The sequence below is a fragment of the Mustela putorius genome, unplaced genomic scaffold (assembly GCF_011764305.1).
Source record: "Mustela putorius furo isolate JIRA1106 unplaced genomic scaffold, ASM1176430v1.1 tig00003974_pilon_pilon_pilon, whole genome shotgun sequence".
Classification (NCBI taxonomy): domain Eukaryota; kingdom Metazoa; phylum Chordata; class Mammalia; order Carnivora; family Mustelidae; genus Mustela; species Mustela putorius.
The window spans coordinates 14,197,548-14,332,651 of record NW_025422117.1 but is presented as its reverse complement, the minus strand read 5'-3'; the positions used below and the strand labels follow the sequence as shown (position 1 = coordinate 14,332,651).

At 37.9% G+C, this 135,104-nt stretch overlaps 1 protein-coding gene and 1 pseudogene across 2 annotated transcripts; one reads left to right on the top strand and one right to left on the bottom strand.

Annotated features, from left to right (window-relative positions):
• Window positions 1–23,847: 23,847 nt before the first annotated feature.
• LOC123389460 lies at window positions 23,848–24,146 on the bottom strand (annotated as a pseudogene).
• Window positions 24,147–29,362: 5,216 nt separating this feature from the next.
• NDFIP2 (Nedd4 family interacting protein 2) lies at window positions 29,363–99,946 on the top strand. 2 transcript variants are annotated; one of them, XM_045070876.1, is made up of 8 exons: window positions 29,363–29,407; window positions 66,486–66,651; window positions 72,322–72,455; window positions 77,356–77,449; window positions 86,687–86,811; window positions 91,598–91,664; window positions 94,541–94,646; window positions 97,485–99,946. In XM_045070876.1, exons 1-7 carry the CDS (start codon window positions 29,378–29,380, stop codon window positions 94,642–94,644), a joined length of 720 nt encoding a protein of 239 aa, XP_044926811.1. In that variant the 5' UTR covers window positions 29,363–29,377; the 3' UTR covers window positions 94,645–94,646; window positions 97,485–99,946. The 2 variants fall into 2 exon arrangements, with proteins under 2 accessions (XP_044926811.1, XP_012912703.1); XM_013057249.2 differs by lacking the exon at window positions 29,363–29,407 and adding an exon at window positions 61,340–61,426.
• Window positions 99,947–135,104: the final 35,158 nt, after the last annotated feature.

Genomic DNA, 135,104 nt, shown 5'->3' with positions numbered 1-135,104 from the left:
TTCTTTCTGTCTTTTCTGATCAAATTAATTAGCTCATTTGCAGAAGGAGCCTCCTGAAGATGCTTATTCAGTGTTCAGAAGAGGATGGGCTAACCTTAACCACTGATCCAAGTGATCCAAGTAATAAACTCAATATTTAGGGAGGAAATGAAAGCTGATAGCTCATATTCCCAGAGTTCAACACCTTTAATTAATTATTTATTTCTAATATAAGGGGGTGCATTATCAACTTATCAACAATACAATATTAAGAATGTATGAGAAGACAATACAGTAAGTGCCCAAATGTGAAACTAACTTTCAATTATTCAGTGATAGAGATGAGTAATGTAGATGAGTAGGTTGGAACAGATTATACAGCTTGTACCCAACCACAGAGAACAGACAAAACTCACTTATCAACACTTCTTTTAACTAATAATCGAGATTTTTTTTTAAGTAGAAAAAAGAGTTGTATAAATTTTTTAACTTTTTACTAAAGAGAAATTCTCTGTAATTTCTCCTCAGAACAATCACAAATACAAGAGCTGCTCCTGTTTTGTAAGAATAGTAGAGTCCTGGATACCATGATTTGAATTCTAGGTCTTCTGGTGCATGATTGCTTTTCTCTACTCAGCTCTAGGTATCAGTCTCCTGGCCTGAAATTAGGATCTTTCAGTGGGTGTTTAGCCATTAATGAACACCTGTTTGGAAATCTTGAGGATATTCTCCATTAAATGTGGTGTAAGTTTTACCATTTTTCCTTCTTGCAGTAACATGGTTAAGCTGAAAGAAGTGTTTTTCATTAATTTTTTTGAAGATTTTATTTATTTGCTTATTTGACAGAGAGACACAGAGAGAGCACAAGCAGGTAGAGGCAGAGGGAGAAGCAGACTCCCTGGTGAGCATGGAGTTCAATGTGGGGCTCAATCCCAGGACCCTGAGACCACGACCTGAGCCGAAGGCAGATGTTTAACCGGCTGAGCCACCCAGGTGCCCCTCATTAATAATTTTTTCATAATTAAACTGTATTTACATATTATTGTGGGGATTTACGTATTACAGTCCAAAAAAACACTGTAAGATTTTAGTGATCATGAACAGACCACTCAGTTTTCTCTTCTCTTTATTAAAGAATGTAAAGGGATATATACATATATTATTCTGCCTATTAGAGAATATAGGATCTACCACGGTGGTCTTCAGCCCAGTTAAACGTTTTAAATTTCTTGAGTGAACAACTGTTTCTTAAAATGTTTGTATTCCCCACAGCGCCTAGCACACAGCTCACTCTGAAAAATTTTTTTAAACTCCTTGTGCTTGCTTGTTAGAACTATCATAAGCAAATAATACAAACTGGGTAACCTACACAACAGAAATTTACTTCTCACCTTTCTGACCAAGGTGTCATCAGGTTTGGTTTCTTCTGAGGCCTGTTTGGCTTACAGATGTTCATCTTCTTGCCGTGTCCTCACATGGGTTTTCCCTTGTGCATATCTATGTCCTGGTCTCCTCTTCTCATAAAGGATACCAGTGTTATTCGATTAGAGCCCACCCATACAGTATCTTAATTACCTGTTCAAATGCCCTCTCTTCAAATACAGTCACAATCTAAAGTACTGAAGGTTAATAGAGGGGCCCCTGGATGCCTCAGTTGGGTAAACATCTGACTCTTCATTTTTGCTTGGGCCATGATCTCAGGGTCATGAGGTCGGGCCCCTCATCTGGTTCTGCACTGGGCATGAAGCATGCTTGGGATGCTCTCTCTCCCCTGCCCTCTGCCCCTCCCCACCCTCTCCTTCACTTAAAAAAAAAAAAAAAGACTTCAACATATGAATTTTGGGGAACACCATTCAGCCCATAACATTCCTTTAAATTGATCTTAAACATGTTAGCTCTTATTAAGTTTGCATACTAAAAGAAAACAAAAATAAGTACTTGAATGATTTTTTTAAAAAAATATTTTATTTATTTATTTGTCAGACAGAGTTCACAAGTAGGCAGAGAGGCAGGTAGAGAGAGGAGGAGGAAGCAGGCTCCCTGCTGAGCAGAGAGCCCGATGTGGGGCTCGATCCCAGGACCCTGAGATCATGACCTGAGCTGAAGGCAGAGGCTTAACCCACTGAGCCACCCAGGTGCCCCTTGAATGATTTTTTAAATAATAGTTATAGATTACAGAATCACCTTTTTATTAGCCATTTGTATGGAAAATTATGTATATGCAATACAGTTTAAGAGTTGTTATAAGCTCTATAAACATTCCACCCATGCAGAAGCAAATATTAATGAGCCTAAGGGAAAAAATTTGAACTTCCATTTCCCAAAATCTCCTTGTACAGAATTCTCTGATTAAGACAAATCTGGGCCTTTTCATTGATACCCCTTTTATAAAGGACATTCTTAACAGTATTAGAAGTAGGAATTTGTTTTTGTTTTTCTTTTGGTTTTTTAAAGATCTTGTTTATTTGAGAGAGAGAGAGAGAGCACAGCAGGGGAGGAGGGGGGAAACAGGCTTCCTGCTGAGCAAGGAGCCTGATGCTCGGCTCAATCCCAGAACCCTGAGATCATGACCTGTGCGGAAGGCAGATGCTCAACTGACTAAGCCACCCAGGTGCCCAGAGCAGGAATTTGTAATTACAGTAAATCATGTGTTGCATTTCATAAACAAGTAATTATATTACGTCTCCAGCATCCAACCTAAATTATAAAATTACTTTAAGCATAACATAAGGAAGGAAAAACCTGGGGATATTCACAACAGAACTACTGTCTTAGTTGTAGTAATTATAATGAAAGGCATTTCATTCATATGAGAAACTTCTGTCTTGAAAAAGGTAAAGAGAGAACAAATTACACTTTGGAATTCTGGCTTTTCTTGTGTAATTAATTAATTTTCTATTTAAGGCCAGTCAAGTGAAGCAGCGGGAGTGGAGAAGGAACAGAGAACTCTGTAACTGGCTGTGATCAATGAATTGTAAACACCACTTCACTTGGACCAGCCTCTGTTGTTGTTCCTGTTGTTTTAAATATTTTATTTATTTACTTGACAGACAGAGATCACAAGTAGGCCCGCAGGCAGAGAGAGAGAGGAGGAAGGAAGCTCCCAGTGGAGCAGAGAGCCCAATGCAGGGCTCCATCCCGGGACCCTGGGATCATGACTTGAGCCGAAGGCAGACGCTTTAACCCACTGAGCCACCCAGGCACACCTGTTTTGTTTTGTTTTGTTTTAAACCAAACAATATTTGGATCTTCTGAAGATAATGATATAGTATCCCATGAAAATGAAAAGAAGGGAAAGATTGTCTTCTTTATGTGTTATTTATGCAAACAAGTGACCCAAGTCACTCATTACAGAAGGCCTTTATGTCAACTTTATATCTTGCCTATGACAAAACCATATGTGTTTCAAATATATATATTTGATATTGGTTTGAGGCTGTTCACTTAGAGAATATTTCGTAGATGCCACTTACCAGGTTGAGAAGGTTCCTATCTATTCTAGTTTTTTGAGAGTTTTTATCATAAACAGGTATTGAATTTTGTCAAATTTTTTTTGCCTTAATTGGTAGTGATCATGTGGTGTTTTTCTTTAGGCTGTTACTATGGTGAATGATGACGATTGAATTCTCATGGTGAACCAACTAGCCCTGCATTCCTGGGATAAACCCACTTGGTTGCGATGCATTATTCTTTTTATATGTTGTTGGATCTTATTTGCTAATATTTTGCTGGGGTTTTAGTATCTATGTTCTTTTTTTAAAGATTTTATTTATTTATTTGACAGAGAGATCACAAGTAGGCAGAGAGGCGTGGCAGGGGGGAAGCAGGCTCCCTGCTGAGCAGAGACTCCGATACAGGGCTCCATCCAAGAACCCTGAGACCATGACCTGAGCCAAAGGCAGAGGTTTAACCCAGTGAGCCACCCAGGTGCCCAGTTTCTATGTTCTTGAGGGTATGAGTCTGAGTTTTCTTTTCTACTAAAATCTTTGTCTGGATTTGGCACAAGAGTAATTCTGGCCTCATTAAATGAGTCGGGAAGTGTCCTCTATTCTATTTTTCTGTTAACTTCCATTTATTCTATTTTTGCTTCTATTTTCTGGAAGAGAATGTATAGAATTATTTTTTATTATTTTTTACTTCTGTAAATATTCACTAGAATTCTCTAGTGAAACAATCTGGGCTGGATATTTCTTTATCAGAAGATTTTAAACTTGAATTCAATTTATTAAATAGTAATAGGATTATTCAGGTTGGATAAGTTTGATACTTTGTAGTTTTCGATGATTGGTCTTTTTCATCTTATTATCACTCATATTATTATTCTTTTATTGTCTGTGGGATCTGTAGTGATATCCTCTCTTGCATTCCTGATATTAGTATTGTTGTGCTGCCTGCTCAATGTTGCTCTAGGTTTATCAATTTTATTTACCCTTTTTAAAGAACCTGTTTTTTGTGTTATTGACTCTCCCTATTTTTCTGTTTTCAGTTTGGTTGATTTCTGCTCTCCTCCATGTTATTTCCTTAGTTCTTCCTGCTTTGGGTTTATTTTTCTTTTCTTCTGCTAACTACTGAATTAGAAAATTACATTATTGATTTGAGACTTTTCTTCCTTTCTGATATAAATATTTAATGCCGTAATATCCTAGTAAGCACAGCTTTGGCTATTGTCACTCAGTTTTAAGATTCATTATACATTAAGATTATTAGTCCTTTGTTCATTTTATGTCATTGATATTTCTCACAGTTTGTCAGTTCATGACAAACTTTGTTTAGAGTTTTGTCTTGCAAAATTTTTTAATTTTTATGTAATCAAATTTATTGTTTTCTTATTGTCTCTGGATTTTGAAGCATGACTAGAAAGCCTTTCATTATAGCAAGGTGAAAGAGGAATTCACCCATGTTTTCTTGTAGTATTTATATGATTTTTAAATTTACATTTAGATTTCTAATCTATTTGGAATTTAGATATGGATCTAATCTTATCTTTTTCCAAATGGTTTCCTAGTTGTCCAAGTACTTTCATGTTTTGAAATTAATGGAAAACTCAGCAACCAAAAATAAATGAACAAATGAATGAATGAATGAATGAATGAATGACAAAGTTATTGAGAATACAGACTCCTCAGGAATTAAGTTTGGGATCATTCCACCAGGTAAAGAGCCCACATAGGTGATATCTTTCCTGAGAGCAAGCAAAATATGGAAAGGGTAGTAGAAGAAAGAAGTCTAGTATCGACTACAACCTCATGGCCAGTTACAAAATCAAGGATTGTAGCAGCTTTGCTTTTTTTTTTTTTTGTATAAATGCATATATTAGTGATTTTCTTCTCTGTCATTTATGATTTTATATACATGTTTTTGAAGGTTACATTTAGATAGCCTTTAGATAATAATATTCAGTTGGGCTGTGATTGAATTACAGTGCAATAATTACAATAACCCTTGGAAGGGTGAATCTTTCCATTTTGAGAAAAGTGTGAGAACTTTCTCTTGTGTATGAAGGACAGCTGCATCTCATTGGGTAGAAAACTCGAGTTGTTTTGTTGTTGAGTAGAGGTCTCCATGTATGGAGAAAAGTGCATTTAGCCAGAGCATGGGCTGTGCAGTTATCAATTTATTATCTGTCAACTACATATTCACTTCTATTTGGCTTACTTTGTGATATTATACCTGGATTCTCAACACTGGTGTGACAATACCAATAGCAGTGGGAACACACTTCCCTTCCAGATTCCTGTCTTCAGATATTATCCAGAGCAGAAAGAGCTGATGTTCAGAGGAGCTCCAGCCATACCCTAAGGTGATGATCTCCCTACCAGAAGTCTGAGTAGGTCTGCTCTGCCTACACTTTCTGGCAATGGTGCATCACTTCTAGAAACCAGCTACAGCCCACTCACAACTTCCAGCAATGGCGCGCCCTTCTCTACAGACCAGTGCCTGTACTCCAGTGGCAACTTCTTCAGCGACCAGCAGGCTGTGTTATCACTATGGTAGCCACTTCATCTCTGAAGATATCAGACTTTCAGCCTGGGATAGGGGACAGCCAGCTCCTTGTAATTAATTCCTTTACTATCTGTGTTTTCACAGCCTCCAGATACTAGCTGCTTTTTTACACCTGACACTTTTGGATTCCCTTTACTCATTTTGGTAGATGACCACCCTCTACTTATTGTCTAGCAACAATACTGTCTAACAAAAGAATTGTCTAACGAAAGAATTATCTAACAAAAGAATTCTAACAGTTTGTTATTATTCAGCTTTTCCTGTTCAAATAAACTGGTGGTTTTGGTTTGGTTTGGTTTGGTTTGGTTTTTTAAAATCAAGTAAATTACCATTTGCTCATCGGTTTACTAAGTTAGGAATTAATGTCCTGCGTCAGATTGCATTTTGTTTTATAGTGTACTTTCTGTTCTTCAAGCCCCTGTCCCCAAAAAGAAGATGATGTACTGTGGAACCTGATTTTATCTATTGTGAAAGACACAATAGGAACCTTTGTACTTGAGTAGGTGTAAACGTTTGGTGAAGGATTGTCGTAAATAATTGCCTAAAGTCATGATACAACAGCGAGAGCAAAAATTGATGATGGTTCATAAATTTAATCCGTTGGTGCAAATGAGTCAGCAGCAAGTTCACTGTTTTCTCTTTTGAAGTCTTTTATTTTCAGAACTATAAAATGTTCATTGTAACTCTCAGTGGTTAGGGGAAAAAAGTGCATTTTTTTTGGTAGCAGATCTTTTTAACAAAAGGATTTGTGACTGATTCCTGAAATCTAAACACAGTGCAAACACAGTGCAAACATGTTGGGTGGGTTTTTCTTTTTAAAATTAATTAATTAATTAATTAATTGACTTAAAAGATCTTATTTATTTATTTGTCAGAGAGAGAGAGCACAAGCAGGCAAAGTGGTAGGCAGAGGTAGAGAGAGAAGCAGGCTCCCCGCTGAGCAAGGAGCCTGATGTGGGACTCCATTCCAGGACCTTGGGATCATGACCTGAGCCAAAGGCAGTGGCTTAACCAACTGAGCCATCCAGGTGTCCCTGTTTTTTTCTTTTTTAAAATAAAAACCTTTAACATATGACAGTCAAGATAGAAACTGGCACTTGGAGTTAGGCTGAACTTCCTACTCCTGGTACAACAAGCAGCAAATGCTGATGATATTCTGAGAAGTGGTTCTCAAACTTGAGCTTGTCCTGCAATCCCTGGCTGTGCTTGTTAAAACCAGGGTTGTTGGATCCCACCTAAAAGTTTCTGATTCAGTAGATGTGGGGAAGGGGCTGAGAATCTGCATTTCTAACAAATTCTTATGTGTTATTCATCTGGGCTCTACACTTTAAGAACCAATGTTTGGGGCACCCATTCAGGAATGACTTCCTCTATTATCTCCCATCTCTCCCTTCCTTCTATTTAATCCGAAACTGTTCGCACTTGATGTTATTACCTGGGAGTCCATATTCTTGGCACCATATTCTGTCTTCAATTCCTGAACTCTTTTTCTAACATTTTGGATATTGGCATGTTCTTTTTCTCTGGCTTTCCTCAATCACCTGAGCTTGACACTTCCCACTGCCATAGCCTTTTCATTGCCTACTTTATTGTGCAGTGTTATGTTATACTAAATTCCGTTGCAGCCCCATAGCCAATGTCCCTCTTCTTTCCTCCTCTTCCCCTCCTTGAATCTCACAAGCACACTCTTCTATTGTTTGTAATGAACAGTAGGTGTGGAATTTGGAGAGATAAGGTTAGGGTGTATTGATCTTCTCAAGTTAATCCATGCTGGGAACTAGGAGGACATGAAATTTTCCTTAATAGTACAAATAGAATCTTGAGATCTACCAATTTAGAAATCGATATCTCTTTCCTTACTATGGTGGTTCCTGATGCTTTTCCTCACTTCCTGTTTATGATCTGATCTTTGCCTCTTGGTCCTAATGACTGATATTACTCTGCTCTACTTACCAGATCATATCTGCTTATACGCGTCCCCTCTGAGTAAGCCCTATTTCTGGAAACGAAGTGTAGAGCAGTAACTTTGCTTTATAGAAATTGGCTTCAAAAAGTAGCAAAAATAAGCACTCTGACATATATATATACATATCTTATACATTTTATTGTGTAACTTACAGTGATATATTTGTAGCAAAGAATAACAGATGCTATGAAGCTAGGGAGGTCTTTCTCAACCAATTCCAAGTGAGAATCAGGCCATATTGCAATCAAGCATCCACTGCATACCTATGCATCTAGAATGGTACTAGTTTTATAATCAGTTTGGGAGAACTGAGAGAATTGTCACTCAAATCATTTTTCCCTGTTCTGTGGCTGAGAGGGGCAGAGACTATGACTTCCTGTGTTCTGCAGAGGACATGTGTTTAAGTGTTGCCAATGGTTTTGTGATTGCCCAGATAAGGTCCTGCTACACTAAAGAAAGTCCCAATGGAGCAACGGCAGATTTAAGCTTAAGATTGAGGGTCCCTTGCTTGCATAAGCCTATCCCCAGGCTTTGGAAGAAACCATATAAATGTTGAATTTGTCAGCTTTTATTTCATAAGTAGGGCCCCCCTCCCAAACCAAATACATTCTAGACAGCAGAATGTATTTGCTGCTCTTCTTAGTCAAACTACATTCATCTGAAGCTCCAGGATAATTACCTTTTATAGTTTCTGTAACTGTCTTAAGCAAAGTACATTACATGCATCTCAGCCAGGGTCTAGGTGCAATTTTTTATTGTCATAGATACCATATTTCTACATGGTACATGGGTTATATAGAAATGACTAGAGCTTATATAATGACCAGTCAGCAAATATGCATGAGGCATGGAAGCCCTGGCTGGGACCCACAACATGTGGGTTTTCTTCCCTCCCTTTCCTTTCCTTTCTTTTCCTCTCTTTTTCTCTCAATTTCCTTCCTTCCTTTTTTGTGAAACAATAACAGAGAAGGAAGGAAAAAAGGGAAGAGAAGGAAGAGGGAGGGAAGTGAACAGGAAAGAAAGAAACAAGTTGTGATATATGGTATTTACAAAAATCTTCTCACTTTATTCTTCAGGCATATGGCTGCCCTCTGACATTGCCCATAGTTATATGCTTTTTATTGCCACTACATATACATACGTGTGTGTGTGTGTGTGTGTGTGCACATAGGTAATATCACATTCAGAACTGTAATTTAGGGGCACCTGGGTGGCTCAGTTGGTTAAACTTTGACTCAGCATGATCCTGGGGTCCTGGGATCAAGTCCCTTATCACACTCTCTCCTTGGCGGAGAGTCTGATGCTCCCCCTGTTTGTGCTCTCTCTCTTTGTCGAATAAAAAAAAATATCTTTTTTTAAAACTATAATTTAAATGTGATATTACCAAACAATTTATGGGAATTATATGGTTTTTTTTTTATATCGCCCCATTCCCTCACTCACCCATAGACTAAACCAATAGCTTATAGTATAGAGCGTCTACTCAATATTGATGTGATTACTGATGCCATTTGAATTATATAAAGAGAAACAGATTTCTGGAGTTTTAAACCCTCTTGAGCTAAATAGGAGCCTTATAATCTGTTCTTCTGGGTTTTTTTTTTTTTTTGAAATATAGTCTCTTAAATTTAGGAAAATTGATCTAATTTAGATTTTAGACTTCCTAAAATTAGATTATGCCCAGCCTCCTCTCCAGACCTATGACAAACTCTAAAATTACAAAATTTAAGCTCTTTAACACTGTCTCTCCTACATCATCTCCTGCCATTCCCACCTTCACACCTTATGTTCAAACAAAATTGGGCTGCTTAAAATTCTCTAATCCCTTTGGCTCCAAGCTAGTGATGGGAGTTAAGTACGTACACAGAGACTTATCTTCCACAGCCCCTCGGTGTGGGTGTCTCCGCCTTATGGGAGGTTAAGTCGCTAATAATCATGCCAAGATCTCTAACGTAAAACACCAATTCTAAGAGGTGGAGGATATTTAATTATAACAGTTTTAAATGATAGTAAAACAAAACAAACAAATACAGTGGAATCACGATTTTTTTTTTTTAAATCCCTTGACATTGCAGAATAGTGCAAAGATCAGGTGTAGCAACTTCTGGTTGCATTGGCAATCCTTTTCGTTACAGGAGAAGCGTGGTATGTAAAACCATGAATAAACAGATCCTAAATAGAATGCCTACGATTGCAGTTCTGTACCTTATTTCAGAAAGTTACTGACAGCATTTAATGGAAAATACGGTAAACTGTACCACAGGAAATAAGCTCTTCCTCCTGCATGGTGTTTTTCCCCCCATGGAAAGAAAACTATCTTAACAGGGAAGCAGGAGAGAAATCCAATTCTAAATGAATGATCTACAAAACCAAGTTACTGATTTTGGACTTAATTTAGCCTGCGTCCAAATAAATAAGGAGAGACATAGAAGAGAAATGACCAAAAATACATAAATAAGTCAATAAAAATAGGAGTTATTCTTGTCCCTTCAAAATGACACTAAAGAGATAGGAGATTAGTCACAAACCATCTCAGCAGAGCTGAAAATTGGGGCAATTCCCCAGAACTCCCGTGTGGGGAAGTGGGGGCGGAGTGTGTTACCACTGAGCAAACAGGCGGCTGACAACAGCAGGATGGTGACTCAGGGCAGGGAGTCTCTTCTGAGAGAGGAAGTGGCTCAGCCACTGTTGGAGGGCGGCGTGGGCTCGTGTCTGTAGAGTCAGTACATGAGGACCTCCACTGTCTTAAAAAAAAAAAAAAAAAAAAAAAAAAAAACGGATGGGCTTACCTGGGTGGCTCAGTCGGTTAAGCAGCTGCCTTTGGCTCAGGTCATGATCCCAGGGTTCTGGGATCGAGCCCCAGATAGGCTCAGCCTGGAACCTGCTTCTCACTCTGCCCCTCCCCCTTCTCTTGCTTTCTCTCTCTCCTTCTTTCAGACAAATAAATAAATAAACTTCTTTAAAAAGGGGGGGAATATACGGCATCTCCCTTATTCTTCCCAAACTGTATACTCCAGTGCCCTTGACTTTCACATGAAATGCGATATCATCCAAATAAAGATGTTGGCTAACCAGGTGGAGGGAAGGGTGAAGCTGTGATATTTGTCCCTGCCCAAACTTTCTAGTATTCCATAAAGAGACGTCAATGCTGTTTGATCATTTGGGGGGAGGAAGAAAAAAGAAAGAGAAAAAGAACAAATCTGAGGCCAATTCAACAGCTAGATAAGGTTTAAGGATTTTTAGCTACTTGGTCAGCCTTTTAGAAAAGACCCAAGAAACCTGAGAGAACTACAAAGTGTGAGTGTCGCCCAGTTAGGAGGAAAGATCACAAACAAGAATGGAACTGCAGGAAATCATTCTGCCCGATCGAGTTTGTGAACCTCGTCATTATTGTGCATAATATCAAAACAGGAAACTGAGCAAATACCTATCCTTTCTCTGACGCAGTCAGAGTTGCTTCTGAACCTAAGGAAGCTTGTAGTCAAAAAATTAGAATACAAAACGAAATCTAAATGGATCGTTTGTTTGGTCCTCGTGAGAACGCAGTCATAAGAAAATAAGACTTCTTTTGTTAGAAATCATTCTCCCTCCATTAGATTGTCGACTAACCTAAGCTGCACAGTTCAAGTTGTATCTGAATTCAAAAATTGTTGTTCCATAGAGTGAACCAAGGACAGTCCTGAAGCCACTTTGAGAAGTAAAAAGTCTGATCCTAAATCATTCCTGGTAATCTTAGAAAATGGGTTAATACATTATTTCCTCATATTTCTCCAAAGGCTTCCTACCATCTTTTCCTGAATGGATCGCCGAATACCAATATCCTGGTGCATACCTAACCTCCCTCAAGATACTGCATCCCTAAAAAACAAACAAAAAATAAGATGAAGTGAAAAATGGCAAAGAAGAACTCTTAGAAACGAACAATACAACAGACAAAATCTCTGATAAATGACGTGAAAGATAGAGGTAAAAAAATCTCTCAGAAAAAATCCGACAGGGGCGCCTGGGTGGCTCAGTGGGTTAAGCCGCTGCCTTCGGCTCAGGTCATGATCTCAGGGTCCTGGGATCGAGTCCCACATCGGGCTCTCTGCTCGGCAGGGAGCCTGCTTCCTTCTCTCTCTCTCTGCCTGCCTCTCAGTGTACTTGTAATTTCTCTCTGTCAAATAAATAAATAAAATCTTTAAAAAAAAAAAAATCCGACAAAAAGACAAAGAAAAAGACTTTAGTAAAGAAAATGTAATAGATCCTAACGATTGATCTAGGAGAACATCTGAAGAAAGAGGAGCTCCAGAAAAAGAGAACAAGAAAATTTCCTGGAGCTGAGGCCGTGAGTCTTCAGACTGAAACGACTCCATTGATTATCAGCAGAGTAAAAGGGGAGAGACCCACACCAAGGCATGTTGTCAGGAAATTTTGGAACATCAGGGCTGTTACTGCTCATTGGCAGTAATTTGGGATCCTAAAGGACAGCGAAACTGTTCATCAACTATTTGTGAGACAATGATTTTCACCTAGACAAATTAAGAGTCAAGTATAACAGCAAATGTAGACACGTGGGCATTCATACATAGTTTCTACATAGTTTCTACATTTGAAGAATCTACTAGAGAATGTACTCCAGATGAGGGAGTAGGCATGACAGTAACAAAGGGATCCAACACAGGGAGGAGGCAAAGCAAACTTCCAGACTATTAATAGCAAAAGGACACCCCAACTGACAGCTGGATAACGAACCCAATAATAAGTCAATCAAGATCAGAGCAGGAGGATGGTGGGGAGTCTTCCTCTGGGGACAAACAGAATTCATAGATTATTTGTAATGTTCGGGTACTCAAAAAATAATGATATTTGATGTATAAAAACGTCTCATGAAAAACTGAGAAATGAAGCAGCTACTAACACTAAGAAATGACAAGATGAGGCAGTGAATGCTAGGAAAAACAACGTCTTACAGGAAAGAATATGAGTCTGAAGTGTTCACATTTACACAGCCATAACAATGTAAACACTGGATATTGATTTAACCAAAACTTGCGGTGTAACTATCTTGGGAGAGTATAAGATTTTTATTTTTTAAGATTTTATTTATTTATTTATTTGTTGGAGAGAGAGAGAGTGTGTGGGAGGAGGAGCAGAGGGAGAGGGACAAGCAGACTCTGCGCTGAGCACAGAGCCTGACTCACGGCTGGATCTCATGGCCGTGAGATCATGATCTGAGCCAAAATCCAGAGTTAGGCACTCACTCAACCCAGTGAGTCACCCAGGCACCTGGGAGAGTGTCAGATATAAGGAAAATAGGATTGGTGGTATAAGAGATGGAAATCCTCGTTTATCATAATAGGATAGTCATAAATACATTTGAAATTAATTAAATAAGACATACCAGTATCAGCAGATTATTTAGAAATGTGGAGGTAAATACCAGAAAAAAGTGTGTGTTACCTTTCAAAGAGTTTCACCTGGGCAATGAGATGCAGATGAGCAAAGGGATTATAGTAAGAGTGCTGTATTTTTTCAGTACTGTATTTTTAAATGGTTATTACTTTACTAAACATTCCTTTTTCCTTCCCTTACACACACACACACACACCTATGAATTAAGACTTTTTAGTGCTCAAGTATGTCTTAAGAAAGAAAACAAGAAAGACTAATTTCCATTTTTGTCATAACTTAGTTTATGGACTTCATTATCTTGACCACTGAATGATATCAAGACTTTGAATTGAGATGAGAGGTTTAATTCTAGGACATTGCAAGTTGTCTGGGACATAGCCCATTAGGTTGAGGTTAGGATATGACAGGGCCTGGAGCTTTGGGAGTGCTGTTGGGGTGCTTTGGATGGGAGATCGCAAGTTAAGGTGCCCAGAATAGAGGAGCACCGTTGTGCAAGTTAGGAAAGAACACACTCACGAGACATTTTACTGTCATCTGTCAGAAAATCATGGGAACACATGCACAAATCAGTGACGACTATGGATGTGAAGAGAGTCCTTTGGAATCCGGCATTTCATCATCAGGCAAAAGCACCACCTGCAGCTAAAGATGAGGAGAGGACTGAGAAGCAATGTGAAGATTCCGGTGGAGGACCTTACCTGTTTTATAATTTCCTTGGAATTATTGAGCAGGTTCACAGGAATATTTTGTAGATTCTTTCCCCCTAAACCAGGAGCTGTAAAGATGGGACATGTGTCTTATTTCTAGGTTTCGCTTCTTTAAAAGAGCAAAGTTCATAATAAACACTCATAATTTCACAAATGAAAGATTGATCTACTAAAATTATAAAATTTTCTTTGCTTTCTGTCACTGGAATTGTGTGGGTTTTTGTTTTGTTTTGTTTTGTTTTTGTTTTTGTTTTTTTTCCGTTGAGAAGTTTAGAACCAGGGTGTTATGGCCACCTTTCTGAATTTGAGTTCCAGTATTATCACTTTCTAGTTTGTGACCCTGAGCAAGTTCCTTAACATTTCTGAGCTAAGTTTCTTTATACGAAGAATAGAGTATATGCAATACTTACTTCATAATTCTTTATGAGGATTAAATAAGATAATATTGAGAAAGTATTTCAGAAATCGGCATACAATAAACAATATGTTTTACTATTATGAACTAATTCAAGCACACCTCACCTTTACTTATATTCACAATTAACAGTTGTGTCTGTTGGGATTTACATTAGCAGGTAGTAGCAGGCAACAAAACGGGATCTTTAACTGTTTGTTTCTCAGGTAAAAGAAGTTTGGGGATGGGTGGTCTACATTTTATAGGGTAGTGCCAAAGTCATCAGAGACTCAGCCTGTTCCTATATTCCTCCTGTGCCTTTTGTAACCATAGCTTCTATCTGCAAAGTTTCCTCATGGTCCAAGATGACTGCTGAAGCTCCAGCCACCATGTTTGAGTTCCAGGCAAGAAGCAAGACAGAAGAAAAAGTAAAAAAGGCTTCATGTAAGCTGGTTCTCCTCTCTTAAGGGGCCTTTCTGAATCTCATGTCTAGCTGCAGTAGAGGCTGTAAAAAGGAGTCTTTTATCTAATCACATAGCTACCTGGAATAAAATCAAAGTAAGAAGAAGATAATCAATATTTGTTTGGCAGCTAACCTCTCTCATAACTGTAAATCAAGACTTGAATGTTGCCATCATTATGAAAGTTTTAATTGGTCTAAACACAACTCCCTAATTGTCTCTGCCCAATGGTGAAGTCATGCTTGAGCCACTAGAATGGGTGTTTTCTTAAAATTTGTGGGAGGATAATTCACTGCAAGGTACAAAACTAAGGTTTTGTCGCCAGTTGTTTATCTTTTGCTTTCAGGATACAAATATATACAGATATATATATGTGTATTTTGTCATTCTGTATTGTTCGTGCATCATAGGATATCTTCAAACTGGTATGTAAAGGGATAAAGTCAGCTGATACAGAAGGATCAACTCTTTCCCTAACTCAATCATTTAAAAATGGTATCGGTAAAATTAGCCTAGAAAACATATGATCTTATAATTGACAGACTTTTCCAGTGAGAATATTCTAAGAACTAAGATGTGATATGACATAAAATGTAAAAAAAAATCTACTCTTTTTAGGGTAATTCTTACCTTTTATATAAAAGATAATTTAAGTAGTGAAGATGAGGCTGTGGAGGAGGAACAATTTTGAGGAGAGAAATTATAATTATTTTTTGAGAACTAAAACTTAATAGTCAACATAAAGACATTACTGGTTTAAAGGATCTACCATGGACAAGGCAGATGACCAGTGATCCTGGTTTGCCTGGGACGCTCCCAGTGTTAAAACTGAAAATACCAAGTCCTGAGAAATCTTCACTTTTGGGCAAACTGAGACCATTGGTTACTCTACTTTTAGCTAATGATCAGGTTAGCTGGTTTAGAGTTGTGTGAGAGAAATTATTGCGTTTTTATCAGATATGGATAGCAAAAAACCCAACAGATTGTTCACTGTGAAGAAACACTGATTCTTGAAGTTAGAGGTGAAGGTGGATGTTTCTGGAAATGCCACAGGTAGGAAGGATGCAGCTCAATAGTCACAGCTTATCAGTCTGTGGTTGTTGCCTCGTTATGAGCATGTGTCTGTGGATCTGTCTGCTACTGACAGTGAGTCATGCTTGCACATAAAATAAATATTAATGAATGAAGAGGATTTTTATAGTAAACTTCAACCTTAACTCTAAGTATTAGACATTAATGCTCACACCTGATTTTTTTAGTTCTCATACAGGGTTCCCAAATAATATACATGTTGTCAAGTTAAATGTGTACTTCAAATAACTAATGAAAAAGTTTTATTTTAAGTTTGTCCTGAAAATTACATAGACCTACTTGTCCTAAAAAATTATCCATTTTTTATTTAAAATTCAAATTTAGGCAGGGATCTTATATGTTTATTTGCTCTACGTGACAACTCTGTGGGAAGAAAATCACAGTGTGGGGTGCCTGGGTGGCTCAGTGGGTTAAAGCCTCTGCCTTCGGCTCAGGTCATGGTCCCAGGGTCTTGGGATCAAGCCCCGCATCGGGCTCTCTGCTCAGCGGGGAGCCTGCTTCCCTTCCTCTCTCCCTGCCTGCCTCTCTGTCTACTTGGGATCTCTGTCTGTCAAATAAATAAATTAAAAATCTTTAAAAAAAAAAAAAAGGGGGAAGCTTGGGTGGCTCAGTTGGTTAAGCGGCTGCCTTTGGCTCAGGTCATGCATGATTCCAGCGTCCTGGGATGGAGTCCCACATCGGGCTCCTTGCTCAGCAGGGAGCCTGCTTCTCCCTCTGCCTCTGCCTGCCATTCTGTCTGCCTGTGCTTGTTCTCGCTTCTCTCTCTATGACAAATAAATAAAGAAAATCTTAAAAAAAAAAATCTTAAGAAAAGAAAATCACAGTGTGCTTGTTGGTACCAGTACAAACACAGTTTCTTGCCTTGGTAGTGCTCTCTAAGAGGCCACAGCACACTTCTGTTTCTCCAGTGAGCCCCCTGTCATCCTCTCCATGGTTCTCACCGTTCTCCTTATTCACCTTAGCCTTTTCAGAAAAGGTCCTGGCTGCATCACTGAGAAAAATCACTGGGGAATTAGAGGAGGATATAAAGTAGAATTCCTGAAATCCTGTCCCTATCCTCTCTCCCCAAATATTTGGATCCATGTTCCTATCCTTTCTTCTTTAGTTCCTAACTCAAAACTGAGATCCCCCTTCTTCTTTAGTTCCTAACTCAAAACTGAGATCCTCCAAAATCTTGGAATCCATCTTGTAGGGGATGCTGCTCCCTCCCTGTGGCTTCTCTTTCTTCACCATGGGAACAGTCATGGCTCTTTGATCTTTCACCAAAGGCTCTCCAGGGGCTTCTAATTGCCATCTTCTCTCTCTCTCTCTTTTTGGAAACTCAAACTCTCTGAGAAGCAGTGTGTAACGCTATGTCCTACACCTGACTAATCAGAAGCATACCTGGAAAATTTTATTAAATGACTGGCTTCAAGACCTTTCCACAGACCTACTAAATCCTAGGAGAGACCCTCACAATGGCTAGCCAGCTCTGCCTCCTGAATATCTCTGAGGTATTCAGGTTTTGCTCCTGCCTCTGAGAGCCTACTGTCCAGGCACTGGTCCAGGTGACGTGACTCCTGCTGGGATTCTTACAGCTCTCTTTCAGTTTCCTCCATGCCTCTGATACACACACGCACCTCTGAATCTGAATACACATGCACTTCATCCTCAGATTAACTGTAAATTCATATTTTATCTCACCACATTTCTAATTTGAGTCCTTAACTGACTTCCCTTGACTTCAGGATAAAATCCAAGTTCCTTAGCCTACCAAACAGAGTTCTTAATTATGTGGCCACTGATAGCCATGCAGCCCAATCACTCACCACCCTTCTCTCCAAGAACACTTAACTACTGAAGTTTCTTCAGGCACTGGGCAATCTTGTTTCTCAGGTTTTTCTTGTGCACTTTCAAAGCGCCTCTTACCTGGAACACCTGTAGCTACTTTAACCTCACGCCTCCTTATCCTTTAAGATGAAGGAATTATCTATTTACCTCTCAACCCTTGCTATATTGATAGTGAGCTCCTTGAGGGCAAATGAGGTATTCATTTTTGTGACCTCATTATATACTAAACATCAGAAGATATTGTTGTAGGTACTCCATCAAAGAAAGAATGCCTGAATATTGAATTTAAAAATATTAAAAAGCCAATGAGTTATTTCTTGGGGGGAAGAAGTGTTAGAGGGGCACCTGGGCTGTTCAATTGGTTAAGGGGCTGCCTTCAGCTCAGTTCGTGACCCCAGGGTCTTTGGATCAAGTCCCGCATCAGGCTCTCTGCTCAGCGGGGAGCCTGCTTCTCCCTCTCCCTCTGCTTGCTGCTCTGCCTACTTGTGCTCTCTCTCCAATCTCTCTAATAATTTTTTTAAAGATCTTAAAAAAAGAGAAGTGTTAGAATGCAAGTTAAATTTTAAAGGTCAATGAAACTTAGAATATAATCCTTAGAAAGGAACAGAATCTGGGGCACCTGGTGGCTCAGTCATTTGAGTGCCCAGCTCTTGATTTTGGCTCGGGTCATGATCTCAGCATTGTGGGATGGGTTCAGTTTCAGGCTGCACACTCAGCATGGGGTCTGCTTGAAGATTCTCTCTCTCCCCTGCCTCTCCTCCCCCTTATCCTGCTTGTGAACGTACATGCCCTGCCTCCCAAATAAATAATTAAAACTTTAAAAAGAGAGAGAGAGAAAGAAACAGGATCTCAGAGTTCACACAGTCCAGTTTATAATTACCATAGATTAACAAAATTTTAAAAATTAAATGTAACTCAGATGTACACATATACTTCATCAGAACTGAGTCCATATTCAATCAACTATGTTTGCTATTTTGTTTTGTTTTGTTTTCCAGTGTCCTTGATTTTTTTTTTCCAGTGGTAAAAACTTATACTTTATTAAACACACATGCAAACTATAAAACTATGTCCTTGATTCTTTGGTCTTTCCTTCGCTTTTCTTTCTGTTTACCATAAAGCCCCACACTAGCCACCAAGTTTCTTAGTGCATCTGGCAAATCTGACTAGAAACCTCAATTCTAATGACTAGTTTGTTTTGTCTAGTCAGCCCTGTATTTGAGTCTGTGTTAAATAGTTCAAACATTTAAGCCATCTTTCTTCTGCCTGTGAATAGAATGTTTTAGCAGAGTGAAACAACTTATTTCCTTTCACCAGTTATCATCACATTATTTCACATTATCATCAACTTTTTATGTGTTCTTCATATTTTTTTCTAATAATTTCCTCCACATTAACTAGAAATTATAAAATCTCCAAGCCACACTGAGTTCCTATAGGAATAATATTTTCCTTATTCAGGATATACAGGGATCACTCATATACCTGTGTATGCTAGATTTGCAGACACATGTAAAAATATTTATTAATCTCTCTTGTTTCACCTTGTATGTACAATTTGTCTTCTGTTGCAAGTAACATAGTGTAGGGTGTTAACTTACTTTTCCCCCCAATTTTTTTACTGTGGTAAAATACATAACATAAAATTTATCATCTTACCATTTTTAAATACCCAGCTATTAAGTCCATTCATATTGTTGTGCAATTAAAAATGGTATTAAGCAAATGGTATTAAGTCCATTCATATTGTTGTGCAATTGTCGCCACTATCCATCTCCAGAAGTCTTTTCATCTTGGAAAACTGAAGCTCTATTCCATTAAACAATAACTCCCCACTTAAACAATAACTTCCCTCGGCCCCTGGCAACCACCATGTTACTTTCTGTCTCTATGATTCTGACTACTTTAAGTACTTTATATAAATGGAATCATATGGTATGTGTCTTTTGTGACTGGCCTATTTCACTTAGTTCAATGTTCATCTGTGTTGTAGCAAGTGTCAGAATTTCCTTTCTTTTTAAGGCTGAATAATATGCCATTGTATGTATATATTGCATTTTGCTTATCTATCCATCTATCTGTCTAATGGCATTTGGGTTGCTTCCATATTTTAGCTATTTTGAATAATACTGCTATGAACATAAGCACACAAATATCTCTTTAAGATTCTGCTTTTGGTTCTTTTGCATCAGTATCCAGAAGTGGAAATTACTGGATCATATAGTAATTCTATGTGTTATTTCTTTAAAAGATTTTATTTATTTATTTGACAGAGATCACAAGTAGGCATAGAGGCAGGCAGAGAGAGAGGAGGAAGCAGGCTCTCCACTGAGCAGAGAGCCCGATGTGGGGCTCGATCCCAGGACCCTGGGATCATGACCTGAGCTGAAGGCAGAGGCTTTAACCCAGTGAGCCACCCAGGCGCCCCCTATTTGTTATTTTTTAAAGAATTGTCACACTGAAGTGTTCTAGGTTGTCTCCCAACACTTATTTCCTGTTTTGTTATGTTGTTTTGTTTTTGATAATAGCCATCCTAATTGGTGTTAGGCAGTAACTTGTTTTTATTATTAGGATTATTTGGCTGATTTTAAATAACTGGATAGCCTACAGTTATTTTTAAGTATGTTTATAAAGCTTTTTTAGTTGCTGTTAACAGATAAAAACATACTGCTCTCATTTCCTGATTATTGATCTCTAATGGTTTTGACACCAAATAATTCGTCACCTTGAATTGGTGACAATATCATGTATGCTTACCAACCTTGAAATTTGGTATTAAAGTCCGAAAAGGCAACTGGCTTTTTTTTTGGGGGGGGTGTTATTTAATGACTACAATTGATAAAATAATAAAATTAATAAAAACAAAATGAACCTTTTTTTTTTCCCGTAAAGAGACAAATCACCGATACTCCTTAAAACTGAGGTCTTTGAAGTGACATTTTAACCTCGCAGAGTTTGGTGAATATACTGTGGGTAGAATTTTAAAAAAAAGTGTTTCACAAATGATTCTTGTTTTCCTTTGGTGACTTGAATATTTTAGAAGCCAAAAATACCTTTTGGGTATGCCATATGTATATGACCTAAGATGACATTTTCATAAAGCAGGGGATGCAGGGGATACATTAAGTACATGGGTCTGGACTTCTGAGACGTATGGAACAGACTCTTGAATTGTTTACAGTCAACATGAATCATTATGTTACTAGCTACCTTTTATTTAATACCAGTTATATGACAGGCAGTACCCTAGGTATTTTGCTATCTCATTAAATCTTCCCTCCAGTGAAGTGCGTAATTTCATTTCCATTTTATAAGGGGGGAGATTAATATGCAAAAAGGAAATTCAAAATGGGCAGAGTCAGTTGCTAGGTAAGTGACAGTCAATTTTCCAATTCAGGACTGCCAAGACTACTAATTGTGAAGGTTAAATAAAATAAATCAAGTGGAAACAACCCAAATGTCCACTGATGGGTAAATGGATAAATAGTATATGATATACACATTCAACAAAATATTATTCAGTCTTAGAAAAGCAATGAACTCCTGATACATTCTACAACATAGATAAACCTGAGGTCATTATGCTAAGTGAAATAAGCCAGATACAAAAGGATGAATATTATATGATTCCACTTATATGAGGTACTCAACAATAGTCCATTCATAGGGACAGAAAGTAGTATAGTGGTTGCTAGGAGCTAGGAGGTGAGAGGAATGGGGAGTTAGAATTTCATGAGCACAGAGCTTCAGTTTGGAATGATGGAAAAGTTCTGGAGATGAACAGTAGTGATGGTTGCACAACAATGCAAAAGTATTAGTGCCACTAAACTGTACCCTTAGAAACAGTTAAAATAGGAGACCTGGGTGGCTCAGTGGGTTAAGCCTCTGCCTTCAGCTCCAGTCATGATCTCAGGGTCCTGGGATGGAGCCCTGCATTGGGCTCTGCTCAGCGGGGAGCCTGCTTCTCCCTCTCTCTGTCTGCCTCTCTGCCTCCTTGTGATATCTGTCTCTGTCAAATAAACAAATAAATACCTTAAAAAATAGTTAAAATAGTAAATTCTATGTTAGGTATATTTACCATAACAAAAACTAACTTACGGAAACTCTTCAGTAGACCTATAGGCCATTATAGGACCAATACAAGGTTGAAAATCACGAGACTCTATTTGTAATAATAAATGAAATTGGGAAGGTGATCATTAGTGAGATGTCATTTAAGTGATCAGACCTTGCTCTACTTATATTTACAATAAAACAGGGAAATTGTCAGGGAGAAACATTAGAAATTTACTAAACTTATTTGTGGAATATGACATTTTTGGTTATCTCTTGGAATGTTTTTTGTTGATATTAAAAATTCTTAAAAAACAAGACAACATTCTATGAAAGGATACCACTATGCCTCTATTGTGTAGCAATCATGTGGAGGCTTCTGTTGATTTGTAGTCATCAAATCAATAATGAGGACTTACTGTATGCAGGGTTCCATATTAAGCCCTGAAAGCTGACACATACATCTTTTCTCTGCAGCCCGTGCCTGACACCAGGGAAAGTAAGCCTAGAGAAAAAGCTGTAAAAAAGAGGTGAGTCAGCCAAGTGGCTAAAGTCTTTTGAAAGGAATGTTACAAAGGGACACAGAGGTAGTCTGATACACAGATGAGCATGCACACTCTCACTCTGAAACTAAAAGTCAGATTTTTAAAAAAAATTCTAGAAGACCAGGGGCACCTGGGTGGCTCAGTGGGTTAAAGCCTCTGCCTTCGGCTCAGGTCATGATCCCAGGGTCCTGAGATTGAGCCCCGCATGGGGCGGGGGGTGTCTCTGCTCAGCAGGGAACTTGCTTCCCTTCCTCTCTCTCTGCCTGCCTCTCTGCCTACTTGTGATTGCTGTCTGTCAAATAAATAAATAAAATTTTAAAAAATGAAAAAAAATTCTAGAAGACCAGATGCTGATGGATAGTTTTTGCATCAATTTTTTTTCCTCCTGTCCCTATTTTAGGGTATGATGTTTCCACCTTCTACCTTTAGCATTTTAAACACATGCATAAGAGAAGCGTGCAGAAAGTGAAGCAAATCACCTCCCATCTGTCCACTTGCCTGAAGCCAAGTTCCTAATTTGGAGTGAAAAGGGATATATGTATAGGTACAAAGTACCCATTATTTCTGGAAAAACATTGAATTATTGCAAATCCAAGACAAATGCAGTTAATTCAATTGAAAAATTAGCAAATGACCAGATCAGCAAAATGATCTCCAGATGGTCAATAGATATATCAAAAAGAAGATTTTTATTAATTTTATTAATTTATTAATTTATTACTCCTCAGAGACAGCCAAATTAAAATCACAATGAGATACAACTATATTTTCATCATAATGGTTTAAATAAAATGGTTGAAATTTTTTTTTTAAAGATTTTATTTATTTATTTGACAGACAGAGATCACAAGTAGGCAGAGAGACAGGCAGAGAGAGGGAGGGAAGCAGGGTCCGTGCTGAGCAGAGAGCCCGATGCGGGGCTCGATCCCAGGACCCTGGGATCATGACCTGAGCCGAAGGCAGAGGCTTTAACCCACTGAGCCACCCAGGCACCCCAAATGGTTGAAATTTTAAAAAGACACTCTCAGATGTTTGAACATTTGGAATGTTTGAGCCATGGAATTCTCATACGCGTATGGAGTTCTCATATGCTGATGAGAGGATGAGAGAAGGGAAAATTAGCATAACCATTTTGGAAAACTGTTTGGCAGTTTTCTGTTCAAGTTGAATATCCATACATAAATATATATATTCACTCTAAAATCTAGCATATCCACTTGTAAGAATATACCCATCAGAAATAATTACATATATTCACCCAAACATATATAAGAATATTCTTAGCACTGCTGGTCATAGCAGCCTTGTTATGGGTTAAATTGTGCCTACCCCTCCCCCCAATTTATTTATTTATTTATTGACTATTATAAAAGTTTATTTAACAAAAAAGTTTAATATGAAAATGCACACGACCTGACGTTTATTATGTGGTAAAACAGGTACTATGGAGAGGGGACATGTGGAAGCAGTTGATTGTTCGGATGAACACATCCATTGTATATACTCCTTCTAAGGCTTCTAACATGATGATACTATTTCCTCTACCATTCCAGTATTGTTCTGTTGCCCACTAGTTGCCATCTCCACACATTCATCTATCACAAGATTCATAAATGGAGCGAATCCCCGCAATATTCCTTGAACATGTCTGCCACCATTTAATTTCAGTTATAATTTCTTGTCCATAATTTTTTTCAACTCGGGAGGGTGAGCTTTGCTCATGGTGTCTATTTGGTAAGCTCAGAGATGCCTTTCCCCTCCCCCCAATTTATGTCTTGAAGTCCTAACCCCCAGTATCTCAGACTATGGCCTTATTTGGAAATAAGGTCATTGCAGATGTTATTAAAGTAAGGTCATAGTAGGGTGAAGCGCTGATCTGACCTGTGACCTTTAGGGGAAGGGGAAACTTTGGACACACACACACACACAAGCAAGGAGACTGCCATGTAAAGATGAAGGCAGAGGGTGGGGTAATGCTTTTACAAGACCAGGAATACCAAAGTCTGCCAGACAACCACCAGTAGCTAGGGGAAAGGCATGGGACAGATTTCCCCTTATATCCCTCCAAAGCAACCAACCCTGCTGACACTTAGTCTCAGACTTTGATCCTCCAGAACATGATATAATAAATTTCTGTTGCTCATGACACTCAATTTGAGATACTCGGTTAGGGCAACTCTAGGAAACTAATACAAGCCCCAAATTAGAAACAAGCCAAACGTCACAGTAAAACAGGTAAATAAAGTAGGGTATATTCCTGCATTGGAGTACTATACAGCAACAAAAATGAAATAGCTACAACTACACTCAACTATATGGATAAATCTTAGGAATATAAAGTTAAGTAAAAAAATCAGACTTGAAAGCATACGTATAGTATGACTCCATGTATATAAGTCAAAATGATAAATTAGCCCAAACGAATTTGTGGTGTTCCGAGTCAGGATTTCAGTTACTTTTGTACGGGAGAAGAGACAGGAATAGGGCCAAAGTTTCTTTTTTTTTTTTTTAAAGACATTTTCTTTATTTATCTGACAGAGATCACAAGTAGGCAGAGAGGCAGGCAGAGAGAGAGGAGGAAGCAGGCTCCCTGTAGAGCAGAGAGCCCGATGTGGGACTCGATCCCAGGACCCTGGGATCATGACCTGAGCCAAAGGCATAGGCTTAACCCACTGAGCCACCCAGGTGCCCCAGGGCCAAAGTTTCTTCTGAGGTTCTGGAAATATTCTATTTTTAAAAAAATTTTTATTTTAAAGGTTTTTATTTATTTGTTTGTTAGCAAGAGAGAGGGAGCCCAAACAGAGGGAGAGGCAGGCAGAGGGAGAAGAAAGCTCCCTGACGAGCAAGGAACCCTACACTGGCCTGGATCCCAGAACTCCAGGATCATGACCTGAGCCAAAGGCAGATGCTTAACTGACTAAGCCACTGAGGTGTCCCGGAAATATTCTATTTCTTTTTTTTTTTAATTTTTTATTTTTTATAAACATATATTTTTATCCCCAGGGGTACAGGTCTGTGAATCACCAGGTTTACACACTTCACAGCACTCACCAAATCACATACCCTCCCCAATGTCCATAATCCCACCCCCTTCTCCCAAACCCCCTCCCCCCGGCAACCCTCAGTTTGTTTTGTGAGATTAAGAGTCACTTATGGTTTGTCTCCCTCCCAATCCCATCTTGTTTCATTTATTCTTCTTCTACCCACTTAAGCCTCCATGTTGCATCACCACTTCCTCATATAATATTCTATTTCTTAATATGGGTCCTGGTTGCATGGGTTTGTTCGGTTTATAAAAAATCATTGACCTGTACACTTACGAATTGCATATTTAACTAAAGTATGTGTATTTCAATAAAAAGTTGTTAAAGTGGGAAAAAAAAAACAAGAAAAATTCCTTTTCCTTCAATTGTTTGTGACCTTTGGTAAATTTCTTAAGACTCTAGGTGTCAATTTCCTAATACATAAAATGGTAGTAACACTAGTACTTATTCCTATTGTTGTGAAATACAGGGACATAATATATATGATGCACTTGTTAAAATGGCTCCCAGCATTTAATAAATGTTAGCTAGTATTACCTTAATTATAATGATTGACAGATATACGGTGGAGTAGTTTTACTTCTAGATAAACAACTGGTGTGTTTTCTATGGTTACACACATTGGAGTCTTTTATTTATTTTACGATGACTCATACAGAGCATAAGCCGAGACACTTAGCCTAGAAAAAATATGATGTGGCCTAACTTAGGAGGCCTAACCAGCTTCTGTGTTCTTTGACATAATCTCTGTCATCTCTAAATTGTATTTATTACACATTTTAACTGTAAAAGGTGTTAAACATCACTTTTTTTTCTGCAGTCACTAGAAAGGAAAAGAACCTCCAGGATTAATATTATTTTATATTTGTTTGGTTGCATTTCATTTGAGCTTCCCAACCAGTGAGACAGCTAGGGAAGGAATTTGTATTCTGATATTTAAGATGAGCAAACCAGCTCAGCCGGTTAAATGACTTGCTCAGTAGCTGCATTGCTAAGTTGTGCAGAGCTGGGACCAAAGCTATAAGAAAATTATGTTGATAATTCAGGAAGTAAAAAGAGGAGGATAATTTAAGGTGAATAGTAAGAATCTTTGCTTGACCAATGATGCCCAATGGAACTTTCTGTGATAATGTAAACATTCTTTATTTGCTCTGTTCAACACAATAGCCCCTATGCACTTTTGGCTGGTGTCACCCAGCAACCAAGTTTTTAATATTAATTTAAATGTAAATGGTCATGTGTAACTATCGTATGTATATGCAACTGTATCATTTCCAGGAATCATGGCTGAAGGGTTGGGGATGCACGGAGAGCCAGCATCCTGTTCACTTTACGTGTTTAGGTCATCTTATCTGAATGGACATGCATGTATGGGGTTGGGATTGTTTGGCTTTTAAGCTTGTATGTATACAACTAATGTTAGGTATCTATTGTATGTTTGAAGATTGTCTTTTGGATGGGCTTATTTACTGCATTTTAAAAAGTAGACATTCATAGGGAACCTGCTACTAAACTAATTTTTAGACAACCTGCTTCTGGATCGGGGTTTCGTAGTTAGCAAAGGAGCTCCCTTGCTGTGATCTATTGAAAGTCAACCCTCAACACTAGGGTTTAAAAATAATAATAATAATAATACAGAAAACAATATCTAATATATGTTTATAAAATAAAAATTAATTAAACAAAAGAAGTGGTTGTTTTACTTTTTCCAAAAGCAGCAACCCCTGAGAGAATTAGCAACGATCTTAGAATTTTTATCCTGTTAGGTGGCAATACATTTGACTATATTTCTTCCAAAAGAAATGTTGACATATTGAGTTCATGATATGTTTACGTTCTATATTTAGTTTTATTAGTACTGTTTCAGAGGGTTTTTTCTTGTTGGATGTGGTAGGAACATCAATCGAGTATTTTGTATTGTTTTATGAATTACCACATTTAAACCAAGCTGGAAGTGGGGTGGTAGATTCACAGATAATCACTTCAAGGCTGCATTTACCTCTCTGAGCCTCAGTTTTGATATATCCAAAATGAAGTTTTTGGAATAGGTGACTAGGAAGGTCCCCGGAAAAGTAAAGTTTTATGAATCTATGAAAACACACATTTCTTTCTTTTCCAGATATTTGGGTTCTAAGGAAATTTCAGTGGCCTGTAAGTAAGCCAAATAATCTGTTCCTTCAAACCAAAAGAAAAAAAATTAAATTTGATTTTCTACTGTATGTGCTATATTTGCATGTACACGTGTTTTTGTAATATTTATGTTTTTTATTTTTTAATTTACTTACATTTAAAAAATATTTATTTATTTGGCAGAGAGAGCGAGATCACAAGTAGACAGAAGGGCAGGCAGAGAGAGAGAGAAGCAGGCTCGCTGCTGAGCAGAGAACCCAATGTGGGGCTCAATCCCAGGACCATGAGAACGTGAACTGAGCCGAAGGCACAGGCCCAACCCACTGAGCCACCCAGGTGCCCCTTCTTCCAAGTTTTTACTTTCTCTACCAGGCCTGTTATTTTGCCTGCCTGGCATCCATCCACCCTTTTTTTTAGATCAAATTTAATTTGGAGACAAGGGGCGCCTGGTGGCTCAATGGGTTAAAGCCTCTGCCTTCAGCTCTGGTCATGATCTCAGGGTCCTGGGATCAAGCCCTGCATCAGGCTCTCTGCTCAGCAGGGAGCCTGCTTCCCCTCCTCTCTCTGCCTGTCTTTCTGCCTACTTGTGATCTCTCTCTGTCAAATAAATAAGATATTTTTTAAAAAGTCAGTATCTGAATGCTATGATCTGAATGTTTGTGTCCCCTCCCCCCAAATTCAAATATTGAACATCTAATGCCCAATTTGATGTGTTAGGTGGTGTACATTTGGGAGATGATTAGGTCCAGAGGCATGGGATTAATGGGATTAATGCCATTATAAAAGAGTTCCTAGATAGATCCCTCATGGTCCCTTCTGTCTTGTGAGGATCCAATGAGAAGCTGGCAGTCTGAAACCTGAAAAGGGGCACTTACTAGAACCCAACCATGCTGGCATCCTGATACTGGACTTCTGGCCTTGAGAGCTGTGAGAAATAAATATCTGTTTATAAGCTATCCAATCTATGGTGTTTTGTTATAGCAGTCCAAACAGACTAAATACTATAAGGAAGAAGGTTTGAGCTTGAGGTCTTTACCTTTCTTGGGGAAATCATGCCAGATTTCTCAGTGATCATTCCTCATAAGCAGAATTTATAGACATTTCATGGGAATTTTACGTATTATTGACAGGTGAAGTGGGACAGTATAAATATTTTATTTATTTTTTATCATATCTAGCAGATATAAGAGGAACTTCCTTTTTTCATTATCTTGGTTTACTTTGGCTCTGTCAGTCCATTCACTTTTCTCTTCCTATTTGAATCTTAAGACCAGGAAATGGGTACGAATTTCTTCTTAGTTCTGGAAAGGCAACATCTGTGAGTCACTCCATCTGAATACTGTCATCATTTTGTCCCTTCAGATATTGAAGGGTATCAGATATCCTCACTACTGAAGCCAGGCAACTTTATCATATGGAAACCTTATTGTCGTACTGTGTTGTTAACTACGAAGAGCATTCTGACTTCAGATGATTGAACAAAGGAGGCCTGGTTCTAGTTAAATAAGTTAAATAAGAATGTTTAACTTGTGAAGAATACCTTGATATATAGAAGACATTTATTTTTCTCTCCTAGTATTTTCTGCACACACCTACACCCACATATACATACAAATAGTATTTGTCTTCTTACACAATGATCTTGCGTTAGTTAGTCAAGAGAAACATGTCATAATAGGCAAGATGTTCAGTGCCAGCCCTGCTCTTCTGTGATGAAAGTGATCATCAGGCTTGCAGAGAAAACAGGAGACAAAAAAGCACATAAAGTCCTGCTTTAATATGGTCAAAGAACAGCCTTCTGTATGCAAGGTAAAGCAAAGAGAGTATTAATAACTTAGGATTTAGCCCAATTTAAAATAAGTAATCCCTAAGGCAAAATGGCTGTGGATTTGCTTACATTTGTTGCTCATACTAAACAAACAATGAAAATGCTAAATAAAAATAGCGTTAGGACAGCTTCTCAGAATTCAGATCTTTTCTAATTGCTGCCTGGTGATGCCTCCATATATAATAGTACATATATAAAATAAGGCTGATAGGAAATACTTAATATGGAAATTTATTTTAATCTCTAAGCTAAGTCTCTTACTTTTCTTTCTCCCTTTGCTTTCTCTCTCTCTCTCTTTTTCTCTTTATCCTTTATTGTATAGAGACTATTTCAGCTTGTAGTATTTAAATAAACATGTGATAGTCAGTTTTCTGTGTCAACTTGGTTAGGCTATACTCCAATTACTCACTCAAACCCTAATCTAGGCGTTGTTGTGAGGGTAGCTTCCAGATAATGATGATCAAAGTCCAAAATTGTTGACTTTAAGTGAAGGAGATTATCTTGTATAATCTGGGTGGACTTGATTTAATCTGTTGAAAGGTTGAGAGCAGAACTGAGGCTTCTCTGAGGGAGAAGAAATTCTGTCTGTAGACAGCAGCCTCTAGAATTCTTCTAGAGTTCCAGTGGCCTGTACTATGGATTTTGGAGGCTTAGCTAGACCTCACAATAGTGTAAGCCAATTCCTTGCAATAAATCTCTTAATATGTATGTCTACTGGTTCTTTTTCTTAGGTTGAACCCTGATTGATAAAAAAACATTAGCTGTATTTCAGGTTCTTCCAACATAGTGTATGAGAATAAACAGAGGAAAAGGAAGTAGATACCTGATTGTCAAATTGCTCACTTAGATCTTCTCTCTAAAATTACAGAGCTGAACAGATGACAGGAATTTCAGAAACAGTTAAATAAGGAACACTATGTGAAACTAAATTGAGGTCCAAGCCTCCAAACTGCTTAAAAGATCCATATACATGGTAACAGAGATGAAACGTTGGGGTAGTAATTATGCTTATTTTCATTTACCAAAGTGGCAATGATTTTCTTGTGTTTTCTAAAACCAGTGTAGAATATAGTGTACAGAAAACAATGGCTAGTGAATTTTTATTATGTAGAGATAGAAATCTTCACAGAATGCAATTTTATCTCTTTCAATCATTCTCTAGGTAATTATGCAAAATCATTTATATTCCAAATACAATTACCTATTAGGACCTATGGTCACACTTAACCATCAGCAACTACTTGAGGAGTGTTCTACGTTGCATGTTCTATGCTGTATGTTCTGTGTTGTATGGGAAGTGATAAAACACTAAAAATCACTGAAAAAGTAAGGAAAATTTGGAGCACTTGCCTACCTGTGATTTAGGCCTGTGTGGAAAGCCATCTGCAGGCAATAGCATGTCTGTCCACTGCTCTTTAATTGGTGGGAATATCAACAAACAATCTTGGCACATGTATATGCAGTTTAGCATACCCCGTTTGAACCGAGAGGAGACTATGGAGGGTGTAAGAAACCAGTTTACCTCTGGCAAGAATGACTCTGCTTCTGGGAAGATAGGAGGGATTCCAGTGAGAAAGTATCTCCCAGGAGAAGGGGTTCCTGAGACTTGAAAGCATCACTCTTCAGAAAGCATCAAAGTTATTTTTGGAGTGCCTGGGTGGCTCAGTGTGTTAAACCTCTGCCTTCGGTTCAGGTCATGATCTCAGAGTCCTGGAATCGAGTCCCGCATTGGGCTCTCTGCTCAGCAGGGAGCCTGTTCCCCGCACCCCCCTTTCTCTTTGCCTGCCTCTCTGTCTATTGGATCTCTCTCTGTCAAATAAATAAAATCTTTTAGAAAAAAAGTTATTCTTAGTGGGAAGACATTATGTTCACATGAGAAAATGGTAATGATGGGGGGGTACCGGGGGTTATTTTGGAGGTGAAACATCAATTATGTGAAAGGACCTTTGTAGTCATTTCACACAATTTTGATATTGACAATGTTTTTTATCACTTTACATTTTGCCACTTGTCTAGTTTGGGTTCTCCAGGAAGCAAATGCAGATATGAAGTTATGAGTGCAAGAGATTTATTGGGGAGTTAACATCTGTGAAAGGAAAAAGGACCAAGCAGGGAGACTCATTACAACACACTGCAGAGCTAACAAAGGCTCTGCCAGTTTAGCAGGGCATTCTGAAGCAAAGATAGCCCCTTAAAAGGGTCAGTGCCAGGCAAAAGTGATTCAACCTGTACCACACCAGATGCCACGCTGTAAATAACAAACATCTCAGGTTGAAAACTGAAGGAAACCCTGACATAGCTAACAGTTGGAGGTTGTTGGTTAATCACACTCCTTGCAACTGGTCAGAGCGTTTTCTGGATGGGGAATCTTGGCAGTTTATCTCCATGTCTGCCCCAGGACTGCAATGTGGCACTCATGAAATTATAGTTGGCTGTGTATTTGGAGGTGAAAATTGATTAGGTGAAAAGTGTATTAAAATTCGAACTTTCCACTTGAAGTAGTTTATAAAGAGGCACACTACCACCAATTCCTTAGGTAACTGGAGTTGTCACCATGGAAAGACCAGGGATTGAATATATGGGATTTTGCTTAAATCCTCTAAAATGATAATAATATTGTTATTCCTGTTTCATCCCAAATAAGTACTCTTACGGGACCGTGCAGGGCCTCCACTTGCGATGGCCTATTACAGGTCCCACTGGCTTAGTTGTGCAATAGGTAAAAGGAGCTCAGAGTGGCGTTTTGGGGGATGATGAGGAAAAAATTATTTATTTCATATAGATCAAGAAGATGGATTTAAAGAATCCACTTTTTTTTTTTTTGAGGGCATATTATAGCATAGTGCTTAATATGGAGGTGACTCTGGAGTCTGTGACCACTTGATAGTGATTTGGCTTTTGACAACTTCCTGAACCTCTTGATGTCTTACCTGATTTATTAAACAGGAATTATAGTCGTGCTTACATCATGGAGATGTTGTGAGGATAAAATGATATAACATTTATATAATTATAAAATGATATAATACAGCCCCTGGCTTGGGAAAGGTTCAATATCCATTAGTTATTCTACTTCTTTTTCCTCTTCCTCTTCTTCACTGAAAAAGTGCTTTTCCAGTGATTTCTGTCCTTTGCTCTCTAGATTAGCAAAATGTTCACAGAACTTGTGAGGAGGGTAAAATTGAAAGAATCTGCTACCCTGACAGGATTCAGGATGTTGACTTTTGTGTCAGGTCTTTAGCTTTTACCATTATGTTCTCAGTTCTCAGTACTATTCCAGGTGTGTTAGGCATAAAAAAAATAGCCTCTGCCCTGAGCAGTAGTGTATTTCAGAAACAACAAATAGACATATAAATGATTAATGAAAACACAAGCACACATAAAATTAAGTTCTAAAGGAAAAGTATTGGCCATAAGTGATGCAGGAATCTAATTTCATTTTGCTGACACTGTCTGCTGTTTTGACCATGAAAGATGATATCATTTGGGGTGAAATTGTGAGGGTGACCTCTTGTACAATAATACAATAAAATGTCCTATTTCATCATCTTCAGATATGAAAAATATGAACTTAGATCAAAAGAAAACAAGTTTAAAGACATTTAAGTATGATATTATTGCCTCTTTTTATTGTTAGCCTATTCATGCTCTCTACCACTAATGTGCCAGGATGGTAAAAACAGGAAGAACTGGCCGATGCTTTGAATAAAATTGTCAAGAAGGCTTAAATTTTTTTGGTGATGATCTCTCAATGAGTTTCTGTCTTTATTATATTTTTGCTACTTTAACTAGCTGATCAGGCTCATTCAGTGGCCTTCCATGAAGTAAAGTAAAAGAGATAGCTGGGCCAGATTATGTGGGATCATAGTTTTCAGGACATAGAAAGCTGGTCTTTGGGTTAAAAGATACTTTATCCTATCATATTCTTCTACTTCCTAGGGAAATATGCTTTGTGGCCTTTGGGAGATACTCACACATAGTAGGTCATGTATGGTTAACCAGACAATGAGATGGTCTTAAAATGTTGCATACAAAGTGATTCCTTACTGTTAGATCCTTCGAAATTATTGTTGTATGATGACAAAACAGCCCTATCTTAGTATTTTTTTGTATCCTTCTAGTAACCTAGGGCTCTCCAGTAACCCAGGGCGCTCTAGGCCTCCTTCCTTCGGGAGATACTAAAGCTATGATTGAAGAGTCCCTGTTAGATTCTTAAAACTCATACTGTAACCAAGAGGGGGTTACCATTAGTGAGGTATCCCTTACCTCACTAATGATTTTGAATGCGCGTTATAGGAACGCCCTAGAGACGGATCTCCCTGCATTGTCCTATGCTGGGTGGGTGATTAGAAGACGTGTTGGGTAAATGGGTGACCTGTCCTCAGGTGTGCCGGGTACGCGTTCCCTTTCTCTGCATGATGTGACTGTGCCCGCCGGTGCCTGCGCGAAACCCGTCCAATAGAAAAGACGCATTAAGGCCGGTGATATATATATATATATATATATATATATATATATTTTTTTTTTTTTTTTTTTTTTTTTTTTTCCGTTCGCTTTGCCACCGCCCACTCTCGAAAACCTAAACAGTTCCCCGGACCTGTCTTACTTTTCCATCTCCTCCCACCCAGCCCAACCCCCCACCCTGCTCGCGACGCGAACGTGACGCCTGAGGACCCAATGAGCATGCGCAACCGTTCCGAGCATGCTCAGTAGCGCGCGCGGCGTTCTGGGGCTTCACCTCGCGGTGGCGGACGCGGAGGTTTCCGCGGCTGCTGCGGGAGCGACAGGAAGTGAAGCGGCCCGGCCGGGCAACCGCGGCGGCAGAAACAGAGGCGGAAGGGGCGCTGCGGCGACGACGTCGGCGACGGGGGTGGACGAGGGGGTCGAGCACCGAGAGGACTCGCCCGCTCGGAAGCCGGATCCCGAGCCGGGCAGGATGGATCATCACCAGCCGGGAACTGGCCGCTACCAGGTGGTGAGTTCCTGCGCCCCCGCCCCGGCCTCCTGCCCGGCCCGGGACCCGGGGACTGTTCCCGTGGACGACCAGGGAGTCCCCTTATTCGGGCTAAAAACTAACTTAATTTTCTTCTTTTTTTTTTCCTTACACCTCTCCTTTTGGAGCTTGCCTCTGACTCCTTCGAGACCCCTCGACCCAAGGCTCCTCCTATCTCCCCTCCCCTCTCCCGCACAGTATACCTCGCTGTAGGACACTCTCCGTCCCCCGCTTTCTACAACTTATATTTGTTTGACTTCTCACTTTCTCGATCATTTCCTTATTCCCTGGCCCAGTCACATCTGAGACATTTCCCGTGGATTGTCTGCTGGACATGGTATTGAGTTCACATATCTGCTGGGAAGATGATAGCCGTCATAAATGGAGCGGGTAGAGGGGCAGGAGGTGGAAGCGCGATGTAGGGTGGGAAGTGGATTCGGTGAGAAATATGGGTTGAAAAAATTGTGTCACTATAGAGAATAATGGTGCTGATCTCGTGTCTCAGCTCTAGTTAACCTTGTCATTTTGTCCTTCATTTTGTTACTATTAAAAGTGACTGTTTTTTCCTATTCCGACTTTTTTTTGGGGGGGGGGTTAGGCGAGGAAACAAGTTTTACTAGAAAAAATGGAAATCTTGTTTGAAAAATTATTTTTCATTAAATACAGGGTTTTCCATTCAACCACATAAGCCTTTTGTTCAAATGAGTGAAAAGTGTCCCTCTGTTTTCAGTGTCAATTTTTCAAACGTAGTTTTTCCTCTAGTGTTTATTATGGTCCTGGAATTGGAGGTTTCTGTTGTAAACCCTCTTACAAATGGACTCAGCAGTAGTTGACTCTGTTGTTGTTAGTAGGTAGCCTGTTAACAGTATAAACTTTCAGATGGCAATTAAGTTAAACCTTTCTACTGAGGAAGAGGAGGAAAACGTTAATATGCAGCATTGATGGTGCAATTAATAGTACTGTTTGTGAAATTTTACCAATATAGAGCAGATTTCACTCTTAAGTATGTATTTGCACATGTGAGTCTTAGTTTTGAGCTAAGAATTTCTTTTAATAATTGTATTTTGACAAATATGAAGGCTACTGAAAGATGAAATCCCAACATAGGTGATTTTGCGTTTTTCTGAGATAAAAGCTCATGATGCTTTCATTTCATGTGCTTTACATCTTGTAAATCTTCGAATGATCTGTGTTGAATTTTGTGAAAATTTGTATTTTCAGAATGCTTTGGAAAAAATTGCTGCCAGTATGGAAGGCATTTTCCAGTTGTCAGTGTATACAGTTTTGATAGTTTATTTTTTGTTTTTAAAGGTATTCTTATTTTTGCAGATGTTAGCTAAAGTAAAATTCAGTAGGTTAATATTGAATACTATTTCCATTGTCTTTTTTCTAATCTCTTTTCTTTCTTGTTCCTGTTTTTTCCTTTAAAGGCATTAGCTGATCTGAAGTCTTTCTCTTTGGGGATTTTGCTTATCAGAATCAACCATGTTCTCATACACAAGTCACTACTCAACATTTTTAACTGATATAGTTGTGCCTTAAAATAATTTGTTATATTGTCATATTTGCTTTCAGTTAGGACTTGACTTAATTATCATGAAAAAAAGTTACTAACACCAATGTTTTAGGATATTTTTTTCCTTTTCTCTACAACAATAAGTGGACAATATCATATTTTATTGCATTTCCCCCCCTCAATTGGATATGTGTCCTACATAGACTTAGAAATAGACTTTGGGTGGAAGCGTTCCTTCAGAGCAGAGGGCAAAAATTTGTATTTTTAAAGTTACTGTTCACTTTTAAGTAGGTATGATAATGATTTGTTTTCTTTGTAAGGCAAAGTGTTTGGGAATCTAAGCGTAGTTTAAATTTGGATGTTAATTCCTGTTGCTGTGTAATTACATGATTATTTCATTTGTCTAGTATAACTCTTGATTTTGTTGAGAATGGCCTGATGAATAACTATATCTAGTTATTCCAAAGAAGCAGCTGTATTGGTGCCTAGTAGACTTTTTGTCTAGGGACAGATCTGCAGCTCTGGTTTGTTTATGTGATGAACACAACTGCTGTGTTGCTGTCTTTAGCTCAGTCTTTTTGAAAACTCTGGAAAGATTAATAGATCATCGAGCAGCAGTAAACAGTTTCAGTAGTTGTGTTTGGAGATGACTAAGTAGGAGACAGGCACTTTGGGGTGAGATAGTATGTGATGTTAATTTATCACTGATTGATAGAGTTAAAATTTAGCTTTCTGTATTGGAAAGCTGGTGGTGATGCCCAGGACCATCAGAATGACTCACTGCCATTAACCTATGCACAGGTTTTATGTGGAAACTGGTTTTTCTGTGGTCTTTTCTTCCTTCTCTTGTTAATGTGGATCTGAATTTTGTTAAGTAAAGCAGTAGGTAACAATGTAGAGCTATAAAAACCTTAATTATTACCCTTCTAATTTCAGCCAAAGCTAGGTATGCCCTATAGTTTCCTTGTGTTATGGGGAATTAAGTCTCGTTTGGGAGAAAATGAGCAATGTTGCCAAACTATGTAGTAGTTGCTTTGGTTTGAAGCTGTTAGGCCACATTCTAACTTTGATGTTCTCTCTTTTAAAGGATTATGTCCTGAACCAAGCTGACTACTGAGGTTTCAAAGATAATTCTGTATACAAGTCAGGTTGGCACTGTTGATTGTAGCAGTAGTTTCCCAAACTGATTTCCAGAATGATGATAATAGATGGTCTTAGAAGATTTATGACCTATATTAGTGTGTTAAAACATATTTGCATATTAAAACCATGAGAATTCTGCAGTAGAGACAGTCCTTTGGATTTGTTTGACCTAGCTCTTCCTAAATTTTGATCACGGAATTTTGAAGAAAATTTTAAGATTATCATTTCCAAAATGTTAATTTTTCTGTGAACATAATGAAGTTTTCATACTGCAGGGGTCTAGGTACTTTAGTCTTATATCTGAAGAATTACAGTTGTCCTTGATAAATCAGGGGCGAAGAAGATTGACTATTGATGGTTAAAAAAAACACGTTTTAAAGGTATCTGGGCTTGTATTTAGGTTATGCTGTTTACAGCTTGTGGGCGCTTAGCTTATTTAGTTTACTTAATACTTGAAGCCTCAGTTTCATCATATTAGTACCTACCTCATAAGGATTAGTACGAGATATATATGTTGTAATATATGTAAAAGATATAATGCAGAGGCCATTACATGATAAATAATAATATGAGTAACGTAAGGTATATAAGGTGTTATATATACTTCAATTTTGTTTGTGACCACTTTTGTGTCTTTTTTACACAGCAACATGAATATCAAGTAGTTTTTTGTTGCTCATTTCAAGTACTGTGCAGTCTTAAGATGTGATTTTACCATATTTATAGACTAGTAAGTTAGTTTTGTTAATGTTTAATTGTTGCTAGCAGAAAACAGGAGACTCCCAGATCAGAAACACTAGCATTATTACTCATGCCACAGCAAGCTGCGTGAACGTCAGCATTTTTGTGTAGGTTTCCCTTATACCCACGTCCCATCAAGGTGATGAGTCTAGATGGATGCACATAGTGGGTCCCAACGGAGTAACTCAGAACCAAGGCTCCAGCAGTTTTTTGGCAAGCAGCAAACATTTTAGCGAGCAACAAACATACGCTCCCTTAGAGTATAGTTATGTGCTGTGGTAACCTTGACCGTCTTTGTTGCCTAGGTGACTTATTATAAGAATCCACTCAGTATCAGGAAGTAGATAAGTTTTGCAGACTTTCACACTCAGCAAAAACAGGCAGGGACAGTCAGGCCTATGGCAGACAACCTTACTCAATAGTACACGTTCTTGATGAGATAGTAGATGGGGAGTTTTAGGTGGAGTCGTTACTTTTGTTTTCCATGTTAAAGAAATACTTCAGTCTCTTATATTGCTCTCTAATTTTTGCTTTCTTGGCTCACCTCTATTTCTTTGATCCTCACTTGTTTGTTTCCTTTGAATTTATCAGTATTCTTTATCTGGCTTATATTCTTACCACACCACTTTTACATCATCAGTGTTGCCCATTGCTTAATCTAAGAGGTATTTTTCTGTGTTCATCTTGCTTGATTTCTGTAACATTGACACTGGGAACTTCCTTTCTCCTTGAAACTCCTTATTCCTGGTAGGAAGAAGCTTTCTACTATTCTCTGACTTCTCTTGGTGAACTCTTTTTGTACTTTTATAATGTTAATACTGTCTACGACATCGACTATTGTAAGAGCCTACTTACTACTTTCTCCCTTCATCTGACCATCCTTCCGTGTCTTTTGCACTGTGAGTCATATTTGTAGAGCTTAAATTAGTATATCATCCTTTTTATTGCTGAATAGTATTTCATTGTATAAATTGAATGGCTACACTACAGTTTATTCATAATCTGTATGTTTATTCATACAGTTTATTCATACTCAGTTTATTTATACTCTGTTGATGTATATTTGGCTTGTTTCCAGTTTTTGGCTATTATGGATAAAGCTGGTAGAAATATTTTTTAGTAATATTTTTGTACAAATCTTTTTATCAACATACATATTTATTTCTCTTGGGTGGAATTACTGAGTAATAGGATAGGTGTACGTTTACTTTTATAAGACACCACCAGACTTTTTTCCAAGTTGTACATTTTACACTTGTACCAACAATGTATGAAATTTTGGTTGCTCCACCAACTTGCCAAATCTTGGTGTTGTCAGTCTTTCTAATTTTGGCCATTTTGATTGGAATTTTGAAATCTAAATTTCTGGTTTTCAACATACAAGTTCCTTGAATGGACCTTTCCATACCTGTACAGTGCAGTATCTTAGCAGTTCCTCCTCTTAATTTTAGGCATTAACTTCTCTTTTCTGGCAGGACCTCCTTAATACTTGTTCTTCATCCATGATGTATTCTCTTTTACTTCTTTATTTTACGTATGTTTATTTCTCATCTGCAGCTCTGTACCACACCACGCTGGTTTGTTTGCTTGTTCTTAAATGTAAAAACTCCTACAGAACTATAATTGGAAAAGGGAGAGAGGGTGAGTTACTTGTATCTCATCTGCATCAAGGCAGAGAAAACTTGAAAATCACAGTATTAGAGAAATTGTTATAATGAAATGTTTTTGTGTGTCTTTCTACCTTCTAGACCTGGTGTATTTCAAAGGTGCTTCAGGGTACAGGGTTCCTGTGAATGTCTGATTTTTATCTCAACTTTAGAATATGTTTGAAACTTATAAAAACTGTAATTGAGGAATTTCATATTCAAATCTATTTTATACCAAGTTTCTAAAGCTTGAAGACTAGTATTATGTTGTGTGTTGCCAGGTTAATTTGTTTTTGATCAAATTAAAGTTTCTCTGGCTATTTCTTTGCTTGTAGTGATATTAAATGAAAGTGTGTCACTGATTTGATTGAGTGCAGTTCTTTTTTTTTTTTTTTAGTTATACAAAATAAGAAAAAGTGTTGGTGAGGATGTGGAGAAATAGGAACCCTTGTGCACTTTTGTTGGGAATGCAAAGTGGTGCAGTCACTGTGGAAAACAGTGTGGAGGTTCCTAAGAAAGTTGAAAATAGAACTCTACTATGCAGTAATTGCACTACTGGGTATTTACCCCCAAAATACAAGAACACTGATTTAGAGAGGTACATGCACCCCGTGCTTATTACATCATTATTTATAATTATGGAAGCAGCTCAAATGTCCATCCATAGATAAATAGATACAGCAGATTGTGTGTGCGTGTGTGTGTGTGTGTGTGTGTGTGTGTGTTTGTGTGTATACATGCATATTATAAAAAATGGAACATTAGTCATAAAAAGAATGAAATATTACAATTTGTAATATGGATAGAACTAGAGAATATAATGCTAAGCCAAATAAGTCAGAGAAAAAGAAATACTTTGTGATTTCACACTCATATGTGGAATTTAAGAAACAAAACAAATAAAGAGTGAGACAAATCAAAAAGCTCATTCTTAACTATAGAAAATAAACTGATAGTTAACCAGAAGGGAAGTGGGTTGGGGGATGGTTGAAATGGTGAAGGGATTTAAGAGTACACTTGTCATAATGAGCTCTGAGTAACGTATAGAATTGTCGAATCACTATATTATAGACACCTGAAAGTAATGTTAACACTGTATGTTAACTGTGCAGGAATTAAAAAGCTTAAAGCTTTATTAAAAAAATAAAGTACAGATGAGTATACTATATTAGCACACCTAATTGATGCTGAATCAAATGCTAGCCTTGCTTAGGCATATTTGAGCAGTACATGATTTAGTAATGACCAAAGACTCATGCAGTAACAAGTAAGTGTGTTGGATTTATGTCATGAAAATACCACATTGTAGTTTATACCACATGCTTATTTTATGTTTTGAGAGTCTCTTGTCAGATTTATGCTTAAGGTATGGGAACAGTTTTTGGATATCATTATTAACTATAAAACAGAGGTCCTGAAACTCATTTTTTCAATGTATAAAAATTTATGAAGTATCTCTGTCTGCCAAATTCTGTTTTAGGTGCTGATGAATAAGACAATAGCCAAATGTTTGGCTCATACTTTGGTGGAGGAGGGGGTGCAGATAAATAAGTAAGCATAATTTCAGACAGTACTAGGTAGGTTTTTTTTTTAAATAAAGCAATTGTGGAATACGCTGAGAACTCTGCTAAGCGCTTTACACATATGAGTACATTTAATCCTTAGACTACTTCTGTGAAATAGGTGATATCCTTATCCTCCCTTTGCAGATGGGATAAAATGAGGCATAAAGAAGTTAAATAACAGGCTTAGCCTTGATGGATTTGACATTCAGATTTTGTTTAGTTTTATATTGCTTTGTAAAAAACTACTGCATATGCAGGCATTTTATTATGTTTCAAGATTCCATGGGTTGGCTCTGATCAATAAAGAGGTTCTTCTGCTCCATGTGATGAGAGCTGGGGCTGCAGCTGTTTGGGGGCTTGATCGGTTTGGAAGGTTCAAGATAACTTATTCAGTTGGCTAGCAGTTGATGCTGTTAATTGGGAGCTCAGTTGGTGCTGTTAACTGGATTGTTTCAGTTCTCCTCTGTGTTAAAGTTTAAAGGAGTCATAGGTTCGGCCCTACTCAAAGGGAAAGGAAATAAACTCCATCTCTCAGTGAAGGAGAGGCACACATATACATGCAGGTAAAAAATTGGTGGTGACCATCTTTAGAGATGTCACACCAGTTGGTTTGACCCCTCAGTTGATTGGAATCAGGATAATCAGAGAACTTCATCCATTTGAAGAATATGACAGTCAGGCTAAGGCTTGATTGAACTTTTCTAGTTGATGTATATTTCAAGTATGATAGTAGCTTATGGTGAAAATTAGTTCGTTGGTTTAAGAATGTGAAGAAAACTGTGGCTAGAGCCAAACGAAGGGGGTTGGCTCAGAGTGAAATGGGACAGACTATAGAAATTTTATGAATTTGGTAGAGGAATGGAACTTTCATTTACACCTGTGGCTTATAATTTTTCTTTTGTGAAAGCAGTGAAGTCTAGCTCCATAATTTGCAGGTCCCAGGGCCTAATGAAAATATGGAATCGTAGCCTGGGGCAGGGAAGCCATTTCCCTTCCCATAGGTCTGCTGTCTCAACTCACAGCAGATGGACAACTCCCAAGGGATTGCATCCTCCATGCCAGGACTTGCTCCACACCTGAATCAGCCAGAGGAGGAGACCTTGCTGGTTTGCCTGTGGATGTGTTACGTTGATGCCAGCCTGGAATGAGGGTGGCCGGTGCCTTGTTATACCAGAGCCAGAGGGTTCAACTGACTGAGGATCTTTCCTGGGGAGGCAGACTTACGGCTTCTTAAGAGTCCTGGCATATGCTCTGCTGTCCCAAGTGGGGTTTATAAAACTCAGATTCAGAGGTAAAGTTATTAAACATTTTAAGATGGTGACCATAAAGCATTAAACCCCAAGCATGGGGCCTTCCTGAGGCAGGGTTCTTAGTGACTACACTGGTCATGTGCTCATGAGATGGCCCTGAAAGTGGTCTTACTGTGGGGGTGGGGGTGGTGATGAGACCAACTTCTGTAAAGGGCCAGATAGAAAATATTTTAGTCTTCCCAGGCCATGTGGTTTATGCCATAACTTCTGAGATCTGCTCTTGTAAGGCCAAAGTATCCATACTTAATACATAAACAGATTAATGTGGCTCAAAAACAGTGGGCTAGATTTGGCTTGCTGGCTGTAATTTGCCCATGTCTGATATGGGTGTTATGGTAATGTACCTCAAACAGTCCTGAAGCTTGGTCCTGTTGCCAGATGCTTCTAACATACTTTTTATTTCATCCAGTCTAGAAGCAAACCCTTAGGAATGTGGTTAAGGTTGTTTTGCATCACTTACTTCTACCTAGTAATCAGTCAGCCTCTTCAGCAGGAAGCCTGCTGAACCCCTAGAATTGGGGTAGAGATGAATGGGTAGTGGAATAGAGTATAACATTTTTCTGTGAGAATGGCAAAGATGAGCTTCTGGTGTCTGGTAGAATCTTTATTCTGTTGAAGTGGGCTTCTCATGAAGGCCCTTGGCCATTTATTTAAAATAACTATACCCTGGGGTGCCTGGGTGTCTCAGTAGGTTGAGTCTCTGTCTTCCGCTCAGATCATGGTCTCAGGGTCCTGGGATCAAGCCCCACATCGGGCTCTCTGCCCAGTTGGGAGCCTGCTTCCCTCTCTGTCTCTCTGTCCACCTCTCTACCTACTTGTGATCTCTCTCTCTGTCAAATAAATAAAATCTTTTAAAAAAAGAAAAACAATAAATAAAATAACTATACTCTTTTCATAGTACTCCCTAACCCCACTCGCTCTTTCAGTTTTTTCCATAGTACTGATCACTGTCTGATATTCTGAATATTTTGTGTATTTAATTTTTACCTCTTCCCTTCACCCCAGGTGTAAACTTCATGAGGACAGGGATTTTTGTCTTTAGTTTATTGCTGTATCTTTCAGTACCTGGCATATGGTAGGCATTTAGGAGTATTTGTTAAAAATGAATGAATGAATGAATGAGTGTTGTTAGCTGAAGACCCAATTTTGTACACTCAAAATCTTTCTTATTTTATTCTGTTTTTATACTTGTTTTTTCATTGCTACTAAGACTTGGGCTGGTGGTTGTGGTGGTGGTGGTGGTGGTGGTGGTGGTAGTAGGTGTGTGTATCTGTATTACCTTCCAGTTTAGTGTAAATTACCTTTGTAATTACCTTCCAGTAGTGTAATTAGTCCAGTAATGTAATTACCTTCCAGTAGTGTAAATTACCTTCCAGCTTAGTCTTTCCATGTGTGTGAATGTGTGTATATGTGTATGTGATTGGCACTCCCTAAAGTTTAGTATAACCTGTGAAGCCATATGCATGGCCCTGCTTAGTCTCTTTTTTGATTGTGGGGTTGTAGGTACTCCTTTGATTTTCTCATCTGTTTTATATTATATTGATTATCAACTGTTTTCTTTTTATTCTTTCCTTTATGTCAGACTTAAATTGTAAAACATTGTCTCATTGTATATCTATTAATAATACTTTAGAATGTTTTTTATATATGTAGGCCTGACTTAAATTTAAATAGCTATGAAATACATTCTGCTGACATTTATTAAATGTAAATTTACTGACAAGATCCTTGTAATTAGGACAAGCCTAACTAGCATGTGATTGTAAACCATCCTGCATCTGTGTTTTAACAACCATGTTGTTGTGGTTCCTTCCAGAGTTTGATTACTTAGCTGGAATTAAGGTGTGGATAAAATTCTTGTTAAAGACATGCTAAATGCAAGTTGGGAAATGCTGCAATGGTCTAATATTTACTATCAGATTATCTCAAAGGTTTGACTTGCTTACTTTAAGATTTGTTGGAACATGAACTGTTTAATATTTTCGAAGTTTAGGAATGTGCTCTGGTTTAGTTTGTCTATGATGTTTCTCTAGAATTACCTATTACATTATGTAAAGAAATTGTGCTGTTTCGTGTAGGCTTAGAGTCAGGAAATAAAAGAGGCGGTTTTACTTCTTTACTAATTTTGAGGTGCTTACGACTTGTAGACTTTAGATGTTAGATTGAAGAAATCCAGCAGTGACAGTTTTTATGGAACATATGTTCTCACTTAGAGCTTTCATTTATCAACATGACTTTTTGTGTGATTTCCCCCCAAAAAGGAAGGGTTTTGACCCTTTTTAAGTTTTTGTTTGTAACCTTTAGAGAACAACATGAGCTTCTGCTTAGCTCCTTCCTGCTTGGTTTGTTATTGCCCTGCACATGAGCCAATTATTATTATTATTATTTTTTAGATTTTTATTTATTTATTTGAGAGAGAGAGTTCAAGAGAGAGCACTTGTGGGGGGAGAGGGAGAAGCATACTTTTTGCTGAACAGGCAACCCAAAGCAGGGCTCGATCCCAGGACCCTGAGACCATGTCCAGAGCCGAAGGTAGTCGCTTGACCAACTGAGCCACCCATGTGCTCCCATGAGCCAAATTTTGAACTATATTACTTTTGTTCTCTTGCTCTGCCCCTCTCTAACCACCACTATAACACATGCTTTCTGGCCTTTTGGCATTTGAACATATTATTCCCCTTTTTCCTTTTCTCCCACCTTTTTCCAGGATTAGTTTCTGTTCTTTGTTCAGATCTGTTTAAATGTTCTTTTTTCCAGAAAATCTTCTTTCACCCCTTGCTCTCCCTCCCCCCTTCATTTTCCCACCTTTTACTACCGAGTTCTGTGTGTTCTTTAACACTGTGCACTTATTCCTTTCTTTTCTTTTCTTTTTTCTTCTTTTTTTAGATTTTATTTATTTATTTGAGAGAGAGCATGCACTAGCTGGAGGGGGGATGAGTAGGAGTAGCAGAGTAACAGACTCCGCTGAGCAAGGATCCTGATGTGGGGCTCGATCCTGGGACTCAGTGGGATCATGACCTGAGCCAATGGCAGGCCTTTAACCAACTGAGCCACCCAAGTACCCTGCATGTACCCCTGTCATAGTTCTTATTCCATGGTATGTATTTTGTCAACTCAATGGGAAATAGAGCTTAGGTTTCTCTTGTTTATTAGCATAGCTCACAGCCAATTATAAGTGCATACTACATATTTATTGAAGAAATAGATGAGAGTCTTTCTCAGTGACTTCAAGGGTATGCATGAGGTTATTGGTTTATTATCTTATTTATGAAGTGAATAGTTTTGTAGAGTTAATATTAAAACAACAACAATGTATTGCCTAGCCTATATAGTGATGTTCTTGGTGTCCATAGTTAGGGTAGGTATTTTCTTTTTAGAATAGTGCTGAGGGATTATTTAGATGAATTCTGTTGTTTTTACTTATTCGTCATCTGACTGATGGCTTATGTTTGCAAGATAGTTAACTATGGTTAGGTTATTTGGTCTACCTATGGAAAGAAGGAAAATAAACTTTCCAAGTATGTAAGTTAGTGATCATTTTCTTCAGCCTTTTCATTTTAGAGAAGATTGACTGAAGGAGGGACTAGTCGAAAAGCTTGGAGGACAAATTTTACTTTATTGCCAGCAAATGTATCAGTTAAGTTAAAAGGTTACATATTATGATATATACTATATTAATATAAAATAATGAGAAATATGAGTCTCCTTTTGTCCTCCAAGCCTTTCTCTTGGAAAGAAAAAGAAACAATCTTTTTAAGCTGCTTTAACTGTGTTTTTAACATATATGTATATTCATTTATTTGTTGATTTATTAACCTTACAGTTGACTCTTGGACATTGTGAGGGTTCGGGATGCTGCCTGCTTCCCCCACCCCTCATCAGCCCAGAATGCTTGTATAACTTGACTCCCCCAAGACTTAGCCTACTGTTGACTAGAAGCCTTAATGATTAACAAACATTTAATTATCACTTATTTTGTATATGTATTATATACTGTATTCTTTTTTTTTTTAAAGGTTTTATTTATTTGACATAGAGATGGAGAGCACAAGTAGGCAGAGTGAGAGGGAGGAACAGGCTCTCTGCCAAGCAGAGAGCCCGATGTGGGCTTGGTCCCAGGAACCTGGGATCATGACCTGAGCCGAAGGCAGCCGCTCAACTGACTAAGCCACCCAGGCACCCTATTATATACTGTATTCTTACAATAAAGTAAGCTAGAGAAAAGAAAACCTTATTAAGAAAACTGAAAATATAGTTATAGTACTGTACAGTATCAGAAACAAAGCAATGTGTAAGTGGACCCACACAGTTCAAACCCATGTTGTTCAGAGCTCAGTTCCACCTTGTTCCTTGCATGTCCCTTTTTTCCTCCCGGATCGTGATCTCTGTAGTCTCACCTCTGGTGGTCAGATTTTGGCTTCTCACTTAAAGCAATGTAACGCTGGGCCTATTACTTCACCTCTCTATGCCATTGCTTCCTCATGTATAAAGTAAGGATAGTACGGATATAGGACCTACTTCATAGAATTATTGTGAGGATTGAGTGTATGAAAGGCACCTAATTTTTGGCTGAATCAGTAATTAGTATTTATATTTTATGACATGACAATATATTGTTCACTACTGAGTCAGGTGGTGTAATTTCTCTAACTTTTAGAATTTTTAATGGAGTTGCCTAATTTTTATTTCTTTATTTTTCTTTGTATCTTTGTTAATTCTTTGCATATCCTGTGGTGATTTTTCAAATTTGCTTTTCAGCTGTATTCTTTGGCCAAAAATTATTCGTTTCTCTATTTTGTTCTTTGAAGATGTTCTTTTATTTTATTTTGTTTTTTATTTTTTCAGTGTTCCAAGATTCATTGTTTATGTACCACACCCAGTGCTCCATGCAGTATGTGCCCTCCTTAATACCCATCACCAGGCTCAACCATCCCTCCAACCCTCCCAGACCCTCCATTTGTTTCTCAAAGTCCACAGTCTCTCATTTTTCGTCTCCCCCTCCGATTTCCTGCCATTCACTTTTCCTTTCCTTCTAATGTCCTCCATGTTGTTCTTTATGTTCCACAATTAAGTGAAACTATATGATAATTGACTTTTTCTGTTTGACTTATTTCACTCAGCATAATCTCCACTCCCATCCATGTTGATACAAAAGTTGGGTATTCATCCTTTCTGATGGCTGAGTAATATTCAGTGTATAAGGGGACCATATCTTCTTTACCCATTTGTCTGTTGAAGGGCATCTTGGCTCTTTGAAGATGTTCTTAGAACCCTTCCCATTTCATCTGTACTGTTTGTTTTCTAGGCCTAGTACAGAGCTATCATTTTCATTGATTTCAGCAATTTTGCCTTACTTCCTGGAACATAGTTAGAATAGCTGCTTTAAAATCCCTGCCTGGTAACTATAATCTGAGTCACCTTGGAGTTGGCTTCTCTTGATTGCCTTTTCCTCAGAGACCGTTGTATATTTTCTAGTATTTTTTATTTCTAGTAATTTTGGATTTTATCCTGGATCTTCTGAGTTTTGCTCTGCTCCTCTGGAGAATATAGATGTTTTTGTTTTGGAGGCAATCAGCTCAACTTTAGATTTTAAGTACTGTTTCACACTCTGTCTACAGTGCATTTGAATGATATTCAAGTATAATATTAATTCCTTAGGCCTGTAGTAATCTATTTTGGATCAATCTTACACATGCATGATTCCAGAGTTAGTGATTTCTCTTCACTTTCTGGCTGGTTGGGCTCCATTTCATGCTTCCCTTGCTAGAAATAGCAGGATTTCTATTGGGTTTTTGTAGCTAAAGCTATGGTGCTTTTCCACAGCTATGGTTCTGCCTTAGCCAAGCTGCAAAAAGAAAGGTGGGGGGTGGGGAGAATTTCTGCAGGTTGTTTCTTCAAGTTTTAACTTCCCTCCACATCCCTGTTTTTTTTAACGATCAGATTGTTCAGACAGTTGGGTTGTTTCATGTGTTGTCTGACATTTATAGTTGTAATCAGTGGGAGGCTTGAACTGTAGGGGGCCTGTACTGCCATGCTGGAACTAGATCCCACTGTAGATTTTTGAGATTTTAATGTTTCTACTTCCTACATTAACTTTCTTCCTAATATTTTTGTTTTGCTCTTCTTTCATGTTGGAAGTTTTCTCTAAATTTGGGTCCTCCTTCTCTGCCCATATGTATTTTATAAGCTGTGTTTGTGTGTTACTGACTTATTAATTGGTGGGCTTTGGTGTTGTGTTATTTCTTGGTGAACCAACCAATTTAGTTAGGATTGTCTGCAATTTAGTTAGGAAGCTATGGTAGTAGTTGAGCTGAGAGAGAGTGATGGCTTGGATTTGAGTAGTGCCATTGAGGGGCAGTAGATAGGTGGATTCAAAGATACGTGCAGTGTGTGTGTGTGTGTGTGTGTGTGTACTCCACTCAGCATTAGAAGTACTCATGAAGGTCATATTGTGGCAGAGTAGACGACTACTTTTGATTTTTTTTTTTTTTTTTTGGAGGCATCTTGAAATAGAGCCTGAGTTTGGAGACAGTATAACCTGTATTCGAATCTTGATTTTGCTTCTAACTAGGTGTGTCAGTTCAGTTAGCTCAAGTTCGTTTCACCATACTTCTCATACTCAACCATACTCAGAAGGTTATGGTAGAGACTAAAGTTGATGGTATTTATAAAGTGACTTTGTTTTTTAAACCAACGCTTAAGAGGTTTTTACTGTCAGGCATTATTCTTAGTATTTACTGGTGTTAATTTTTGTAAGCCTTACAAAAACCCTATGAGTAAGTATTTCCTGTTTTCGATGATAAAACTGAAGCCCAGACAGGTCACCGAGTTGGTAAGTGGTGAAGCCTAGATTTGAAACTAGAAAAATTGATTCCAACCCTCATTATTTAAACCTAGTATGCTTCTTATTCTTAGCCCAATACAGGTGGTTGGGGATAGGTTCAGAACTATTTGTGCTAGTATTTTATTTCATTTATCTGTGTATATGCCTACACAGTGCTTTTCATTGACCTAGTTAAAAGCAGAATTACCGTATAATGAAATACGTTCAAGTCTTTATCAGTGGTTAGTTATGCTAACTAAAGATTTCTCTTTAAAGCAAAATGCAGTCTTTTAAGAAGTAAAGCATTTAAATTACCAGGTTTTTCCCCTCCTCCAAAATTATTTGGTAAATTTTTTTTATTATGTGTGCTGAGGTTTGCCGACAGTTGGAATTTGAGTATCATAGAGAACCACCTACTCAGTTTCTTCCTGGAAAGTAATTTTGCTTTGTTTTTTTTTTCTCTCTGGAAAGTACTTTTGCTCAAGTTATAACATTTTTTTATCTTGAACATCTTTGTTGCTAGTGCAAATCAACATAGTAATGGAATTCATTTGTGTAAATTTTTGTTAGAAAATGCCAGTCATTTCAAGTTGTGTGGAAAAACTCAGTGTAATTGTGTTTCTGTATTGACCAGTATTTAGAAATGTGACATTATAGTGATCTCTATGAGGATGATATTATATATATAGGAATAAGGAAATACATTGAGTGAGTCAGTATAGGAGTACATGATTGCTGACTTTTTTGAAAGGAACAGAGGGGGAACATCTGTATGTTTGGCTTTGAATATTAGGAAGTTATGGAGATTATGTATTTAGATTTATTAGCCAACTTCTGAGGGTTTGCTTTTTCATATAACACTGATGGTTGAGTCTTTCAACTTTTGCCTGCAGTGGCATCTTGGCGTTTGCTGTGCTTCCTGGATGAATCATTAACAACTTCTCTCTGTAATTTATATTATTATACTTAGTTTTGCGTGAGGATTCTGTTTGTAGCTTCTCTGTGTTTATTGAGGGAAAACTGATGTTTCAGGTGTGGGTCCTGACTGGTCTTGGCTCTCTGGTTACCCGTGATAGAATATGCAGACTTTTATTTGCCTTTTTTCTCTCTGTAGCAGCCCTACTCACACTGTATTGTGCCCTTGCTGTAGAGCTCCTACTTGTTAGAAGCTAGAAGTAGTGGGGATTGATGGGTTGGGATTTATACCCATTTCTTGCACCCAGTGTATGAGGAACTGTTGGGTAACAGTAGCCAGTTGGCTACTGAATGGAAATGAATGATTCACAGAAAGAAGATGAGGCTCAAAACCCAGTCAGGATTTTGCAGCTAGAAGGTGGTGGAGATCTTGAATTTCTATCTTCTGGCATCAGATTATCTTCTTTGCTAGTTTATTCATTTAGCAACCACCCAGTCTTCTAAGAGAGTGTAAAATCAGAAAGACAGTACACCACCCTGATTTTTTAAATGACAAATAAATGCTTGTAATAGTAACTTTAACATTATTACAGGGGCTAGTTGCATTATGCCCTTGCAAATGAAATGAAATCATACCAATTATACACTCTTCAGCTTCAATCCGGTCTGTGTGTTAGATGCAGTTTCCACAGCTCTTGATTCAGTTTTAGCTAAGTCTCTTTAAAGTTAGCAGAGTAAAATAAGGACCCCCACAAAAGAGACAAAATGAATCGTCAGAGGTAGGAGGAAAACCAGAAGGAAACAGTTCTCTGGAGGCTAAAGAAAAACCAATTAGAGATACACTAAATCGTGTTGAATGTATTAAAGATTTTCTTACAAGAAGGACTGAAAAAAAGACTTTTGGATTTAACAATTAGGAGGTAGGTGTTCTTAGCAAGAGCTCTTTGAGTAAAAGCCAGTTGGTGATAGATTGGGAGAAAATGAGAATTAAAAGTGCACAGAGTAAGAATAGCGCTCCCTCGCTCTCTCTCTCTCTCTTTTTTAGGATGTTTGTCACCGAAGGAAAGAAAGGAGAGATGGAAATAGTTCAAAAAGCACAAGGGGGAAAAAACTCCTTTATTTTTAGCTGATGGCAGTTTTTCTGTTTTTTAAGTATGGCATGAATAGAATATACATGTGGGTAGAGAAAAAGAAACTAGTGGGGAAAGGAAGGAGAGACATAATTTAAAGCAAAAATGATCCTTTGGGAGGCAGGATCTTCTCTGTACAGTTATCTGGCATTTAGGAGCAAAGAGTATACATTAGGATGGATGCCATAATGCTAAATTTAGAGATGCAGGGGAGAGAAGTTGAAGGAATTTTTGCATGAAAACCTGTTTTCTTCTGTGAAGTAGGAAGCAAAGATTTTGACAGAGAGCTCCAAGGTTGAAAGTGAGGAATAGGAGATTGGCAGAGCTGAAACACCTGCCATGGTGAGCGCTAGTTCTGATGGCCCTGCTGGGATTAGAATTGAAATTTGTAGTGGCGCCATCATGTCATTTGTTTTCCTCTCTCTACCAGGAGTATAGCAGTCAGACTCATTCCAGATTGGATTCAATAGGTAGATGTAGTTAGAGGATACAGGAAGTAGGAAATTGAGTGTGAGTGTCACTACATATGATAGCAAGTGAACCGTGGTAGTGAATGGAGGCCCTGAAGAATTGATTTAGTGGAAGTTAAGGGAGAGAGAGAGCTAAAAGCCAGGAGGTTGTGACCAAGTTCTAAAAGCCAGGAGGTTGTGACCAAGTTCTAAAATGTAGAAATCTATCTTTTTTAGTAGAAGAGGAATAAATGAATATCATCAGATCAGGAAAGTAGTGAACTGAAGTAGTCTCTGGACCAGTCAACTCTGAATATTATTACTTCCTGTCTTGTAGCTGAGGTGTTAAGTTGGTTTAGTGATCCTGTAATACAGTGGGATTTAGGGCAGGGGGGATGATATTGGGGGTGGGTAGAGAGCTGGCTTGTGAGTCTTGTTGAGTGGGGATTGAGTTGTGACCCTTGTAAATAGTAGTAACAGGATGCGAGTGGGTCTGACAAACTGTATGGACAGTGTGAATTTTAAGAGAGCCTCTTGATCTAGAATTGGCAGTATCTAAGAAAACTTTCCTTATCTTCTTGTTCCCAAATAAGGGGAGCTGTGGGAGGATTAACACTTTTGAGAGGTCTTTGAGGAATATAATGCCATCCGGGGTGAGTTAGATTTTGATTAAATATAGAGAAATCATTTTGTACAGTGACGGAAGGTGTAGAGGTTTTTCACGATCTACAGGATTTCTAACACTGGATTGAAAATTGTTAGAACCTGGATTGTAGAGTTTAAGTTTATCTGTTGGTTTTTATGTAATATATTGTTCTTTTTTCTTATTATGTAGCATTTTAAAACTTTAATTTTAAAATAATTTTAGACTTACAGAGAAGTGTGGAAAACTATTGCAAGGAATTCCTATATACCATTTATCCAGTTTCCTCAAACGTTGACATTTTATTATATTTGCTCTGTGATAATCTCTTTATATGTATGTACACATACAAACATATAACTGTGTTTTTTTTCTGAAACATTTGAAAGTAAATAGCGGACATGCTGTCCCTTTACATCTAAATATCTCATCTCAGTGTGTGTTTTCTAAAAACAAAGTCATTCTTTTGTAAACCACAGTGCAAATTATTGAAATCAGTTATAGTGGTATAATAATAGAACCTGTGAACAATGTTCACCAGTTTCTCAAAGATCTTTTAGAGTGAAAGAAGATACATTTTTTACAATACCAGGATTTAGTTCTCGATTAAATACTGTGTGTATTGTGTCTGTTAGTCTGTTTTTTTTTAAGATTTTATTTATTTATTTGATAGAGATCACAAGTAGGCAGAGAAGGTAGGCAGAGAGGAGGGGGGAAGCATGCACCCTGCTCGATCCCAGGACCCTAAGACCATGATCTGAGCCGAAGGCAGAAGGCTTACTTAACCCTCTGAGCCACCCAGGTGCCCCTCTGTTAGTCTTTTTTAAACTTTTTAGTCTTTCATGACAATGTTATGGAAAGATTTGCATTGGCTGTTTTATGGTATACCCTACAAATGTCCATTTTTTTCCCCCTACTTTTCACCCGTTGGCTTTAGAGTTCATTGGTTATTATTGCCTGAAAAATAGTTGTAACCATCATGGTTGTCAAATGGTGATTTCCTAATGCTGTCATTTCTTCTACCTTTATTTAGAATTTTATAAGGAGACATTTTACTTTTGTCCTATTTATTTATTTATTTATGTCAGTGTGAACGGGATTCTTATTTTATTCTACTAGTTATAATCCGATGCTATTATCATTTATTATTAGGCTCAGCTCATCTCAGGTTTGACCAGAGGGTGCCTCTTGCATCGCCTTCTATGTCCTTTGATATGTCCCCATCATGTTTGTACTTTCCTACCATATAGCATTTAGATAACGTGAAGTATCTGATTTCTTAAGAGTTGGGTTGGGCTGAAGAAGTACTGTTTACACTTACGCATAGGGCTGTAGTGGAAGCACACTGACCAACACAACAGTTACTGCCACAGTAGCTTAGTACTGCTGTACTGGGTGCTTAATGAGGATTTTCTCATGGAGTTGTTTGTGGAAAGTTGGGAGTCCTTTATCAGCTGGGTCGTTGAATAAAGCAGTTGGAACATTGGTGGCATGTTGCTGACAGTGTTAGTGTGCAATCCTTACAATTGCAGTACTAAGGGCTAGATAGTATTACTGTGAAAAAAGAATGTCTTTTTGTAGATTATGTAGGTGAATATGTAATGTGATTAGCAAAGGCAAAAGGACACCATGAAGAAAAATCTGTTAATAGATGGAGAATAGACAAAGAAAAAGCCCTTATGAGCCATTTTGACCTTTAAAATGGGTTTCATTAGAAAATCATCACACTAAAATGGATACATGTTGGTATTTAGTACAGTTAACTGATTGATAGAAAATAGCAAACGTGATCATATCATGTGCCCAACTTTCTTTTCTTGTAAAGATAATGGTTATAAAATGTTATTGAATGGATGTAGAGTGTGTGGTAATTTTTTTCTTTCAGTATCATTAAGAAATTTTAGTGTCAGTTTTCTGACTTAGAGAAACTTACTCCATTAGGCATAGATGGAAATCTTTAATGTATCACACTGTCTTACATTAAGAACAGAAAAGAATGCTTCTTACTTTCATCTGAGTTCTAGAGAACTTAGAAAAAGTGGAAAAGTTAAAAAACAAACAAAAAATGCAATTTGCAAGCATTCATGCTGCCCATTTTTTAAACTGTCATTTTGTAACTTTTTTAAAATTTAAAAATAGAATAATTTGATTTAGCACACACACGATTTTGTTACTTTTTAAATACAATATCATGACCATTTCCTTATGTAATTAAGTATCTTGTTAGAAACACCATCTTAAATGGCCATAAAGTGTTCCATTATATTGATACTGTGTGTTGATACTCTTTTGGATGACTAGATTATTTATAGTTTTCCATTATCATAGTACTGTGGTTGACCAGCTTTATAAAGAATCCTGTTTTAAGTTTCTGATTAGTTAGTATGTAGTCTCAAAATAAGTGTGTTTTTGTAATGACCTTTTTATCCTGTTTTAAGTTTCTGATTAGTTAGTATGTAGTCTCAAAATATAATAAGTGATGTATATTGATTTTTAAAAATACAGGCAGTTTAAGTACAAAGAAAGAAGCAAACTAGGCATCCATACCTTACGAATCAGAAATAACTTAGGTAAGCATTTGGTGAGGATGATTTCATTTGTGGTTATAGAATGTTATAAAAAGAGGATAATGCTATTTATGCTGTTTTAAAAAATGACAGCATGAAATATGGTTTTGTTTGAATTTAATACCAAGGGAAAATATCGTAAAGAACTGTTGAATTCTAGATTAAGGTTTCTTTAACAGAGCCATTAGGTTATGTAAGATTTCACTAAAATTAAGAAAAATACAAAAACCAGTAAGAACTTAGGGTAATTTAAAAAGCAGTATATTTTAATTTTAGATAATAGACAATAAATCCCTGCTGTGATAGATGAGGTGAGTGATACTAATACTTTCTCTCATCTCTTTTCCCTGTTTCCTGATTTTTATGTTGCATACATTTTTACTTTTTCAGGGTATATGTTTCCTTTCTCTTTGCTAGCAGCTATTTAGTCTTTAGCTCTATATTTAGCATTAGTTCTGTATTTAAGAGGAGTCAGTGCTAGCCACTGTATCTTTTCTTTTTCTTTGATTCATTTTCTGATTGCCTGGTTTTCATTATGAAGTAATTTTTTTTTTCAAGGAGTCATAGGCGTTTTAAATACTTTATACATGGAAGACAACTTGGCTAGCTCAACTTTTTTAAAAAATGTAAACATTAACATGGAGGACATTGGAAATTGGAGAGAAGTGAGTTGGGGGAAATCAGAGGGGGAGAGGGACCATGAGAGACTGTGGACTCTGAGAAACCGAGGATTTTGGAGGGGAGGGGGGTAGAGGGTTGGGTGAGCATAGTGAGTATTAAGGAGGGCGCGTATTGCTGGGAGCAGTGGGTGTGGTGCATAAACAATGAATCTTGGAACACTGGAAAAAAAATTAAAATAAAAAAATAAATTGCTTGGGGCGCCTGGGTGGCTCAGTGGGTTAAAGCCTCTGCCTTAGGCTCAGGTCATGATCCCAGGGTCCTGGGATCTAGCCCAGCATCAGGCTCTCTGCTCCGCAGGGAGCTTGCTTCCTCCCCCCTCTCTCTCTTTGCCTGCCTCTCTGCCTACTTGTGATCTCTCTCTCTTTCTGTCAAATAAATAAAAAAATCTTAAAAAAAATAAATTGCTTAATGGAAAAAATAAAATTATGGAAATTTCAAATATAAAGAAAAGTACAGGAAGTAATATAAAGATAGTTTTATATCCATTGTGGAGATAATGGCAAATGGGAATAATAGGATTTTGGCATATGTGTTTCAGGTTTTGAACATTTTTTGCTTGCTTTAAAAAAAATTTTTTTTTTTAAGATTTTATTTATTTGACAGAGATCACAAGTAGGCAGAGAGGCAGGCAGAGAGAGAGAGTTGGGGAAGCAGGATCCCCACTGAGCAGAGAGCCCAACGTGGGGCTTGATCCTAGGACCCTGAGATCATGACCTGAGCTGACGGCAGAGGCTTAACCCACTGAGCCATCCAGGCAGCCCTTGCTTTTTTTTTTTTTTTTTTAAAGGAAGATAATTTCAAAGCCTTACATTCATGCCTCTCCCTTCTTCCTTGAACACTATCTTGAAACTGATCTATATAATTTTTGTGATATTTATACTACATAAAATAGACACTTAGATTTAGATTATGTGAAAATGTATTTGTTACATTTTGAAAATTGAAATACATATTGAAAATATGTATTTGTGTTTGTATTTGCTGTTTACACTTCCCCAGCTTGCTTTATTCATCTAGCAGATTCATTTAGATCTGACCTACCAATTTGAAAATCGTGGAGTAATGCTCATTTTCTACTGGCAGACAGTTGTTTTCAGTATCTTGCTATTACAAATAGTACTTCTGTGAGCATTCCTGTACATGAATCTTAATGTCCAAGTGTGGGAGTTTTCCAGTGTTGATATCTGGAAGTAGAATCATTGCATCCTACACTCCTTCAGCCTTACTAGGAATTGCCACATTGCTCTTTAGGGAAGTTGAGTGAATTCATACTTTTACTAGTTTGAGTCCCAGCTCCATCCTTTTTAACAGACAGTTTCTGCTTTTTTCATTATTAGGAATATTTTCTTTTATAATTTAATAATTTATATTCCTTATGGTAACACTGTTTTATTTCTTTTCTCCAGTAACATTTGTTTTCCTAGAGTATTCATTTCTACTAGCCTTTATCAAAACATCACCCCCTTTATGACCTATTTTTGGTTCTCTACCTGTATCTTTTTGTAGTAAATTATTTTTTGATGAATAAAAATCCTGTGTATGACTGTTTGTTACCGTTCTGTGCTCTAAGTCACTGGGGACTTAGGGACCCTTGGCAGCCTATCAACATGTGCAGAGTCTCAGGTAGTTTATCTCTAATTCAGTGACCTCAGTGATCTTAGTTTTGCTAACTCACTGATTTTTTGTTGTGGGAGAGGATAGCTGCTTGTGATTTTTTTGAATTTCTTTGTTGTTGGCTATCTTGCCTAGCTGTGGTAAGAAGGGCTGATTCTAGTGTAGTTGTTCTAAAGACTTGGATGATGTGGGATTGGAATTTATTTTCTTGTTTAGGATGTACAATTCAGGGTTTTTGTTTTGTTTTAAATATGGTTTAAGGGGCACCTTGGTGGCTCAGTGGGTTAAACCTCTGCCTTAGGCTCAGGTCTCGATCTCAGGGTCCTGGGATGGAGCCCCCATTGGGCTCTCTGCTCAGCAGGGAGCCTGCTTCTCTCCCCCTCTCTCTCTGCCTGCCTCTCTGCCTACTTGTGATCTCTCTCTGTCAAATGAATAAATAAAATCTTAAACAAACAAACAAACATGGTTTGATGTGGTAAGCTTTTAGGCCCAACACTTGCTTATTAAGTTACCGTGAGTTCCCATAAAGTTTAGTGATTTAATAAATATTTCAGGTTTCTACTATGTGTAAAGCACTGAGGAAATTGTAATAATAAATGAGGATGATTCTTGATCTTGAGTTGTTCTGTGCATCCGTTAGTTGCCTAGGCTCCCTTCCCCATTTTGGTAAAAGAAAAACTGGGAGGCTTAGAAAACAGTGAAGTTTACTGGAAGCTCTAAACTCGGCTACCTGTTTTAGGAGATACCAGGATGAATAAAGCATACTTCCCAAATTTCAGATGGTTATGATCTGATTGGAAAGGTAGAAACATCCCCAAATCTAATTAGAGGTTGCCAAGGGTCCCTAAGTCCCCAGGGCATCATGAAGCACATACAAACTTGCAGGAGAGAGTTTCCTGGAAGGAGATGGTTGCAATTAGAATTTACTAGTTCTTGTTTTTCATTTTTGTGCCTAAATAGTTTTGCTTTTAAAAGCTCTTGATGTTTAGACTCTGATTGCTGAAAGGGTCTTATTTCATGTCTAATGTGTATCTTGATGTTTTTACTCTCTTTTAATGTCTGAGATCTCAGTTTGTTACTATGAAGCATACTCTTTAGCCAGTTTTACTTTTTTAAACTTTATTAAATACTACATTTGCTGACTTATTTTAGTGCATGCAAATCAGAAAATCTATCAGTGCCTTTTTATTTAATTTGATTAAGGAAACAAAACATTTCATTACAAGTTAACATAATATCAATGGCAATATATTGTCATTGTATTTTAATGCCTATGTTAGAATACTAGTATGTTAGCTTGTAAAAATCAGGCCACTGGAATATTTTGAAAACCGAGGATTTGAATAGTTTTACCAATTGAAACATTAAATTTTTTTTCTGCTTTTGAAACATGCATAGGAACATCTTTTTCATTGGGGTTTCTAAATTATGAGCCCTAAGACACTTAAGGAAATCTTAAACACTGAAATTGCTCCGCATCTTTGTTTCTAAGAAAAAATAATTTAATGGAAGTTGGGTTTGTCTTAGAAATTACTATCTGTGTTACTCTAGACAAATAATAAAAAGTGCAGTGTGTTTCCTAACTGCGTTAAGGAAGATGAGAGTCTCATCTCTCTCCCAGCTGCATCTGTTTTTTTCTAGTCATCAGTCCTCCCCTCCTACCCCTCATTTATAACACCTTGGGTATCCATTAAGTGAATCATTTTAGGTTATCTTATTGCCCACCCTTGATCCAGGCACCCTGCCCAGAAGGAACTCCTTGCTGGTTGGGAACCAGTTGCTGTGCCAAAGGAGAGAATTGTCCTGATTGATGTAGTCAGTCAGGGTCTGGTCCTTGAGTGGGATGGGCTCAGTCTTACCTAAATTACTGTGAATCTGTAATGAAAGAAGGAGGAAGGGGTTTTAGAAAGACCCATCACATGTCTACCACAGATATCCTAGATGCTTAAGACCATAGTAGAATCACTAACAGATCTCAAAAAGTTACTTGCATTGATCAAGTCAAGTAGAATAGAGACAAATCCAAGTTAGTGGCCAGACAAAAAAGCAGCCTTTATAAAGCAAACCTAAAATATTGTTATATGTAACATATTTTGGTATAAAACTGCAAATATGAGGCTGAACATCTTCCTCTGATGAACTGTATAGACATTTACGGCATATATTATGGTCTTTCATACTAAATTGATGTGAGCTAGATTGTTAGGTAGGAGATTTGAGAAGGTTTGTGAAGGCTGACAAGCAGTTACCTGAAGACAGACATCTTTAGATGAAAGGAAGTAATGAGAAGGCATCAATCCAGCATGCTTAAATATTTTTCTTTCCTTCTGTCCCCCTCCCCCTCCTTTTTTTGAGGACTGTGAGGTCAGGCAGGTTGTTAACAGTCTGAGTTAAGATCATAATGACCTTTTGGTAAGAAGATAGCCTTTTAGGACACATTTGTAATAAATCAATATTAGGTAAGATCCCTGAAAGCTGAATAGACTTTGAAAAAAAAACTATTTGTAACAATTTAAGAATTAGGTCACAACATTTGTTGTTAATTAAAGAGCTGTGAATGCATTAATGAGGGTGCCCTATAGGACCCTTCAAATTGGGGTGCCTGGGTGGCTCAGTCGTTAAGTGTCCGCCTTGCTAAGGTGAGTCCAGCGTCAGGCTCTCTGCTTGGCCGGGGAGCCTGCTTCTTCCTCACCTTCTGCCCACCACTCTGCCTGCTTGTGCTCTCTCTGTGTCAAATAAATAAAATCTTAAAAACAAAACAAAACAAAAACAAACCCTTCATATTTAAAGAGGAAATCTTAGGGTCTAGTATATTTACATTGCACCTTTAGCTTATGAAAAGAAATTTAACCAGAGGGTGGCTGCTTTTGAAAATAGAACTTTATAAAATCTTTACCCTATCTGTTTAGCTTCTTTGTTCTTTGCTGGTCTTAGGGGTGTAAATATGCTCCAACTTTTTGTCCTTTAGTCTACTTAGTAACTAGCTCTTAAAGACTTCAAAGTACATAGGTTAGCAAGGTTATTCTTTCTCAAGGCTTCCAATTTTACACTGTTTGACTGGTGACCTATCTTAAAAGAATTAAAATCTTTTTAATTTTAATTAATTTTTAAATTTTAACCAAGGCTGACTTCAGATACTTTGGAGCTTTTATTTTGATAATTCTTTGCAAGGCAGATATAACCTTCATTGTGTAAAACTCTTACTGCAGCTGGGAAAACAGATTGTAAATGAATGATTACATAAATAGTTTTTGTGATAGGTACTCTAAAGAATAGGATGCTTTAAGATTACATCAGAGTCCTGTTCTACTTTTGGAAGATGGGAAAGGCTTTTGTGAGAAATTGATTTTAATATGAGATCTGAATGATAATGTATGAGTTAGCTAGGCATATAATGTGTGGTATGGAAGGGAAAGAATTGAACATATATAGCCCAGAGTTGTTTTTTTGGTATGTGATTATGTTTAATGTTTCAAGAAATGAATTAATACTAATAAGTGGATGTGTAGGTCTGAAGCTCAGAGAAACAGTCTAGTCTGGCAGTATGCATTTTGCCTTCTATTCTTTAATCATCCTGTTGTCCCATTAATTACCCCTCTCCTGATTTTTCCTTAAAAAAAAAAACACAGATATTCTTTAGTACATTTTTCAAGTGTCTATTTTTTTTGCTACAATTCCAGATTGTTATTTTTAATGGAAAATTGTATATACATAAACCTAGGGGAACTATTACAATATTATGTAATATTTTATGTTGGAGAAACTTTTTATCATAGAATATAGTGCTTACCTTTATTACCTCATTGCTTCTGAGATATACCAAGATAGAAACTAGAGGTTTCATTTTTTTTGCATTTTAGGTTTATTAAAAGTTAAAAATTTCAAATTAACTTATGCTTAGTCTAAAAAATTCAAATAGTAGAGAATGATTAAGTCACTTTCTTCACCTGCAGCTCTTTGCTGTTTCTTGCTTATCTTTCCAGAAATTTGATTGCACATGTGTATTACACAAATAACATCTCTCTTATTATTTTAAACGTTCACTTACACTGTATGTACTCTTTTGCATGTTATTTTTTTAGTTGACACATTGTGAGCAGACGGTAGCAGTTTTAAAAGGAAACACCCTCCCCCCCCAATGAAACAACCCTTACTTACTTAAAAGCTTAGTTGTGTCATGATAAAATATCTGATGAGGCTTGGTTTTAAACTTTTTTTTTTTTTTTGCAGAATTGTTCAGGTGGTGGAGCATCTGGAGCTCATGGTACTTTTTGTGGAACAGCATGAATTAATGATATTCTTTCATACTAAGAAGAAAGGTTTTACTTGCAGAAGTATGCTTATAATATGAAATATAAAGCCAAACCAGAATTCTGTACTTTCAAGAGAAGAAACGGAAAACTGGGCATGATTGCCAACTCACAGTTTTGTTTTGTTTTGTTTTTTAAATTAATAGTCATTTGTTGCTTATACATTCTTCCCTCATTGTTTATGTTTTTGCTTTATCATAAGCTAGCTCTCATTAGTGGAAAAATGTCCAGAGACAGCAAAGTTTTAGTGTAAAAATCCCTAAAATTAAGACAATTGTGTTAATGTACTTAATAGTGTGTTTATGTACATTAGGTGGACTACCGTAATTTAGTTTTATTGGTAGACAATCTAGCTTCATTTGCCAAGCAGCAGTGCTTTGTGGGAACCTGTCTTCTGAGCATATAGCTTTCAATCATTTGGCTCTCTGCAGGGATTTCTTAGCTCCTGCTATTACCTTATCCCTAGCAGCACAGTTAAGATAGCTCACTTCATTCTTGGGTGATTAAAATAGGTAGCTTGACTCTACCAGTTGATTTTATTTCAACTCAAATCTGTTTTTTCCTCTAATTCAGGTGTTAAATAAGGCAACATAGAATGATAGAGACTACCACAGGTTTTTGCTAGAGCCTTATCATCTTAGAGTTCAAAGGAGCCTTTGTGATCTATTAATATCATACAAAGGGCAAAAATCCCATTATGTAGGTTGGCCATTCAATTTTCTTGAGAATGGAAGGGGTGGAGAAAATGCTAAATCGAATGGAGCCCTGAAGTAATAGGTGTCAAGTAGGACTGTCCTGGGAGAAATAGCTCTGTGGTCATCCTAGGTATACAGCAGCCTTGAAGGAGTCATCCAAAATCTGCCTGAAGGTATTTGTTGCCTTAAAGAAAAGCTAGTGTTCTAATAATTTAAAAGATCTAGTGGGGGAGGGAAAGATCTAATTAAAATTTTAAAGATCTTTTATGGAGTTAACATTTAACTTTTTGCAACTACGAACTTTTCTTCCCAGTTTTTGTCTTTTGGTACTAAGCGTAGTCAGAATATGACAGTATACAAAATACCTCTTCACTTATTTATTTATTTATTTATTCGTTCATTCATTCATTCATTCATTCATATTTATTTATTTATTTATTTATTTGACAGACAGAGATCACAGAGAGGCAGGCAGAGAGAAAAGAGGAAGCAGGTGCTCTGCGGAGCAGAGAGCCCGATGCGGAGCTCGGTCCCAGGACCCCAGCATCATGACCTGAGCCAAAGGCAGAGGCTTTAACCCACCTAGCCACCCAGGCCCCTCCCCCCTTTTTTAAACAACCTACATTTTTTTTCGAAACACTGCTTGCTGAACAACACTTTTTAGTACCTCCATACATTGTCATTTTGATGTATTTAGAAAATATTTAGTGAGGTCTCTAGCTTCTCAAAAGCAAAGGTTATAGTTATTAATCTTTTATCATCTTAAGATAGACTGAAGTCTACAATAAAGGAGAGCTGCCAATTAAAGGAAACCAAACTGTAGTTTACACATGGGAAGGCTGGATTTCCAGCCAGATTTAATCATAATGCTTATGGTTGTCTTACCGTTAAAAGTGATTGATATACATCAAGTCAGGACTAACTACAGACACATTTAAGACAGCCCGCCCTCTTGTCATCCTTTTATCCTTCATGCTAAAAAATGGTGGCTCTATATGCAACTTTTCATCACCCTGATCACTGTATTAAAGACATATTTTAGTATTCATATGCTCTTGCCCATGTATTTTCCAGAAGGCTCAAAAATAGAACAAGCTAGGAAGATAACTTTTGAGGTGATGTGTGGACAGGAGACAGAGCCTGGTTCAGTATTGTATATATGTAGTTCCCACCCCACTTATCTCTGCTCCCTCCCCTTGTTTTGGGCTATTTATGATAATCCTGATAGAATGTAAAATAGAACCATTGGATAGCATGAATAAGGAAAAATTTCCACAAATGGCATTAATTTGGTGGCCATGTAGTTTGATTTTAACTTTTGAATGAATTTAGTTAAAAGGCAACCAGAGTGTGTTAATTTATAGAGGCACCAAAAATATTAAAATTAAAAAGTTGAATTTTGGAAGTTCTCTGTTATAGAGGTAGAGATTATTGACTGAGTTATTGGGTTTTACTGTTGATATATGGCAAATGTTCACTGTTTATTATAATTTTGTAAAAATGAAACTGTGAAATGTGAGATAGGGCAGTTGAAATAATTTAGGGGGTGTTTTACAAGTTCCAAAGCTTTACTTCTGAGATTATATGTAAAAGTATCTGTAGTTACTCTTTTGTGTTGGTTTGTTTTTAAAGATTTTGTTTATTTATCTGAGAGAGAACATGAGCGGGAGAGCAGAGGGAGAGGGAGAAGCAGACTTCGGGTGAGCAGGGAGACCATAGCGGGGCTTGATCCCAGAACCCAGGATCACAACCTGAGCTGAAGGTAGACGCTTAACTGACTGAGCCACCCAGGTGCCCCTCTGTAATTACTCTTTTTATTGCAGTTATTTGAATATATTTTTAAAAAACATTTATTTTAGGAAGATAGCTCATGAGCACAGGGAGAGGCCGAGGTGGGGGGAAGAGAGAGAACAAGCAGATTCTCCCCACGGAGCCCAATGGTGGGGAGGGAGGACTCCATTCTGGGACCCTGAGATCATGACTTGAGCTGAAATCAGGAGTCAGCCACTTAACCAACTGAACCAGGCGCCCCTGAAAACATTTTGAAAGGTTTTAAAAATTAGTTGGTCATTCTGGGGAGCACATTCATGTATTTGTTACCGTAGGGAGTATTTCCTATGAGGAACCAGAGGAGAGCAATTTTGTCCTACAGGATCTTTTTCCTTAGTACAGTTCATCCACATTTGCAGCATTAAGGATAGAGATGGAACAGTGGTTTCCTTTTTTTGACACCATCACTGTTAGTTGTTTAGTTGATAATGTTAACTATATATCTATACCTTACTTTTATTTGCCTTAACTTGCTCATATAACATTTTTGCTCTTTGAAGTATGATCAGAGATGACTGAGTTAGGAATTCTCCTGGGTGCTTTGTTACAGGAAACATGGAAGATGCTTGGTGACACTGAGACAGCATACAGGTAGTCAGGAGAATGCTCATGTAGTGCCAACTCAGAAAACTGTAGCAAGTAAACCTTCTAGAAAATTCACTTTATGATTGTTTGACCTTACAACTCAGTTTCTGTGATGGAATTTTATTACCTAAACCTTGGTGCTATGGGAAAAAAAACCTGTCTTATTAACTTGAGAAATGATTTTAGATATGTTTATGGCAGTTCTGGTAAAATAAAATTTATGAACTCACACTATTGTTCTAGTGTGATCACTCACTAAGACATGCAAACAGCAGTGAAGTAAATTTTACTTTGTATTTATAGGCAAATGAAAGACTATTTATTGAACTGATAGCACCAAATTATAAAGCATATTGAATTAAAGGGGAAGAAGGAGGAAACTAGTATTTCCTGTGTGCTAGGTGTTAGTGCTAGATGCTTTTCAAATATTATTTTATAAGTCTGTGAGGATTTTGGCTGCATTAGAACTTAGACTTGAAGACACTGAGGCACAGAGAAGAGGTTTATCAAAGCTCCTAAAAGGCAGAGCAAGAATTTGCATGCTCTTCTTTTTTCTTTTTTCCCCCACCACATCACAAAACTCATATTTGTGTGTCTACAGATTTGGTCTGTGACAAAATTTATTTGGGGGATTATTTTTAACATGGAATTTCTTAAAGGACAAGAATAAGTTAAAAATATGAAAATCGAATAACATTGAAAGCCTGTAGTATTTCTCCAAACCAAGATTCTGGTGGATTTATAAAAATGTTTTTAAAAATTTAATAATAACTCTTTCCAAGTATATAGGATCAATTATAGTACCTTTTTAATGAGCCACTTTTTAAAGTACTGATGCTTTTGGTTGACCTACAGTTAGGTTGCCTACATGTAGTTATTATCACCGCCTAACAAATGAGCATTTAAAAGATTACTTATAAAGTAAGAAGTCTCTAACCCTACCACTTGGGTTTGAAGGCCTTACCCTTTCTAGCTGTTTTGATGTCTGGCAAGTTACTGTAGGTGTCTGTACTTCGTAGGTTGTTTCCACTCCCACCCCCATTTTAACCTGTCAAACGGGGATGACGTTCTCTATTTCATAGATTTGTTGTGAGGATTAAATGAGTTAAATGATTGCAGATCCAGCATATTATCTTGCACTTCCTGAGCTTTTGATAAATTTGTTGTGTTGAAGGACATCTTCTAGGATTTTGTATACACACTGATTCATCTTGCTTTATAAGTAACTCTTTTGGTACTTGAGAATACCTCCTTTAGAGTATTTTACATTTTTGGAATGTTTATTATTATTTCATTTTATTAATTCAGGTTAGATTTTCAATTATTCTAGATACTAGTGTAATAGAAATGGTATGGTGGTTTAATTACTAGATGCTTTTTTTTTTTCAAGATTTTATATTTTATTTGACAGATCACAAGTAGGTAGAGAGGCAAGCAGAGGAGGTGGGGGAAGCAGGCTCCCCGCGGAGCAGAGAGCCCAATGCGGGGCTCCATTCCAGATCCCTGGGATCATGACCTGAACCAAAGGCAGAGGCTTTAACCTACCGAGCCACCTAGGCGCCCCAGTGCTTTACTTTTCTTTGTAGTACACAGTGATTAATATATTGTAGTCAATATTTACTGTAAGATTGAATGAATTTGAATCTGTTTGTAGTCATGATTTTTTTCTTTATAAATTCTTAATTTGAACTTCCTTTTCTATTATAAAGAAACTACCAAAATCTAAATTTCTTAATGACTGCTTTAGTTTCTTTAAAGTTTTGTTCTTTTTAAATGTTATTTCACTTTGTTTTTAGCTAAAAGGTGATCCTTTGCCTGAAAATAATCTTCAAAAATTTCCTTAAAATTTTAAAAAATAATAATCCGAATGACATTAATGTTTTTTTTTTCTTTGTTCTCTTAGCTTCACAATGAAGAGGATAATTCTGAGTCATCTGCTGTAGAGCAGCCATCGACTTCAGACGCAGCACCGCAGAGCGTTCAGGCTGCTCCTTCAGCATCAGTACTTGAAACGGACTCTTCTCCTCCACCTTACAGTAGTATTACTGTGGAAGTACCTACAACTTCAGGTATTATTTTTAGTATGAGACAGCGAGTAATATTTTTAGTAATTCAGTTTTTTTTTTTTTAAACTGGTATGGTTTTATTTAATTATAGAGTCTCTTAACATCTTCTAGGTTTAAGGATTTTTTTTTTCTTTTTACAAAAAACGTTTTCCAAAGGATAGTTTGTAAAATATTAACTCAGATATTACTTGTCTTATATTGTTGTTTTCAAAAAAAATTAGAAGTGTAAACTTCCTTATGCTTATTAGAATCTGTTTCCAATAGAGTGGCATATTCCTTTTGTAAGAAATAAATAAATGTGTATATATATATATTTATGTGTATAGATGCACATTATCTATAGATATATAGATATATGCATAAGTGTATGTGTGTATATATACACATATGTGTTTGTGTATACCTACCTCCATAGTTACAAAATAAGGTGTGAGTGGACATGTGGTGTGTGTGAACGGAGGTGAAGGGTATACATAAGATGACCATATATACATGGTAATAATTCCTGGACACAAGGCAGTGTTTCCTGCTTCCTACTATTCATTTTATCCTTTCTGGTCATTCTAAAGAACTACCCTTATTTATTTCTCTGGCCACAATTTATATTTTCCCAATAATGCTAAGTTAATCATCATACAATTTATTTTTTATTTTTTACTTATATTCCTGTTACATTAGTTCCAGGCATATATAGTGATTTTGAAGTTCTGTATTTTACTTAGTGCTCATGATAATAAATGTACTCTCTATTTCCTTCCTTTTCACTCATCCCTCTACTCACATCCCCTCTGTTAACCATCTTATTTATTCTCTGTGGTTAATAGTCTCTTTTTTGATTTGTGTCTGTTTTGTTTCTTAAATTCCACAGATGAGTGAAATTCTCTGATATCTTGTCTTTAACTTATTTATGTTAGCATTGTACAGTCTAGCTCCATCCATGTTGTTGCATATGGCAAGATTTCATTCTTTTTTAAAACACTGAGTGATAATTTCATTGTGTGTGTGTGTGTGTGTGTATCTTCTTTATCCACTATATAATTTGACTATTGTAAATAATGTTACAGTCAATACAGGGGTGCATATATTCTTTCGAATTGATGTTTTCCTATTCTTTGGGTAAATATCCAGTCATGTGATTACTGGATTGGGTAGTCTCTCTCTCTCTCTTTTTTTAAGATTTTATTTATTTATTTGAAAGGGAAAGAGAGCATAAGCACAGGGGAAGCAGCAGAGGGAGAGGAGGAAGCAGGCTCGGCACTGAACAGGGAGCCCAATGTGGGGCTCAATCCCAGGAACCTGAGATCATGACCTGAGCCCAAGGCAGATGCTTAACTGTCTGAGCCACCCAGGTGGCCCAGGGTAGTTCCATTTTTAATTTTTTTAATCTCCATATTGCACTAGTTTTCATTGCCCCCAGCAGTGCATGATGGTTCCTTATTCTCCACATCCTCACCAACACTTGTTTCTTTCTTTTTTTTTTTTTTTTAAAGATTTTATTTATTTATTTGACAGAGATCACAAGTAGGCAGAGAGGCAGGCAGAGAGAGAGAGAGAGAGAGAGAGAGGGAAGCAGGCTTCCTGCGGAGCAGAGAGCCCGATGTGGGGCTCGATCCCAGGACCCTGAGATCATGACCCGGGCCGAAGGCAGCAGCCCAAACCACTGAACCACCCAGACGCCCCACCAACACTTGTTTCTTAAAGTTAATCATTATATAATTAAAAAATATTTAAAATATGGTTTTGTATACTATTATAAGTAATCTCTAAATATTTTATATGTTCATTATGAAACATTTTTTAAACCTGTTATAAAAAAATGCTTTAATGTTAAAAAACCCTTCACTTAGAGTATTTCATCTTTCTTATTTCTTATTTTGTAATTAATACCATTATTTCTCTTAAAATCATCCCAGCCTTTTTTGGTTACTGTTGTTTTATCTAGATCATAAAGGTTGTGTAAAAAGACCAAACCATTTACTTTTTTCCTTTATAATATTATGTAGTTACTGAAAATCATCTTCTGTATGAAGGTATTCTCACTAATAAATTAGCAGATGCTTACTCCATTTATTTGTATATAATGTTTATTTGATCACTATGCTTATTTAGTGCCCAGTATGACAGTTTTTTTTTGTTGTTGTTGTTGTTGTTTTTAAGATTTTTATTTATTTGTTAGAGAGAGAGAGAGAGATACAGAGCGCAAGCACAAGCAGACACAGTGGCAGGCTAGAGGCAGAGGGAGAAGCAGGCTCCATGCCGAGCAAGGAGCCCGATGTGGGACTCGATCCCAGGACGCTGGGATCATGACCTGAGCCGAAGGCAGCCGCTTAACCAACTGAGCCACCCAGGCGTCCCAGTATGACAGTTTTTATATTGATTTATAGCAGTTTTATTTGTCTTAAAATTTAATAGTTGTATTGGTGCTTGCTAAAATTTATAACGGGCTAAATTTTCTTCATTATTCTTCAAGTTTCCAGAATACAGTTCAGTGAATTTTCTACCCTTAAACAAACAAACAAAAAAACCCAAACTATTGGTAGTCTTGAAGAAAGAAAATAGAAAATTAGTATTTTCGCTGATGCCGATCTGTGTTTAAATGATGGAAGATGATAAGATTGAAATTGTAATTTTTTTGTTGTGGTCACCATTGCCACTGCTGTGTAACAAACCAAATGAAGTACAGTATCAACCATTCGGTTTTTGTGGTGGGCTAGGCTCAGTTATGTAATTTTCTCCCAGGATCTCATGTGATTATCATCTTTCGGTGACCTGGAGCTCAAGTCACCTTAATGGCTTCCTTATGAACGTATTTGGCAGCTGATGCAGGCTTTAGCTAGGTCATCAGATGCAACTGTTGGCTAGAACACCTCTGTGTGGCCTCTTATTGTGGCCTGCACTTCCTCACTGAATGGAGGCTGGGTTCCAAGAATAAGCATTTTGAAAGCCAGAGAGAAGCTGTATCACCTGCTTTGGCATTGCTTCAAAAGTCACATAGTATCACATCTGCCAGGTTTGGTTTGTTAGAAGTGAGTCACTAAGTTTTATCTTTATTCAAGACAGTTGAGGAATTAGTCTCGACCTCTTGGTGGGAAGAGTTTCAAAGAATAGAGTAAGTTTCAGCGCTGTCACAGCTGCCTACTGTCTTTCCCTCCAATGCCAGACCATTCCCTTTGTCATTCTTCTTCATTTCCGGAAATGGCTCCAGGAGGCCAGAAACCGTGGAGTCATCTTTTTGGGACTATATCCAAAATTGTATGTTTGTTTTCTCCTGTAATTTTTTATGTAATTAAATATGTTATTAATAGATTTCTGTAAGCCAGTCAACTTCTGTATTCCTAGAATAAATTGTCACTGTGTTCTAATGTCTTCTGTATTTAGATTTGTTAATATTTTTTAGAAGCTTTGCCGTTTTATTATGGGATCTTTATGTACTATCCTTATCATTTTAGTATTAATATTGTGGAAGCAACATAGCATGAATTGAGAAGCTTCTCATTTTTCTTTGCTCTAGAATAGTTTTGAAAATGAAGCGTGCCGTTTTTAAAGGTTAGATAATTTTCACTTGTAAGATGAGTGGAGCCTGCTACCTACCTGGGTGTTCAGTTATTCTTATAATCAGTGTTATTCCTGGTCCCAGAATTTTATTTTTACATCTGTACTAAAATGACTGTAATTGAGCACAAGAAAGTCATTCTAGAAGTTTGCGTCTCTTTAATGAAAACCATTGATACTAATTTTCAGCTTCTCTTAGTGTTGTATTTGAAGCATCGGCAGGACCAATTTTCAGTGATTATTTATGTTTTTCAGTAGGTCACTTTCTGACTGGTTTTATAGATCCGAGCAACATCAGTAATAATAGTTGACATTTGTATAATGCTTTACAGTTTACAGAGTCCTCTTAAATACTCTTAAATTCTGTCATATAATAGCAAGTAATAGCCTTGCTGGCTCAGATTTATGGATGAGAAAGTAGAGCTTCATAAAGTGCTTAAGTGATTTGCTTGGGGTCATACAACTTAAGGAGCTGGGACTGAAGCTCCTCAGATGTTAAGTTTTCTCCTTGAGAACCACTGCCGTAAAGGGTAGACAGAAAATAAGTGGAATTAAGCAGTGAAAACTAAAGCAGTAGTAAAACAGTGCTCCTTCCCCAGTTTCATCTGTTACTGGATAGGATATTTTTGTCTGTTGTGGGAGTTAAAACTTTTTGAAAACTCACATAACTGTTGTTAATGTAAAAGATCTCTCTTCTTGGATAATGTATGTCATTGTTCCAGTTTTTAAATTTCTAATTTTAATGTTAGTGCCTTAAAATTCATAACCATTGCTTTCACTTAAATTTTCTTCTATTTTAGTCTTCAGACCTAAAGAAATCTGTTTACTTGACTGTGTGTTGTGTTTTTACATCTGAATAACCAGTCATTTCTAAGAGTTTATGATTCTTATGCCTTTTTGGTGGATAACGTTCAGTATTATACTGCTACTAGCATTGGAATAAAAGTTGCCCAGCTTCAGATCCTTCGCTCTTATTGATAGCATTTAAAAATTTTATTTTAAAGTCTATATCCATTACAATACAATAGGAAAAGTATTGCTAGAATGAAGTGTGTTTTTGCGTTGGAAATGCAAGAAATTCTGATGGAGAAAATGTATAAATACTATAGTTACAATAAGGAAATCACAGAAGTGATGTCAGACATTATAGTATGAACTACTATGAGAACTTACCTGTTTTTCATGACAGTGATTCTAGCATAAGTCTAATCAGTTTATTGACCTGTATGTTTCATTTTACTTGTACTGATCAATTTGGTGATAAGTAATGCAGGTGGGATTTTTTTTGTTTTTTTTTGTTTTGTTTTGTTTTTAATTAGCAGTCTACACTTACTCTACTGTGCTATATTTCTGGAGATCATATTTCAAAAATAGTTTAAAAGTTGGGGAGGGGGAGAAATTCTTCATACAAAACTAGATAGATATAGGGAAGAATGGGAAGGGAGGACAAGAGTAAAAAGGAGCTAAAAATACTCAGTTTTTGTTTTGTTTTGTTTTTAGCGAAAATAAATATTGAATTTGCTGAAGAGATTCAGGCAGTTTCTAAAACTGACGTAGAAAAATGAACCTCACGTGTTATCAGAACAGATACTGGCATTCAGGAAATCCCTGGGTTCTGCTCCTTAATGGTTGTGCAATACTGGGCAGATTACTTCTTTGGACCTCAGAGTTGCTAAGATTAATGTATATAGCAGTAGTGTATTACATGGTTAGTACTGTGTAAATGTTGTTATTCCTGATACTTTTGCTTTTTGGGCTATGAGATTATGAGCAAGTAAATTAAATTCTTTTAGCATAGCAGTGGGTACAGAGGATGCCCATATGTGGTGAGTTTCTCATTTCCCTTGTACGCACATTTTTAGAATTTCCATTCTTGATATTTTTGTTTTGTATATCAGCCTGCAGGTGATAGCTATCAGTCTTTTCCCTTTATAGTAAATATGGGGCTAAACTACCATATACGTTGTAGTAGTAATTTATGTTACGTAGCTTATAAAATAGGACTACAAAAAGCAGTAATAGTCTTTAGTGGCCTGTTGCAAGTTATTAAATTACATTTTTGGCTGTAAACATTTTATGAAGTAGTTTAATGGTTGTCCTTTTTTTCATCCCTTTCTTCAGATACAGAAGTTTACAGTGAGTTTTATCCTGTGCCACCTCCCTACAGTGTCGCTACCTCCCTTCCTACATACGATGAAGCTGAGAAGGCCAAAGCTGCTGCCATGGCAGCCGCAGCAGCAGAGACAGCCCAGAGAGTAAGGCAACTGATGGCTTCCTTTCGAGAATATTGTTTTTAGTGATTCTTAGTACCTTTAGTAGTGTTAAAAATAGTTCTCTGAGTTTGAGAGTGTGCACGTATTGTTATTTAGTATCTTCTCTATTCCTACTATTTATGTGTGTCGTTATTTTTTGGTGAAATTGGCACTGTCCTATCCATTCCTTTACCTTATTTCTGTTTCTGTTTATTTCTGTTTCTACTGATCTTTCTTTGTAGCCCATCTTAATTTGTGGGACTCCTCATCCTTATCTGTACCAGGACATTTTCCAAGTCTTGATTTCTCTCCTTTCATGTGCTTTCACCGCCCCCCCATCCTCTGACTCGTTCACTCTAGATGCTCCACCCCATCGACCTCTTCTCTGTTGAACTCCTTATCTCCCTCCTCATATAGTTTAGATTCTGTGATCCCTAATTAAAATCATAAATAATCTTTTTTCCCTACTCATTTGTATGTATTAGAGCCAGTCTGGTGCAACTCCACGAATGAGCTCAGCGTTAGGTTAAAAATCACAGAGAAATAAGTTACAAGTTTTCAAATTACGTTTGTCAGCTCACTGTGTGTGTGTGTGTGTGTATGTGTGTGTGTGTCCTTTTACACATCCCACCCTAGAATTTTAGAACGATGGTCAAGGATTCCACCCGTCCTACCTTCTCTTACTGTCTTGGTAGTAGAGTCAGTGATGAATACGTGTATATTCTCGTTCTGGTAAAAGGAGTGACTGTCTCAGGAGTGGAGAACCAGTGAGACACATCCATGCTGTTCTATGGTCAGAGAATAGATGGAAGTTATTTACATTTTATTTATTTATTTTAAATGATTTTATTTATTTATTGGGGATAAGAGGCCACAGAGGAAGAGAGGGAGAAGCAGACTCCCTGCTGAGCAGAGAGCCTGAGGATGGGCTCCATCCCAGTACCCTGGGATTATGACCTGAGCTGAAGGCAGATGCTTAACCGACTGAGCCACCCAGGCCCCCATTATTTACATTTTAGTGTGGCTGCAAGCTGGGCTAGAGTTTGTTGCCTTTTTTTCTTGCTTCAGACTTTTTAGAGATATTTCATATTCCTGGGTTCATCCCATGTTGTTTAAGAAAAGACACCAAAAAATCACTTTACACAAACAACTAGAATCAGGTGAGGGACAAAAGGAGAGAAAGGTGATTCTATGTAAAGCATTCTTCTTCTGCCATTAGGCCAGAGCCCAGCGAGCAGATTATCTGATAGGTGAGCGTTTTTTCCTGGATGGGTTTTTTTCATCAGTACATCCCTTTCCATGACTGTTCCCACTCGCATATTCCAACACACAGTTAAATGTCAACATAAATAGCTTTGGGCACGTAAGTAAGGACAGTAAGCCTCAAATTTATTATTTATGCCATTTCCCTCGGAGGGTGAAAGTAAGTCTTTGTTAAGACAGTGGCATAAAATATAACTCCGTCAATAAAGATTTTTGATACTTGGAGGAGAGAATCAGGGAGAAAGAATAGATCTGTAGTGTGGAGTTTCTGTCAAAATCAGTTTTAGGTTGCTTCGCACATACATGGTTGTACATGCATTATTTGCATGCATGCACTGTCCATGAACGAGAAGAGCATAACTCCTTTTCTCAGGGAGTGTCTCCCTGGAGACCTTGGAAATGGCAAATTTCCTTAAAAGGATGCTACTTGACCTTGGGACATCTACTGCCCTAACTTCCACACTATAGAACTCTGAAGAGAAAGAAGCAAGCATTGTCTTGCTTTCTGCTTTGGGAAAAGCACGAGGGTGATTTACCTTTTGGAGAGAAAACTCTGAAATATTTCTACTCCAACCTTTCATTGTCATCATTTCTAGTGTCTTGTTTTTAGAAAGTAATATGATCCCAGTCTGAAATGGAACATGTCCAGAAGAAAAATTTTCCGTTTTCAACTGCTTCTGATATCATTGTAATGCCAGCTTTTGAAGATTGTGGAAAATTTCATGGAAAGCAAAATATAATTGAACAGAAGAGACTTATTTATAAAGACTCTTAAATTCATCAGTTTCTAATGCAATGCTCCAGCACCCTCTTTTTGGCAAAAGTATGGGTTTCTATACCTGATTCAGATAGAAAACTGGTCCGATTAGCATTTGAGTATGTATTTGGTTGTAAATGAATCTCACCTTTCTTAAATCCATGCTCATTGGGAGAATACAGGTAGTAGCCAGGAGACTTGGGAACAACACTGTTTTCTACTATTTCCTGTTTCTGGTGTGCAGGATTGCATGCAAATTATGGGATGATTAAATAGATTTACAGATATGAACTCTTTTTTAAGAAGATTTATTTATTAGAAGCACGTGCACTAGTGCGAACTTGCACTAGAGTGGGAGGAGGGGCAGAGGGAGAGACTCTTCAAGCAGACTCCTCCCTGAGATCAGGACCCTGAGATCATGACCTGAGCAAGAGGCAGATGCTTAACCGACTGAGCCACCCAGGCACCCCAAACCCATTATTTTCTAATGGTCACTACACATGCCCACATCTCTCTTCTGGGGAATGACACTCTTCCAAAGCTGTCTGCAATGTAAATAGCCTTGAAAAGATAGTACAAAAGAAGGGTGGCCAAAGATGTATACCTCAAAGATGTATGGAAATATTAAGGACTCGTAGAGAATTATCTCCTGACTAGAGCCCACTATTGATGGGCATTTAGATTGTGTCTAATCTTTGCTCTTAATATTATTGCTGCAGGGCACCTGGATGGCTTACTCTGTTAAGAAAGAGTCTTACTCTTGATTCCGGCTCAGGTCATCATCTCAGGAATGTATCAAGCTCTGTCGGGCTCTGTACTAGGCATGGAGTCTGCTTAGGATTCTCTCTCTCTCTAAAAAAAGCGAGCAAATCCAAAAAACATTGCTGCAATGAATTATCTTTAATACATCATTTCTTGTAAGTGGGAATATATTTTATATTTGTACAGTATATTTCAAGAGCTGGAATCATTGGGTGTGTACATTTTTTTCTTTTATTTTTGAGTTTTTACTTAAATTCTAGTTAACATATACTGCAATATTAATTCCAGGTATACTTCTTAGTAATTCAACATTTATATACAAAACCTGGTGCTCTTCACAAGCGCACTCCTTAATCCCCATCACTTTTTAAATTCCCTTCCCCTCTGGTAACCATCAGTTTGTGCTCTATAGTTGAGTCTGTTTCTTGGTTTGCCCCCCCACCACCTTTTTAACCCCTATTGATCATTTGTTTTGTTTCTTAAATTCCACATATGAGTGAAATCATGTGGTATTTGTCTTTCTTTGACTTATTTTGCTTAGCATAATACTATCTAGCTCCTTCCATGTCATTGCAAATGGCAAGATTTCATTTTTTTTTTAATGGCTAAGTAATATTTTACCATATATATATACCACATCTTTATTCATTCATCATTTGATGAACACTCAGGCAGTTTCCATAATTTGGCTATTGTAGATAATGCTGGTGTAAACATTGAGGCGCATGTATTCCTTTTGAATTAGTATTGTTGTATTCTTTGGGTAAATACCTAGGAGAGCAGTTGCTGGGTTGTAGGGTAGTTTTATTTTTAACTTCTTCCTCCATACGGTTTTCCAGAGTGGTTGCAGTAGTTCTCACGAACATTGCAGGAGGGTTCCTTGCCAGTACCCATTGCATCTTGTGTTGTTGATTTTAGCCATTCTGACAGGTGTGAGGTGATATTTAGTGTAGTTTTCAGGAAATCTCGATGATGAATGGCGTTGGGCATCTTTTCATGTATCTGTTGGCCATCGGATATCCTCTTTGAAAAATGTCTGTTCGTGTCCTCTGTTCATTTTTTAATTGCATTATTGATTCTTGGGGTGTTGAGTTTTTAAGTTCTTGTATGTTTTGGATACTAACCCTTTATCAGATAAGTCATTTGCAAATATCTCTTACCATTCCATAGGTTGCCTTTTAGTTTTTTCAATTGTTTGCTTCACTGTACAGAAGCTTTTTATTTTGATGAAATCCCAGTAACTTATTTTTGCTTTTGTTTCTCTCGCCTCAGGAGACACATGTAGTAACAAGTTGTTACAGTTGAAGTTAAGGAGGTTACTTCCAGTGTTCTCCTCTAGGATTTTAATGGTTTCCTATCTCATATTTAGGTCTTTAATCTGTTTTGAATTTTATTTTGTGATTGCTGTAAAAAGGTGATCCACTTTCATTCTTTTGCATGTTGCTGTCCCCGTTTTCCCAACACCATTTGTTAAAGAGACTGTCTTTTTCCCACTGGATATTCTTTCCTACATTGTTGAAGATTAATTTGCCATATAGTTGTGGGTTGTACATTTTTTTTTTTTAAGATTTTATTGATTTATTTGAACAGAGAGAGAGAGATCACAAGTAGGCAGAGAGGCAGCAGAGAGAGAGGGGAAGCAGGCTCCCTGCGGAGCAGAGAGCCCGATGTGGGGCTCGATCCCAGGATCCTGAGATCATGACCTGAGCCGAAGGCAGAGGCTGTAACCCACTGAGCCACCCAGGCGCCCTACATATTTTTGATAAATATTGCCAAATTGCCAGCCATAGAGATCAATCATACCAGTGTAGATTACACCACTGATTATGAAAATTCCTCTTTCCCGTTCAATGCAAGTATGTCAGTCACATCTTTCTTGATAAAATTTTCATTAATCTAATGTTCAGTTTTTATCTTTGTTTTCTTTTAAAGTTATTCAAGTGAGCTCATGAAAATTATTTGCTAATGTTTTTGAATACAACTTTGTGCCAGACGTACTAATTGTATCATTTTGTCTGTACAAGTTGAAAATATCTGATTTTATTTCAGTTCTAATCTTTATACTTAATAAAGTTATAATTAGTTTTTTAGTGGGCTCTTCTAATGTTATGTGTTTTACAGATTCAGGAGGAAGAGTGTCAACCAAGAGATGACTTTAGTGATGCAGACCAGCTCAGAGTGGGTAATGATGGGATTTTCATGCTGGCATTTTTCAGTAAGTGATTTTTCATTTCCAGATTGGTTTTTTTTGCATATACTAGCTGTGTGTGTATTTAAAGTAACCTAGTGAAGAAAGGCAAATACTGTTATTGTGTGTTTACTTTGTTTAAAATATAAATTGTTCCTGAGAAAGAACTATGTGGTCATATGATGCAATAAAAATCCTAGTATTTAGTATACTTATAGCTGTGTATTGTGGTCATAATGCTAGATGCTGACTCTGTGGAATTATGTAAGTATGTTTCAGCTAAATATGTTTTTGCATGAGAAGTATTTCATATCCATGCAGTGATGTAGAAGCATACAGAATGAAACTAAATTTTGCTTTTGGAGCAAAGGACTTCCATTTGAGTGTCTTTAAGCAGGAAGGAGGGTTGGAAAAGGAAATATTCTGGGTAGCTGGAACAGTGTGATTTGAGACACAAAAGAATGCAAACATATCTTCTTTGGGGGAGTGGTAAGGAATTAGAAGATCAGAAACCTAGGTATGATTATTTTAACGTGTTGCAGAATTCTTAAATACCTGAATTTGTAAAATGGACTTTATACTTTGAAGGCAGACTGTGTTACAGTCTTTTATTTCAGCTCGTAACACAGGGATTGGCAGATAGTATACTTAGTATATAATATTATGACACTTGAATTGTTTAATTGCTAAAATTAAGTTTTTGAAATCCAGTATTTATAGAAGTAAATTTATTACACTAGATATGATAAATTTCTGTCCTCAATCTGGTTAAATGATCAAGCACTCATAGAATGTTGATTTAACTCATTTTAGTATAAAATTTATTTTGGTAATAAAAGTGAGAAATTACTTATTTAAAGTACTTTAAAAATAGAAAATAAGGAAAATACGTATCTTGAGTTGAGTTACTTTTATGTCTGGGTAATCATTAATTTTTCTTTTTGAAAGGCTTTCTTGCTTCTTTTCCTTCTTCCATTTCATCTGCTGAAGTACTAAAGTAGATAACCACTCAGAAGTGGGTCAGTGAGTGGGAAAGCAGTTACATTTTTCTCTTCAAATTTAATGTTATGCGTGGCCACCAGCTAATGTATATACAGTATTTAAATCTTGTTTCTTTAGTTAAAATTTGTAGTTAGATATGATGTACCTGTAGGTACCATGGAAGGGAAATGAATACTTTGACTACAAATAACTATTGTTTTGTACTATTAATCTAGTAAATGTTAATTTTGTTCTTCGTTTTAGTTGAACAGGTAAACCTTTATTATTAGTAACAGTCTTCCCACATACTTTGTTTGTAAAAAGATTAGCGTAAATACTAATCCTTTCGATGGTTATGTCTTTTAAAAATCTTAATTAGAAAAGGAAATTTAAATTTATTGTACTATATGTAGCATAAATACCTGTTTCTTAGGTATAAAAATGTGATTTGATAACATCTATATGACTCAGAGCTTAGTGATTATTTCTCTATTTCTATATTTCACTTCTACTATCTTCTTTTTAACCTTTTTTTTTCTTTAGATTTGAAAACATTTTGAAAACATTTTGATGATAAAAACAGTCTTGCAAATGTTTGGTAACCTGCATACTTAGTTGCCTTTAGTTTTGACCTCTGGTGGTATATTAATGTAAATACATATTTATATTTCATATATTTAAATTACCTGCTTTTTCTATGTTTTTACTAAGTGATGTCTTTATAACTTTTTTTATGCTCCATATTCTACAAATACTGCACCATAATTATAAATTATTTTCAGGCTTCATTTCCTCATATATTTTTTTCTGGTAGGTTGTAGCCTAGTGTTTGAGCTTATTTGCTTTGATAAGCATAGATTTATTTGTAGTCACTACCATCTAGTGGCTGTTCTTCAAATTGCGGCTTGTTATGTTTTTCATGCTTCTTCAGCTATCTAATAGCTATTATTTAGATTCTGTTTTCTATTTCTGTGGTTCAGAAATATATTTTATTTTTAAAATTTTATTAAGTTTTTAAATTTAATTTCAGTACAGTTAATATATGGTGCTGTATTAGTTTCAGGTGTACAATGTAGTGTAGCAACTCAGTAGTTTCGCATATTGCTCAGTGCTCAGCACGGTAAGTGTACTTAGTCCCCTTCACCTATTTCACCCATCCCCCCCTCCCAACTCCCCTCCAGTAACCATCAGTTTGTTCTCTTATGGTCTGTTTCTTGGCTTATCCCCTCCCCGCTCCTTTTTTTTGACTTTGCTTGTTTTGTTTCTTAAATTCCACATACAGGTGAAATTGTATGGTATATTTGTCTTTCTCTGACTTATTTTACCTGGCTCCATCCATGTTGTTGCAGACGGCAAGATTTCATTCTTTTTTATGGCTGAATAATACCACTTTGTGTGGTGGTGGTGGTGGTGGTGTGTGTGTTTGTGTGTATGGGTGTTATACACTTCTTCATTCATCTATGAATGAACCCTAGGGGCTGTTTCCATAATTAGGCTATTGTAAATAAGGAGTAAACATAGGGGTGCATATATTCTTTTGAAATGGTGTTTTCTTATTCTTGGGGTAAATACCCAGTAGTGTGATTATTTCATTATAGGGTAGTTCCATTTTTCACTTTTTGAGGAACGTCCATACTGTTTTCCACAGTGACTATACCAGTTTGCGTTCCCACTGACACCGTGTGAGGGTCACTTTTTCTCCATATCCTCATGAATACTTCTTGTCAGAAACATTTTCTTTAACATGGTTTATAACTTAAACAGTTCAAGTGATATAAGTTGTGTGAATAAAACTGCAGTGAATATCAATAAAAATATTTCAGATCAGAACTTTTTGATGGTTTAATTCTTCCCTTTTCTCTTACATCATCCACATTTCAGTCTCTTACCACATGTAATCCTAAAAAGTTTACACATAAATTTGGTAAAATAATAGCATGTTGATGTTCAGAAAATGTAAAGAAAGAAATATATTGTATTCTTGATAATTTTTGCTTCTCATAATTCCTTAAAGTGTCAGAGCAGAATGCCTTATCTATGCGTAATCTGCTTGTATCTGATCTTATTTTTAAAAGTTTTTAAGAAAATGGAACGGGAGTCAATTATTTGTTAGTTAAAAGCTAGAAATTAAGATTTAGTCCATTGGATAATTGATAGTCTGTGGAAATGACTTTGAACTCTAATGCTTAAAAATGTAATGGACTCTGTTCAGAAAACTTTTCTTGTAAGGTTTAGCCTTTTGTACCATGTGTGAATCTTCATATATGTGTGTTATGGTAAAAATTAGTTAGCTATTATTTATATTATTTATGTAATACATATAGTAAAAATTAATTGGCATTATTCCCTTTTTATTTTTTTAAAGATGTCTCAATTTATTTGAGAGAGAACATAAGTGGGGAAGGGGCTAGTAGGAGAGGGACAGAGAGAATCTTAAGCAGACTCCCTGCTGAGCACGGAGCTCCACATGGGGCTAGATCCCACAACCCCTAAGACAAGAACCTGAGCCAAAATCACAAGACAAGACATCTTACTGACTGAGCATCCCAGGCACCCCCATTATCTCCTTTTAGACTCGAGGGACACACAGTTAAAGACATATTAAATTGTTGTAATTTTAAAAGGAATTAGAATATTGTTTTAAAATGTGAATTCCGAATTGTAAGAAATTGCCAAACTGTCTTACCAAAGTGATTGTACCACTCTGCATTCCCACCAGCGGTGAGTTTCTGTTGCTCTGATTCTCATTAGCATGAGGTATTGACAATTTTTAAAATTTTAGCTGTTATAATGGATATATGGTAATAGCTCATTGTGGTTCAATTTGCATTTCCCCAAGGATTAATGATATTGAGCATCTGTATTCATTAATAAGCAGTTTTGAGCACCTACTATGGACAGGTCATGAAACTTACAGTTCTTAAAGAGGTTATCTGGGCATTACACATACTGAAAAACAGTACATTGATTACTTGTTCTGTCCAGATAAAGCTATATTTAGGTGATGTTGTATATGGTAAGTGAATCCAGAAAGGGAAAAGTATAGGGCACCTGGGTTGCTCAGTCAGTTAAGCCTCAGCTTTTGGGTTAGCTCATGATCCCAAGGTCCTGGGGTCAAGCCCACATCAGGTTCCCTTCTCAGTAGGGAGTCTGCTTCTTCTCTCCCTCTGTCCTTCCCCAGCTTGTGCACACACACACATTCTCTCTTTCTCTCAAATAAATAAATAAAAATCTTTAAAAAATTGTAATTATACCTTAAGAAAGTCATATAATATTTGTAAATTATTAAAGTTTCTTTGTTTATAAGAAAAAATTTGTTTTGGTCTTCTCATTGCTTATAATTTAGCTGAAATGTCTTAAAGCTAAAAAATGTTAGCTTGTCTTTCTTAATGACTGATTGTTTAAATGAGGGGAATCGCTTGAGGTTAAGAGAGAAATTTACCGGTATGCAGTTCAGAATTAAGTTTAGTGAAATTGATTCCTTGTCTAGGAACTTACTGTCTTTGAAACTTGGTGCATTTATATGTATTGAGTATTTTTCTGTGATTGAAGAAATCAGTGCTCGTTGTTAGTATTATATGTATATTCATTTACGATTTTCATTTGTTTATTTTCAAAACAAATACCAGATTTTTAAAAATGTAAAACTTTTTAAACTTTTTATCCTTAAATTAAAACAGGAAAAATTTGCAAAAATAATAGTTGCCATGTAACTTTCGTGTGGATTTCTAAAGTGTTAACATTTTATGTAATGTCAGTGCAATGATCAACATTAGGAAATTAACATTATGAAATAGTACTAACTAGTTTACAGACCTTATTTGGTTTTTACCAGTTGTTCCATTGGTGTCCTTTTTATAGTCCAGGATTATATATTGTATTTCATTGCCATTTTGCTCTAGTCTGGCCTTAGTCTGCTCTTAATTGAAAAGTTTGTTAGTCTTACTTTGTTTCTTATGACTTTGATTCTTTTGGAGAATATGGGCCAGTTGTTTTGTTCAATGTCTCTCAATTTGGATTTACCTAATATTTCCTCGTGATTAGACTGAGGTTATGCATTTCTTCTTTCCTCCTTGCCACCGCCGTCTTCTTTCTCTCCTCTTCCCCCCTCCCCCTCCCTCTCCCTCCTCCTCCCTCCTCCTCCTACCCTTCTCTCTCTCTCCCTCTTTTTTTTTAAAGAATACCATAGAAATGATCTGCCCTTCTCAGTGCATCATATCAGGAGGCAGTGATCTGGTTATGTCTTGTTGATGGTGATGTCAGTTCTCATCAGGTTAAGGTGGTGTCTGCCAGCTTCATTATAAAGTTTTCCCCTTTGTAATTAATAAGTATCTTGTGGCTTTTGTAAATTTAAAAGTAAAATCTTATTAAAGAGTAAACTGTAGCATTTAATACTGCCTTCTAGGTTATCCTGCTGCACTCTTTCTGTAGATGGGTGGTATAATAAAAAGATCACTGGCTATGAGAGTGAAAGACTTGGATGCTTCTGTCTTACCTATAGCTCTTGCTTTGTGAGTTATGTGGTACTTTACTGTTCTAAGTCTCCTGTTAGTGGAATTAATTTTGACCTTGCTCTTAAAAGACTAATGTGAGGATCAGTTAAGTTAAAATATGTGGAATGTCATAAATTACACATTGCTGTTAGGTTAAGGTAGTAGTAATGTTCTCCTTCCCTGTCCTTACTTGAGCATTCACCTTTTAGAAAGAAGGGAAGCCTTCCTTCAAATCTCGTTAACCTGTCTGACTCACTTTCTTATAAAGAAGTGCACTGGGAAGGTGAGTGTGGAAAGTGTAATTGGAGTAACACTAAGCATTCTTTTCACCAACTTTTCTGAGTTAGTTGCCCTGCTTCCTGCTGCTTGCTACCGCAACTTTTTCTAAGGAATATAGGCTATATAAGTCTATATAAGTCTTTTGCTTCTTTGGATTCCATGATGGGCCTTGCTGTGTGGGGAATAGATACCTTACATCTTTTAAGCTTCCGAATTTGTCTTAGGTTTCCAGGGAAACGTGGCATGAATGAGGTACAGCTAAGAGAAAAGTGTTCTTGTCTTTTTTTCTAGGCATGTATACGTTTGCTTGCCTCTACTATGTTGTTCCTAATTTTATGGATTTTACACACTAAAAGTTTATCATACAATTATTAAATTCTTTTTTGCCAACTCAGGCATGTCATAGAGGATTTAGAATTGAATGTTTCTGCCCTTTCTATATTTTAAAGACCTGTGCAGCTCTGCTTGCTATCTTACAGGCCAAGGGGCATAAAAAGTGAAGCTATCTGTGCTTCAGTAGGTACCAGCGTCACCATTTTCCCAGTGTTTAAGCCAGGTGCAGAATACATAATGTTATGTATTAGTCTCTTAGAGCTGTCATGACAAATACCACCAACTGGATGGTTTAAACAGTGGAAATTTATTTTTTCACAGTTCTGGAGACTAGAAGTCCAAGATCAAAGTGCTGGAAAATTTGATTTCTGGTGAGGGCTTTCTTCCTGGCTTGTGGACAGCTGTCTTATTCCATGTCCTCACATTGTCTCTTTTCTACATGTGGGTGGAGAGAGTGCTCTCTACATGTGGGTGTCTCTTCTCTTCCTATGAGCACACCAGTCCTAGTGGATTAGGGCTCTACCTTTACAACCTTAATTATCTTCCTGAAGGCCCTGTTTCTAAATACAGTCACACTAGAGGTTAGAGCTTCAGTCTCTGAATTTTGAGGAGATACAATTCGGTCCATAACACATTATATCACATGAACACAGCTTCTAGGAATCCATATTCCTATCAGAGAGCATTCCTATCACAATGACTCGGTAGGCACTTTTTTGTTCTTTTGTATCTTTCTTCTGATGTGAGTATAATTATCTGTATATTAGATATTGGTAAATCTGCTTTGAGGAAAACAGTGTTTCTATTAATTTTCCCCAAAACTAAACATACACATACGCAGAGGTAAAAATGCACTTCTGGAATATTTTGCTGTTTTGTATTTTCTCCATCAGTGCTTCCTATGTTTTAACAACGTGACATGCTTACAAAATGATAGAATATTTATAGCATACTGGAATATAGGAGTAAGGTGTTCAGGGCTGGTGGCTGTCTGTGCTCTGCCCCAGATCTCATCTGCTTGCTGAGGAGGAAGAGAGGAGCTCTCTCAGCCTGTCACTAAGCACATATATGGCACACTGGTTTGGGAATCTCTCCTGCTGTTCATTAATGTACATTATTTTAAATATCACATTATTTTTTGATCAGCAGTTGCATGTTTTTCTCCACAGATAATACAAATATTAACCAATTAGATGTAGGGCAGCTGTATCTAATACTGTATTCTATGACCATGGAGATAGTCTCTATCTCTGATGTCCAGTATGATAGTTAAAAGGTCAGTGTGGCTGTTGAGTGCTTCAAAAGTGGCTAGTGTGGCTGATGGACTAAATTTTAAATTTAAATTTAGTTTTAATTAATTGAAATTTGAATAGCCCCCTTTGTAGGATAGGGTGGGTTCCTGGAACAAGTGGAAAAAGCAGTGTGGCTGGTGGCATTAGATAGCCCAGATGTAGATGATAGCCAGATGCTGGTCAGTATCTAGGTTTACAAAAAAGAAAACGTAGAATGTAAGTGAGTTTTATCTCCAGTAGTGTCTCCTGAAATTTTTTTTTTTTTTTTTTGCAGAAAAGATATAACCTACTCTAAAAATATCATTTTGTATGGGTAGTAATAATGGTTAACATTTCTTAGCAGTCACCAAGTGCCGGGTTCATGATCTCACTTAATCCCCTTACCAGACTTGTGAAGCAGGTCCTGCAGATCTGTGGCTCACAAAGTCAGCAGCGAGTCTCATGAGTGATACATGTCACACTGTGACTCAAACACAAGTCTCTTATTTCAAAATTTATTCTCCTGACTGTTGTACTATATAACATAGCTTACCATAAATGATCAAGAAAGCTGTGCCCAGCAGGCATTAGGAAGGAAGAAATTATCAGAGTAGGGGAATTGCTTTGAAGAAATAGCTATTTCATTTAAACTTACCCTAAAATGTTTCCTCTTTGTCTTCATAATTCTGAAAAAATCAGCATTTCTTCAGGTAATTTACTTTTTTTCCCTGAGGGTTAGTTAGAAATATTGAGAGTGAAAGGCACTGAACAGGACCAAAGTTCTGCTCAAATTGATCTTCAGTTGTATTACTGTTACTATTATTATTTTGATAATGTTAATATCTTGGAAGATAAGGCACTCTGGTTATAGCTCAGGGACCTGTGTCAGAATGGTTTCTGTTACAAGTAAACAGAAAACTCTTACTTGGCTGTTTTAAATAGTTAGGAGATTATCTCACAAAACAGAAAATCCATAGACAAGCAGACCTCAGCCATAGTAAGTATCAGTTCTGGGGCTCTGCTTTTCTTTGATTTTCTTCACTCCGTAACCCATGTGAAGTTACACTTTTAATCCTCATCCTGATAGCACAATCCCTGTAGCAGTTCCAGATGTTACATCCAAACTGACATCCAGTGGATAAGGAGTTTAAAATAAAAAAAATTTATTGTAGAAATTCTCAAACTAGGCAAGACTATAATAACCTCTGTGTATGTATCACTCAGTTTCAACAATGATCAATTTAGAGCCACTGTTACTTAACCTATATTCCATCCCCTGTCTCCTCGATGTGTTTTTAAGAACCAAAAAATGCTGTTCAGAAGTCCTATTAAAAAAAAAAAAAAAGACAGGGAGTTTAGGCCTCCTGTGATTTTACCAGACTACTCAGGACCCACCTTTTGGGGTTAAGTATGGGGTCCAGCCTTCCTTAAAATACTCTGTAGGTAGGTGGCATCCTGAAAAGGGGGAAAGGCAGATAGGAGGAAGAGGCAATGAACAGTACCTTTTCTGGAAATACTTGATAATTTATTTGGCTCATCTTTAATACTGCTTTTAAAAAAAAAGCCCAGTTTGGTTGGTTAGGTTGGAATTCTTGGGTGGGGTCACATGGGAGCTACCTTGTGACTTGGTTTTTTTCGGTGGTTTAAAAATGCAGCTTCACCTATTGGTGATAAATTTTAAGGAATTGATTCCTGTTGATCAAACTGACAAGAAGCCAAGCTTATCTGTTTATTAATTTATAGTTAATAATTAGTATATTTGCAAGAGGTAAACTATAGTGTATAAAGAAGACATAATTGGTACAGAGTCAAAAGAAAGGGAGGAGTTATTTCCATTGTACAATGAAGTACTGTTAATATTATGTCCAAAATGTGGTCTTTAAAAGAACTATTTTTCTTGCTTTTAGTGGCATTTATTTTCAACTGGCTTGGATTTTGTTTATCCTTCTGTATCACCAATACCATAGCTGGAAGGTATGGTGCCATCTGTGGATTTGGACTTTCGTTGATCAAATGGATTCTTATTGTTAGGGTGAGTGTTTAATAGCCTCTATCACTTCTGTCTCTAAAATTAAAATTTATAAATTTATAAATTTCTTGTGTGGTTCATAAATGTTTGTTTCAAATATATGGATCAATTATTTTGAGACATATTTTTAACTTTTATCCTTATTACTGTAGTGATCTCTGTGGTGTGGACATTCTATAACTTTATTACATGAGAGCTTGTTCCTAGGTGGAAAGAGCTTAGAAGTAAAAAACTTTGAGTTTGATTCTTACTTATATCAGTGTTTTAACTATGTTTTTAAATTGTTGTGAGCATTTCTTCATAATAAGCTGGTGATACTGCCTGTTAGGATTTCTGTGTGGTCTAGTGGTAATACTGTTGAAGCACGTGTCCAGCTGCTGCACAAATGCAGGTGCTTGGTAAACCAGGGCTGTGACTCATGTGATAGAGCGCACGCATGCCTGCTGTCCGTTAAAACAGAACATTTTCTTTTGGTTAGTGAAATTCTCAAGGATTTAATTATCTTTTTCCTTGAGAGCTCTTTTTCCTTTGAGCTCTTAACATGAAGAGCTCAAAAGTTAACTAAGACCTCCTAGGTAGCTCTCAGAAGTTTTTTTTCCCTTCCGATCCTTCACCTTTCTTATTTCCCTGTTGTTCTGGAATTTACCCTCTGTCTGTTTCTTATCACTTACAAGATGGTATGTAGGGAGATAATGCTAAGTCCTTTTCTTTTTCTCTTCTCAGCAGCTTGTCCCAAAATAATTTTCCATAACCATTCCATGGTAGTATCCTTAGCGTAGTCTTCCCCCAGCTCTTTCCCTTTGTCTCTCAAAGGCCCTTTCTGGCTTCTTTTTATAAAGCCTTATCCCTGGTTTCTTTGGGATAAGGCCTAGGAGAATGATCAAGAGTGGTTTGGGGGCACCTAGGTGGCTCAGTAGGTTAAGCATCCAACTCTTGATCTCAGTTCAGGTCTTGATCTAGGGTCATGAGTTCAAGCCCCACATTGGGCTCCATGCCCTGCGTTGGGCCCCACACCACAGAGATCACAACACTACACGACACAACACTGTCACTTGAAAAAGTGGTTTTATTTATTGTTTTAATAAGTTTTCTTAAATGTAACCCACATATCTCAGTGTTATTGTACAATTGATAAAATGCTAAATTTCTACAAATCACATTTATGTAAACATTGATTTCTAACTGAATAAGTCACATCCTCCTAAAATTTTCGATAGAATCACATACTAAAATGTTAGCTTTACTTAAGTGCTGCAGGCACTTCAGTTATGCACCTAGATCATTACACTGATTTAAAAAAAAACTATAGGCTTAATGTGTTTCTTCCATTGTTTTGACGCCTGCCACTTCCCAGAGTGTTAGTAATCTTACCAGACCTTGGCGCTGCTCAGACCAGATTATAGGTTTTGGTTATTAATCCAGTGATTCTTAGGTAGTACCTGTGACTTGCCTTCTTCTCAGATGATCAGAATCTGAGCCAGTGTAAGAACAGCTCCGTGACAGATTCTTTTTCTAATTTCATTTTTAAAAATAATGAGGAGGATTCTCACCATGAGCATAAATCTGTTAAGGTGTTAGGGAGCACACAAAGATAAAGCACAATCCCTGCCCTTGCAGAAGTGATTACTAGAATAACCTCAAAAGAAGCTAGATGTGTCTAGTGGTTATTATTATGTTAGTAATAATATTACTATTATAATAGTAATATTATATAGTAGTAATAATATTACTACTAACTATAACTATATTATGTTAGTAATAATAACTATTATTCAAATGGATCTCTCATCGTAGTCACAGAACACAAAAATGATTTGAGGACTGCTTTCTCAACTCCCCTAAACTTAATAAGTTTGTGTATTTGGAGTCATTTAAAAAAAAAAAACAATGTCTAGTCCATAGTATGCAACCTATGCTTTCAGGGTGTTAGGGCCTAATTCTCTTATAGTACCCCTAGTTGAGAGGCAGTTGTTTATCTGGTAAGTAATGTGATGTGATAAGATGGGAAGCCTAAATTCAAAGACTGGGGATTCTCAGAGTTTTCTGAGGTATATATTAGCATCAAGTTTGGTCATCAGAACTGTTTCATTTCCCTTTAAAATACCACTACTGAGGGGCACGAGGCCAGTTCAGTCTGAAGAGCATGTGACTCTCTATGTTGGGATTGTGAGTTTGAGCCCCACATTATGTGTAGCGATTACAAATGAATAAATAAGTTAAAAAAAAACACACACACACAAAATGTGCTTTAAAAAAAAAATACTGCTATTGGGTTAAGGTTAATATGCCTTTGGTATATATTGAGAACTGATACAAGAAAAAGATTTTTAAGAATCTTTTTTATCAAATAATAATAGCTGTCTTTCATTGAATATGTATTATGTTTCGAGCATAACTCATTACAAACACCAAATTCTTGACTCCTACTTGTATCAGTGATGCTCATAATAGTCCAGCCACTTTCTTGATGATGAAGCTGAGACTGAAAAAAGTTGAGTAACTTGCTTGCTATCCCAGAATTTGATGGATTCGAATCTAGCTTGGTCTCAATTCACTGCCTGTTCTAATTCTGTCCTGCCTCTGTGCCACTGTACTTTGACTTCTTTACAATGCTGTAAGCAGTAAATGCCCTGTGGAGTGCTGAGAGAAAGGTTTTCTTCTCGAAGCCTGGTGTTTTGTTTTATTAGGCAATAACTAATTAATAAATTTATAATTTATAAATCATAGCTTTTCTTTTTGTTTTTGAGTTGACACTCAGATTTAGTTGTAAATATCTCTCACTGATTCTGGTATTATTTCTAAGGCGTTTGGTGTTTTTTATTGTTTATTTAAAAACGATTATGTGTTTTGTTAAAAACTAACAACCCTTTTTGAAAGTAGAATGTAAATAAATAATAAACTACTGGTGTATATTAATAAAATAAAATTAGATAAATTCTTAGTGTCAGTTTGGAAAACTTTATTTTCCAAAGTGTGATTTTTGCATCCTGTGATTGGCCAATCAACATGATTTTTACTCATTAAAAAACCCCAACTTGGCTCAGCCCTCTGACTATAGGTATTTTAAAACATTTTTGCTCACTCAGTCATGAGCCCAAAAGCTTATTTAGGCAACCATTTTACATAGTGAGTCTTTCTTTGACTTCAAAGTGAAAGTGATTTTATTTTTTCATTTGGGAGTAAATAAAGACTAGCTTTGGTAAATATTTTTGGTGAAGAATGATGTTCTTACTTTCTTGGTTGCCTCTTGCCAGGTACTATTATTTATTAAGTATTTTCTACAATATATTTAAAAATTAGAAAGTTAAAAATGTATTGCCTTGGTTCTTTATTTCTTTTTGTTCTTATACACTCTAAAGCCTATATGAAAATCTTCTATTTCTAATTATTAGTCACTTGATTAAAATGTGTATTGCAGTCCTATTTTACCAGCTATATTTCCCCAATTGTTTAGTTCTCCCTTGTACATATTTTAAAGAGGTAGAAGTGTGAGGGATCTGCATCTATAATGGTACTTTAGAAATTTTAATTTTTGAAATTTCTAAAACCCTAAGCCAATAATTTAGATTACGGTTCGTTTATTAATTGTAAATACTTCCTGTAGAAATACTTAAAAGATTTAAAAAAAACAAATCGTTAGTACATATGCTTCCTAAATAGTGTTGTTATTTACAATTTATAAGTACTTTAGTTATTACAAACCTATTGGATTTTTAAACTTTTGTGGAAATTACCAATGAATAGTTGGAAATAGTTACCAAAATAAAGTTCGAGGTACTTTTAATTTCAGATTTGAGGGCAAATCTCCATTTGACAAAGTTATTTTTAGTTAAATCAGGTTCAGTTTGGAGGTCAATGAATGGAAACAGAGTAAATAAAATGAAGTAATTTATAGTAGTTTTAGACTAGGTTATATAAAACACTTTCAAAAAATAACATTTGGAACATTGTTTAGGTGCTAAAGGGTAATAGGGAAAAATTAATTATCTGAAGTAACTGGAGAAAATTAGATTGACTTAAAAAAAAATTTTTTTTTTAAAAAATATATCATGACCTCCAGAGGCTAATCAAGGAAAAGATACCTATGTTCAGTATCCTCAAACTCTGCCTTCCAGCTGCCTGTTTATATTCTCATTTCACAGAGAGTATAAAACTGTCTACCATGGTCACTAATAAGAACTGTTGAAATGCCACTTCAAGGTTCATTTAGCTGTTCTCAGCTCACTGTTGGGAACTGAATACTGGAGCATCTAGTTTGAAAATAAAAAGACTCTAATGAGTTGGGGGTCTTTATGTGCCTAGTATTCTTGGCAGTGATTAACAGTAGGGGGTGTACAGAAGGTCAAAAGCTCTTCTTTTTAGAGGTCAGGCAAACATCCCCATCTGATAAGATTAAGCTAATATGGCTTTTGGTGTTAATATCTAAAGCAGCGGGTTGCTGTAGTGTGTTTGGGATGGTAGTTGTGGCTTTGAGAGATTATGAAAAAAGAACTGACATGTGAACTCTTTAATGAGAAAGTTGGATTCAGATATATAGATTTTACCTTTCTTACAATTTTGAAACTGGTTTTTGTTGCTAAAATATTTTGTATAAGTTTGTTATTATATATAAGATTTTAAAGTTTGTTTCCTCAAATAACTGTGTATGTCATTAAGCATTTTTTTCCTCTTTGTGTTGCTTTCAGTGCAAGAGATGATTTGAAGTAAATTGTTCTGAAACTGAGGTTGATTTATGATTTTCAAATTTAGGTATATAAATATGGTTAATATATTTATGTTCACTCCATAGTTTTCTGATTATTTTACTGGATATTTCAATGGACAGTATTGGCTTTGGTGGATATTTCTTGTACTTGGTAAGTTTATTTCTAATGCATTTCAACTTTGAATTTGCATTTCGTTTAACTTTGATATTTCTCCAGATTGTAAGATGTAAATACATTGTATTGAAACTTAACGTGGAAATAATTTTTTTTTACTGTAAAATTCTCATATCCAAATACTTAATATCATCTCAGCTATTGGGATAATTAATTATACATTGCCCTCTAGATTTCTGATTGAAAATCCAGAGTCTGTCAATTTAAAAAATCAGTAGTTGGATGATAATTGAATATCGCAAAACTTGAAATCCTGAAATGATTTAAAAAATTGTCTTAAGCATTTATTTTGGAAAATATACGTGGCATAATTTCTTTGATCCTAGGATATCTTGAGAGTAGGATAATTGGATGTTCTATGCATTTTCTTACTTTTGGAGTATTGAAACATTCTTCATACTTTTGAAATGTACCCTGCATTAATCATTAATCAGCCAGGCATAAGGAAGGGCTTCATGCCCAGTGATCACAGTACTTCCGTTAAGTTTTCTTTCTACAAGGCATGTCTTTTTATTAATATTGATGAATTTTCTGAATTTCCAATTTTTGTTATAGGGATTTTCACTTTAGATGTATGATAAGTTAGTCTCAAAATCACGTAATGCCTTTAATCTACATTTCAGATTTATTTACTGACATGAAGAATATCCTCTCTACTGAAGTTTAAAAAGCCCACATTTCTTTAGTAACATAATTGTACCAGAAAACATTGGCATTTCAGTAGGTGGCAGTGTTCTCATTGAGTTTTTGTTCATTCCTGGTGTTGGATCTTTAGGATCTTTAGGAAAACAAATTCTTAGTGGTCAGTTAAGGTCAGTAAAGATCCTGTATTCTTTCTCTTAACAATTAATAGTGAAATTATTCTATGATTTTGTTAGGAAGCCAGATTCTTAAAAGGGTTTAGGCAGTTTTTGTGTTGTTAATTGTGTTCTGACTCCTGAATTTTGTGCCTGTTACTGAGTTTCTTTTTTTTTTTTTTTTTAAAGATTTTATTTATTTATTTGACAGACAGAGATCACAAGTAGGCAGAGAGGCAGGCAGAGAGAGAGGAGGAAGCAGGCTCCCTGCTGAGCAGAGAGCCCGATGCGGGACTCGATCCCAGGACCCTGAGATCATGACCTGAGCCGAAGGCAGCGGCTTAACCCACTGAGCCACCCAGGCGCCCTGTTACTGAGTTTCTTACTTAAAAGTGAAAAAATACAAAAAGTCTTTTAGGTATTTAAGCATATTAAATAAGTATATTTGCTTCTAAATATTGTAAGGATTGAATGTTAGGAGGACAACTATAGGGCCCAGTGAAATGCAGAGGACCACCCCAATTCCACATCAGAACCACAGTCTAGCATTTAGGGAATTGTGAAAATTTAATCCGTGGTAAAAATGTTCCTCTCACATATACCCAGAAGAATGTTGAGTACATTGTAGAACACTGAGAAACAATAGCTGCTGAATGATTGGTTTCTAGATAGGAACTGGCTTATTTTAGAAAATGCCTGAGCAGGACAAAATAGTCTTAGAAACAGCAATTTTCATAGACAAAAGTAGGGATTTCACAAATAATTTTGGTTTATATTTTTCAATAATACTTTTACATTTGGATCACAATACCATTATCTTTGAACAGCATCTGGAAGAACATGAGGGTGGAATTCAGAGTGGGAGTCACAAATGGAAGGAGTGAGGATATGGGAAGCAGATGGGCTCAGATTTAGCTGAAATTTATACCACTCGCTTAAGTCATTATTTGTGTATCTTCCGTCATTTCTCTTTATTATAACCATGCTTCTTTTTTTAGTGCTTTGGTTACTGTCTTGGAGTTGGGGTACAAATTTAGTTTGGGAGTTTGCATTTTAAATTGACAGACTCTTGATGAGGAAAGTTGCATGCGTGTATATCTTACGTTTTTCTATTTTTGTTTTGCCCCCACCCATTATCTAGTTAAAAATTTACTGAAGTTGTTAAATGTTTCCCTTAGAATTCTATGTTTATAAAGTGTATCAAAGAATTTACTATTAATGCTAATGTTTTTTACTTTGCTAATATTTTCCATCTGAAGCTTTGAAGAATTTCACTGGCATTGTTTTATTAATTACTAAGGATACCTGTTATGTAAATGGTTGTTACTTAAAAAATCCTGTTATAGAGAATACTAAGGTAGATAGATCTGTCCCACATTGTATAAGAAATCACTAGAGTAGTTGCTTCCCAATTCTTTCCTGATTCCTCTTATCTAAATTTGTATTACAAATTAGTCTTTTTTTATTACTTGAAAATAAGAATTAATAATTAAATTTTTATTTAAATAACACATATCTTCAAATACAGATTTCACGGATGACAGGCACTTGATATTGGTAGACAGGCTTATTGGTTTTATCCCACAATTGTTAGCAAATTACTTGCATATATTCTTTCTTGAATAACTTATATCAGTAAATATGTGTTAGTTTGCTTAGTCGTTATATTAATTGAAAAGTTTCATGTAAAAATGGATTTCCCTGAGTTAAATCAGCTTAAATGCTTTAGGTATCTTTGCCATTTTAAGAAATCGTGGAATAAATGTATATTTTTGTGTAATTCTGGATTTTCATGACTGAATTTGCTTTACTTTAATTTTTATTTAAATTTAGATACATCTGGACTTAACAAATTGAAAAAATTTGAGAAGGCAGTAAACTTTTATTATATTTTTTCATGATTTTATCATTATAGTGTAAAATATCATGGAATGAATAGAATTTTACAGATTAAATTCCTTAAGCCAAGTGGATCTTGTTTATAATTGTCTATTTTAAATTGTTGCCCTCTCTGAATAAGAACATAATGCAGCTGTATTATTTTAACGGTTTCAGGCCTGCTGCTTTTCTTCAGAGGATTTGTTAATTATCTAAAAGTCAGAAACATGTCTGAAAGTATGGCAGCTGCTCATAGAACAAGATATTTCTTCTTATTATAGAGGTAAGAAATATGTATTAAATCTATTCCCTTCAGATATTCATATTCACCAGATGAATATTATGTGTACTCTTACTGTTAACTTAAGCTTAGCATATTTAATATGTTGTTATATTGTTAACAATCAACTAATTAAGATTTAGTAAGTTGTGAAGCTTTTAAGATTTTTTAAAATTGAATTTCATAAATTTTAATTTTTAAAATATATAATGAATAAAAAACTTTAGGTCAGACTTTCGAAACTTATTTTTTAAGGATTAACCACAGGATATAAGTAACCATTAGCACACAGTATAAAGGATGAAAAAACAAAATACAACAAAGCACTTACACAGAAGAGATGGGGATTTTGTATAAAACAATGAGAAATCCAGACGTGGTTTAAAAAAAAAAAAATTTGTGGTTGAAAAGAAATTTTCCATGCACTGATCTTAAAAAAAACTGGATCAAAGAATAAAAGTTGTATGAAGAAAGTAGGAGCTCTGATAGTTTCCTTAATGTCTGTCAGTTCGTATCAACAATGAAGGCTTCAACTTGAATAAATGGGAATAAAGAAATGAGCAGAGGTTGTCTTACTAGTTATCCAGTGAGTTTCTGGAGACTGCATGCAGCTCACTAGTAGTTTCTGCACATGAGGAGATCTCATATCTCTATTTTCTATAATAGACTATTTTTGTTATTGAAACACACTTAACATACAGTATATTAGCTTCATGTGTACAACATAGTGATTTGACATTTGTGTATTTTGTGAACTGCTCACCGCAATAAGCCTAGTTACCATTTGTCACCATACAGAGTTAATACAAATACAGTATTACTGACTGTATTCCCCATGCTGTAATTTATGTCCCCATGACTTACTTGTTTTGTAACTAGAAATTTGTAGCTCTTGATCCCCTTCACTCATTTTGCCCCCCATCCCCAAACTCCTTCCCCTTTGATAGCTACCACTCTGTTCTTAGTATCTATGAGTATAGGTGTTGTTTTATGTTATTATTGTTTTGTTGTTGTTGTTGTTAATTGAACCTGTAAGTGAAATCATGCAATATTTGTCTTTCTCTGACTTCTTTCACTTAGCATAATATTCTCAAGGTCCATCCATATTGTCTCAAATGGCAAGATCTTTTTTATGGCTGGGTAGTATTCCATCCTGTATATGTATTCCATATATATGAGTAGTATGACATCATACATAGATTATATATATATATATATATGGAACGTACACATACCCTATATATTTAAACATTCATCTCTTGGTGGGCACTTAGGTTATTTTCCATATGTTGACTTTTGTAAATAATGTTGCAGTTAACAGGAGTGCATCTATCTTTTTGAATTAGTATTTTCATTTTCTTCAGATAGATAGCTAGAAGTAGAGTTGTTGGACCATAGGATAGTTCTATTTTTAATATTTTGAGGAACCCCCGTACTGTTTTCTAGAGTGGTTACCTCAATTTACTTTCCCAGCAACACTTTACAAGGTTTCCTATTTCCTTATGTCCTCACCAACATTTGTTTCTTATCTTTTTACTTATAGGTGAATATTCTGACAGAAGTGGTGTGATAATCTTGTTGTTTTTCATGTGCATTTCTCTCATGTTTAGAGATGTTGAACTTCTTTTCATGTGCTTGATGGCCATCTATATGACTTTGGAATATGGTCTACTCAGATCCTCTGTTATTTTTTTTTTTTTTAAGATTTTATTTATTTATTTGGCAGAGATCACAAGCAGGCAGAGAGGCAGGCTTACCACCCACTCCCCCCACCCCAAGCAGAGAGCCTAATGCGGGGCTCAATCCCAGGACCCTGGGATCATGACCTGACCCAAAGGCAGAGGCTTTAACCCACTAAGCTACCCAGGTGCCCCCTCTGTTCATTTTTTAATTTCATTTTTTAATTTGGTTTTTTAGTTATTGAGTTGTGTGGGTTCTTTTTAACTATTTTGAATATTAACTCCTTACTGGATATATGACTTAGAAATATCTCCTCCCTCTATACTATTTTTGCCATATACTTCCTGTCTATAAATGACTTGAACTTTTAAAGTATTTGAAATGTGGGGGCACCTGGGTGGCTCAGTGGATTAAAGCCTCTGCCTTCAGCTCAGGTCATGATCCCAGGGTCCTGGGATCGAGCCCCGCATTGGGCTCTCTGCTCAGCGGGGAGCCTGCTTCCTCCTCTCTCTCTCTGCCTGCCTCTCTGCCTACTTGTGATCTGTCAAATAAATAAAAATCTTAAAAAAAAAAAAGTATTTGAAATGTGTAAGCAAAGTGTCTGCTAAAACACTTAACTTCTAGATGTATCTACAAGTACAAAATGTTTCAAACTTACTATAACTGTTCTTTTTGTAAATAAATTGTATGGTTTGGGATTTGATCGCTTAAACTTTATAACATAGAAGTTTTACATAATCTAATTTAGTTATTTCTGCTGAAGAGTACAGTTTTATTTCTGGAAAATATTAAAGTATGCTTTTAAATGTTCTTTTACCTCTACATGGAAGGTGTCACATTTTCTTTTTAACTACTAAAATGTCTTTGCAAGCAGTAACAGTAAGAGTGTATCAATATGTAAGATAAAAGGCAAAGTAATTTATTCGACATAATTATCTTGCATTTTCAGGAGTCTAAAATTTAATGTAAATATTTTCTAGATGTTTTCCTTTAGAAGCTTAAACTTTGGAATATGTTCTGATATATTCTGTTTTATATTATCTTTACCAAAAGGACATTATAGACTTGATGTAATACTGTTATAAAATGTTTTTTATTATATTATCATATAGACAGTTGCAACTTAATATACTATAAGACTAATTCTTTCTTTGTCCCTAGACTGCATCGACCAGACATTCTTTTCTTAAACCAATGTGAAATTTCCAGATCATCTGTAAACCTACAACTTTAATAGGATAGAAGACTACTAAAAGCAGAAGACAAATTAGTGAAGAAAAGATAGATCTTCAAAATTGAATGGCAGGATGGTTTATGCTTAAAAGCCATTTCTGTTCATTCTCTTAAATATTTAAATTTCATTTGTTTTGCACATTTGCGTATGTGCCCATGTAAAAGATTTGCGTATACTTGAAAGAAACTATAAAGTTGTAGCAGTCAAGTCCAGTTAATCAGTGTTTGATCTAATTGAAAGGGGTGAGTGAGAAACAGTCTTCCAGCATGTAAATGCCATTGACTTCTGACCTGACATTTAGTATAATAAAAATGAAATTATTAACCATGTCAAATGCTTTAGTTTCTGGCTCCTAGATTCATCTAGTAACTCTACACATGAAACGCCCTTTATATAGTTTTTTGAAAACTGCTGTGCTGATTATAGAAAAGCTTTGTCAGATTTTTGAACATGATATTTACATTATTATTTAGCAAACTCCTTCTGTAAATAACCATGCATAAATTACTTTCTGCATTGTTTTCTTAGAAACTATGTCTGGATATCTTTTCAATTAATTTAAAATTAAGTGAACTTAATATATAGAGAAAATCTGAATGTTAAAGATAGTTTGTTTTAGGACAGATTTTAAGAAGATATGGGTATTCCACATGTCCTTTAAGAGAACATCTTTTTGTTGTTTTCTTTTTAAGGAACATGCCAGGTTTAGGGATTCTCAGTCGAGAAGCTTGGTTTTTAAGATTGCCATCTTAGAGAATCTTGCAGGAAGAGATTGTATTAGATATTATATTTATTTCATTTAAGACACTTTTGAAAATTAATTTTCTGAATAAGATATTCTCATTTGCATTTGTCTTTTAAAAAGCCAATAAAAGTATCTTTCAATTTTCATTGTAATAATTTTTTCTTTAGATGTTTAGTTTGTTAAATGAAACAAATCATAACTTGTACTAATAGCTTCTTGCTTTATGATTGTAGAATTAACATAAAATCATATCTTGAATTAAGATATGCAAAATAATCTGTTTTCAAGTTGCAGAAATGTGTCTGTGGAATATGGGAGTGTGGTGTGTGTGTGTGTGTGTGTGTGTGTGTGGCGCAAGAGTATGTGTGTATGTGACCATTACTACAACTGGAATCTACAGTCACAAGCTACTACATTTTGCAAATCATTTCATGTCTCATCTGTTTTCTTTTCAGTTCTCTTTTTGTTTTTGAATGCCAACATTAAAAATGATGGGAATTACATCATCTTTTAAACTTAAAAATCATTTAATACAGCTATAGAGAACATATAAAATTGGTTGTTTTTTTATAATTAGATACTGACTACTACTAAAAGATACATCTAAAACTATTCAGGGACATTTTTCCATTTCTGAAAAAATAAATTATGCTTTATAACTTCTTTTGTATTTCTCTGTATTTTCTGATTTATTTCATTGTCTTTGATAAATAAAACATGCAGTTTTGTTTTGCTAATTGAGCCTCCTATTTTTTTGTTTTCTCTCACTCATTCTCCTTCCTTACATAGAATTTTTGTTGTTTATTGAAGTACCTCTGTATCCCTTGAAGTCAAACTAGCATGGGGGTAAAGAAAAAATATTTAGTTGCCTGATTTGGAAGTTAAAATTAGAATGTACTTATAAGAAATGGAGTCTCATGCTAGATTTCTTCTCTATCTCATACTAAGTTTCTGTCGACCTATACTTCATTTTTGTGATAACTTTTAAGTGAAATTAAGCTATTATATATGGTAATTATAGATTACTAGATGAGCTATCACATCAGTTTACAAAATTTATTATTTTAGTTTTTGTGGGGTGTATCCTTGGTTTCTGAATATGGATGTGTCACTTTTGATCCAATATCAAAAACTTCACGCTTTGTTTTGATTTTTCTCCCCCCCCCCCCCTTAAATCAAGTGTGCATGTTACCTGATCTCCTATAATTGGTACAATTCAGTGGTAGCCTTAAATCTCATCATCCAGTCAGGGGCATAGAATATTATTTTTAAAACTTTAACGTTCTCTTCCAGACCTATCAAATTCTACATACTTTCTTCATTCCCTGTGAGCTTGGATAAAAGAGCTGCTGTTGTGTTTGGGGGATGCTAAACCATCTTTGCACTCTGTCTTAAAGTTTGCAAATCAGAATCTTTGATAGGGTGTCTAAATAATTTTTGAAAGAATATGACCTGGAGCTTGGAAGTTAATGCAGATATTTATTAAATTATTTTTATTACATTTGAATAAGCTAGTTAGGGCTAGGAGAATCCATTTTTATGTATTTACATGAAATCAACTGAACTTAAGGTAAAAATACATTTTTCTGTATAGTGTGTTGAGGCTTGAAATTAGAAATTTAAAATTAAAAGGCAAATCTTAATTATACTCGGTTAAAATAAAAATTTCTCTTTAATAGAAAAAATACTAATCTCTAGCCTTTTGAGTCTGTAAGTTATCTCCCATGCCTTTGGGGTGGTTCAGAAATTTTAACCTGTTAAGACAATAATCATTAGTACTCTAGCAGAACTACCCACAACAGGGGAAAGTGAAATCCAAAAAGCCCAGCTGGAGAAAAAAATTAGGGTTTTTTAATTTAACATTTTTCTTTTCAACTGGTCTGTAGTCCCCCAAAGCACAAAAGTAATGAGAGTGCATCTGATCCTGTTATTTTACTGGAATGATGTATGTCCTCATTTTGTCCTCAGCCCTGATTATTTCTGTTTTCTCAGCTTAAATAGTGCCTCCTCTCTCGAAAGTGTCCTAACTTAGAGAATAAATTACATGATCACCCTATGTATAACTCTGTCTGTTACTGAGAAGTGACTGCCTAAACCCACTGCCCTTTGAGAAAAGGAACTGGAGTATTAGGTCAGAAGCTAATTACTGTCACAGCCTTTCCTAGCCAACCCATTTGTCTGGCCTGTAGAATATGCATAGTTTTTTGTTTGTCTTTTTAAATAGAAGTTGTATTGGAATGATTTCCAGCTTATGGTAAACAGTAAACGATGAGCTTTTATATTTTAAAACTGCTGTTAAATGTTATTTTAATTGTTTACTCTTCAAATAGTCATGAAATGTTAGTGTATTATTTTTAAAATCTCCTTCTTGATAAAGTTCAACTGTTAGATGATAACGTGCCAATTACTATTATAGGAATGTCCTTGCCCATATATAAAACGTGCTGACATGTGTTTTGCTTATTAATAAAGTTCTATAGATGTGGAAATGTGAAACTGTGCATCCTTTTGAAAATCAGTGTTAGATTCACAACATATCGCCATCCGAGCCTCACAAAATGTTTAAATGGTAGATCTCATTTGAGATGAAAACAACTGGCATGGAATTAAGTTAGAGTATGGAACAATATTAAACTTGCCACAGTAATTTGAACGTTAGGAGATGGTTGGAGTTTAATACATGCCAAAAAATCAGCCTTGTGGAAATTTATGTTCATTGCTACTTTGCAGAATATCAGTGGTAATATGGGCTTGTATTTTCATTTGGGACATAAGACCTACAATGCAAAAACTACAAATTATTTAGAAGACAATCAAAAACTTCATTCCATACTTGATAAAAAGTTTTAAAAAATGTTTATTTTGAACTCAGCATGTTTGGTTGTTTTAACCTTTCTTTGTTTTTTTTCCCCCAAATTTTATTTATTTGTCAGGGAGAATAGCAGGCAGAGGGAGAAGCCGGCTCCTGGAGCCCGATGCAGGACTCATCCCAGGACCCTGGGATCATGACCTGAACCGAAGGCAGATGCTTAACTGACAGAGCCACCCACGGCACCCTTAACTTTTCTTTCTTGATATTTTCAGCTTAGCTTTCATTCTTCTATTTTTGTTTTGAGAGATTGAGTTTTTAAAACTCACTTGATTTTCATGAAAACCATAAAAAAAAATCCAGTAGCTAAATAGAGTATTACTTTTTTAAAAAAGATGATTTCAGAGAGAGAGTCGAGAGGGGCAGAGAAGAGGTGGAGAGAATGTCAAGCAGACTCCTCACTGAGTGCAGAGCCCAGTGCCGGGCTCGATCTCACCACCCTGAGATCCTGACTTGAGCTGAAACTAAGAGTCAGACGCTCAATGGACTGAGTCACCCAGGTTCCCCTCGAGTATTCCTTTTGCGGCAGTTGAGGTTATGGAAGGCCAAAATCATACACTTCTGGTTCTCAGAAACTTAGAGGTGGCTTCTCTATCTCTCACACTTGAAAGAAGAGTCACTGTATTACTCTCCTGCTCCCATTTGTGTTTGTTTTACTTAGGTCAACATTTTACCTTCAGCGACACGAAGGGATATAGGTTATCCTTAACAGCATAACTTCTTTTAGCTTTACCAGAAACAGCAAAATTAGCAAGTAAAACAGTAGTTTAACCAAAGCTTAGATGAAATCTGGAGGAACCTCTGCACACAGATTATGAAAAATAGCAGATAACCTTGTTGGAAAGTATGAGCTCTTCAGAGATTCAAGAACAGTACTTGTACGTAAATCCCTAGTGTGGAAATAAATTTATCATTCCTTTCCCACCAAACTTAGTTTCTCAGCCGTCTGAATTGCTGCATGTTGGTGATTTGGTTTGCCTAGGCAATTGATGGGATTTGAACTCTAAAATTTTTAGTTTTCATCTTATTCAGAGATAAGACCTCGAGACTTTTTTTTTTTAATTAAGTAGGCTCCACGCCCAACTTGAGGCTTGAACTCCTGACCCTAAAATTAAAGAGTCGCATGCTCTACCAACTGAACCAGCCAGACACCCCAAGACATAAAAACCCTTAATTGCTAGTAAGCATTGATGATGGAGTAAGTGTGAATTATCACTTCCTAAATCCAGGTTTTAAGATGACCAGCAGACTATGGAAAACAGGATCAGTTCATTCAGAGTTACAGACTTCTAGAAGATAAAGGGAGTCTTAACATTTCCTTAATCCAGTGGGATCTCCAGGGATGAATTTTTTTTTGTTTTTTTTTTACTTATTTTTATTATTTTTATTTGTTTTAGAGAGGGAGGGTAGGGGCGGAAGGAGAGAGAGAATCCCAAGCAGGCTCTATCTATGCCCAGCATGGAGCCCTTAGGGCTTAGTCCCACAATCCTGAGATCATGACCCCAGCCAAAATCAAGTCAAAATCAAGAGTCGGACACATAACTGAGCCACTCAGGGTCCCCTCCAGGGATGAACTCTTGATTGAAGGATTCTTAGGACCTCTTCTTTAGAGCTGGGATTGTTATTCAAAATGGTGCCTTATAATCAACTGGAAGTTTGAGGGAAATTAACATTCTAGCTTCCATTACAGAGGGTCCAGTGCAATACACCTGTCCTGTAAGGGCACATTTCCTTCCCAAGTTTGAAGTTCTGGTATTTTGGTCTGGTAGGAATCCACTCCTTTTCTTTCTCATCATTGTGTGCTCTCTGTAGCTATCTCCTTGTACCTCGCTGATGGAGAGGTACAGTGTTAGGCTCAATGTATCAGACTTCTTTCAGGGAAAGGGAAAGGCACATAAAACAGATCTTAAAGAGTTAATGAGCATTTTTTGAATTCTTTATGACCTCTTTGAATAGAGCATTTCTGGTTTTCAGGCCTTTATCCACACAACCAGGCTTCTCAGAGCAGTGTGGGAGTGTTGGGACAGAATAGAAGTGTTGGTTGTTTTCTCCGTAATCCTGTAAAGTGAGCAGAATTGTATTAATATTCACATAGTTGATTTTTCCTGCCTGAAGAAATGTAACTTCATTCTACTAGCGCCTACCTCCCTTCCTCTCTTGTTGAGGAACCTCTGGATTATTAAGAGAAGCAGCTTTATGCAACAGAAAGACTGGGATTTGGAGCCAGGCTAACTAACCCTGAACTCCAGTGTCAACTTCCATGCAGGCACAAACAATTTCCTTAACCAAAGCCTCAGTTTCCTCACCCGGGAAGCGCAGTATGTTGGGAAAGTTAGGTGAGAGATATGCAGAAGGAAGAGGCATTCTGACCGCTTTGCTCACTGTGTTCCCTGACCAGACTGCTGTGTCAGAAGATGCCTCAAGGATTTGAAATCAGCCCTTGCCTGATGTGGACCTTGCACTGGCCGAGAAGGGTGCTTATAATAGTATCATGCTGACCTACTGTTGGTTCCTCATATCTTCTCTGCAGCAAGTGGAATCAAAGCAAAAGTACCTTAGGTGACAACTGATTTTAAGGGACACAGTCATGCAAAGGGGAAGGGAGTTGCCTGTTTGATAAGCAGTAAAACCAGCTGGTGGTGGGGTAGCTCATGCAGAGCTTTCCAGGCCAAAGTGTGGAGGCCCCAAAACCAGTCCCTCAGAGCTTCACTGAATTGGGATGATGTTACTTCTTACAGGTACCCCCCACTTTTTGAAAGTTCACGGTATGCCACTTCACTTTCATGAGAAATCTACATTGGTTCTTGTTTCCACGAACCGGAAGAAATTCAAAGAAGATTTTTGCTTTAATGAAGAAAGGTGAAAAACAGAAATAGCATTCAGTGTTTGTTTTGCTGTGAGCTCTTACAGGGGCAGTGGGCACTCCTAGCTTCTTCCCCTGACCTACCCTTAAGCATCGAGCCCCGGAGCTCTGAGCTACATCTGTGAGCATCTGTGTCTTAACCTGATTTGTGCATTTGTTAGCAAGATGTGTCCTAAGGTGTCAGAAAAGCCTGAGAGAGATGATTTGGAGGACCTAGGAATGCTCAGAAATAAATGGTAATAAATTTAATGATAATTGCTTTCATAGAGATCCGTGGTAATCGCTTCTTCACTTTGTACGCTTTGGCTGGCTGGCGAAGGTTTCGTAGCAATGCCCCGCTTCCAGAGAGCGGGAGAAACCTGTAATTGGTGCCGCACCACTGTTGCTCAGGGAGCCAGTGCTCCGAAATCCTGGTTGAGAAGTGATCAGAAAACAGTTTGTAGACAGGTTGTTTCTGATTCCAGGAATTCAAGGACTCATCGGCTTTCTCTTGTTGTGGGTTCTTAATCCTGAATTTATTTTCAAAAATGTCTTTTACCTTGGAAGGGAAATACTTAGATGGGAATTAGGTCTCCTAGACTCTAACCTGATAATTGGGGTCAATTAAAAATTTTTGAGTACCTGGGACGCCCGGGTGGCTCAGTTGTTAAGTGTCTGCCTTTGGCTCAGATCATGATACTGGGGTCCTGGGATCAAGCCTCACATCATGCTCCCTGCTCAGCAGGAAGCCTGCTTCTCCCTCTCCCACTCCTCCTGCTTGTGTTCCCTCTCTCTCTCTCTCTCTCTTTCAACTAAATAAATCTTTAAAGAAAATTCTTTTTTGAGTGCCAAAGGGATGGTGCTGTTGCCTTCACAGGTCAGCCACCCACCCTATTCATTTTTCCACCTTCTTCAAAATGAGCTTAAATATCATATCTTTGGGGAAGGTCCATTCTCTCTCATCCTCTCAGTCTGACCTAGTCCTCTTGGTTTTCATGGCCCCGTGTATTCTTTCTGTGGAGGCACACAGGACTCTGCATTATCGTTACTGACTGTGGTGCTAACTGTCCTCAGTTGCAGATACTAAATCGTACCCAACTTCGTACGCCTCCCCAACACTCAGTACAGCTCAGTCCATTGGAGGGGTGGACGGGATGGCTGCTACCACCAGGCTGTGGATGCACCACGAGACCTAAAATGCCTTCTGCCATTTAACTCAGAGTCAAATGGAGGGAGATCTATACTCAGAAAAATGTGCTAATGTGAGGTGGGGACAGAAATCCCCGGTCCAAACACTTGATCTCAGGGAGAACCTGAACACCCTTCACTGCAGAGTTGACACCGGAACTAGAGCTTAAAGAGAACAGAGAAGTGCGCAGGTATGTTTAAATGTATCACCAACCTGTCATATTTGGCCATCTCTTGCACGAGGCTCTGCCATTCTCGATCCTTCTCGAAAGGAAGGAACCGTTCTTCCGGTTCTCATGGGGCTTCATCGGAGCCTCCTCTCTATTAGCCAACCATGTTCTGCTGTGTGGCACGGTCATTAGCATTCATGCCTTGTCACTTCTGCTCGAGGCCAGGATCCATGCCTGGCATGACTACACAGCTTTTAGTGGGCGTGACGCTCGAAAACTCAAGCCCTAGGTTTTACGCATGTCTCTGTGAACCATCACTTAGCCACCGCAGGTACTACAGACCTCAGAAGTTAACAAGGTGCAGGCACCCTCTTCTCCAAATACATGGCACAAGAAGTACATAGAAGAAATCGTGCTCTCTCTCACGTATCTTCCAATCTTTTTCTCCCTCTCTGGAAGTAACCACTGTTAACTATTTATGATATACTCTTACAGACTTTTTCCACATAGTTTTTTTTACTAGGATGGTCCTGTTCTCTGTGATGTCAGCAGAACTTCTGGTTTCATCTAAAGGTGAGCTGATCCCAGGTACATCATATCTCAGGTACAACGTCTGAGACAATGTGCCTTTTTTGCTGCATTCCAGGAGGCAGCTGTAAGAGGAGATGACTGCTTCTTCCTGAAATGCACTTTGTAATAAACCAGGGCTTTTCTTCTTGATTCTTTAGTCTCTACGTGAGGGATGGCTTGTGGCTTCTGGGCCTATGAGAACTGGGCTAGTCCGGAATCTGATATTTGTGGCATTTAGAAGCCCTGCTTTCTGATCTTCTGATAGGTCTATTTTTGGCAAGAATTTCTCTGGTACTGGTTTATTCAGAGGAAAGCGGTCGGGGTTGACAAGACTATCCAGGATGGGTAGGTTTAGGGAAGACCAAAATGATTCTAGGTTTAAAATTAATTTCCCTTGTTTCAGGACCAAAATTGTGTTCCAGGATGTGGCAGTCACTGTTCTCTGGCTAAACCAACAGACATTTATAGCCCCTCCTTCTCTCTGCCCCAAGTCTTCCTTACTTGAACTCAAGGGTGACATCTGGAGCTGAAGCAACTATCTTGTGCCACTGAGGCAACAAAGCAGGAAGGAAGGAGGAGCCTTGATTTTGCCGACATCACGGAGCACTGCATGAGTCTTGGACCTGCCTATCTTTTAACTTTCTGCTCACTGAGAAAAATAATTTCTTAGTTATTGTCAGTAAGGTTTCTGTTACTGATATTTAAGAACAAGTCAAACTAATACACAGCTATAATCGTCCATTTCCCCAAAGCCATCCATTTCCCCAGAAGAGCTGCCCAGGTCATCAGAAACCACCAACATGAAAAAAGAGTCATAAGACTTACCTGCCCACAGGGGTCACTGACCATCCAGGCTCCTTGTACTTGGTTTGCAGATTGTCCATCAACTCAGTGGTTTTACTGGATTTACATGTACTTTACTCATGCCTTCATTCTCTTTTTTTCTCCTGTTGGGAGTCCCATGGGGTGACTAACTTCCCAACAACTGCTTCCAGAAATGGCCTTAGTGAAAATGTCAGCAGCCACAATTCAACCACTATCCCCAAGATCATTGGATGCCACCCACACTACCCATCAACAAAACTTTGCCAGGGGAAGGGGGTGCCATATTCCAATTACTGCTTGGTAAAACAGCAAATGAGAACGGCCCATGTGCAAAAGGACACTCCGTTTTGGAATGATCCAGCTTTCAAATGTATGATACTGGTTTGTATTTTCAGAAATGAAACTAAGTCTGATTCTTCAGAGCCAAGGAGGTTTCTAGGTAGAGACCCTAATGCTTAACGGGCCCCCAAACACTCACTGTCTCTCACCTGCCCTGAGTTCAGCCCTCAGTGTAGTACAAAACGAATGACTCAGAGGTTCATTGGCGTCCATACCAGCGAAGCTTGCACAGACACTTCCCTAAAAATGTGTTTGCAGTGATTAGAGCTTTGAGCATTGCTTTGCCCATCCCCTTAATGTTAGTCAGAAATACAGATTTTCTCACTCCAAACTATTCCCCAGAAAAAAATAATTTTCTCAGAGAAGAGTTAAAAGGATATGTAATAATTCCTATAGAAATAAGACTTCAGTTTCCAGATTCTGACATTGATTGCTCAACTCTGTGTAGCAGAACACAGAAGAAATGTAGGAAAAAAGATCCGGGACTCTGTACACCTATTTGTTCATAGTGATTATTTCTTCCCCCCTCTCCTCTTTGTTTCTGCCTCCCTTACCTCCTACCCTTTCTCCCTTTTCCCCTCCTCCCCCTTTACCATTTCTTTGCTAACACAAACCTAGTTTATCGTTGTCTGAAGTCAAGGGAAAAGGCCAAATATAAAAAATTCTGAAAGAGAAATTACTTGTAATGTGAGCTCCATTCTCTGTGTTAACTTCAGTCATTTGTTTACATCTGGCAAACTTCTGGGTCCTCAGATTCTAGGAAAAATGTTTCTAGGAATGCTAATATTTTACAATTTGTGAACTAGAGGTTTTTTAATCTTTAAATTTTTTTAAAAGGTGTACTGTACTGTTGGAAGATGGGGGGACATTCCCCCACCACCTTTGATGTTTCTTCCATGTGGACGAAATGTAATTAGTGTAACTCCTGACCTCCCTCTTTATTAGCTTTTCCTCTGGGGAGTAATTTATTTGATGGGTAAATTTCAAATGTAAATACTTAGGTATGTTCTGCTCAGACTCTCTTCTTCCTCTGGGGAGCTAGCAGCTCACAGGAGTTCCAGTTGTGCTCTGTTCTTCAGGGCAAGGTCTGCTCTGCCCCTGTGCGAGGGAGGAAGTCTAACACGAGCTGGGTAGTGTATATCTGCCTAATTCTTGAGTTCATTTAACTAAACTATGCCCTCAAATCTAGTTTTATCAGCATAGATATTCCACATAGATTTTTTACTGGGATGGCCTTGTCTTCTGTGATGTCAGTAGAACTTACGGTTTCATCTAAAGGTGAGCTGATCCCAGATACATTGTATCTCAGGTACAACATCTGAGACAATGTACCTTTTTCTCTATATTCCAGGAGGCAGCTCTCAGAGGAGATAACTTTTATCAGCATAGATATTAAATCTATGTGACATAAAATAAAATGAATAATTTATTTTATTTTTAAAAATATTATTTATTTATTTACCAGAGACAGGGAGAGCAGCAGGCAGAGGAAAAAGCAGGCTCCCCACTGAGCAAGGAGCTCAATGCAGAATGCGATCCCAGGACCCTGGGGTCATGACCTAAGCCGAAGGCAGATGCTTAACCAACTGAGCTACCCAGGTATCCCTAAAGTTAATATTTTAATTTCTCCACGTGCCACTTTTTTGTTTTATAGCTTACATATTTAAGGTGGGAAGGAGAAATGCTTTACTGGGATCATCAGAAACAACATACGTCCCATGAGACTAGCTGTTGAATAGATGGCTCATTAGCCATCTTCGATATTCAAGACTTAAGTGCAAGACTATCTGAATTCTTATATTTGAAGTCATTTATTCATTTGCTGCCTTTTTTATTTGCTGCCTATTTTATTTTATTCTCAAATTTTCACTTAAATTCTAGGTAGTTAACATATGGTGTAATATTGGTTTCTGGAGTAGAATTTAGTGATTCATCCCTTATATAACACCCAGTGCACATCATAACAAGTGTTCTTTTTAAGAAGTCTTTTTAGAGGAGGGTTTTGGACAGATGCAGCAGACAAAATCAGTAAGGGCATACTGAACTCAACACCAATGATCAATGGCATATAATTGACTTCTATAGGACTACTTCAACAACAGAACACACATTATTCTCAAGCTCACATGGACCATTCACCAAAACAGACCACTTTCTGGGCCACAGGGTACACTTTAACAATTTAAAAGAATAGAAATCACACTATGTCTGCTCTCAGATCACAGTGGAACTAAATAGATATGAGTAACAGAAAGATAAGTGGAAAGTCCCCAAGTGGGAAGATTTAAATAACACACTTCTAAACATATAGGTCAAATAAAAAATCTCAAGAGAAAATTTTAAGTATTTAGAACTAAATGAAAATGAAAGCACAACTTACCACACTTATAGTGAGGGAAATTTATGACAATACACATATTAGAAAAGAAGAAAGAGCTAAAATCAATAATTTTAAGTTTCTAGCTTATGAAACTGAAAAATAAGAGTGAATTAAACCCAAAGTACATGGAAGAGATAATAAGAATTAAAGCAGAAATCAATGATACTGGGAAAAGGAAATCAATTCAGAGAATCAATAAAACCAAAAGCTAGTTCTTTGGAAAGATTAACAAAATTGATAAGCGTATAGCCAGGCTAAGAAAAAAAGAGGACACAAATTACTAATATCAGAAAAGAAAGAGAGGCATTATTAAAAATCCCAAGGACAGGGGCGTCTGGGTGGCTCAGTGGGTTAAAGCCTCTGCCTTCGGCTCAGATCATGATCCCCGAGTCCTGGGATGGAGCCCTGCATCAGGTTCTCTGCTCAGCAGGGAGCCTGCTTCCTCCTCTCTCTCTGCCTGCTTCTCTGCCTGCTTGTGATCTCCGTCTCTCTAGTAAATAAATAAAATCTTTAAAAAAAAAACCCCAAGGACATTAGAAAGATAATAAAGTAATACAATGAATAGCCCTGTATCCTCAAATTTGATGACCTACATAAAATAGACCAATTCCTTAAAAAACACAATTCGCCAAAACTCACAAGAATGAATAGATGATATGACTAGGCCCATATGTATTAAATAAATCAGTAACTAATAACTTCCCAAAACAGAAAGCACGAAGCCAGGTGTGTTCTACCAAACATTTAAAGAAGAAGTTGTACCAATTCTCTATAATTTCTCTCAGAAGATAGAAACCAAAGGAATACTTCCCAACTCATTTTATGAGGCCAGCATTACCCTAATACCAAAGACATTGTAAGAAAAGAAAACCACAGGCCAGTATCTTCTGTGACCATAGGCATTAATATCCTCAACAAAATATTAGCAAATCAATTCCAACAGTGCGTAAAATTCAAATATCACTTAATGTAATCCATTACATCAACAACTTAAAAATGAAGAATCACATAAATATATCAATAGATGAAGACAAAACATTTGGCAAAATTCATCATCCATTCATGATAACACTCAGAGTAGATTAGAAATAGAGGGGAAATTCCTCAACTTGATAGTTTCCAAAAACCTAGAGCTAACATCATCCTTAATGGTGAAAACTCCAAATTTTCCCACAAAGACCAGGTACAAAGCAAGGATTTCCCCTTTCACCACCTCTTTTCAACAAAGTCCATGCTAATGTAGTCATGCAAGAAAAGGAAATAAAAGGTATATACATAGGGAAGGAAGAAATAAAACTGCCTTTTTTTCCACAGTGGAGATGAATGAACAAAGAAATTCCTGGAACTGATAAGAAATTATAGCAAGGTTAAAGGATACAGGTTATTAAAGGGACACAAGGTTAATAAAAGGATAAAGGTTAATAAAAAAAATTGCTTTCTCATATCAGCATTGAACAAGTGGAATTTGAAATTAAAAACACAATACTATGCACATTAACACCTCTCCAAAATGAAATAAGTATAAATTGAACAAAATATGAACAGGATCTATGAAGAAAATTATAAACCTGGTGAATAAAATTCAAGAACTAAACAAATGAAGAGATAGGGTATTTTCATAGACAGGAAGACTCAATATTGTTAAGATGTCAGTTCTTTCCAATTTGATCTATAGATTTAATGCAATCCCAATAAAAATCCCAGCAAGTTATTTTGTGGATGTCAACAGTCTGATTCTAAAGTTTATAAGGAGAGGCAAAAGAGCCAGAATAGCCAATACAGTATTGAAGGAGAAGACCAAAGTTGGAGAACTGACCTGACCTGACTTCATGATTTACTACAAAGCTACAGAAATCAAATCAAAATCTGTGTGGTCTTGGTGAAAGAAGAGACCAATAGATCAATGGAACAGAATCGAGAGCCCAGAAATAGACCTAAATAAATACTATCAACTGATCTCTGGACAGAGGAGCAAAGGTAGTCTTTTCAACAAGTGGTGTTGGAACAACCAGCCATCCACATGCAAAAAAAAGAAAAAAAAATTCTAGACGAAGACCTTACACTCTTCACAAGAAGTAACTCAAAATGGGTGATAGACCTAAAAGTAAAATGCAAAACTATAAAAATCTTAAAAGGTAATGCGGAAGAAAACTTGGATAACCTCGGGTATCATAATGACTGTTCCAAGATACAACACCAAGTCCATGAAAGGAATAATTGATGAGCTGAACTTCATGAAAACTAAAAACTTCTTCTCTGTGAAAGACCAGAGAATGAGAAGACAAGTTCACAGAATGGGATAACATATTTATAAGAGACATACCTGATAAAGGACTACAATTCAGAATATATAAGGAACTCTTAAAATTCAACAATAAGAAAGCAAACAACCTGAATTTTTTAAAAAAGGCTAAATAAATAAACAAAAGGCCAAAGAGAGATTGACATCTTACCAAAGAAGAATAATACAGATGGCAAATAAGCATATGGAAAATTATTCCACATCCTGTGTCATCCAGGGAAATTCAAATTAAAACCACAATGAAATACCACTATAGACCTATTAGCGTGGTCAAAATCTGAAACACTGACACCACCAAATTCTGATAGGGCTGTGGAACACCAGAAATTCTCATTCATTGCTGGTTAGAAAGCAGAATGGTACAGTCACCTTGGAAGACGGTTTGGCAGTTTCTTACTAAGCTAAACATCCTCTTACTCCAGAATCCAGTAATGACATTCCTTGGTATTTATCTAAAGGAGCTGGAAACTCATGTCCACACCAAAACCTGCAAACAGATGTTTATAGCAGCTTATTCATAATTGCTAAAACTTGAAAGTGACCAAGATGTGCTTCAGTAGGTGAATGAATAAATCAACTGTGGAATATTCAGTGTAAAAAAAAGAGGATTTTTCTTTTTGCCAGATTGAACAGGTATCACTGGGATTGTACAGAGAAGGCTCAGAAAATATTAGATTTATCCTCTTAAAAATAAGCTATTGTTCCCTCCAACAAGTTAACTATTTTCTTGGTTGTATGATTTTTGTACCATCATTTGGATTGAGGACTCCCAAAAGTATCTTCCACAGTGCCTATTTTCAGTTGGTTATTGATGCCAGACATGTTCTATCATGTCCTTGCGGGCAGTTGCATGATGTAGCAAAAAGAAATCTGAGCTGGTATCTATCTTGTTTGAACTTCTGTAGCTGTTGGACCTTTTTTTTAGAAAATGCTTACCACCACCCCCCCCCACCCACCCAATGTGCTTTGGTTATTTCTGGCTTTAACTTGTCTCCTTTGATGACCTGTTGGCAACAGTTGGCCCGTTGCAGATTCTTTTGTTTTTTGGTATTCCCATTGTGTTCTTCTGAATTTCAGCAGTTACGTTGAAGAACAGAGAAGGAAGTGAGCAAAGGAACACGGCAGAAAGCTAGGAGGAAGAGAGGAAGGAGAGAAGGCAAACATGTAGATGAGATCTGGTCATGCAACCCTGAAGAAGGCACATGCATAGGAAGGGAACCTGTGTTATGGGGGTAATTAAGTGGCAGAGTGTCTCTCTGGAGCTGTGGTAGGAAACAGGCTCCATGTGGAGAGTTATAGCATCAGGACCAAAGGCCCAAACTCACCCAAACTCCACACACAGACCCTCGAGTTGCAAAACTCAGGAAAGCTATTAGGATAGAGGGATATGGTGACCGGAAAACCTAAGGGTGAGAAATGCAGCTTATAGGCAAAAGGACCTGGAACAAGGTGCTGAATAGCGAGTAGGACTCAAGTCAGAATCACGTTCACACAAGTCTTCTGTGGGACCCACGCCATGGCTTTCTTGTCTCCTTCTCCCTGTGTGTCTGCTTAATTAGTATTTTTCTTTCTACAGATTGATTTCTTCAGTTTGTCCTTCTTGTGCCTAGCTCATAATAGTCATCTCCAAATGCCTGCCTCAGCCCTTGACCTGACCTTGAACTTCACAGACACTAGCTTATGAAGTCTCTCTGTGTCTCAACCTCAAACTCTTAGGAGATACAACTTCGTGCACCTCTCTTCCAGGCACCCTGGACTTCGTCCTTTTGTGGTTCTCACCCACGGTGTCATCGGGCTCTGGGGAAGGGCAGGGTCAGACCTGCTTTCATCTGAAGCAGATTCTTGCTCAGAAAAGGAGAAATGGGAAGACAATTATTGACATCTTTAGTATAGTGCACACCCCTAAGAATATGCAGATATCCCTCAACCTAGGATGAACTTTCACATATTTGGTAAAAACTGATTTGAAAGCTATATTTTCAGCCTTAAGCGTAGAGTTTGAGGGGAAATTATGGTCCTGTCACAATGGTATAGTTTTTCCAGATTTTGTTCTAGGTAAAGTAAGACTGATGAAAGGATTTTATCTGAGGACCTGTGCTACTAGGAAGATGGAGTAGACATACATTGTTCCCCCCACTGAGTACAACTAACAACCCTGAACATTGTATAAAACAGACCTAAGAAAAAGGATGGAGAGACCTTTCTTCTAGGGACCTCAGGACCTGGGAAACAACACCCGAGTGAGTTCCCTGAGTTTTCTTTTGCCTTGTATATCAAGACATGGAGCCAAAGATGTCAGCAACCTGGAGTTTCCAATGGGAGCAGACACAGAAAGGCGCCAGCAAAACTCTGATCTTTCTACCCAAGAGACCAGGAAAGGGGCAACCTAACAAGACAAAAAACTTTTGGACAGCAGTTGCTGTGCTGTAGCCAACACCACAGGAAGGAAACCGTGTTCTTATCCAACCTCAACCGATGAAGTACGGAGTCTAGACTTCAACACTGGGCAGGCAGAAACAAGGCACTCCACCCTCCACTGGGCTAAAGCCAAGGAAGGAGCTTGCACTTGGGGATCAGAGGAAGCCTACTGGGAGGCAAGACTTTTGTCACCCAGTGGTAACAAGGCCACGTCAGTGTTACCGTGCGTGGAGCTGGAACACCCTGCCTTCCTCGGCTGTATTGGGGGGGGGGAGGCTGCTCCTTGGGTGTCAGTGTGGGCTGAGCAGGGACCTGGACGTTTTCCTGCGTGGAAGTAACGAAGCAGCAACTCTCTTCCCCTGCCAGAGAAAGTCAGCTAAAACAGAGGCTCCAATAAGGTCCAGAGTCTCATAACTTAACACGAAATGTCCAGGTTTCCTTTGAAAATCATTCATCATAACAAGGATTTCAATTGTACACTTACTAAAATCTAAATCAGGAAAAAAAAAGTCAAGAAATGCTCATGTGACTGTTAAAATAAGTATTTGATCCTATGAGTAACTTAGATTGGAGAGAAGTCCAAGTGACTAGACAGAAGCAGGTGAAGCCTTGGAGCCCTTGTGCCCTGAGCTTGACGCTGGCTGCACGTGTGGAAGATAGAGCCCCTGCGATGAGAGCTAGAAAGGAGAATGGGAGGAAAGGAGCAAGATTATCTAGAGAACCATGAAGCAGTGTTCTTGAATTATAAGACCAAAGTACCAAGATGTACAATGAGGTCTATATACTGGGGACTTTTTCTGGAAGTATCTGGAAAATAAAGCCAGGAAGGTTCTTGGAAGTAGGCATATGGTTTTGCTTTTACTGGAGAAGTATTTTATGTTTTCCTAAGTAAGTAGATCATCTATTTAGTTTCCCAAGTCAGTAAAAATTAAAAATGCTTTTAAAAATCTTAAAAATTTCCATCTCACGTGTATATTGATGTTGATTATTCCCCAGATTTCTGGGTGAATTTGAAACATTTTTTCAAAAAATGGAAAGGGTTGACATTCTTAAGTGAAGAAAAAACCACTGCCAATTCTTTAAATAATTTATTTTGCACCACTCCCATCCCCTAGGTCTGGCAATCTTTAGCACTCACATATCTGTTAAAAGGGTATAGGAATGAATGACCTGTTTAATTGTATAACCAAGTTTGTCTCCTTTTAATGCCTGAGAAGAAGGGGGGAGAGAAAGATCAGACGTGTTGACTTAAGGGTAAGTAATAACTGAATGCTTACCAAGTGGCTAGATGAGTATCAGAGAAATGGTTTATGTGAACTTTGGGGTTTTGCCCAATGCTTATGCCCACCCAGAATGCTCTCTCTATAAAACCTTCAGTCTTGCTCTCCTCAGGTTCAGCCTTCCTGAATTTACCATATAAACTTTTAATGAGTGCCCTATTTGCAAAACTCCCTTCCGGATTGGCAAATGCAACTTGATAGGGGGCTCTGTCGCTTTTTCTCTTGTAACTTCCCTTTCCTTGTATTTCCCCTGCTGAGCCTTACCAAGGCAGGAATCACACATGTCACACTGAGTGCACTTATCAGCCAAAGGGGGGAAAAAGCAACCACCAATACTTACAATAGTAGTCTATGGCATTTTTGTACTGTGATTGCAGAGTGAAATGATGAACACCTACTGCTATTACAATGTCATCAATGACATCTCACTAAAGCCGGAAAAGAAAAAAAAAAAAGCATTTTAAAAGGGGGTGATGTGTTAGGCACTTTGATAAAAAAAAAGAAAAATGATCTGCTTTAGCCTATGTGCAAGTTTTTAGCCATAAAACAAAAGCTTCTTATTAAATGCTAGAACATATATATATTTTTTTTATTGAAGGATATATTGTTGAAGGATAAAGTGACATATGGTGATACCAGGGAACAAAAATAAGAAAGGATTGGTATTTTTTTTTTTTTTAAGATTTTATTTATTTATTTGTCAGAAAGAAAGGGAGAGAGAGCGAGCACAGGCAGACAGAGTGGCAGGCAGAGGCAGAGGGAGAAGCAGGCTCCCTGCTGAGCAAGAAGCCCAATGTGGGACTCGATCCCAGGACGCCGGGATCATGACCTGAGCCAAAGGCAGACACTTAACCAACTGAGCCACCCAGGCGTCCCAGGATTGGTATCTTTTATATTTTGACTTAAAGTAAGCAACTAGAGTAGCACTTGGGTGGCTCAGTTGGTTAAGCATCTGCCTTCGGCTCAGGTCATGATCCCAGATCCTGGGGTCGAGCCCCATGTCTGGCTCCCTGCTTTGCTTCTTTCCCCCCTCCCCCCAACTCGTGTTCTCTTCTCTGTCTCTCTCTCAAATAAATAAAGTCTTAAAATAAGCAACTAGAATGCATTAATGCTCTTAGCCATCTTTTAAGACGATTTTACAAATAGAGAAAATATTTTACTTACCTGTCCAAACAAAGCTTAACCCTCAGTATGATTTCCTTCTTACTGTTTATTCTGTCCTTCCTCTGGAATGTACATACAAAATGTGAATTAAATATAAATCTGAATGACCGAAGACTAAGATATGAAAAAATTTTTATTGAATTATGTTTAATTAGTAGATCAGCCATTATTGCAAGCTCTCAAATGTACATGTTTGTATGAACAGGACAATACAAACAGGGTACTTTGAGTCTGTTTTTGTTATTGTTATTGTTCATTGGATACTTTTAAAACACTGAAACTCCAGTAAACAACGTAAACAATACAAGCCTGATTATGTCCTTGAAAAACTATAATGCTCTGAAGAAACGACATTCTTTTTTCATGTACTCTTTAACCAATAAGGATAAGTACTTTTTCAATGAAAAACTCATGTGTCCCTAAAATCAGAAGACTTCAGTGGTTTTTCTAAAAAAATTCCAGCAAAAGTTAACATTATAAGTTTTAGGGGAAAAAAAATCACTTCTAATCTCATTGTCATGATACAATTTCATTTTGGCTCATTTTTTCCCATGTCTCGACCCCATATACTTGTTGCTATTGTTTAAGCAAACTGTGTTCTCTTTTGTCTTCACAGTGTTTTACCCTAACATCTATTTTTATACAGTTGTCATAAGGTCTGTCATAGTTTTAATAATCTCATTTATGGGAATTTCTCACACAGAAAGACTTCAGTGAACAAATAATCCTTTATAAAGATGTTCATGACACCCTTTGATATGATGAACTGATACATAAAATAAAGATCATCTAATAGTATTATATTAGTGAATAATATAATAGTTAAATAACAAAGACGATCATTGTCCAGCAATGGTAAATCATGGCCTACAAACTGTATGGAGTATGACATCAGGCTTGGTCAGCTCCAGGGACTCTTATGGTCAAGCTATTGTCAAGTAGGCTGAGTCATATTTCTGTGCTGCCACCTGTGTTCTGTTTTCAGCAAAAAGTCTTACCTGACAGACAGAATGTGAGGAGAAGACTAACGAGTAAGGGAGGCCTGGGGATGGCTCAACCATTAGTTGGCATTTAGCCCAAAAGCGAAATACATCCCCAAATTTGGCGGGGCCACAAGCAGAGATGAGTTGACAAGTTCTAGATGCTATTCTTTCCCCTCAGGTTTTTATAGAAGGACGGACTAATGTGCTGAGCTGACTTAGGTCACCTGGCTCAGGAAACCAGAATAAAGGAAGAGAAGCTGGTAGGCCAAGGAATGGCACGGAGGGAGGAAGCAGATGTCAGCGAAGTGCTGGAGGCAGGCAGCCTGTGTGGGGCTGGTCCCACACAAGTCAGAATGTTCAGCTCCTAGAGCAAACTGAACTGCTCCTTCAGTGGAAAGAGCCCAGGTCCTGGTGGATGCCCACGGCATCCTTGCCACACTGACTTGTATCGTGCAGGGAGGGCAAATTGGACAGGTCAAATAGGGGCTTTGGCTCTTCCTTGGGTGCATTTGTCCCATTGGAAATCTATTTAAGAAACATTTTCATTCAACAAAGGGCCCTCAATACCTGTAAAAATTAAACTGAAAATAAAATCGATGAGGGTTTTCATGAATAGGTTTGCTATTTGTTGATAATCCTTCATAACTGTTCTATTTCACGTATTCATGGTAAGTTAGAGGAAAATGTCTTATTTATTTCTTAGAGGTGGGCAGGGCAGAGGAGGAGGAGTGAAAGAGAATCCCAAACAGGGTCTACATCCAGTATGGAGCCAGCGTGGGGCCCATTCTCACGACCCTGAGATCATTGCCCGAGCCAAGAGTCAGAGGCTTAATCACTGAACCACCCACGAGCCCCAAATGTCTTATATTTTTAATATCCTACTTATCTTGAAATGAAACATTAAAAATAATTGTGAAATGTTTTCACCCAAGGAGATAATAGCCTAAAATATTAATCCATGCTCCTTTTTTGGGGTCTCTCCTATTACCCCTACCATGTGCTCCTCAGTCAGGCAGCAGGGGAGGTGATACTAACACTTCTCAGTGTGTGGTTCATAGCACAGCAATGGAAGGACCAACACATAAGAGGTTTGGCTTGAAAAAAAGTCTATGTTCAGTTTCACATTCCCAAATACACATTTAACATTCATGGCAGGGATAGCCATTAAAAAAAAAAGTTTTTTGAGTTGTAAGAAAATTAGTGTCAAAAATCAGAACTCTGAAGAACTGAAGTGTGATACCATGTCACAAACTGGAGGTGTGGCAAGCTCTTCCAAAGACCCAGGAAGCCCACCTACCAAGACGAGACAAGATTCTCGCCATCTGGGGGAAGAAGACAAGCAGAGCCATGATTAGGGGATGGTATGAGAGAATGGAGGGCTCCATGCACACGCCCAAGGTTCCAGGAGGGCATTGGAATTCTGCTTTGTTTCCTTGGTGGGACCTTGGAGAGGGGCGAGGTTCCAGATTTCTCCTACATGGTGGTGTGGGTCATGAGGTCAAGGCAAGGTGCCCGTCCCTAGGATGGGCACAAAAACAGGCAGAATGGGCTACCGTACCTATGCCTCTCCACAGTTAAGACAAGAGTGATGAAACTATGGCCATGGTGTGTGGACTACAGACGCCCCACACTAGAGACCAGTCAACCTGAGGACCAGCAGGAAACGCCAGCTTGGGCCTCTTGTTGCCTTTGCCTGGATGTCAAAGATCTTTCTGTGCCTTTGATGCAATCTTGGAGAAATAGAAGGGGATGTGAAAAGCATTCTGAATTGGCCAAGGAAAATCTGCTTGACTAGCATTCATTTTATGTCATCTATGAAATGAGGACTCAAAGAAGAAAGTAAGTTGAATTATAGAAAAATCAATATTTTTGGCCAACCTGAACTTGCAGGCTATGAGATTTAATGCATAGTCATTAGTATAAAGACCTGGTCAAAAATTTATATCAGAACCTTACACATCCACATAAACTGAAGTATCTTAAAATACTCACATGTAAAAGGTTAAGTATCAACCCTTGGAGGGAAATTTTCATTTTATAAATTCATTCCGTCAAGATTTAATGCCTTTGGAAGGGGATCCCGCTCAGTTTCCACAGCGTTCTTATGACATAAATGTCAGTGCTGCTACAGTAGTTTCCTTTGTGGAGAAAAAAAAATATTGTAACATAAAACTAAGTTTAAATGAGGACTTTGGTTCAGAGGAGCCAATAGGTTAAAACTGTGCTTTTTCTCCCTTTGCAGAAAAATGTGTATCCCAAATACTGGGTCCTTATTAAGCTGCTTCTGTATCTGTTCTTTGAGAAGAGCTTTCCGCTTTGATCGTGGAGGTGCTATTCCAACCATTGGATTTCTACAGTTCCATGGACATAGCTGATTTGTCCAAAGGTGCACAACTGACCGGGCTGGGCCAATCAGATTTTCTGTTCCAGAAAATTCAGAACTTAAAAACAGGGGTTAGGAGTTTTTGGTAACTGACAGCCTGTAAACTCATGTGGTGGGTTTCTAGAACAGCCCTGAGTGGGTCCTGAAAGCTTGGTTTTCAGAAAATCTTGGATCTCATCAGCTTCTCTAAAATCCATCATTTTGGCCTAAGTTAACTAGATCAGTTTCTGGTCTATAAAACCAAAAGTGCCTTAATGCCTACTTACTTATATATTTACTAGAAACTGTTTAGGCAACAAGGCCCTCCTATAGTGTCCTGGGTGCAATCAGAAGGTCTTGCCTCAGATGCTGGCCCTTTTTCCCCTGACCTTCTTCCTTTAAACATGTGAAAACACACATACACACTATACAAAGGTTCTTTCTGAAATCAGCCTCCAAAGGTGGTTGAGCCATCCCGGCAGAACTTAGCCCCGGTCCCTGGATGTTTTTTCTTTAAATAGAAAAAAGATGATTTCGTTCTTTTATCTGAGTTTGTTCTTAGATAACCACAATTACTTACCAACGACATGTGTGCACCTGTTGGGTATACAGAACTTCTCGAACCTTGAGATCAGATTAGATACCGCCATCCCTGTTTCCTGTTCCAAATTGATGTTTCCAGGTCGTGCTTGCTTATTTATTTATTTATTTATTTAATCACAGCAATCACTGACAACTCAGCTTCACAAAAATATGGTGTTACGGAAACAAGTAGAGTGTGATCTCGTGTTGAAGTTGTGAAACTAATTTGAATGAGTCATTTGTGCATTGTCGGAAACATGGGGCTGTGTTTCTCTCAAAAATTTAAACCAGCCTGTGGCCCCACAGTGGCTGGGCTGCAGTAATTATGCCAGGTTTTTGTTTGTATAACATTTTGAAGCCTGGTCACTGGACATACAGTATTATAATTGTTATGGTGCTTGTAATGGATCGGACCCTTTACCATTGCGAAAAAATCTGTCCCTAAAAATATTTCTTGTTTGATAAGAGGATTTCCCAAACCTGTCTTTGCGTTTTAGAGAAACTGTTCCTGACAGCATTTTAAACCTGTTCTTCTTTTTTTTTTAAATGTATTTTATTTTATTTTTTTAAAAGGATTTTATTTATTTATTTGACAGGGAGAGAGAGATCACAAGTAGGCAGAGAGGCAGGCAGAGAGAGAGGGGGAAGCAGGCTCCCTGCTGAGCAGAGAGCCCGATGCGGGGCTCAATGCGGGGCTCGATCCCAGAACCCCGAGATCATGACCTGAGCCGAAGACAGAAGCTTTAGCCCACTGAGCCACCCAGGCACCTCTTTAAACCTGTTATTGAGGATATTTGTACCTGCCAATGTGCTTCCTTACAAGAAAACATTAGAGCTGCTGCTTGAGAGTGAAATGAGGTACTCTTTTAGGGCTTGTTTCTGTCAATTCTGTAAAATGGTATTTAAGAAATTAATACCAAGTATTGAAGAGCACTTACTGCCCAGCATATCCTTTTGCACAGGTGTGCTCTTTGGGTCCCTGTTCTGTCCCACGGAGTCACCCATTGGGGGCCAGTGGCCCAATGCCTTGGCCATTGGAGGAAGCCTCTCATCCCAGCCCATCCCAGTACTTTGGATGTTGCCTCCCTTGCCTCTTCCCTTGGAGACTGTAAGTGTATATTTAGGTATATTTAGGTAGAAGGGAAGAAACTGTAAATGTCTTACTTATAAAGTTTTATTTCTAAAATTCAGAAGTCTACAAAGTATATTGTGAGCTACCCATTTCCTGTCAGACATGGAAAGAGCTTGCATGTCCCTCCTGCCCTCACAACAAGAAAAAGCTGAAGAAACTGAAATCAAGAACAGCACTTAGATCTCTCAGGTGATGGAGTTCACCAGGTAAGATGTTGCCTCAAGCACTGGAGAGACAGGTGAATACAGAAAATCATAGTTTAAAGGGTGCAGGAGACAGGGCCAGGGTAGAAAAGCTTCAACTAATTGATGAGTTGCTGGAGAGTCAGCGTAGATGAGCTGGAGAGTTGAAATCTCCAGGGGGCTCTGTCTTAGAGGGTCTGCTCTGCTTTTGTTAGTTTTATCTCCCAGTGCCCCTGCCAAGTTCTTTGGGTGAAGATCAGAGAAAAATCCTGTGTTTCTGGTGGCAGGACATGGTGAGTCATTTTGAAATCTGCCCAGAGAATTATAGGGAAATTGTTGACCAGAGCCCACCTGACTTAGGGGCAAGGAAACACACAACTGTACCTTCCCCAGCCTTCCTGTATCTTTCTTTTTCTTTTCCTTCTTCCTCCTTCCCTTCCTTCCTTCCAAAAAAGAGAGAAAGGGAAAGAGCACACAAGCAGGGGGAGCAGGACAGGCAGAAGCCCACTCCCCACTGAGCAGGGAGCCTGATGCAGGACTTGATCCCAGGACCCTGGGATCATGACCCAAGCCAAAGACAGATGCCCAACTGATTGAGCCACACAGGCGTCCCCAGCCTTCCTGTTTCACTAGGCAGGAAGGAAGTTGAGAAGCTCTTGTGAAGATGACATCCCGTGGCACAGGTTCACCACAGACTGAGACCTAATCACAAGACTAATGGAACCCTTCCCCTCTCCCCACACATTACCGCCACATAAACTGCACTCCTGATGTAATCCAGGGATTATAACAGAAAGGACAGTAAACCTCAAAACCGATGTAAGAAGGAGAGTCTGGGAAACCCAAAGACAACGGAAGACAAAAATAATGATGGTAGAAGGAATTTTAGCCTCTGACAACAACCTACAGTAGTAAACACAGCCTGACGTCTAAGCAAACACGAAACCTCACACTAGAAGCCTGTTCACCTCACATGTCCAGACATGAGCAAAAAACTCCGAGTTGCTTTGACCCAGGATCTGATCCCACCACGTCCGATTAGTGTAGGAGGCCTTACACTTCTCAAAGAGTCATAGTAACTCTGTTCTCCAAATAAAAATAGTCCAGTGTTTGCAAGTGTCCTAACTGGTTACTTGACAACATTTCCTTTTCTTTGTAAATAGTTTTTTTTAGAATTACATATTGAATGCTGTGCAGGAATACCTATAAGCTGTAATGCATAAAGAACAACAGTAACATGAACACATGAACACCCAACTCCCATCTTGAGAACAGGATAATCCCAATGCCCTTGAAGGCCTTGTGGACACTCCTTGGTCCTGTCCTTTTACATGCACCACAAGGGAACTTCTGAACTTGTGTTTATCATTTTCTTGCTTTTTTTTTTTTTTAAAGATTTTATTTATTCACTTGACACAGAGAGAGATCACAAGTAGGCAGAGAGGCAGGCAGAGAGAGAGGGGGAAGCAGGTTCCCTGCTGAGCAGAGAGCCCCATGCGGGGCTCGATCCCAGGACCCCGAGATCATGACCTGAGCCGAAGGCAGAGGCTTAACCCACTGAGCCTTCCAGGTGCCCTTGATCTTTTTGCTTTTCTTTATAGCTTTTCTTCGTATTTATAACAAAGAGATTTTTTTTTTAGTTTTGGCTGGTTTTGAATATTATGTAAATGCAGCCATCCTACGTGGATTCTTCTGCAGATGGCTGTTACCCCTGCTGAGAGTCATTCACAGTCATGTACGTGGTTATAGTTCATCTGATTTTTTTATGTTTTTGGCATTAGACCCTCTTTCGTTAAGGTATGTTATTGCTTTGTAGTTTTAGTTGAATCATAAAGGATCTATGGCAGCCCATGATTATTGTACATTCATATATGTTTTATATATGTTTATCTTATATATATTGTCCACTGGTCATAAGTATTTTTCCCTTCTCTTTACTCCTCCCATTCAATTACCTTAACATGTGGGTCTTGGGCCCAACAACCTTTCATGGTTCACTTTTTTCCTCTGTGACTATAACACTCAGAGGTAAGAAAAGAGAGAGGTTCCCTCCAGGTGTGTTTTAAAAAACCTCTCCAGAGGCCCCTCAGAAAGTTCCTTTGCATGTCTTTGCCATTCTTAAACCAATCACTGGCGAGAGCAATGTAATTATTACAGCCAAGACTGACAAAATGGGGGACTCTCCAGCTTCCCCCCAAGCATACGGCCTCCCAAAGTGCAGGCTAAGGCAACACTCTCTCGGAAAGAAGTGGAACAAAAGGAAAGGGACACCCGCCGCACAACCCTGCTTACCTCGTAGGATTATGGTGCGGATGAAGTGCTGTAAGATAAGCCAAAGATAAACAAATGACGTTAGAAAAAACTAAAAAATATAAGGCATCATTAGATTCAGAATCTTAAAACATAAAATATCATTTCCTAACTACTAGCTTAGCAGTTTTCAAGAAAAACTGTGAGCAACATTAAAATTAATATTTGTACAGGCAGGTTCTGAAAGAACAGGATTTGAAATGTGCCTGATTTCAACAACCATCATCTAGGATACAGTGGAAACTAGAGTCTATGAGAGGAAAGAAAGACCCTATAATTTCTGGGGCTTTAATGTTGTCATAGAAATTTGCTGGCATTCTATTAGATTTGCTGAGGTGGTAGACTAAATTTCCCGTTCTTTGCGACTTAGGAAAAAGAAAACTTAGGAAAGGATTTCATAAGATATTTAAGATGCTTAGTTTTTTTTTTTTTTTTATAAAGGAGTATCTTTCCTTATAAACATTGTCGAGTTATTTTAAAAATCAGCTTTGAGTTTAGATTTTAGCTTTTTTTTTTTTTGGCAAATATTGTCTTGAACAAGAACTTTTATGACAGGATTCATCCATTTGAAGTCTTCTAGGACAGATTACACTGGCCAAATAATTTGAGCAAATTAAAAATATTATATTAGAGGGGCACCTGGCTGGCTCGGTGGGTTAAGCTGCTGCCTTCAGCTCAGGTCATGATCTCAGGGTCCTGGGATCGAGCCCGACATCAGGCTGTCTGCTCAGCAGGGAGCCTGCTTCCCCCTCTCTCTCTGCCTGCCTCTCTGCCTACTTGTGATTTCTCTTTCTGTCAAATAAATAAATAAAATCCTTAAAAATATATTATATTAGATATAGTAATTCTATAGTTATTGGTAATCAAAAGATCATTATATTAAGTATAATATGCTTTCTAAATATTTTTATTGTTTTCCATCTCTTGAAGAAGTTAGCAGTTTATTTATCAGTAAGACAGGATTTAAATATTTAATTTGTGTTGCCTGTAAATATATAAGTCACATCTGCTGAGAGTGACTTTATATTGTGACAAAAGACATTTTTACACATTTCTTTTACCTGTTGCTCAGAACTGAGCTTTTGGATTTAATAGTGTTATTGCCAATTTTATAAATCCACAAGGCATTTTGATGCAAGAATGGAAATAATATAGACAAATTGATAATAGATACTTCAAGAAGAGCAGTGGCTGGGAATGAAGGATTGTGGTAAACTGAGCAAAATTACATAGGCTGTGTCCATTTCAAATCGGAGATCATAAAGAGAAATACAATCTCTTCTCTAAGGTCCATAAGTTCTTTCTTCTTCTCTTCTTTTTTTTTTTTTAAATGAATAAGGGAGGCAGAGAGAGAGCATTCTAGACAGAGAAAAGGCAGTGAGCAATGATAAGGAGGTGACAGAAGTAAACAGATGTCAAATCGCAAGCAGGTGAGTGTTGCTGAGCGCTAAGTCTGAGGAGGTGCGTAAGGGAAGAAGAGCCTTGGGACTCCAGCAGGGGCCGGTGAGGAAGTCCTCGTATGAGCCAGGGGAGCCAGAAGAGCTGGAAGAGGTCAGGATAAGGGAGAGAGGAGACTCCTGCTGGATTGCATTTCCTCGTAGGACAACAGGTGATAGAGTGAAGATTCCAGATGGCAGCATCTCAGGGGCACGGTCGCAAGAGAGCTTGGCGAGACTGAGCAGGTGCCTTTAATCTTCTCACTGACAGAGCCCCGTTTTCCCAATTACAGGAACCTTCCATATGGTAATCACCTTAAGTGGTGTGTGGATGAACATTTTTAATAGTTGTGTTATAGAAAAAATAGCTCATATGGCACAGCGGAGCCCGTCTGGATGTTATTGCTCATACATAAATTAAACATTCTAATGACTTAAAGAAAAACATTCAGTGATAGTCCCAGAGTCAACGATGAGGGCAGAAGTCATGAGGGTGACGTGTGAATGATGGAGGTCGGGGAACCTGCATGTAAGAGGTGGGGGGAGAGGAGAGAGCTCAGGGAGGTCTGGGGGCCTGGGGGGTGTGGAAAGGGTTTAAAGTAGCCACTGCAACCGTGGGCCATGGAGTTGTAGGACGAGGGAAGAACTAATGGGCAGTGTTATGGGCCCAGCTGAGGCTGGAGATGTATGACATGGGTACTCCGGCCAATCTTTGTGGCTGTGAAATCTGACCCAAAAGCCCAGCCAGCTGTAGCAAGGACTGACCCTGCAGCATTTTGCTGGGAGACCTTGAACAGAGGTTGTAGATGCAGGGGAATTGAGGGAACCTCTGAAAATGCATCCAAGTAATCCAACATCTAGCGTAATCCCACTGCTGGATGTATTTGTGATACTGATCCAGGAATCCGTGTCCTCGCCTGTGGCACCATAACCCTGGACCTGGGTAGCCTTTTTCTGTCAATCAAACTCTACAGGAGCCCTAGCACGTGGCTAATCGGAAGGGTCTGAAAAATACCACCATGACAGCCATGGGTGTCTATGCTCAGATCTGGGTGTTGGGGGCTCACCCCAGACATTTGGGCGCGCAGGCATCCCGATGTTGGGAACAGGAAAAAATCACTCAAAACAGAACCAACCCAATTATACCAGAAATTTGGAATGAACGCTGCTAGAACTGTGTAATCATTCTGTCATATTGAAGGATAGCGACTGGGCCAGCGCGATGGCTTATGCCCTCCAGGTGTTTATCGGGTGGCCCCAGAGGGGACCCAGTGATTGTAGTGCACAAATGTTTGGCCCTGCTTCCATGGGGCTGACTGAGCCGCTGCAGCCTGGGTTGTCCCTGGAGACAGGGGAGAATCCACCGCATGGCGACAAAAATCACTGACCTTCCTCTTCTCAAGGCCAGATGGGCACGTTTGGTTTGTTACTGGTATGATCATTTGCCCACTGTCTTTGTCCCCTCCGTAGAGGACATTATACCACACCTAGGAGCCCTTATTAATTCACCCGATAAGCCTTCAATGATAGTTGGCAAAGCCAGTCTTTACTGAACACTGAAATGTCTCTAACGAGAAAAACTGTCCTCCACAACATCTGTCCTTATTATGTGCCTTGCAAGGAGGAACCTATGCCGTTATCAAACAGAATATCGTTGTGTTCACACATACTAATGTATGATTATAAATAAATAGATGATTAATAAATCATCTTTATTAAATTGCACAAGAACACAAGTAAGTGCCCTGAAGGATCCGATCCCCAGCCTAGGGGATTTAATAAATCAAAGTTCAGATCCTGGGGCTCTTCATGGCAAAAATTCTTACTTTGGGAATCCTGATCATAGTCTGTGTTTCCTCTTGCTTGTCCTAAATTGTTACTGGGGTATCTGCCTCCATGCAGCCAGACAGCTACCAAAGGAGCCACCCCCAGGCAAAAAAAAACCCTTGCTGAGGGCTCGGGCACACTTCTAGACTGGGAGGGGCGTGTAAGATTGGAAGAGTTGGTGGGGAAGGCTGCAGGGTAGGAGGATGTGGAGGTCATGGAGGGGATATGACCCCTGGTTGTCCCCAATCTGGATTGGGCAATCAGAGGTTGCCCACCCCTCCCCTGTCCTTGGAATGTGCCTTTCGCTTACAGTCCTGGGGGTGGGGGGTGGAGGGGGGTGGGGGTTGGTTTTCCAGGGCACAGCCTTGAGAGTGCAATGTGGTGTTTAGACCATCCAGATAGTGTACGAGGCCGAACGCTGCCGTTACGGTGTTTATAAACCTTTAAGATTCTGGTAGGCAGGTGCGGGACCAGGCTGGCCTTATGGCTGCTGAAGGCAAGACTCCTACATCAGCTCCCTTGCTTATGGAAACTGCCGCCTAGCAGTCTGGAAGGGTCTGCCCCTGCCACTTTCTTCCTGGTCTCCTGCCACTCCCTGTACTGGGCCAGTTTCCGATTTCACCTGGAAGCTTTGGAATTTGAAAAGCCAACACCTAGAACAGTCCCATTCTGTAGAGGCAGAAAGTAGAATAGCACGTAGGTGGGTGGGGGTGTTGGGGGCGGGCTGAGGGAGTGGGGACGGAACGTAACTGTGTAATGGGTCCGCAGTTTCCTCTCTGCAGATGGATGGTGGTGGTCATTGCCCATTATTGTGAATGTACTTAATGCCATTGAGCTCTACACTAAAAAACGGCTAAAATGGTTAAAAAAAAAATTAAAGTAAGCTTCACACCCATCATGAAGCCCAACATGGGGCTTGAACTCTGGACCCTGACATCAAGACCTGAGCTGAGATCAAGAGTTAGATGCTTAACCAGCAGAGCCATCCAGGCACCCCTAAAATGGTAAATTTTATGTTATGTCTTAGCTCAGTAAAAACAAACCAACCAACCAACCTAGGCTTTGTATTAATTCAGTGACAAATCACCAACACCATAGCATGATACCTGAAGTCCTGTAGACCGTGGCTTTACCGTGGCTTTACCGCTGCACCTTTGATACAGCCCTACCATTGCTGAGGGTCTTGAAGGATCTTTCAGTTATTTAACTCTGTCCACTTCTCAATTTACTCCTCCCTCAGACTCAGAATGGGGCCTAGGCTGTGTAACAGATATGAGCCTCCATTCTCTATCCCTCCCTTTCTCCTCAGGACGCTCAGGGCACTGAAAATGTCATCTTTGCCTTCTTCTTTGCCTACGTGTCCTTCCCCACACCTCACTAGAAAAGCCTGGAGACCACATGCCATTCAGGTCAAGTAAATAGGTGCCCATGGGCACAGGGCACAGGGGAATTGCTTTCTGATTTAGGATACCAGTTTAAGCCACGGAGGATGTACTAGTATAATAAATAAGATAGATCATATTATTCTGAAATGAATATTATTCTTTGTGTTTAATCCCCTTAGAGGAAGCTAGTTGGGGGGGGCATTAACTGTGTATGTTCCTAGGTCCTAATACTGTGCCAGGCATTTAGGAGAAGGTATTCAGGAAATTTGTGTAGCTGAACTGGGAATATTCGTATCGATTAAACCAATTAAGCTAACATTTAGTAAGTAAGTACTAGTATCAATTATCTATTACTGTGTAGTAAATTACCTCAAACTTAGTGTTTTGAATCAATACTAATCATATATTACCATTTACAATTTTGCGGGATCAGAAATTCAGGCATAGCACAAGCAAGAGGGCTTCATGCTGACTGGGACCACAGGCAGATGACTCGAAGGCTGGGGACTGGAATCATCTGAAGGCTCATTCACTCACATGTCTAGTGCTTGATGCTGATGTCACCACGTCTGGTTTCTCCATGTGGCCTGGACTTTCCAATATGGTGGCTGGGCTTCAAGGGTAGGCATCCTATGTAAGAGAGAAAGAAAGAGGCAGAAGCCATATATTTCCTTGTATGACAGTCTCAGAAATTGCACAGCATCATTTTTGCAACTTCTGGGACTGTCATAAGGTATTTCTGCCTAGATTCAAGAAGAGGAAACAGACCCCAGTGGAAATGTGTCAGTCTTACTTGATAAGAAGAACCTGTAGGATGGATCATGCCAAATGTGGCCATCTTTGGAGAATCCATTTGCTACAAAGTCTATAATGTGTCAGGCACTGAGTTGATGCCTTTCTCTAGGCTTTTCTTTAGAGTATCTAAGTTCTTTCAGATGCTTGAGTAGAGGTCAATGATGGCGGCATTCTTTTGTTCTTGTTCTTTTACTTCATACTCTCTTAAGTGTAAAAATGCAGAATATAATTGGTCATCTTTTTCGTGGTTCAATGTTGATTTACTTATTACCTTTTTGCTTGGCAAGTATTTCTGGAGCACTCGCTGCCAGGCACTAAGGTTAGGTGCTTTAGGAGAGACATGAGCAAAACAGATGTAGTTTTTGCCCACACAAAGGTTGTGGTCTGGCTGGTGATGGAAGGAAGCCTTGTAGCCATCTTTTCTTTTATGTGCAGAATGAAGACTGAGTCAGATAATATAATCCTAGATTGACAAGGATATAAAAGATGTTCCTGAGGGCCACCCTTCTTTCTTGTAGGCTGTGTCGACCAGATGGTTGACCATTCTAATTTTGAATCTATGCGGGTTGTAAGAGGACATTTCTGACGATAAAGGCTCACGGCAATTTAAGCTCATATTTCTCTTGTCTAGTTTTCTGTCAAGCCACGCAAGTGCTCGGTTCTCTCCTTACAAAAACTTGCTATATATTAAGTGATTATTATCAAGTCACTTATAAGCTCTTCCCTTTGCTGGCTAAACTTCCTCAACCTTTAAACTTTTCCTCATAGGACTGTGTTCTAGTCTGTAATCATTTTATTATTTTGTCTTGTTTCTGTAGGGAATCTCAACTTGTGCACAATATTTGGAATAAAGCTGAGAAGCCACAGGAGTGAAGAGATAATGTGTGGGCTCCAAAAGTGCTTCTATGAGTACATACTGATAAGCCCGACTTTTCATGTGACCCCACATTGTTTGTATCGTAGGATTCATTGACTCTTCTATTCTTCTCCTTTGTGATGTGAGTTCCAGGTCATAATTGTTAACTTTGCTCTTGTCTGTGTGTTGTTCTTTTTTTTTTTTTTTTAAGTTTAAATTTTTTTTTTTAAGATTTTATTTATTTATTTGACAGAGAGAGATCACAAGTAGGCAGAGAGGCAGGCAGAGAGAGAGAGAGGAGGAAGCAGGCTCCCTGCTGAGCAGAGAGCCCGATGCGGGACTCGATCCCAGGACCCTGAGATCATGACCTGAGCCGAAGGCAGCGGCTTAACCCACTGAGCCACCCAGGCGCCCCTGCGTGTTGTTCTTAAATGACCATGTTTAACGCCATCATCTGAATTAACACTTGACCAATGAACATGGGCTCTGGGATCTTGCGTTCCTATTTTGATAACTTAAATATTTTTACCATCCTTTCTGAGCTAGGATTGAATGCTTGAATCTGTATGTTTAGACAAGCCAGTTCTAAACACCCTTAAACCTAGTTTCATTCATTCCACAAATATTTACAGAGTACCTACAATATACCAGGCAGTATATGAGGTGTTTGGGGGTCTAATGCCCAGCAAAAGCAAGCTGGGTCCCTGTTATTACCATCTTACATTACTATGGTACATTTGTTACCATTGTTATAACAGTATTGGTATATTTTCATTGAAATCCATGATTTATTCAGATTTCCTGAATTTTTACTGAATGTTCTCTCTCTGTCCCATCATCCCACCTAGAATACCATATTACATTTAGTCATCATGTCTCCTTAGGCTTCTTTAGGCGATGACGATTTCTCAGATTTTCCTTGCATTTGATGATCTGGAAAACGTTGAGGAGTACTGTTCAGGTGTTTGTAGAGGGTCCCTCAACTGGAATGTGTTTATCGTTTTTCTCATGATCACACTGGGGTTATGGGTCTGGGGGAGGAAGACGGTTGTGGTCAAGTGCCATTCTCATCACATCAAATCTAGGGTCAGTGCTATCAACATGACTTCATTGCTGTTGGTATTGACCTTGATCACTTGCCTGACCTTATGTTTGTTAGGTTCTTCATTGTGAAGAACACCATTCCACACCCTACTCTTTGGGAAGAAGTTACTATGCGTAGCCCACACTCAAAGAGCCGGGAGTGAGGTCCCACCTCCTTGAAGGCAGAACATTTCAGTAAATTATTTGGAATTTTTCTGCATGATAGGTTTGTCTTCTCTCCCCTAGAAAGTTTATTTTAATAGCTAGCTTTGTTGTTAGTTAGCCTTGTGACCTCTGGCAAGTCACTTTATCTCGATGAGTTTGCTTCCTTATCTTTAAAATCTGTCTTCTTCACATACATTTTTGAGACATGCTAGGCCAAAATTCTTCGTGCTTTATGAACTGTGACTATATGAAGGTCTTGGTAATTGTTTCTCTAAGTTCAGGTTTCTTGTTCCCCAGGACAGCCTTTCCTGAAGATGATCTGTGTGGTGCTTTCCCTCCCGCTCTCAGTAGAATGGCCACTGGCTAGGGGCGGGTGGTGAGGTAGGGGGTTACTTGAGGCCCCAGGGGGCAGTTGCTGGCTCAGGACACACCCACAGGCCTGAGTAGGGAGCTCTGCTTTGCTTTACTTACATACTTTCCCTTCCTGCCAAGAAAGATCCTCATTGGGGTGATGGCTGTGGTTAAGATTACCCAATTTAGCTGTTTGAAGGCTGTTCACCAGGTCAGAGGTATGAGGAAGGGAAGGGCTTTTTCTAATCAGGTAATGTGAAGAGAGTCCAGATTTCAGTAGCCTGCTCGGTACTCCTGGCCTACTCTTTGGGACCTCCTCTCTTTCTTTGCTTCTCCTTCACACTGTCTTGGGAGTATTTTTGGTTTCAGTTTTGTGCAAGTTCCAAACACAGTTGCAGGTTGTGATTAGGATGATTGTCTTTAGAAAAGACACTTGAAAGTCAGGTTCAAACACGGCACACGCACGTTCTTCGCGGAGGCTGTCAAGCTTGTTGACTGGAAGCTGGCCTGCCAGAACAGGATCCTTCTGCGAACCCCAGGAACAATCTGCTATTGTCTCCTGGGATAAAACGGTGCCAAGAAAGAATGAAAACTCTGAGCCAAGAGCAGGAATACCGCATTAACTGCTTCACCACTAAAAGTAATTATGGGAAGGGAGAGAGAGGGGGTAATACCCTCTCCTTTGTGTTTTGCTTGCCAGGACACACAGAGCCCAGATGTGACCAGAGCAAAGCCTGTCATGGGTCCTGGTACAGGGGACAGAATGGTTCGCTCCTGTGTGTGCCCATGTCAGGCCCCAGCCCTACCTTCCCCCTGAGCGTGCTTCATGCGGTTGGTGGAGCGAGCCGGGCGCCCCCTCAGTTTCCTTTCCGCTTGACTGTCTCAGTTCCAGAAGCTGTTACCTCAGGTACAGGTCTGTGCCAGTGCTTAGGGGAAAGGTGGGGGGAGCGTGCCTAGCTTTAAGGTACCTTAAGGGAAGGGGATAAAATGCAGTGTCCATGGAGGGAACTCAGGAAGGAGAAAGGAGAGGGAAAAAAAAAAAAACAAAGAAAATACACTGAATTAAGTAACGTGGAGGCTTGTCTCAGTTTTATTCATTCTTCAGTTTGTGACTTATTGAGGGTTAGGGGCAGGGAAAGTTAGGGACGGGGCCTAAAATTCTCCAAGCCCCCTCTTCCATGTCCTCCCCTAGACTCTGGTGAATAAAAGTAAAGGGATCTTAATTAAATCTTTGCAGAACTCCATTTTCTCCCTCCCTATAGTCTGTGTCAGAGTCTGACCCCACGGCAATGCATGGGAAACTCTCTGGTAATTTTCAGGGCGCCCCGTCTTCAGCTGACCACTAAGCTGGGTCATCCTAAGGCCTGTCCTCACACAGAATTCAGCTTTACTTGAAAAATTCAAAGACTGTGCAGTAATTCAAGCCTGCGGGAGTTTTGGGGAGGCACTGACCTCATGTGAGTCCTCACTAAGGGCTAATGGTTGAGCCTCTGGGACAGCAGTCAGACTTCCCTCCTATGACTCAAGGTCTTTCCACACTGACAGCGTCTTCAGAGAAGAAGCCCTTTTCTGAGTTACCAGGATTCCCAGCCAGGTTTTGTTTTGTTTTGTTTTTTTAAGATTTTATTTATTTGACAGAGAAAGATCACAAGTAGTCAGAGAAGCAGGCAGAGAGAGAGAGAGGAGGAAGCAGGCTCCCTGCTGAGCAGAGAGCCCGATGCAGGGCTCGATCCCAGAACCCTGGGATCATGACCTGAGCCGAAGGCAGAGGCTGGAAGCCACCCACTGAGCCACCCACTGAGCCACCCACTGAGCCACCCAGGCGCCCTGGTCCCATTCTAGTTTGATGCATGACAAGTTTGTCTGTGACACTGGATGAACTCTCGCGGGTGTGTGTGTGTGTGTGTGTGTGTGCGCAGGGAAAGTCTGCTTTTGCCTTAAAATTTGGATCTGATCATTTCCATACCTGAATCACAACTGTGTCTGATTCTATTAGTATTTTTAAATTGTAGTTCTCTCTGTGGGTGTGTGTGATCATCGTCCAAGGAAGGTTTGGGCAAAATTATGGAAGGTCTAGGTGATACTCTCTTTCTTCAGGGAGGATGTTGTTTTATTTCTGGAAGGCAGCTAGTGGAGGAGCAGGTCACTTTCATCTCACTGGACGGACACTCATTTGAACCTGAGTGTCTGTCTGTAAGGCCCTGACTCTTTAGGGTTTGCCCTTACATCTCAGGTGTAGTAAGTTTCAAGTGAAACCCTGGAGTATTTGCCTGGGCATGTCCACCGTGGTGACCCTGAACTCTATTTTTTCTCCTTAGCGTAGTGAGGTTCTCAATAGCTCTTCTCAGTGTTTCAGCCTCTTAAAAAGCACTTTCTGGATTGGCATCATTCTCCCGTGGCCTGCACCATAGACAAAGGGAGAACTGTCTGAGAGGAAAGGTGGCTCAGACCATTGGAGTATTTCCCTGTGGATCCCTTCTCTCTAGGATCCTGGCTTCTTGTATCTTGGGTTTCTCGATCCCCCTGAACTCCCAGTTTTTTTTTTTTTTTTTTTTTTTTTTTTAAGATTTCATTTATTTATTTGACAGAGAGAGATCACAAGCAGGCAGAGAGGCAGGCAGAGAGAAGGAAGCAGGCTCCCTGCTGAGCAGAGAGCCCGATGCGGGACTCGATCCCAGGACTCTGAGATCATGACCTGAGCCAAAGGCAGTGGCTTAACCCACTGAGCCACCCAGGCGCCCCTGAACTCTCAGTTTTGATTCTCTGGTTCCGTAAGACCGCTGAAAGTTTTGCTCTGTTTCTCTGCACCTCAGCAGTCACTTTCAAGGATCTTGACCCCTCAAGGAGCTACTTCCATAGTTCTTCAGCACTGTTAAATAGGGGTGTGTGTGTGTGTGTGTGTGTGTGTGTGTGTTCCTGCTTGTCTGGTTTTCCTACGTACAGTTAGTCTGCTGTAAGCCAGAGAGCAAAGTCCTGCCCTTATTTTAAATGTCACTGATGGGAATT

Excerpts from the sequence above, each read along its gene's own strand:
- NDFIP2 (XM_013057249.2), top strand. The coding sequence starts at position 61,340 with ATGATAAAATATCTGATGAGGCTTGGTTTTAAACTTTTTTTTTTTTTT. Across the intron at positions 61,427-66,485 it reads TGGAGCATCTGGAGCTCATG|CTTCACAATGAAGAGGATAA; the intron begins GTACTTTTTGTG and ends TTGTTCTCTTAG. Across the intron at positions 91,665-94,540 it reads GTGGATATTTCTTGTACTTG|GCCTGCTGCTTTTCTTCAGA; the intron begins GTAAGTTTATTT and ends TAACGGTTTCAG.